Genomic DNA, 144,179 nt, shown 5'->3' on the forward strand with positions numbered 1-144,179 from the left:
AACATACTCAAACTCAAATCTTCCCAGGGCTTCATTGTTTCATTGATCAGTTGCATAGTTTCAAACTTAGGTGAAGTCAACTTAATACTTGTGCTCATGTTTAAGTCCATATTAGGCAGTGGGTGGAAATGTTTGTGTGTATGGTTGAGAATGGCGTAGTGATTGATGGTGGAAAAAGTAGACATGGATGGTGTAAATACCGCACAGTAGTCTGGTGCTATGTATAATCCTGAGGCTGATGTATGAGATGGTGGTATATCTGGACAGACTATGTAAACTGATGTGTTATGAGGGAAATAAAAAACTGCGAGTGTCCAATGCGTTGATGGTGTACAAGTTTATCTGGAGCAAAAGTGAAGTTGCAATGATGATGAATATTGTTATTGCTGATGATAGCCATTTCACAAGGGACCGTATCAGTAGGCTGAAACGTGAAAATGTACGCAGGACAAAGATGAACAGCATGTAAGGATGTGCGGCACTTTCGCTCAATCGTTGACTCACTTGCGAAAGTGACAGTGTCTCGTCTCTTGGAGACCATGATGAGTTCGGTGTCTGTGTTGATGTTGATGATGACTAAAGTGTTGTTGTTTCTATAGGGAAGGGGTGTATTTGGTATACTGTGAACAGGTCTTCCGTGATGAATGGTACATGAACTATCACTGATGTTGGTGTTAGTGTTGCTTCCAAGTACGGGTAATATTGCATAAATTCCCTACTGCGGAACAATGGCTTCAATTTATGTTTATGTATGCCTTGACTAACTATCTGACGTAGCTCATGAACTGGGAGTAAGTCATTTGTGATCTTGCCATCACCAGCATTCGAAATTCCTTGCATAAGTGCCCTGAAATGATCTCTAGTGTTCTCTAATTGTAGTAGAATCGTGTCAATATGTTCTGTGATGATGGAGAAGTGTTGGAAAAGGGTAACGTTACCCTCTAAGTCATTTATTTTATCTATACTCTCGAGAGCTACGTTTTCTGCTTGTTTCAGATTTTTCACAATTGTTTTCATTGCTGAGTTCTGTCCTGTGATGAATTTATCTTGGTATGTTAGTACCTGAGCTATCTTATTAAATTTTTTGTTTATTTCTTTAAGGTCATCCTCTGTAGCCAATCCAAAGATGTTCCCAAGAATTGCGCCGCCCAGATCGAACAAACCGCGCTTTTGGCGAGTACGTGTGATGTTGTTCCTGTCGCTCAGCACCTCTGTTCCATAAGATGGGAGATCTTGGATCATGACGAGCATAGTTGACTTCGCCTGTTCTAGTTTCCATTTTGCTAACTTCACCATTTCATCCACTTCCTTGGTGATATGTGATTGTGAAACATAATTCCCTATCTTGAAGTCCAGAGTTCGCATCGGCGTCGCAAGTCTTTCTATATAAGTAGGTAAGTCATACAAGTAATCTAGACTTATTTCAGTACTCATGACGTCCTTGACGATTGTAGTCGTGGCCGTTGGAGCTATGAGGCATCCTTGTCGTACTATATGCTTGGGGTCTAGGTGCGCATATACCCTTACTATGTATAGGAGAATCCATAGCATAAGTCCCTTCATCGTAACCTACCGAAAAAAAAATCTATTAATTTCCTATAAAGCTGTGGTTGATGATAGTGATGATGTGCGTTACGGTTGGCTGTTATTTCAATTATAGAAGGAGTTTAAATCGATATTTAATTCCCGTAAATGATGTACTGTAGATTTCAGTGGAATAGTTGCACCTATGTTCGATTGTTTGGTATATGACCTTAATTTCTTTTTGTAATCATTGTTGTGTTCTTGCTTGGTTTCTTGAGGTACGTTCACCTGTTCGGTTGTATCCGAGGCTGAATAATTATGTGATAATTCCCTTGAAACTCGTTTTAAATGGTCAATATGAACTTGTTTTTCCTCGCCACTTGAAAGTGACTTAATTAAAACTTTGTTTGCCTTTATGTTAATTACTCTGTATGGGCCCTCAAATTTAGGGGATAATTTATTGTCTCTCGTATGAATGACTCCGTAAACAATGTCTCCTAAGCTGATAGGTGAATCTTTTGCCTTTTTGTTAAATGCCTCCGTCATTTCTTCCTTGGACATCGTTAATTGTTTTTGCACTCTTTTGTGTATGTCCTGGAATTCACGTAAACGGAGTTTAGAGTAATCATCGTAATTGTATATAGGCATGCTGTCACCTTCTAGGAGCTCATATGGTAATTTTTTATCTGTGCCATATATAATGAAATGTGGTGTGTCACCAATGGATTTATTTATAGACCCATTAATGGAGGCCTCTACTCTGGGAATCCAATCATCCCAGCTTGCATAATTTTCACTGAGAATGTGTCGTAGCACATCTAATACCTTTTATTTTGTCTCTCTACCAACCCATTCGATGCTGGGTGATAGGCCAAAACGTTAACCTTTTTAATGTTGTATTGTTTACATATTTCTTGTAAGATCTCAGAATTAAATTCTCCTCCATTATCACTTATTAATACCTTTGGGGTAGTAAAGCGACATATTACATTATCTGTTATTGCCTTTGCTACTGTCTCTGCTGTCTTATCTTTAATTGGAGCTAAAATGACATAACGGGAAAAATGATCCGTTGCTACGAATAAGTATAGGTTATTATTGTATGATAATGGCATCTTGAGTAAATCAACAGCGACAACGTCCCATGGTTGATGTGGTACTGGGTAATTACCCATCGGTGCAGGTGTGATTGGGTATCCTTTGTGTTTCGCACATGATTCGCATCTGTCTATATGATTGTGTATATCTCTTCGTAATGAAGGCCAGTAATATAATAGCTGGGCTTGGTTGAATGTCTTATCCTTTCCAGGGTGTCCTGCATGTGGGCTGTCGTGTATCATTCGTAATACTTGGGGTATCATGTCATTAGGTACTACCAACTGGTTAGTATTTCTTTGGCGTTTTGGTTGTTTAGAGTTAATTTTGTATAATGTATTATTGACCATTGTGAATTGTTCAAGTGGGACATGCAGTTTGGGTAATTGTATGTCATCTCCACTTTCTAACTTGTATATTACTTTTGACCATACTGGGTCAAGTCTTTGTGCCTTTGCGATATCCTCGTGGTTTGGGATATTTCCTTTGAGATCTAACGCCGCAACCTGAATTGTGTTCGGGTTCCTAGATAATGCGTCAGCTACTATATTCATTTTACCTTGTATATAATGTATTTGTACACTGTAGTTTTCAACTGTACATTTCCATCTTGCTCTCCTCCCAGAAAGGAGTTTTTCTTTAAACATACCCACCAGTGGTTTATGGTCGGTGAATAAGTGGATTTCGTAACCATATACCAAATCTCGAAACTTTTGTAATGCAAAAATCACTGCAAGTGCCTCTAAGTCTGTAGTGCTATAATTTTTTCTGCACCTCTTGTTTGTCTGCTGGCAAATGCAATTGGTTGATTCTTTCCTCTTTTATCTTCCTGCATCAGTACAGCCCCTAATCCTTTAACTGATGCGTCTGTACAAATAAGAAATGATTTCGTGTAATCTGGATATGCTAAACAAGGTGCATTCGTTAGTTTAATTTTTAGATTGTTAAATGCCCTTTTTTGTTCTTCTTCCCATTGGAATACAGCATCTTTTTTGAGTAGTTGGAATAGAGGGAAGGCTATATGAGAGAACTGTGGTACGAAGGACCTATAGTACCCAGCCAGACCTAAAAATTGTCTAACTTCGTCAGTCGTAGTGGGTTCAGGAAAATCTCTCACTGCCTGTATTTTGTCATCAGTGGTGTGAATACCATCAGAGCTTAATTTGTGGCCTAAGAAATTTATTTCCTTAAAGCAAAATTTGCATTTAGAAAGTTTAATTTTTAATCCAGCATCACTAAGCTTTTGTAAGAGTAAGTGTAATTTCCTGAGATGATCCTTAATATTCTTCGTTGCGATAATAATATCGTCAAGATAAACAAATATTCCTTGTCCTAAAATTCCGGACAATACGTAATTCATAAGACGCTGGAACGTACCGGGGGCTGTCCTCAGTCCCATTGGCATTCTTGTATATTGATAATGGCCTCTGTTTGTTGAAAAGGCAGTGTATTTACGTGACTCCTGAGATACCGGAATCTGATAGTATCCGTTTAGGAGATCGATGGTCGAGAATATATTATTCTCAGGACCAATATTCTGTAGCACATCACTTAGCAATGGCATGGGAAATCTGTCAGGGATTGTGTGATTATTTAGTTTACGGTAATCTACTACCGCACGCATTTCTCCATTTCTCTTGGGCACAAAGAAAAGGAGCGTTCCACGGAGAAACTGAAGGCTCAATAATTCCAAGCTTTAACATTTCATCGACATACTGATTTGCAAGTGTACGTTGGGAGTGTGGTATGCGATAAGCTGGTACGAAAATTGGTGGTGTTTCTGGGTGCACATTAATCATGTGATTAATCAAGTTAGTACACCCTAATCGTTCTCCGGGCAAGGCTACGGTGTCCCTGTGTGTTTCCAGCAGGGTTAACAAATCATTTTCTTCGTCAAATTCACCTGAGTGAATTAAATTCTCTTTATTCTTTCTCTATCCGTAGATTTTATCTCACTTGTTACTCCACCAATATTTATTTCCTTCACAGGGGCTAAACATTTTTCAATATTAACTATGCAAGTTCCCTTCTTCAACTGAACTTCCCCATTCATGTGATTAATAATGAATATCTGAGTTAGCCCTTCGTCGTTCGTATGACATAATGCGTTTTCTACTGACAATCCCTTTACTTTACATAATTCTTCTTAGACAAGAACAGTACTATTCCGTAATTTGCTCTTTATGGTAACCTTCATGTATGAATTAGGTGGTATAACCAAATCATTAGTGAGATGGGCTGGAAAAATTGATAAATCAGTACTGTTAGCTGGGTCACTAATTCTGGAGGATGGGGTTGCTGGTGTAAGTGGATCTATACACTCATCTGTTTGTGTATGTTTGTTTAAGCCTTTAATATTACCAATTCTTTTTGGCTCTCTTCTACCAATCGGTGAGGGCTCTGAAGTTATTTCCTCTATAAATTCATTATCAAAGTCTATTCCATTCATTTGTGGGAGTATAGTTATGTTCTCAGTTCTCATGGATCTTAAGCCCAGTAACATATGAGCTTTAATTGCTAAGTTTTCAACGATATAGAACAATGCAGAGAATGGTCTTGTAGTTTCTGTGAAACTGAGATTTAATCTTATCATACCTTTTACTGTAATCTCTTGACCATCTACTGTGTTTAATTCTAAATCAGCTTCATCCAGAAAAGTTACTTTCTTTTTATTTTTAAGAATTCTATTTAGTTCTTCATGTGTTATTAAGTTCACTGGAGAGCCTGTATCTAAAAATAAGGAAACGTTTTGATCCTCACATACAGCTGGTATCAAAATACACTCATTTCCCAACATGCCTCCTATGTGAAGTTTAACCTTGTTTTTCTTTACGTTTGTTCGTTTTTTGTCATGACTTGGTCTGCCCCCGATTTGAACATAGACACAATTTTTTCTATTGTTTTGCAATCACTAGTCCAGTGCCCTTGGTATCTATGATGCCTACAGTAAGGACCAAACCCTTGTGTCTTTTGATTATCCTCTTTTGCCTTGATAAAGCATTCATACCTTGTGTGTCCTGGTTTTGCACAGTAATGACACAGAATGGACCTATCCCTTGACTGTGACCTACGAGGTGATTTCCCATAAAAAGTGTTGTTTATAGCGCGAGACCTGCTCGGGCTGCGCGAAAACTTATGAAACTGCCTGTAGGAAGGCGTGTGGGAACGAGGTCTAGGCGTCTTTGTCTGTTTGGACTGCCTCATTTCAGGTCGCGATCGATTTTGTTCTCTGTTTGGGGTCGGTGTTGATGTTTTCACAGCTGATACTGTCTCAGGTACCCTGATTCTACCAGAGAAGCGAGCAGTATAAGTCCTGAGACGTAAATTAACGCGGCAACATTCCAAGGTCCCTAATTTGCACAATTTTCAATTTTCGCGAGTGATTTTTGGCACGTATACACGGGACACTTTCCTCTACAAGATACCAGGCAGGGACAATGCCTTACCCAGCATGACCTCCTCCCCCCCCCTGCATGACCTTTTCTCAGCAATTCACCTGTTATCGGTGACCTGGCCAGTAAAGCCATGTCATGCCACAGTACGAAATTCAGGGCCAGAGTGATTCCCCATTCGATGACAATGTGGAGGACAAACATTAGAGGAAGAAACAGTCAGAAATGATGATCAGGTAATGTGGCAAAAAAAGGTCAGGAATGGTGATGAGTTAGTGAGTGAAACAATGCTTATAATGCCTATATTACCGTTTGAAAACCAATATACTCTCGTACTACATATAAATTCTTACCAAATAAATAAATAAATACCATTTATGAGTGGTGTAGAATAGTTATCCTCCCATAGAACTCGTTTTCTTTGCAGCCAGCCTAATAGAAAACCCTGTAAGGTAAGGAGGTACTCCTACCTGGATCAAGTATTTTAAACCTCAGGTGAGCGATTTCTCTATGAATTTTCGATGTTTCTCACCAAAAGAGGATGTTTGAGCAAAAAAAAAAAAAAGGTCCAAAAATGTCAGGACTGGGGCGTACCACTGCCCAGAAAACGTCGGGATGGGGCGGGTTAAGGTCCTATGTGCTCTCTCAATAACTGAATTTCCTCGGGGATGGTAGGGTAGACAGAATCCTTGCTTAATCCTGGCTCTCCTACAAAAATCTCTAAACTCTGCACTGGCGAATTCTCCTCCGTTGTCCATGATGACTACCTGCGGCTTGCCATATCTATAGATGTCCTCCTTAAATTCTTCAGCTACGGCTTTGGTGGATTTTGTACGAAGGGGGTAGATATGTAGGTACCTAGAAAAATGGTCTGTCACCATGAGACAATACCTGTGACCACTCCTACTAGTATCCAATTCTATGAGATCTATCACAACTCTCTGACCATTATCATCTACTGGTGGCAATTCTTAAAATGGTGCACAATCTTCCTGTGACCCTTGAACTGCTGACATGACTTGCATGATTTAACAAAATGTCGCACATCGGTCAGTAGAGACGGCCAATAGATAAACTGTCTTGCCTTGGCTACCATTTTGCATTCTCCTCGTTTTTTTTTTCTTTTTCTTTTTTTTTATGCGAGGAAGAAGGAACTAAAGGCCATGAGCCCACAATAACAGTTTCCTCCAAGAGAAAAACAAAATACAAGAGAGAGCCAAATTCAAGATCCATTCATTTCGAGATGCCTGGATACACTGCGTTTGAAAGACTGGAGATCATAGGCAGCAGGAAATACAGACAGAGGGGGACAGTTCCAGAGTTGACCTGTTGCATAAATGAAGGACTGGGAGTAATGGTTAACTCTAGCATTAGAGAGTTGGACAGAAAAGGGATGAGAGTTTGCTGCTAGACGGGTGCTACGCGCCCATCATAGAGGTGGAGGAATGCATGCAGACAGTTCAGAGGAGCAGTGACCATTAAAGTAGCGATAGAAAAGAGATAAAGATGCAACAGTGCGGCGAAGCAACAGAGGTTGAAGGGAGTCAGTAAGAGGAGGAGAGTTAATGAGAAGAAAAGCCTTTGACTCCACCCTATTGAGAAGAGCTGTGTGTGGGGAGTCTCCCCACACATGAGAGTTGTACTCCACACAGGGGCGGATAAAACCCCTGTATAGAGTCAACAATTTTGCAGGAGTAAAGAAAGAACAGAGTCGGCTTAGCACACCCAATCTCTTGGAAGCAGATTTTACAAGAGATGTAGTATGACCTTTCCAAGATAAGTCCCGAGTAAATGAAACGCCAAGCATGTTCAAGGATGATGCAGGATTAAGCTGAATATTATTAAACATTTGTGGGTATACCTGTGGAAGATTTTGACGGGTTGATAGGTGTAAGAACTGAGTCTTTGATGCATTAAAAACAACAAGATTATTTTTACCCCAGTCAGAGATACGAGCCAAGTCAGACATTAGGTGTGCCATAGCCTCATCCCTTGTTTGTTGAAGTAACTGTTGAGATGGGCGTTGCGGGAACCGAATGGAAAGGTGAAGGGTGGAGTCATCAGCATATGAGTGGATAGGGTTAGATGTACAGCTTAGAAGGTCATTGATGAATAGAAGGAAGAGAGTTGGTGATAGGACAGAGCCCTGAGGAACACCACTGTTGATAGATCTAGGAGAAGAACAATGGCCGTCTAAAACAGCGGCTATAGAACGACCAGAAAGGAAGCTAGCAATGAAGGCACAGAGGGATAGAAACCGTAAGAGGGCAGTTTGGAAATTAAAGATTTATGCCAGACTCGATCGAAAGCCTTTGAGATGTCAAGTGCAATGGCAAAGCTTTCGCCAGTGTTCCGAAAGGAGGATGACCAGGAGTCTGAAAGGTAGGTGAGAAGATCACCAGTGGAGCGTCCCTGATGGAACCCGTACTGACGATCAGAAAGAAGGTTGTGATAGGAAAGATGCCTTAAAATTTTTCTATTGATAATTGACTCGAAAACTTTTGAAATACAGGACGTTAAAGCAATTGGACGATAGTTGGAGGGTTGGGAGTGGTCACCCTTCCTTGGGACTGGCTGAATGAGAGCAAACTTCCAGCAAGAAGGAAAGGTACAAGTTGACAGACAAAGGCGAAAAGGTTTGCCTAGGCAGAGTGTAAGCACAGAAGCACAGTTCTTGAGAACAACAGGAGGGACTCCATCAGGCCCATATGCCTTGTTAGTATTGAGGCCAGTGATGGCAGAAAATACATCAGCTGAAGAAATTTTAATGTCAGCCATGAGGAAGTCAGAGGCGGGAAGTGATGAAGGAACAGCACCAGAATCGTCTAAGGTGGAATTGGAGGAGAAAATCTGTGCGAAGAAATCTGCTTTATCAGTAGAAGAAATAGCTACAGAACCATCAGAGTAGAAAAAAAGGAGAGAAGGATGATGAGGTAAAGTTGTTAGTAAGTTTTTTGGCAAGGTGCCAGCAGGAGCGGGAAGAATTCGAGTTGGAGAGTTGAGAGCATTTAGTATGGATGAAATTATTTTTTATCAGAGCAAAGAACAGACTTAGCACGATTCCTGGCAGAAACGTAAAGATGATGTAATTCATGGGTGGGTTGGCTCCGGTACCTTTTGTAGGCCCTCTCCTTGTTGTGGACGGCATTAAAACAAGCGTGATTAAAACAAGGCTTTCTTGTGTTAGTCAAAGGATATGAGAAAGGATTGTATGCTTCCATGCCCGAGAGAATAACCTCCGTAATGCGCAAGGCACACTCAGATGGCTCCCGGCCATGGAAGCAATAAACATTCCAGGGAAAATCAAAGAAGTACTGCCTGAGGGCCTCCCAATCCACGGCTCCAAAATGCCACAGGCAACGTTTCCCTGGAGGGTCCATAGGCCGTATCAGAGTGATAGGACATGTTAAGGTGATAAGGTTGTGATCGGAGGAGCCCAACGAGAGAAAAGATTAACAGTGTAAGCAGAAGGATTAATTGTAAGGAAGAGGTCAAGTATGTTGGAGCTCTCTCCAAGGCGGTCTGGGATACGGGTAGGGTGCTGTACAAGCTGCTCTAGGTCATTAAGGATAGAAAAGATGTAGGCTTGTTCACCAGGTGGATCAATGAAAGGAGAGGAGAGCCAAAGGTGGTAGTGAACACTGAAATCTCCCAGAACGGAGATTTCAGAGAAAGGAGAAATGGATAGAATGTGTTCCATCGTGGAAGTAAGATAGTCGAAGAATTTTTGATAGTCAGTAGAATTAGGGGATAAGTAAACAGCACAGATATATTTAGTCAGAGAATGACAGGAAAGCCGAAGCCAGAGTGTAGAGAATTCAGAAGAATCGAGTTCGGGAACACGAGAGCAAGATAAGTCGTTGCGTATATATACACAACAGCCACCTTTGGCTTTGAAATGAGTATAGAGAAAGTAGGAGGATACAGAAAAGGGTTTGCTGTCAGTTGCCTCAGACAGCTGAGTCTCAGTTAGAAAGAGAAGGTGAGGTTTAGAGGAGGAGAGGTGGTGCTCAACAGAGCGAAAATTAGAGGAAAGGCCGCGAATGTTGCAGAAATGAAGAAGAGTCAGACAGTGGTTCCAGGCACCTCGTGTCATCGCCAGGAGAGGGGCGGAAGGTGGGGGCATTTGTGGTCCCCCCCCTGGGGACTCCGAGGCTGGGTGATGAGACGCCATGGTTTGTTTTTTGATTTTTGGAAAAGGAAGTGTAGTGTGTACTGTGCATATAGTTTGGTGTAGATAGTTAGAGAAATTTGTATTGGAGAGCATGCTGGCCTACTCTCTTTGTAACTGAGACACTGAAAAAAGTTCAGCAAAGGGGGATGGTCAGGAACTAGTCCTGAGGGCTGATGAAACGGGAGCTCCAGCACTCCCTGTCATCAGCTTTCCATCCACCTCGGGAGTACTGCCCTGCTCGACTGGTGCTACAGTCTACTCCTCCCAGATGAATGAGGTGTGAAGGGTTATGAACAATTGAACAGGCAATAGGAACTAAAGACTTGCGTACTACCAGGCACAACCTCGACTTTCCTATTTCTTCTCTTTAGACATACAGAATCTCCTCATTCATTTCGAAAGCATAAATGAGACGATTACCAGACAACTTCCTGGGTAACTGACCTCCTTCTAAATACTGAATTACCTGCCTCCACCTCGGGTCTGCTCCTTGGGCTTCCCTGATCTTGTCCACCGTAAGGCCCAGCCACCGAAATTCTACATTAGATTGGGTTATATCTGAGGCCTCCTCGATTGCTCCTACTGGTCTACTCAAAGCATCTGGAACATAATGATTCACACCCTTTTTATATCTTATCACAAAATTGTAGTCTCTCATCTCCAACAAATAACGCAACATACATGGGTATTTAGTCTTTTTCTTAAAGATGGTGGTTAATGATCTATGGTCAGTGATAATGGAAAAGGGTTTGCACCATAAATAATGGTTGAAAAATCTACACGCACTCACTACTGCCATAGCTTCCTTGTCTGTTACTGAGTATCTTTTTTCTGTAGGGGTAAGTTTCTTTGAAAAGTATCCAATAGGTCTCAAATCTTTCTCGCCCTCCACCTGCATAAGAGCTCCGCCAATATGCGAGGCGCTAGCATCTGTGTGTAACTCGAACGGTTTAGTTAAATCCGCCTTTACTAGTACTGGAGCTGACACTAACTTTTGTTTAAGAACTAAGAATGCATTCTCACACTCCTCTGACCATTCAAATCTTGCATCCTTCCTAAGCAAATTTGTGAGAGGACTGGCAATGGCAGCAAAGCCAGGAATGTGTTTGCAATAGTAGTTACACATGCCCACAAAGCGTCTCACTTCCTTGGCCTTTGTTGGTCGTGATGTCTGTTCAATGGCTTCGAGATTCTTACTGTCAGGGCGTACTACTTTCCGATACTACATGTCCCAAGAACTTAATTTGGCTTTATGAAAGAGCATTTACTAACATTCAGCTTCATTCCAAACTCGGTTAATCTGCCGAGGTAATCTTCAGCCGGTCTAGAATCTGATCGAAAGAGTCTGCCCAAATCACAACATTGTCTAGGTAGTTACGGCACCAACCTTCTCTAACTAAAGGGGCTAACACTTGCTGCATTTTCCTCGTGAAAATAGCTGGACTCACAGACAATCCAAAAGGTAAGCTATTGTGTCTGAACAAACTAACTCCATTCTCGAGAGCTTTCATCCAACCGAACTTGGAGGTAGGCGTATTTCATGTCAAGGGTGGAGTAAAACTTTTTCCCTGCACTATCCTCTACTAATTCATCTGATCAGGGTAGAGGTTGGATATCTATCTTGACCTTTTCATTAAGAGCCCGATAATCAATACACATCCCTTTACTGCCATCCGGCTTGCTGACTAAGACTATGGGGGCTAAATATGCAGCATCTGATTCCTCAATCACATCCTTATCAATCATCTCATCAATCATCTCGGAAATTATCTCCCTTGCTTGCTCAATATGTCAATACAAGGGCATACGCACGGGTTCAGAGTCAATAGTATCAATATGGGCTTCAGGTACTTTAAGGGTGCCAATTTCCTTTGGACCAAGAATGAACAGTGCCTGATTATCCAATATCAACTCTCTCAATTTGTCCCTCTGCAACTGAGACAAATGTGCCCACTTCAGCTCTCTGAGAATTGAATTAAGTGCAGCACGACGGTCACTCCCATCCTGTGCCTGATCCATGTGTGGTAACAAAGCATTATTTACCTGAGCTACTGGTGCCGCAAGGCCACCTTCTGCCTCGCCTACTGGTCGCACTAATCCAGGTGTACTTCTCTCCTGTTCCTTGGGGCTGAGATAGGTAATACTCGACTCATCAACAACATGGTACGTCCCCAACACTTGTCCTGGGTTTAGCTTCACTGGTCCCTTGGTTACATTGGCAATGGGTAAATAGTATGTCCCATTCTCACTAACTCTCACGCAACAATTTGGTGCTAATGAAGCTTTACCCCTGGCCTTCTGAAATTTACTAACATGTAAGACATCTCCGGGTTTTCTGTCTTTTAACGCAATGGGTACTGACATAAATGTCTGAGCAGGTAAAACAGTCCTACACTTCACTGGTACTAGCTCTCCTTCTCCCTTTCTCATATAGTTAGTCTGGAACCTTATTCTGTTCACTGTCTGGCAAAGCTTATTTCGGACCTCGTACTGCTGACCACCCCAATGCATCACCTGACCTTCTCCATCCCAAGTGAAAATCACTCTACCAATTAAGTCCGCATCCATGAGCACTTCAGTTGACAAATAATAGTCTGGGACCACTACAAACCACTGCACTATGCTTGTCTCGGGGGCAATATGCACTACCGACAAAACCTGGCCAACAGCAGTTAACTTATGGTTGGATACTGAATGCAATGAACACTGGCACTTGCTAATCTTTAATCCTAATCTATTTGCTGTACTTTCTTTCATCAGTGTTGCAACACTACCAGTATCTACAAAAGTTGAAACCTGATACTGGCCCAAAATCAACCATATCACTGGAGTGTCTACTTCACCTCGAACTTTTCGGACTTCCTCCACCTAGGTATCTGAAAGGTTCTGACAGCCCTCATTCTGTTCTACATCCAGTACGCTAAACACGACATAACTGGCAGCCTGCATTACCTCAGGGGCCTCTAGTCATTCCCTAGGTGGTTGGGAGTCTGGATGTAACTGAGAATCCTGCTGTGGGAGGGAACTAGCTGTTGCAGGAGGTGTACTTGGCACGCTTCTCTCCTGTTTTCTACTCCAGTTAAGTCTACCAGGGCATCCCTCATGTCCCCTTCTAGAGTTCGTCAGTGATCCCTTCAGGACCTCTGAACTCACGCTGCAACAATGTCTTAATGTCCCCATAAGTACCACCTGCCTCACATAAGCTTAACCCTCCCAGAACATATGTATGCAACTCTTTGTCCATATGTGTGAGCGCTACCGCCTTCCGCTGTTCTAAGTTAGCAGTCACTGACTCCACCTGCATTAGAAAGTGATCCACCAGGGTCCTAGTATGTAGACCATACTTTCAATCATCCTTAGAACATCAACATCATTACACTCTAGTACTACCGAATTTCCCTGATAGCTCTGCATACCTCCTACAAGCAAATCTGACCACTGTGGAGTTTACTGCCCTAATGGATTTCCAGACTTTACAGGGGTATACTGTGATAGGCCTCCAACCTTGGTCGGGGTGAGTCCGGGTAGGCCTAACATCTCCTCCAAAGCTCTAATACACTCAAAAAAACTCATCAATTGCTGATGGTTCCTGTTTCACACCTACTCCCTCAGGCATTTCAGTCTCAATGTCAATCAGTTTTTCAACAAGGGACTCCATCATGAATTATACAAACGTGAGCAACCCCAGGAGGTGAATGTTCAACTAGTAAATTGCCCAACTGCAACACAAAAATAGTACACACCACAAATACGTGTACCTTATAATTCTGCATATAATACCAAGTACATATACCTCTGAAAACTGGGGGATGAGCTATTACCATAATTTTGATGAAATGACAATCATCTAAATGACCTCTCAATTATTTCTTGCAAGTTAAATTACCCTCACATTAAAAGGTCATCCCAATGCTGTTCCACCACTTGTACTGTCACCTCTGCGATCCAGACTTTTACGTGGTCAAAAGGGCAGAAATCAAATAACTACTGATGACCACTGTGTGCTGGAACGGTCGGGAACTCAGATTGACGGAGACTCTCTCCCAGTAGTGGTCTCTTCGGTTGCGTTTATTACTTCTCAAGTGGCCAAGTTAACAGTGGTAGCATGCCAAAATGATGGGATCAGTCTCCAACTCTGCCAACCCAAGCCCAACTTTCGCAGTTTCCCCAAAAATGCTTTTAAGGTTTCACATTAACAAACTACTAGGTCAGCTCTATACCACCAGTTCTCAAGGGTTATACAAAAAATAAAGTTCAAGTGGGAGGAAATGTGTATTAACAAGACCTACAGAAAGGTAGAAATCTTCCCCACCTACTTGCTTTACAGTTTAAACCTGAATTAGTTGGCACGTTGTTCCAAAAAAAAAAAATAATAATAATATGGTCCTAATATCAAATCCACAAAACTTAGCTCCTTTGTCTCAGTCCCTATGTTTCTTCATAATCATCCCTCTGAGCACTGGTCCAGTCCTCTGCCACTGTCGACCTTGACCTCCACACTGGGACCTTGACTCACTCACTGGGACTTCGACCTCCACAACTGAACTTTGACTCACTCACTTGTACTTCGACCTCCACACTTGGACCCGCCAGATGTTAATATGTATAATGAATAACTATTCTCCCCAATGCAAGTAATCCCTTCACATGATCAGGAAAGTCTCAAAATAAAGAAACTTGAGTTACAACACTCGGCATCTTAAGTAACAATAGAATAACACATGGCACCACAGACACATAGGTCTGCTCAAAATACTACATATTGTAGGGATAACATGGAAGAGAAAGTACTATAACAAATACAGTAAGCATGAATAACTTTAACTCTAACCATGAAAATCATCACTGCATCAATATCATTGTGTCTCACAAAGTAACTACGTGAACTTTTACTCACAACATAGCCCTAATAAGTACTGAATTGCAAAGTCATCCCAACACATTAATAAATAATTCACAGTTCCTGGGCACCTGATACTTGGCCCACAAAAATCATACATTTATCTGAGACTCAGACGGAACTAGCTATCATTCTAGTATTCCAGTTACACACTAAATAATAATATAAAGTACGGTACACAAATATATGGGAAATACCTCACTATTCAGCTCACAGAATACCAGGGTAGAGCAGGAAACTCGGGACTCGCTCTTCCAGTGGCTAATGGCGTCACCAATACACACTTCCTGAGGAACGACAACACTTGATTCTACCCCAGATCTTGTGGGGGAAAAAATTAGAAAAATTTAGAATATACCCCCGGTAGTGTCGTAAATATTTAACTGGCTAATCACTTGCACTAAACAAGACAAAAATAGGCCTACAACACTACATAATTTGTCCGGATATATATGTCTTACTCCCAGGACTCACCTGGATCGTAATGACGTGTAGGTTGTGTTCCCTACTAAGCAACTAAACGATCTGTTTAAGGATCCTCAAATAAAAGCTGGAAACCCTGGTGAAATATTATTCGTCCAGTCTTTCGCCACTAAGGGTCATTTAGTTACTTAGCTTAAGAGTAGCAATGGAGAGGCTTGTAGGTTGTTGTCATATGGTCGGAGTTGTTGAAGATGTTGCTTGTTGCTAGTGCTTGGCGGATTACTGGAGGTTACGGCCTGGACCAAATACGTACTTTTTACGTAAGCATTACTATTTACACTATTTATAAATTAAAGTGAATTGATAATGTTCATTCCCATCTAGGAGAAAGCACTGTCGTAAATTAATTAATCAGTCCAGTCTGTCCCAACCGAATTCTCTCTCAGTACCACGAGAGTGGTTAGACTGCTTCCAAGCGTGACTAAGGCATGACTGGGACTGCCTCTGACTCGACTCGAGATCATCTGAGACTAAGACTCAATGAATTAGGACTGAGAGCGTGGGCGAGAGCCCGAGCAACTGAGGTCTCGAGACTCGTAATTGACCGAGGCCTAGCCGAGACTAAAACTTAGACCTCTGGAGAGAAGAACAGAGGCGATCCACCAGTCAAGTAACTAAAAATGCATATGTGCACATTCCATCCATGGCTGGGAAAAAGACTAAATTATGAACCATAGTATAAATATAGGTAATCCTATATACCCATCACCCTGGGTTACGTATAATATATTATACTTCCAAAATACGACTGCCCATCACCAACTAAAATAAAAAATGGGAGGAATTATTCCTAAATTTCCGACATCCTGGGGGCCAAGAAATCTAAACATCACCCCGTTTAATTAACTCCCCCAGGTGAGCTCGGAACCGTTGTGCGGCTCCCCGCTGTGGTCTATCTGAGCTTCCCGCATCTGTATCCCTACAGCCATGAGTAACGTCCCCGAGTGCTGTATTAAGCGCCTCCGGACGGGAACTCACGGCTGTTTCTAATGGATATAATTTATTGATAGTCCTGAGTACAAGGCCTTGGGCCGTCTTTAACTTCACTGTACGAACTATCCCTTGCTTATCTGGATAGCGTTCAATAACTTTCCCCAATGGCCAACTATTCCTTGACTTATCAGTGTGAATTAACACTACATCCCCCTCCTTAATATCAACATCCGTTTTATTAGCCGACTTTTGGTGTACATGTCTATCGAGAAGGGATGACAAATATTGAGTTTTCCATGAATCCTGCCATTTGTTAATCAATTTGGATAACTGATGGTACTTAGCGTTCAATTTATCAGCTTCAACGTAAGAGGGATCTAAATCATTGGGTGCCATAGTTATTGCAGGCCAGGAGTCCAATCGATATCCACAAATAAGATGAGAAGGAGTGAGGGCTTCTGGCTCATCGAGGCTGTTAAGGACATACGTTAAGGGGCGGTTGTTAACACGGCATTCCACTTCCGTAATTATAGTGTGTAAATCATCCATGTTTACTGGTTTTCTGAATAATACCATTTTAAGACACCCTTTTACTATGCCTATTAGTCTCTCATAGAAACCACCGAACCATGGAGCTCTCGGCGGTATGAATTTCCACTCACATTCTCTGCTGGTGAATTCATCTTGGACTTCCGCACTCTGCAGGACCTGATGTAGAAGTTCGGATCCTAATTTAAAATTAGAAGCGTTGTCACTGATAATTAATTTCGGGCAAGATCTTCTCAACACAAATCTCCTAAAAGCATTCAAAAAAGTTTCGGCAGTTAAATCTGTGACCAACTCCAAGTGAACTGCCCTGGTGACAGCGCAAGTAAGCAGTACCACATACACCTTTTGCTCTTGTAGGGTGTCTGGTTTCAAGACTTCCATATAGCCTGTATAATCTAAACCGATTATTTCAAAGGGTCTAGCTTCTTCCACCCGCTCTTTAGGTAAGGGTGGTGGTGAAGGATAATGATACGGTCGTCCTTCTAACCTCTTACGTGTATAGCAGGATTTAACTGTAGATTTCACAACTTGTCGGCCTTTAGGGATCCAGAAGTTTTCTCGCAATTTGCACAATGTATCAGAAACACCACCATGGAAAGTGGTTTCATGAGCATATAGGACCAATAATTTCGTCAAATGTTGCTGTCTAGGCAACAACAGTGGAAATTTAGTGTGAAAGGGGAGACCAGCTTGGTCCAGCCTACCACTACATCTGATCAAATCATTGTGCTCAAATAAGTTTAAACTCTTAACCAAATCTGGCATCCTTGTTACAAGTGGTTTCTGAAAATATTGGTAAACTTCGGGGAAGCTACTCTTCTGTAAGTATAGCAACCAATATTGTTGGGGTTTCATTAGGTTTAGAGTTTTGTTCCCCTTAATCTTTTGTAAAAATTGGAAAACCAAACTGGTGATCTTTATTAACTTCTTCCAACTACCAACTCTTTCCGGATCAAACAAGGGTTCAAGTTCTTTTTCCTGAACTTCTAGGACAGTCAGCGCATTAGGCTCCATCTTCATCTTAAATTTCTGTTCTGGCCAAAGATCTTTATTATTCAACCATTCCGGACCATGAAACCAGGAGTCACTATTTATAAATTTATCATAAGTTAGGCCTCTAGTTAACAAATCAGCTGGGTTATCTTTAGTTGTGAGATGGAGATAATAACAGTCAGGATCAGCATCTCTCATATCTTGTACTCGATTTTTGACATACAAGATGTTACTTTTATTGTTCACTACCCATTGAAGGGCTACTTCACTGTCTGACTATATATAGGTGGTATTTATCTTTATATTACTTAAGGTCTTCCTGATATACACCCCAAAATGGACTACTACGTACATGGCTGTTAGTTCTAACTGAGGTAAAGTTTTACCTTTTAGAGGAGCTACTCTTGCCTTAGAAGATAAAATTATAGGAACATCCTCATAATTACTGATGTAAGCAACTACTCCATAAGCCTTGGGTGAAGCATCACAAAACAGATGTAAATCATAGGAAGAACCTTCTTTTCCCACCATTCTCGGAAATTTAACACTTGCTAGGTTGTTGCATTCTTTTGAGAGGGTTTCCCAACTCTCCAGCAAGTCTGTAGGTAAAGGGTCATCCCAGCCTAATTTTCTGGTCCATGTTTGTTGAATTAGAATTTTTAAAGGAATAGTTAGGGGAGAAATTAGTCCTAGGGGATCAAAAATTTTACTAATGTTACTTAATAAAGATCTTTTGCTATCAACTGTATCCCACTCTACATTTTTTACATTAAGGACATCAATGTCTGGATCCCACCACAATCCTAATATTTTATTACAGACTTCAGAATCAGAATTTATTTCAGTGGAGTTAGATGTCCACTCCTGCAATGGCATGTTAGTCTCTTGCATAATCTTGTTGGTTATCAGATGAAATTTCTTTAGATCCTCCTCAGTATTTACAGTCCCCTGAAGATTGTTCATATATAGCGAATCTTTAATTTGGTTAGCCACTTCTATATTTTCTTTTTGCTGCTCTAAGTGATAATTTAGCGTCATTTGCAACAAGAAGGGTGAGCTAGTGGCTCCAAAAAGGACTGATTTAAATCTGTAAGTTACCAGAGAACTGTTATCATCATGAGGATTACTTGGCCACAAAAATCTGGTGAAATCCCTGTCTTCTTCTTGAAGTCCTATCCGTAAAAAAGCTTTGCTGATGTCTGCTGTAAAGGCATATTCATTAGTTCTGAATTTTAGCAGCACATCTAATAGATTTTTGGTTAGAGTTGGACCAGTGTACAAACAATCGTTCAAGCTGTTAGTGTGGGAGCCTAATTTGGCACTACAGTCAAATACTATTCGCACAGGTGTAGTCTTACTGTCTCTCATTACTGCCAAATGAGGAATATAATGAGTATTTTGTCCAACCTGTGCCTGCTTAACTTCCTCGATAAACCCCTTTTCTAAATGACTCTTGATTAACTGGTCATATTTATCTAGTAAATCTCCTTCACCTTTAAGTCTCTTTAAATTTGAATTTAGGCGATTAAGAGCTAATTTATAATTTGTGGGCAAACTAGGTCGATTGACTTTCCAAGGAAGTTTTACCCAATATTGGTCATCATAGTACTGAACAGTCTTTTTATAATTTTCAAGCACAAAAGCTTCTTCGTGAGTTACCTGTTCAGGTTTAATGCCAATGCCATCCATTTTCCACAAATTGGAAATGTCAGGCTCTTCTGAATTTAGTGAGGGCTGCAAGCATATATTCGTTACCATAGCAACCTGAATTGCTTTCCTTGTACTTACAAACTTGTCAGGAATATTGCCATATACAACTAATCCTCCTTGTACTTTTAGGAAATTTATGCCCTTGAATTTAATGAGACCATAAACTAATTTAGGATAGAAATCAGCACCAATAAGGAGATCTATTTTATCTATGTGATCAGTCAAACCAGGATCAGATACTTTAATTTGTTGTTCTTTCAAATAGGTCAAACACTTCTCTAGACCATCTGTTCTTATGTTGCTAGGTAAGGTGTCTCTAACCACAGCCTCTAGTCTAGTGTACTTCCTGCCAGCTTTAACAGTAATCTTAACTAGCTGATATTCTCTTCTCTGATCTTCACTAATGAAGCCGGACAGCTGTAAATTAATCGTACCACTAGGCTTTAATTTAAGCTTGTTTACTAGGTCCTGAGAAATGAATGTCCTCTGTGATCCTTGGTCATAAAGAACTTTTGCTTTAATTTGAGATTTATTCTGAATAATATGAACAGCTCCAACCGGTAAAGCAGTTGAGATGGTATGTTGATTTGTTGGAGTGACTGAGCAAATTTGTGAATTAAGTGTATTCAGCTTATCACACAAGACATTGTGATGAAACCCCTTTTTACAAAGGTCACATCTTTTCAAACTGAAGTTACATTGATCAGTCTTGTGCCTACAAGTACATCTACCACACCGTCCTATCTGTTCGAGTCTTTCTACACGAGTAGAACGACCTGAATACGCCTTACAGCTCTTGGACAGATGTGCTCCATCACACAAAATACACTTCAGCTGCTGAGCTGGCTGCTGACTAGCCGATGCAGAGGTTTGTGACTGAGCATTCTTGGGAGATGTGGGTGAAGATACTTGTTCTGCAGTGTGGTAAGTCTTAGGAATTGATTTAGGAGATAATTTGACTTTATCAGGCTTCTCTTTAGTTAAAGCACCTTTAGTACTGGAATCTGATTTAGCTTCAGGCCCTTTGGACTCTAAATGATTAATAACTTTTAATAATGAGTCCCTAATTTCCTGTAGCTGGGGATAATCTTCATTTGTTACATGCTGGATTCTCTCAATAGTTTTACTGGGTAACTTTTTCATTACTAGTGGAGAGATAAGCCAACTGGAACTACTTAAATCTCACCCCATTTTTTCCAATTTCCTAAGGGTGCATTCTAGATTAGCCCAAAATTCGGCCAAGGAATTACAAGTATGAATAGGAGTTTTAATGTGTAGCAGTCGCATTGCAAGTTCGTGCTGTTTTCTCTTAGGATTATCAAAAGTTGCCTTAAGTAGCTGCACTGCACTGCTATATCCATCACTTTCTATACTGAAACCATCGATGAGTTTCTTCACGTCACCTTTTAACACTCCTCTTAAATAATTTAATTTGTCTACTGGACTAAGATCTTTTCTGGAATCAATACTGGCAACAAATTGATCCCAGAAGGAATTCCAATTAGCCGAAGTGCCATCAAACTCGGGTAGTTTAAGTGTGGGCAGCTTCGACTCAGCCCTTGGACAAGTTAAATGGGTAGACTCACTTTTCAGAAAGGAATTAATTTGAGCTATTAGTAGGCAAATTCTCTCTTCTTCGTTAGTCTTAGCTATAAAAATTTCATTAAATTCATCATCGTCCTTTGTGGCTTCCAATAAAGAATCATAAAGTGTTCCCATGACAGTCAGCTGGTTTTGTAATTGCTGGCTCCAGGCCTTAAGTTTAGTGTAGTCTTTGTCAGAGGATTGGAATTCATCATTTACTTTACCACTGAGAGTGGTGACATAGGCCTTATGGCCTGCAATCCTCCTTGACAAGGACATATTGAACCAAGTCTGAAAATCAAAATTAATAGAATCACTAAATGTAGCCTACAGCAATGAAACCACTAGAATTAAATTAACTAAATGTACATAGAAGAATTCAGCATCAAACAGCAATACTAAGAATGATACATAAATCTGAACAACTAAATTAATAGTACAATTAAATTTAGATTACAAATTAAAGCCTTCTAGGGGTTACTACAAAATTAATCCATATTTAGTTTGTGTTAGCAACCCACTGATCATAATGAAATTTAATAGCTCCTCGCACCTTGGCCCAAATTCTACGTCTTCCTTCCCAAGTAGGGTGAATTTGGTCCATGACTCGTACCTCCAGAGGATAGGTCTTACCACCAAGCAAAATAATTTTCCCTTTTAGTTCCTTGGTTATTTTCTTATTAACCGCATTCATGATCTTATTGTAAACAATGGGATCCACATATCGAGGATGATTATGTGGATATTCCCTCTTTTCTACAGTGCATATTACACATTTAGCACCTGCATCTTCTATAGCCTCATTAATTTGTAGTAGTGTAGCCACTAAGTCCTGCACGTCAATTGACTCATTAATATCGTTTCCCCCCAACATGACTATAACCAAATTACAGCCAGGTCTAAGTACTTCTGCAAATTCCTCGTACTCAAAAAACTTGTCTGCCCTGGCACCCCCTACTCTGATCATCTCCATGGTCACCAAGGGCCATGGTGAAGGCACAGACATCAAGGTGTCACAGGTGACCAGAGAGTGGCCTATATAAGCCACCCGATAATTTAATTCCAGAGCAGTCGCCATGTTGGAGTGTTCCGGTTCGAAGGACCACTTTGTGGGGGGAAAAAATAGAAAAATTTAGAATATACCCCCGGTAGTGTCGTAAATATTTAACTGGCTAATCACTTGCACTAAACAAGACAAAAATAGGCCTACAACACTACATAATTTGTCCAGATATATATGTCTTACTCCCAGGACTCACCTGGATCGTAATGACGTGTAGGTTGTGTTCCCTACTAAGCAACTAAACGATCTATTTAAGGATCCTCAAATAAAAGCTGGAAACCCTGGTGAAATATTATTCGTCCAGTCTTTCGCCACTAAGGGTCATTTAGTTACTTAGCTTAAGAGTAGCAATGGAGAGGCTTGTAGGTTGTTGCCATATGGTCGGAGTTGTTGAAGATGTTGCTTGTTGCTAGTGCTTGGCGGATTACTGGAGGTTACGGCCTGGACCAAATACGTACTTTTTTACGTAAGCATTACTATTTACACTATTTATAAATTAAAGTGAATTGATAATGTTCATTCCCATCTAGGAGGAAGCACTGTCGTAAATTAATTAATCAGTCCTGTCTTGTCCCAACCGAATTCTTTCTCAATACCACGAGAGTGGTTAGACTGCTTCCAAGCGTGACTAAGGCATGACTGGGACTGCCTCTGACTCGACTCGAGATCATCTGAGACTAAGACTCAATGAATTAGGACTGAGAGCGTGGGCGAGAGCCCGAGCAACTGAGGTCTCGAGACTCGTAATTGACCGAGGCCTAGCCGAGACTAAAACTTAGACCTCTGGAGAGAAGAACAGAGGCGATCCACCAATCAAATAACTAAAAATGCATATGTGCACATTCCATCCATGGCTGGGAAAAAGACTAAATTATGAACCATAGTATAAATATAGGTAATCCTATATACCCATCACCCTGGGTTACGTATAATATATTATACTTCCAAAATACGACTGCCCATCACCAACTAAGATAAAAAATGGGAGGAATTATTCCTAAATTTCCGACAGATCTATTTCTCTATTTTCGTCACTATTATCACACGTGGAGTATCACTTATTCGCGCTTCAACATGTTAAAAATCAATAATATCAAAGTACTTACAGCCTTGGGGAGGGAGGGGGGGGGGGATGACGACAGTACCGACCATCCGTCATCTATCACGGCCGGTGAGCGAGTGAAGCACATGCCAAGACTATGTGATTGAAAGGGGGAGGAGGGGGGATGTCGGCTTAAGCTATTAAAAATTTTAATTATTACAGACTCGTGATAGACTCAATGTGACGTCTTTCCCCTTACAATCGATTACCCCCCAAAAATGACATTCTCTAGTTACAATAATTACTCTACAACACTTCTCTCTTTATACCCTTTCATCGAAAAACAATAAAAATCATCGTGCATTACATGACTTTTCGCATGCGTACATTACGCTGGATTACGTGACCAAGGCTCATATTCCCATCCACTCGAGATTTTATATTATAAAGAGACTTCTATTCTATCTATTGCCAGACGCCTCAATCCCGTTTGGGGTGGCCACAAACAAATCGCCTCCAAGTCGCCCTGTCCCCCGCCATTTCACTGCCCTGCTCCCAACTCACACACCCCTCTCTCATATACCTCTCCATCCCATCCCTCCATCTCATCCTCGGCCTCCCCCTCCCTCTTCCCCCCTCCACCTCACTCACATACACTCTCTTCGTCAGTCTTTCACCCTCCATCCTCTCCACATAAAGAGACTTAATACAAGTAAATTATAGTAAGGAAAAATGAAGACTTAGCAACTAGGTAACTTAATCTATGTTCTGGTCACGTCTGCATGGTAACAACTATGCCCCGGCCACACACTCTAACTCAACCGAACTTTTGGTCATATAAAATGAACTAAATACAACGCATTATCACTTCCGGGAACTACACAAGCAGATAGTTCAGAGAAGCAGTGACCTTTGAAATAGCGACAGAAAAGAGGTATGCAACAGTGTGGCAAAGAAACAGAAATAAGAGGGAGCCAGTAAGAGAAGGAGAGTTAATGAGACAAAAAGCTTTTGACTTCTCCTTGTTGAGAAGAGCTGTATGTGGGAAGTCTCCTCAGACATGAGAGTTGTACTGTACAAAGCGGCGAATAAAACCCGAGAGTAAAGTCAATAATTGGGCAGGGGTAAAGAAGATGCAGCATATGCTTTGCACACCTAATCTCTTAGAAGCAGATTTCACAAGGGATGTAATATGATCTTTTCAAGATAAATCTTGAGAGAATGAAACCCCAAGTATGTTTAAAGATGATGCAGGATTAAGCTGGATATTATTAAACATTAGTGGGCACTCCTGTAGAAGCCTACTCTCTATGTTACTGATATACTGAAAAAGTTCAGCAGAGAGGGATGGTCAGGAACTAGTCCCGAGGGTTGATGAAACAGGAGCTCCAGCTCTCCCTGCCAGCAGCTTTCCGTCCACCTTGAGAGTACCGCCCTGCTCAACTGGTGCTACCTTTTTGCTCCCCAACTTTGATCGATTTCACTGAGGCTACCATTGTGACAACATTCTTTGAGAGAAGGTGCATTGAAGCCACAAGAAGTTGTTTTCAAGGATGCTCTTTTGACCTCCGCCAATGAAGTTGGAAGACGTTATGTATTAATCTATGTTTGTCTGTTTGTTTGTTTGTTTGTTTGTCCACACAATATCTTCCAAAGTTCTCATCGAATTTCAATGAAATTTTATGGAAGGGTGGGCCATGGGTCAAGAGAGAATTGATTAGATTTTGGAGCGGATCCGGATTCAATGTATTTCGCGCAAAATATGTAAAAGTTCTTGACGAATTTCAATAAAATTTTATGGATGAGTGGGGCACGGGTTAAGAAACAATTGATTAAATTTTGGCGCTGATCCAGATGCTATGAATTCCACACAATATATCCACGTATCCGGATCCAGGTCTGGATTCTTTTTAATGGCAATGGCATTGGTGGAGGTATGTGCTCTTTGAGTGCTTTCGAGAGGAGCGACAAAATGGTGAAAAAACTACATCATCAGTCACAAGCAACTCCGGAGAAGAAGGCAAGGATGTGCACAGGCCTCCTGACAGCCATCTTGGAATCCAAGACTGTGGTTATGCAACAGTGATGAAATATTAGTGTATTCAGGGACCATGAAGATCTAGATTTGAACAGAAATATTTCCAAATCATCTTTTTTGTTTTTGTTTTTGAGATAAGACAAACGCCTGAATGTCGGTAATGGCCAATTTATTTTGCAAATATACGCAAAGTGTCCATATTTGGCACGATGTTATCACTTTCATTCCTGTTCATTACACTCCTCATATATATATATATATATATATATATATATATATAGAGAGAGAGAGAGAGAGAGAGAGAGAGAGAGAGAGAGAGAGAGAGAGAGAGAGAGAGAGAGAGAATCTATAGGAATGAAGTTTCAAGGATCCCCCAAACGGCATTTCACTACAGGACTACATACAGAACAAAACCAATCATCAAAAATGTAAGCGCACTGTGCTATATTATGTTGTCTCCCGTCACAAGATGCAGGTCGAAGTATAAGAGGCTAGTAAAAATGTACAAAATCTTTGCGCATCTAATATTTGGCATGACAGAAAAAGAGAAAGATGTGAAGGTGGCCACCTCATCTGCGACGAGAGAGAGAAGGGGGGAGGGAGGGGAAAGGCAATCATTTTTATTCCTAATCTTAACATTCCCTCTGCGTCTCCCTCCTGATGACTCCCACACTTGGCACATCTCGCAGAAAAGGGAGCAAGTGTTCCAGGAGGGAAGGAGACGAGTCGGAGAGAGGGAGCAAATGTAAAAAAGGAAAGTTGAGTAAAGAAGATTTAGGGATGGTCAGGGGAAGAGTGAGAAAAAGATATGCAGAAGAGTAGCTGACAGGAAGGAAGAAATCAGCAAAGGGAAAGAAAATGAGTGACAGGGTGTAAGTGAGTGAGAGGCCAGGAGTAGACAATGGAAAGCCAGGAAGGTAAAGTGAGAGAGAGATTGAAGATGAAAGGGAATGAGCGAATGAAATGAACTCCAATCAGAGTCCGGGAAAGGAAGGAAAGTCAGAGAATGTGTGTTTGAAAGAGTGAGAGGTAGGAGACGGGAAGTGTGATAAAAGACATGGGAAAGAGAGGGAAACCTTTTTTTTTTTTGTGCAAGAAAGAAGGAACCAAAGGCCAGGAGCCCGCAAACCGTTCCTTCCACGAAAAAATAAAATCAAAACAAAAGAGAGCCAAATTCAAGATCAGTTCATTTCGAGATGCCTGGACACACTGCGTTTGAAAGACTGGAGATCATAGGAAGTAGGAAATACAGACAGAGGGAGACAGTTCCAGAGTTGACCTGTTGCATAAATGAAGGACTGGGAGTAACGGTTAACTCTTGCATTAGAGAGCTGGGCAGAAAAGGGATGATAGTTTGTTGCTAGATGGGTGCTACGCACCTGTCTTAGAGGTGAAGGGATGCAAGCAGACAGTTCAGAGGAGCAGTGACCATTGAAGCAACGATAGAAAAGAGATAAAAATGCAACAGTGCGGCGAAGAGACAGGTTGAAGGGAGCCAGTAAGAGGAGGAGAGTTAATGAGACGAAAAGCCCTTGACTCCACCCGATTGAGAAGAGCTGTATGCGGGGAGCCTCCCCATACATGAGAATTGTACTCCTAACAGGGGTGAATAAAACATGTGTATAGAGCCAACAACTGTGCAGGGGTAAAGAAGGTACGGAGTCGGCTTAACACACCTAATCTCTTGGAAGCAGATTTTACAAGAGATACAATTTGATCTTTCCAAGATAAGTCCCGAGTGAATGAAAACCCCAAGCATGTTCAAGGATGATGCAGGAGTAAGCTGGATATTATTAAACTTTAGAGGGTACTCCTGTGGAAGATTGTGTCGGGCTGATAGGTGTAAAAACCGAGTTTTTGATGCATTAAAAACAACAAGATTATTTTTATCCCAGTCAGAGATACGAGTCAAGTCAAACGAGAAGAAGATAGGGGAAAATTAAATATTTGATAAAAAGGAAAAGTTAGCAGAGAGTAAAGGAATAGTGTACGGAGGGGAGAGTTTTTGGAACAAAAGGATAGTGTAGGAAAAGAAGATTGTAGGGAAAGGAAGGAGACTGTAAGGAAGAAAAGGATAATGTCTGAACGGGAGGGAGAAGGTATGGAAGCGAAGGAGTGTAGGGAGGAGAATAGAATGTAAGATGAACAGAGTGTAAGGACGTGGGGGTAGGGAGTATAAGGAAGGGAAAGTGTACGGTAGGGTAAGAAGACAGCAAGGCATGGGATAGTATGGAAGTGAAGGGGAGGGAGGAGAGTATTGATGAGGGAGGGAAAGCAGCAACAGTAAGAAACCATAAAATAGATAGGGAATATACGAGTCTTTCATATTCTGTACGTTACTGTAGGAAAATTCCCTTCTCTCTCTCTCTCTCTCTCTCTCTCTCTCTCTCTCTCTCTCTCTTACCGCCAAACTTAAGACATCTTTCCTCAATCATCAGCTTCGTTGCTAAGTCATATTTCCAAAAAGCTTATGAACTATAGCCAAGTTTTCTGCTGTCTTCTACAGGTCTGCAGATGATAGCCACCGTTACTTCAATGATTTCTTCTTGTGTTGATCAGATGGACTTGTAGAAACAGCAGAGATTCATGTGGTGATAATATAGGTAGTGGCATTGATAGTGATTGTCGTGGTGGCAATGACGATGATGGTATTGGTGGTGGTGGTGGCAATGGTTGTGGTGATGACTGCATTGATAATAATGATGATAATGGTGGTAATAATGCTGGTGGTGGTGGTAATGATGGTAATGATAATGATGGAGAATGATGGTGATGATACTGGTGGTAATGATAACGGTGGTGGTGATAATGGTGCTGATGATAACGATGGTGATGATAACGGTGGTGGTGATAATGGTGCTAATGATAACGGTGGTGGTGATAATGGTGCTAATGATAACGGTGGTGGTGATAATGGTGCTGATGATAACGGTGGTGGTGATAATGGTGATAATGATAACGGTGGTGATGATAACGGTGGTGATGATAATGGTGGTGGTGATAACGGTGGTGGTGATAACGGTGGTGATAATTGTGCTGATGATAACAGTGGTGGTGATAATGATGCTAATGATAACGGAGGTGGTGATAATGGTGATAATGATAACGGTGGTGATGATAACGGTGGTGGTGCTAATGGTGCTAATGATAACGGTGGTGGTGCTAATGGTGCCAATGATAACGGTGGTGATAATAACGATGGTGGTGATAATGGTGGTGGTTTTAATAAAGATGGATGTAATGTTGGTGGCTATACAGATTTTTGTGGTGGTAATGGTGGTGGTAGCAATGGTGGGGGTAGTAATGATGGTGGTGGTAATGATGGTGTCGGTAATGACGTTGGTGACTGGTGGTGATGATAAGAGTGGTGACGGTGATATTGGTTGTTCTGAAATGGTCGTGGTGATAGTTATGGTGATGACAATAGTGATGGTAGCACTAACATTGATAGCGATGTTGATGTTCAGTACTTGATAGTGGGACTAATGTTATTGGTGGATGTGATGGTGGTGGTGAGGATGATGTTAATGGTGAAAATAATGATTTTATTGTTGACGATAGAGCTAATGATGATTATGGTGGTGATTTTGGTGCTGATAACTGTGGTATAACGGCATTTGTTGCAGTGGTGAGATGATGGTGAAAGCGCTGATAATGACTGTGGTAGTGGCGATGTTCGTAGCGGTGGTGGTGGTGTAACTGCAAGCCGTGATGGTGGTTGATGGTGACAGGAATGTTGATGGTATTATTGATGATGGTGATGGTGTTAGTGATGGTGGTGGTAGAAGTAGTGTTAGTGGTGGTGCTGGCGGTACTGTTGCAGATAATAGCAGTATTGGTGTTGGTGGTGGCAGTAACAATCATAATAGATATAGCTGACAGCAGCGCCGGGGTGCATCAGCCACTGTGCACAGCTTACGCCATTAAGTGGCGAATACATGGACTTTGAAGCAGGTGTCTGAGGAGGACCACTGTGAGCAGCGACGATGTTAGAAGGGTGTTAAATGGAGTTAGACGTTTTACGAGTACATGGCGCTGGAAAGACGGTTAATGATGTTAGAAGGAGTTAGTTGATGCTGAAAGTTGTCAGATGGTGTTAGAAGGGAGTTAGATGATGTTGGGTGGTGTTGAAAGGGTGTGAGTCGGTGTTAGAAGGATATTAGATGGTGTAAGAAGTGTTCGGTGGTGCCAGAAGGGTGTTTGATTGTGTGAAAAGGGTGCTGGTAGATGGTCTGAAAGGGCGTTAGATGATGCTAGGAATGTGTTGGGTGATGCTACAAGGGTGTTAGATGGTGTTAGAAGGGTAATTCATGGAGTAGTGTAGTCTAGGATGGTGATAGGTGTGAGAAGGGGCTTAAGGTGGTGTTAAAAGGGTGATAGGCGGTATCAGAAGGGTGATAAATAAAAGTGCAGTTTGGCTGTAGAAAATGCTTGTGCGACTGAGGTAGACAGTCAGTGGCAGCAGAAAATATTCTGTCAGAACATGCTGTTCATAGTGATATCTAACTTAACTAATTTGATTTGGACTGAATAAACAGTCTAGTTGTAGAAAATGCCTGTGTGACGCAGTACACGGTAATCGGCAGCTGAAAAGTATTCTCTCAAAACCTGGAACTCATATAAATAATAACTAACAAACTATGATTTCATTTGGATGAACGGTTTGGTTGTTAAGAATGCCAGTGTGACACTGGTACAAAATCAACAGCAGCGGGATAATGGTGTGTCAAAAGACTACAGGCATTTAAAGAACATACCAATAAGTCACCAAAAGTAAGTTTTGAGATAACTGCACTGAAAGTTTCCGTAATTGTCCATGAATATCCTCCTACTTCTCTATACTCACTTCAGAGCCAAAGCTGGTTGTTGTGAGTATGTACACAACAACATATCTTAGTCTCGTGTTCCTGAACTTGAATCTTCCGAATTCTCTACTCTCTAGCTTTAGTTACCCTGTCTTTCTGTTACTAAATTTATCTGTGATGTTTACTTATCCCCTAATCTTTCTATGAAAAATTCTTTGACTGTCTCAGTTCTGAGGTGGAACACATCCTATCAATTTCTCTTTTCTCTGAATTCTCCATTCTACGTGATTTCAGTGTTCACCAACACTTGGGCTCTCCCCTCCTTTCACCTGGTAAACAAGCCTACATCATTTCTTGTACAGAACCCTTCCCTTATCTCTGACCTCCTTGGGGAGAGTTCCAACGTATCTGACCTTTTCCCTACAACTAATTCCCCCGTGTATGCTGTTAATCTTTTCTCTTTGTTGGGCTCCTCCGATCACAACCTTACCACTTTAATCTTTCCCATCACTCTAGTAAAACCTGTGGACCTCAGTTAGTACAACTTTGATTTTCCCTGGAATGATTATTGCTTCCATGGTCAAGCACCATCTGAGTGTGCCTTACGTATTTTGGAGGTTATTCTCTTGCGCTTGGAGTATATATTAATTTCTCTTGTCCTGTGACTAATGCAAACAAATTTGGTTCAGTCACGCTTGTTTTAATGCTGTCTACAACAAGAAGGCCTACAATAGGTACTGGAACCAACTCACCACTGAAGCTCATCTCTCTGAAGTTACAGCCGAGAACCATTCTAAGTCTGCCCTTCACTCTGCTAAAAATAATTCCGTTTGTATTAAATGCTCTGAACTAGCTCTGACCCTAATTCATTCTGCTCCTTCTGGCACCTTGCCAAAAACTTTCTAACAACATTACTTAATCATCCTTCCCTCCTCTTTTCTGCTCTGATGGGTCTGTAGCTGTTTCTTCTACGGGTAAAGCAAAACTTTTCACTAAGACTTTCTCCTCCAGTTCCTCCTTAGATGATTCCGGTGCTGTTCCTCCATTATTTCCTTCCTACGATTTATTCATGGGTGGCATTAAAATTTCTTCAACTGATGTGTTTTCTGCCATCAATGGCCTCAATACTGACAAGACATATGGGACTGATGTGGTCCCCTCCTGTTGTCCTCAAGAACTGTGCATCTGTGCTTATACTCTGCTTAGGTAAACTCTTTTGCCTCAGTCTGTCAACTTGTACAGGTACTTTTCCTTCTTGCCGGAAGTTTGCTCTCTTTCAGCCTGTCCCAATGAAGGATGATCATTGCCAGCTCTATAACTATCGGCCAATTGCTTTAACCTCTAGCATATCTAAAGTTTCTGAATTTATTCTTAGAGAAATTTTAAAGCATCTTTCCCATCATAACCTTTCCGAACATCAGTATGGGTTTCAACAGGGATGCTCCACTGGCGAGACTTCTCGCCTTCCTCTGAGACTCATAGTCATCCTCCTTTTGGGACTTTTGTGGAAGCTTTGCCATTGCAATGGCATCTCAAAGGCTTTCAATGGGGTCTGGCATAAATTTTTAATTTCCAAACTGCCCTCTTACGATTTCTATTCTATCTGTGCCTTCATCTCTAGTTTCCTTTCTTTTCATTTTATAGCTGCTGTTGTAGACGGCCAATGTTCTTTTCGTAGGGTAGTGGCGTATCCAGGATTTTAGCCGGGTGGGGAGCAAACACTTGGAATATTTCCCCAAAGTATCTGTCACCACACTGGCGTAAGTGTCGCGAACACACGCTTTCCCGTTCATGATACATTTTTCTTTTCCTTTGCGGTTTTTTATTTCTCTCTCTCTCTCTCTCTCTCTCTCTCTCTCTCTCTCCACTTAGCACATAATGTGTAAATCAAAATTCGCTGCCGCAGCCACCACCAGTCTGGTATTCTGTTTTGTACTGCTACTGTGGTAGTAGCCAATAAAAATTCTGTTTTCCACTATTTATTCTCTTAGTTTGATTCTCATTGGCTCAGGCATCAGGGGTGGTGCATACGTCAAGACTGACCTAAGTAAATACACCTGGTGGGATTAACCTTTCTTAATCCTTGACTCAGGTGACCACTCGGCCTGCCCCGCTCAGCAAGTTCTACAGTACTGTATAGAAAGGATTTTTCCGCTAAGGAAAGAAAAAGAAAAATTGCGTAAAGCTATTCGTCCTGAAAATTTTCACCGAGAAAAGTGAGGGGGGGACAAAAGATATTCTGTCCCCTAGATTCCAAAAAGTGGGGGGGACACGTCCTCCTGTCCTCCACCCAAACGAGGCCCCTGGCACACATATTTTTATCTGCTTACCTTCCTTAATGTAGTCTGAGGTGACGAAATTGTCTTCATACAGTCTTCAAAAATTATGCTTGTTTCAAGTGTTTGTAAAAATAATTGTGCACTGTGTTTGCAACTGGCTATGGGGTGAGAAGATATGGCTGCAGGGTGAGAGGATATGGCTGAGGGGACAGGAAGGCTATTTTTACACCTCATCACGATTCAAGTGCAAAGCATCATTAGAGCCCTAATATTAACGACATAATCTAAGGTGATAGGGGAAATTGTTGTTATAACTGGTCATTTTTACTCAAGGGTTTTATAATATTTAGTCTAGCTTTCAGTTTCAAAGGAAATCTTCTAGGAGCTGCCTAGCATGGGCCTACCGGCCTACTGCAGTTATCCTCCCTTCTTAAGTTCTTATAACGCTCCCAAATAAATGTTTTTGGAAATAGGTAAGACTTTAATATACAAGTGGTAAAATTAGGAAAACTGTATTACCATACAAGAACTATGCCAAAAATCCCTTTCAGCATTTCCCCCAAATATTCCCGGGGGGGGGGGGGGGCAAACTGCCCCCTCTGCCCCCCCAATGGCTACGTGTATGTCATAGGACTATCAATAGTGGTGTTACTCAGGGCTCTGTCCTATCACCAACTCTCCTCCTTGTATTCATCAATGATCTAAGTTGTACATCTAACCCAATCCACTACACCGATGACTCCACCCTTCACCTTTCAATGCATTTCCTGCAGTGTCCATCTCAGCAATTACTTCAGCAAATAAGAGAGGAGGCTATGGCATAATTAATGTCTGACCTAGCTCATATCTCTGACTGTGGTAAAAGTAATCTTGTTGTTTTTTTGCATCAAAAACTTAGTTTGTACATCTTTTGACCCATAAAAATCTTCTGCAGGAGTATCTTCATTTTTTTTTTTTTTAATACAATATCCAGCTCAATCCTGCATCATCTTTGAATACATTTGATGTTTCATTCTCTCAAGATTTATATTGGAAAGTTCGTATTACCTGTCCGACTCCATGCCTACCTTACCCCAGCACAGTTGTTAACTTTATGGAAGTTTTTTTTTTTTTTTTCGCCCCTGTGAAGAGTACACCTCTCATGTGTGGATAGTCTCCCTTTATATATTGCTTCTCAACAGTGTGGAGTCAAAGACTTTTCATCTGATCAACTTTCTTCCTCTTACCTGTTCCATTCAACATGCTTCCTTGCCGCATTGTTGGATCCTTATCTTTTTTTTTTTTTTTTTAATTGGTTCTTCAATGGCCACTGCTCCTCTGAACAGTCTGCTTACATCCCTCCACCACTACAGTAGGCACATAGCACTTGTCTAGCAGCTAACTCTCATCCAAGTTATGTCAAATTTTCTAATGCAAGAGTTAACCGTTACTCACAGTCCTTCAAGTATGCAACAGGTGAACTCTGGTACTGTCATCATCTGTCTGTATTTCCTAGCGCCTACGACCTCTAGTCTTTTAAACACAGTGTGTCCATGCATCTCAAAATGAACGTATCTTGAATTTGGCTGTCTAATACTTTTTTTTTTTTTTTCTTGGAGGGAATAATCGTGTGGGGTTGTAGCCTTTGGTCCTTTCTTCCTTGAAAAAAGTGCATAACATATTTACCTGAAGACACTAGGCTAGTCTCCGTGACTGTATTTTAAGTTTTAAAAAAATATGTATATACTGTAGCCTATATGATATTCTGAACCTATCATTATCCTAATGGTATACTTTATTAGTATAAGCATTTTTAGCCATAAAGAATTAAAATTTACACAATAATGCTGTATATGGTTAGTATTAAGGGAAGAAATGTAAAAATGAAAATGAATTAAAATGAATAATTTATCAATTAATAAATGCTGATATATAGAAAATATAACAATGAAAAGAAACTTATTGTTGTTACAAGCATGCACTTAGAAAATTATAGACAAATACATCAATCAATATTATTTTAAGTACATACACAAAACTTTTATAAATACCCACCATCATAGGAGATACAGGTGTGCATGAGATTGTGGCAGGTGTAGGCGAGAGGGCAGCGTGGCAGGTTAATACTTCTTTTATCATTATGAATCAAGGGTGTAAGGTTGCCTTTACTTTATGAAACATTCTGTATCCGTCGAAGGCAAGTTCGCTGTTTATGTTCCAGGGGATAACTCAATATCTGGCTTTTGGCGAGCTCGAAGTTTGTCCTCTGTATGCTAAAGGTACCTAAACTCCTCAAATTTGGTTTGGAGTAGATAGGCAGTTAGGTTGTAAAGAAGATTTTTGAGTGACTTTTTGAGTTTCCAAAAAAATAGCCGACATGGCCCTATGGATTTTAACCCGCTGCGTCCCGGCAGATTTTTCACCAACAACACCCCCCCCCAGTCCCGGCAGATTTTTGAAAAGTTTTTTTTTTAGCTAAAACCTCTGCTTTTTATGAGAAACATCGAAAATCCAGAGAGAAAGTGCTCAGTTGAGTTTAGAAATACAGTAGAAGTAAGAATACCTTAACCCTGTTACCATATTCTCTCGGGCTAGGCTCGAGAGAAAACGTTTTCTATGGGTGGGGTAGCTATTTCAAGCCATTGATAACTGGTTAGATATTTATTTATTTGGTACAAATTTATATGTAGTACAAGAGTATATTGGTTTTCAGACAATAATATAGGCGATATAAGCATTGTTCACTCACCAAAAACATCAACATATGGCACCTTCTTTTACAACGTTACCGCCTCATCACTTCTGCTTGTTTCTTCCTCTGGCTTATTTCTTCCTTTGTCCTCATCCTCAGGAATCACTTTTGCCTAGAATTTCGTCATTGGAGAGACCATGGTGCAACATGTCTTTACTGGCCAGGTCACTGCTAACAGGTGAGTTGCCAAGAAAATGACGTGCAGCAAGGGAGGGGGGGGGGGTCAGGTGGGGCCAGTCATTAGAGGAAGGTCTCCCATATATGCCTACCAAAAATCACCCGTTAAACTTGACAAATGTGCAAATGATGGACCTCGCAATTGCAAAACGTATGGATACATTATCGGGTGTCACCCTGACAAAATGTGGTGACGTATCCATATGTCGTCGGGACGCCTCGGGTTAATCCCATGAATAACTTTTGCTCATCATGTATACCGAGTTATAAGTACAACATTTCTAAATACATTTTGGTTGAGGAGGTAAAGGCTTTTAATTTTCTGAAAAATTTAAACAGTCCATAATAGCAGCCAAAAGGCATTATGAGCTGTAGTGACATTAATAAATTATTTTATCATGGCAGTATGATTATAATATGATCAAACTGTCGTAATAAAATACTGAGATTTAGCACATATTGTGTGCTACACATCAGAGTTCTACAGTCAACAGTTCCAGGGAAATGGAAATTCTTTCTGTGATTTTTTTTTTTTTTTTCATAAACCCAATGTGTCGGCTAAATGGCTCTATGAAAGTCAGTCCCCTGAACCTCCTTCGTTCATCTTATATCTCCAGTCATATGTGCATGATTTCAAAGTGCAACACATAGTGATTCTGAAGAGAATTTTTGAATTATATTTCTGAAAATTGAAACAATCCAGTATGGCAGCCAAAACGCAATACAGGGTGTTATCATATTAATAAATTTAGTTCACGATGTCAGTTTGGTTATCGCTGTAAAATTTCTGGTTCTGCATTCAGCGGTTTCAGTTTTCACATGATTTATTTTTTCATTTATTTTTGTTATTATTTATTTCAGTATGGCAGCCTCACGACTATGGATTTTCGTCTTGAAAAACTTTTGTTCACCATATAATTACGGTCATATGTACAAGATTTCAGATTTCAGCACTTAGTGATTCTAGAGTAGAAGAATTTTTGAAGATTGTATTCTTTTCTTGGGGGGGAAGGAGGAATTTTTATAAAATGCCGTATGAGGTCCAACCTACAATATGGAAGTCGGTGGTATTAATAAATTCAGTTCACCATATCAGCGGTTCTAGAGAATAATTTTTAGATGTAGACGTGTTCTTAGGGAATCTAAACTTAAAGATGAATAAAGTCACATTGGTGATTTTATTCCTGTAGAAGAACATTTTTTTTTTTTTTAAATCAGTGTGGTGCCCAACCATCTTGGCTATGATATATATATACACACACACACACACACACACATATCTATCTATCTATCTATCTATCTATATATATCTATATCTATCTATCTATATATATATATATATATATATATATATATATATGTACAGTGGGCTCACACAGTGTGCGAGCTCTTAGTGCATGAATCGCAGTGTGCGCGAGTGCCCAAAAATCATAACTTAAAATCTTGATTGTGCAAGTTTACCTCACAGAACGCGAGGTAGAGGCAAGGAGTGGCTCAAAAACGCCATTTTCCATTAGTACGCGACCCCCCCACACACACAGTGCATCCATCGTCACGTGTCGTGATGTTGATGTGCAGAAATTCCCAGGGCATTCTACTGTGCAGCTTGGGGTAGGAGGCGGTGGGCATGCCATTACAGACAAGGCTCTTACACAGTGCAGATCCGCCCTTTGCAGCTAAACTGTCATGTACAATGTGTGCCTATTTTTTACTCCATTCTGAACTGTACTGTACCTTCGCTGCACCATGCCTCATCCCCAAGAGGTAAGAAACATCTAACGCATGCAACCAAGTTGGAGATAATCAAGATGAAGGAGGAGGGACAAGGGAACACCGCTATCAGGAAGGCCATGTGACTGGCTGAATCTTCAGTGAGGACTGTTTAGAAGAACTGCAATGCCATCAGGCCACTTGTGAAGATGTATGGTGCACCTGACCTTGATGGACGTTCCTGGGTGGGAAATCGTGTGATGACACTTATAGAACGGTATCTTCCCACCTATGTTATGAGGAAGGAGAAGGAAGGTGTACCACTGAATGGCAGATTTATTCTGACCCAAGTCCCGCTCTTTTACAGGGCAGCCTCTCGCAAGTTTTCTGTGGACAAACCTTTCAAGGCATCGGTAGGATGGCTGCACCGTTTTTTGAAATGCAAGGAACTCCATGACATCAAGCTGTCTGGTGAACATGCCTCTGCTGACGAGCTGGGCGCGAGAGAGTATCCTACGGTATTTAGAGTGCTTCTTGAAGAAGGACAGTACACCAAGGACCAGATCTATAACGTCAACAAAACGTCGTTATACTACAAGGCCATACCCAAATCTACTTACATCGCTAAAAAACAGAAACAAGACCCTGGTAGCAAGCTCCAGAAGTGTAAGATGACAGTAATGTTCACTGTAAACCTGTCTGGGAGTCACAATATGAGGCCAGTTGTTGTACACAGGGCTTCACAGCCAAGGTGCTACAAAAATCTCACAAACATGGACGCAAGTGGCGTGTACTGTTACAAGTCTGCAAATGGTTGGATAACCGGGAACATTATGTCAGACTGGTTAACAAAGCACTGCGTCTCCGATGCCAGGGCCAAGTGTCAGGAACTTGGCATTCCATTTAACCCCTTCGCGCGCGATGACGCGTTTGTCGTCATTTGGATGTGTCTGCAACTATACTCGATGACACGTTTGCCGTCATAAAAGCATAAAAACCTTTGTCAGAGAAAAAGTTTTCGGCCAATCGGCGTCATCTTTGGATGCATCATAGTTCCCGTGCCTCTCATCAAAAGTAATGACTTGGCAACCTTGTGGCCCAAGACGTGTGGCAACCCAGCCAGGTTTATTACTTCCACACCAGCTGTCGAGGGAGAAGGTAGCATGCAGCTGGGCATTTAATTCGTACTCTATTTACCCCGTCCCAGGACGCGCATCATATTCCACTATGCTAACTAGTGCTGTATGTTTACTTTTTGAAAACTATTGTGATTAGATTTGGTGTTTGCAGTAGGGAATTAGGTTTTTGTGAATCATTCCTGGCCGTATCAGCCATTGGCCCAATGACGACTGTGCTAGGCCTACCCTGTTTTTTGGCGTGTCCCAACAACTTCACGCTCTCTACCCTGCACGCAGTGTGAGTATTCAACCATTGAATAATAGTGACAGTGAATCAGGTGAATGTAGTGTGCAAAAGCCAATAAGGAAGGACATGGTGAAACGTTTAGCAGAAGGGGGTGGGAAACCGCCTGGCGACATGGCGTTGTCTTGTAGGGAACATTTGCAAAGGTGTTGATGAAGTCCTTGCTTTATGCTGATATATGGTGGATAGTCTTATTGTGCAATAGATAGGAGTATAGTGCAACAAGTGTACGTGATGAAATATTGGCTAGGGCAGGAGTCACGTACGCCTTACAGCCTGCAGGAAGATCATCGCCACAGGAGAATTACAAGGTATTCTTTTTTTATTTATCTGTTTACCTCTATTTATGTCAGTATATTTATATATACATATATATTGTTATTTACCTCAACACAAATGACAGGGAAGTAAGTACAGCTTCAGTTTCTGTTGCTAGCAGCAGGTTTAGTGTTCATGTGTGGTTTCTGAGAGGACTAAAAAAACAAAAGTATATATAAAATAGTTTTTTATATAAAACCAAAGAAAGCATAGCTAGCAATCATAAAAGTGTTAGTGCGCTATGGGAAAATAACATTAGTGAGTGCGGCTGATGGCAGGTCAGTGCGCGGCAAAATACGCTGTAGTTTTTTGCATTTTTCTTGAATCCTATGAGGTCTAGGATCATCATTCTTTACTGAAATGAAAGAGAATGAAATTGTGCATAGGATGATGAAATAAAAACATAACGGTGCTAAGAAAAGTTCTTTGCAAACCCTTCCTGAATAAAAAAGTTGTTTTCTATTGAAAATGGGTTTTACTTTTTCGTTTATTACTCAAAGACCATACCTCGTATCAAACTCAGACGCCCCCCCATTCGAAAGCTAATAAAATTCTCTTTCGATTGATGGTATAACAAACATTCGACTTATGATGTTGGGATGTGAAATCTATGATCCCGAATGTTTATTCTGAGGGCCCTAACCCCTACACCGCGGGCTTGTTTACCAATGACTTGCGTGTCCCGTGGGGTTATTTGGGCTCCGACAGACTCTCAAAAAATATTTGCCAAAAATCAGTTATTAGTCCTATAATAATAAAATTACATATGCTTATGGCACATACCTTCAGCTTTCTCCTGGAATGATTGTTGAGCCTTCGTCTGTTACCGTAGGACTTGTGGAGACCTCTGAAGTAGGGTAACGAAGTCTCCACTTTACACTTCCCGACAACCCGTAATATGATTACCACAGCCAGATACAAACACTATAAACTCTATTCTACAATTTTCAAGTAGTTTGGGATCCATACTCAAAAAAAAAAACACTGTGAAAGCAATGGAAATTACGAGCGCGTCTGATCGTAGCACTGGCACTAGTTTGCTCTTGGTACTCTGTCATTTATTATTCATAAAACCCTTCACACTTTATATTTCTATTACTATATAACACTTATATATATCTACAGTCTTTATCCATAAGTTTCCTTCAGTAGTATTAGTTTATTGTCACTGTAGGGATTCAATTTCTTTCAGTAAAATACGTAGCACACACTTTCTCGTCCTGTATACTAGCATTGAGAGTGAATGTCGCTTTCATCTTCACTCTCATAACTCATAGCATTCAGACATGCTAGAGTGAAACTTTCACTTTCATTACTCCTAGGGTATATACTCGTATTCTTATAATACTACTCATTTACATTTCTATTTACGTTCTCTATTTTATTTACGTTATTTAAATTTCTATTTTATTTACACTATTATGCACTGTCACTTGAAGTAACTTATAAAACTATTTTCCATTGTTCACGTATATTTACATTCATTACTTTCACTTGCTGTTTACACATTATTTACACATTATTTACAATTCCACTTGCACTGTTTTACTCAATAGAAAGATCATAGTCACTCTTTTATCAATTGTCAGCCCTTTAACTCTTTCCACACGAGGTTTAGTAGGGGGTAAAGGTCACAGGGCCTTTTGCATGGGGGTGAAAAAGTCCTTGAAGTCAGCAAGAAGAAACATATGTACCCTCACTTCGGAAGATGAGAGTAAACTGATAACGGAGGGCCGGGGTGGAGGCCTACTTTAGGGGATATTCAGAGCTACCAATGTTAGCTCTTGAAACAGCTGTCTAGCACTGAAATGATTGGCAGGAAATCTAGACAATACATTATAAATTAGGTAGTTCCAGGTGAATGTAAATATCACTTAGGCTTCTCCCTTCCCTCCTTACATGTATATTTATTACGAAAATAGATTATACGGCATATTTCAAGGGGAAAAAAACAGCGAAAATTAGCGAACGAGTGCACGTGAGGTGTTGTCAGGTGATAATTAGCCAATTCCAGGTGTATGGCACTCTCACTTACCTTATTTCTTTCTTGTATATATTATTTGGTATAAGAATAGGACATAGGGCTTATTTCAATGGATGAAATCAGTGAAAAATTCCAGGGAAGATTTACTTAGCGTAGCACGGCCGGGCAGGCGAGAGGATAGGGTAATGGAGGGGGGGTAGGGAGGGGAGTCAAGAACGGGAAGAAATGGCTAAATTGTCAATAATGAATGGGAGTACAGATGAGATTAGGAGTGCTGACTAGTGTTGGACATTGGCAGTACTGATAGATGATACAAGCCCCCACTTGGAAGCCCGGGTGAATTCAAAATAACACAGAATCACAAAAGCGACGCCCCGCAGTATGATCCCTTGCTCCCAAGCGTCACGAAAGTGACACCCCGCGGTTAAGGGGCTAACGTACTTTTAGTGTGTTTTTTTATGTTTTTGTTTTTTTGGCTTATCATGTAGAACAACGTTGGTTAACTTCGCTGATCGGACGGGAAGCGGTGTACTCAACGTGGTAAGCAACGTTGGGTCTGGTTAGTACTTGGATGGGTGACCACCTGGGAACACCAGATGCTGTTGGCATCCCTACGTGTCAAGTGGGGTTGGTGGAGGATTAGTGCCCCTCCCTGTAAAACAATTAACTCTAAGCCATTGGCCACCCCGTCTGGGATACATGGCGTCTGGCAATGATGATGATGATGATGTAGAACAAACATCAAAGAATAGGAATATGTGGGTTTTGTGGCAATAAATATGTTTGGGTGGTGAAAATAATCAGAGAATACACATTATTGGAGCGCGTAGTGACCAGGGGAGGAGGGCAGAAAAGCCTGCACGTCATAACCCAGAAAACTTCAAAACTTATCCGCACGCAAAGGGGTTAAGATGCTCCTTGTGCTGGACAATGCACCAAATCACCCTCCATACCTAGAAGATCTGCACAAGGATTGTCGTGTTCTGTTCTTGCCACCCTGGATGACGTCATTCATGCAGCCATTGGATCAAGAACTGATCGCCATTGTGAAGCACTTCTAGCACGGGCAAGTGTGTGGCTACCATTGCAGGAAGACTGACACACAACAGGAGCTTCATGCCCTACAAGAAGATCACGATGATGACCTCGATGAGGCACCTGCTCCTGTACCATCTCCGCCAGCAGCTGTATCCCGACCCGCCATAGGTGACCTGACTGTTGAGGCATTTTGGCGTCATTTCACAGAGAAGGACCAAATTGACTTTCTCCTACAAGCATTGCACCAGATTACACCTGCAACGGTGAACCATGCGTGGCGACTGCTTGTGCCTCATTTATGCACAAACCACGAGATGGCCATTCAGCCACTGGCAGTGGCTGAGGCAGCAACACTGACAGCAGCACAAGCTGTACCACGTTTCGAGGACGTTACATTGGTGGACATACGGGAAGTTCACACTGCTACTGAGGAACAGCCTCCCGAGGAAGTCTTGCAACAGATAAAGAAGCCTAGTTGAGCAGCCTAGTGTGATGGAGGGGAGAACAGAGCTGTGCATGTCAAGAATAAGGAAGATCCTTGCTGCAGTAGATAAGCTTAAGGAAGAGGTAAAGGAACAGGAAGTCAGCAGCCTAAGAATGGAGGAGGTTCTCGGTGGTATCAACAAACTCTTACGTTTCTACACGGACAGGCACAGGCAAGAAATAAACAGAACACAGATGCTCATAACAAGTTACACACAGCTAGCTCAAGTTAGTGAAAGTGAGGAGCCAGCTACATCGTCTGATCCTGTTCCTGTTGAGGATAAAGAGGATGCAATGTCAGATGTGTCAGCATTGGACTTTGAGGGGTTTATGGCCGAAGTGAGTGAGTTAGAGGCTCCTGGGGAAGGTGCTCAGAAGGAGTCTATGCAGGGAAGTGTTGGTGCGGCAGGGGGTGTGGCGCTATAAGTGTTGCCACGCCCTTATTTTTGTTATGGTAGGTATATCTGTAGTACAATGTCTGAAAAATTTGACCTTTATTGTGTCTCTAATGGCCAAAAAATGTCCAGGTATAAGGGGTACCGCCCATATGCTATTTTTCCAATAAGATTATGTATCTTAGTGCGCGATTTCACAGTCCACGAGGACCAGGATATATATATATATATATATATATATATATATATATATATATATATATATATATATATGAAGCGATATGGCTCATCTAGATACATAAGCTTTCCAAACTTGGTTGGGATCGGATAACTGATTTCTGAGTTATAAGGTTTTTGCTGTGAATGTCAAGAAGAACACAAGGAAGAATCCTAACAGATGCAATAGGGGTTCACGCCAGGCGGGCTAAGCCCTTAATAATGATGGTGTTGACAGTATTGTTGATGGTGGAAATTTTGATACTCAGTAATAATAGTGTTCATTGCAATAGTAGTAGTGACGTGACAGTTATACATTAGGCAGTGGTAATAGATTTGGCATTGTTCCTTCTGTAATGCCACCAAGGGCGTAGGCCAGTCACCTGTTCTTAGGCTATTTGTTCTGGAGTTATTTGCCCTACAGTCGACCACTTCCAAGTAAAGGGGAAATTAAATGGGGATATGATTTTATTTACTACTATTATTGTTATTATCAGTTCAATTATCTTAATTATGTGTATCTATATTATGGCATTCTCGTCAAACCGATGACATATTCTGGTCATTATAAATCAACTGTGTTCACATGAACAGAAACGTCTCGAATCTGAGGCACTAAAGATGCCCTTTATGAGCCCCACAAGCACCAAAAATCATTCAGAAGTTGAATAAAGTAATTTAGAGGAAACAAGAATATGCTACAAAATTACAGTATGTCACTGAATTGAAAGGTTTAAATAAGATTGGGTTATGACATCCATCTTTTTTTTTTTTTATGCTAGGAAGAAGGAACCAAAGGCCATGAGCCCGCAGTAACAGTTCCCTCCAAGAGAAAAACAAAATACAATAAAGAGCCAAATTCAAGATCCGATCATTTTGAGATGCCTGGACACACTACGTTTGAAAGACTGGAGATCATAGGCAGCAGGAAATACAGACAGAGGGAGACAGTTCCAGAGCTGACCTGTTGCATAAATGAAAGACTGGGAGTAACGGTTAACTCTTGCATGAGAGAGCTGGACAGAAAAGGGATGAGAGCTTGCTGCCAGACGGGTGCTACGCGCCCGTCGTAGAGGTGGAGGAATGCAAGCAAACAGTTCAGAGGAGCAGTGACCATTAAAGTAGCGATAGAAAAGAGATAAAGATGCAACAGTGCGGTGAAGAGACAGAGGTTGAAGGGAGTCAGTAAGAGGAGGAGAGTTAATGAGACGAAAAGTCTTTGACTCCATCCTATTGAGAAGAGCTGTATGTGGGGAGCCTCCCCACACATGAGAGTTGTACTCCACACAGGGGTGGATAAAACCCCTGTATAGAGTCAACAATTGCGCAGGGGTAAAGAAAGAGCAGAGTCGGCTTAGCACACCCAATCTCTTGGAAGCAGATTTTACAAGAGATGTAATATGATCTTTCCAAGTTAAGTCCCAAGTAAATGAAACCCCAAGCATTTTCAAGGATGATGCAGGATTAAGCTGAATATTATTAAACATTAGTGGGTATACCTGTGGAAGATTTTGTCGGGTTGATAGGTGTAAGTACTGAGTCTTAGATGCATTAAAGACAACCATATTATTTTTGCCCCAGTCAGAGATATGAGCCAAGTCAGACATTAGGTGTGCCATAGCCTCATCCCTCGTTTCTTGAAGTAACTGTTGAGATGGGCGTTGCGGGAACCAAATGGAAAGGTGAAGGGTGGAGTCATCAGCGTATGAGTGGATAGGGTTAGATGTACAGCTTAGAAGATCATTGATGAATAAAAGGAAGAGAATTGGTGATAGGACAGAGCCCTGAGGAACACCACTGTTGATAGATGTAGGAGAAGAACGATGGCCGTCTACAACAGCGGCTACAGAACGACCAGAAAGGAAGCTAGTGATGAAGGCACAGATAGAAGGATAGAAACCGTAGAAGGGGAGTTTGGAAATTAAAGATTTATGCCAGACTCGATCGAAAGCCTTTGAGATGTCAAGTGCAATGGCAAAGCTTTCACCAAAGTCCCGAAAGGAGGATGACCAGGAGTCTGAAAGGTAGGTGAGAAGATCGCCAGTGGAGCATCCCTGACGGAACCCATACTGACGATCGGAAAGAAGGTTGTGATAGGAAAGATGTCTTAAAATTTTTCTATTAAGAATTGACTCGAAAACTTTTGAAATACAGGACGTTAAAGCAATTGGACGATAGTTGGAGGGTTGGGAGTGGTCACCCTTCTTTGGGACTGGCTGAATGAGAGCAAACTTCCAGCAAGAAGGAAAGGTACAAGTTGACAGACAAAGGCGAAATATTTTGCCTAGGCAGGGTGTAAGCACAGAAGCACAGTTCTTGAGAACAACAGGAGGGACCCCATCAGGCCCATATGCCTTGTTAGTACTGAGGCCAGTGATGGCAGAAAATACATCAACTGAAGAAATTTTAATGTCAGCCATGAGGAAGTCAGAGGGGGGAAGTGATGGAGGAACAGCTCCGGAATCGTCTAAGGTGGAATTGGAGGAGAAAGTCTGTGCGAAGAGATCTGCTTTATCAGTAGAAGAAATAGCTACAGAACCATCAGAGTAGAAAAGAGGAGGGAAGGATGATGAGGTAAAGTTGTTAGAAAGATTTTTGGCAAGGTGCCAGAAGGAGCGGGAAGAATTCGAGTTGGAGAGTTGAGAGCATTTAGTATGGATGAAATTATTTTTAGTAGAGCGAAGAACAGACTTAGCACGATTCCAGGCAGAAACGTAAAGATTATGTGATTCATGGGTGGGTTGGCTCCGGTACCTTTTGTAGGCCTTCTCCTTGTTGCGGACAGCATTAGAACAAGCGTGATTAAACCAAGGCTTTCTTGCGTTAGTCAAAGTATATGAGAAAGGAATGTATGCTTCCATGCCCGAGAGAATAACCTCCGTAATGCGCAAGGCACACTCAGATGGCTCACGGCCATGGAAGCAATAATCATTCCAGGGAAAATCAAAGAAGTACTGCCTGAGGGCCCCCCAGTCCACGGCTCCAAAATGCCACTGACGACGTTTCCCTGGAGGGTCCACAGGCCGTACCGGAGTGATAGGACAGGTTAAGGTAATAAGGTTATGATCGGAGGAGCCCAACGGAGAGAAAAGATTAACAGAGTAAGCAGAAGGATTAGTTGTGAGGAAGAGGTCAAGTATGTTGGAGCTCTCTCCAAGGCGGTCAGGGATACGGGTAGGGTGCTGTACAAGCTGCTCTAGGTCATTAAGGATAGAAAAGATGTAGGCTTGTTCACCAGGTGGATCCGTGAAAGGAGAGGAGAGCCAAAGGTGGTGGTGAACATTGAAATCTCCTAGAATGGAGATTTCAGAGAAAGGAGAAATGGACAGAATGTGTTCCATCGCAGAAGTAAGATAGTCGAAGAATTTTTGATAGTCAGTAGAATTAGGGGATAAGTAAACAGCACAGATATATTTAGTCAGAGAATGACAGGAAAGCCGAAGCCAGAGTGTGGAGAATTCAAAAGAATCAAGTTCAGGAACAAGAGAGCAAGATAAGTCGTTGCGTATGTATACACAACAGCCACCTTTGGCTTTGAAATGAGTATAGAGAAAGTAGGAGGATACAGAAAAGGGTTTGCTGTCAGTTGCCTCAGACAGCTGAGTCTCCTTTAGAAAAAGAAGGTGAGGTTTAGAGGAGGAGAGGTGGTGCTCAACAGAGCGAAAGTTAGATGAAAGGCCACGAAAGTTGCAGAAATGAAGAAGAAGAGAGTCAGACCGTGGTTCCAGGCACCTCGAGTCGTCACCGGGAGAGGGGCAGATGGTGGGGGCATATATGGTGGATAGTGTTATTGTGCAACAGATAGGAGTATAGTGTAACAAGTGTACGTGATGAAATATTGGCTAGGGCAGGAGTCACGTACGCCTTACAGCCTGCAGGAAGATCATCGCCACAGGAGAATTACAAGGTATTCTTTTTTTATTTATCTGTTTACCTCTATTTATGTCAGTATATATATATATATACATATATATTGTTATTTACCTCAACACAAATGACAGGGAAGTAAGTACAGCTTCAGTTTCTGTTGCTAGCAGCAGGTTTAGTGTTCATGTGTGGTTTCTGAGAGGACTAAAAAAACAAAAGTATATATAAAATAGTTTTTTATATAAAACCAAAGAAAGCATAGCTAGCAATCATAAAAGTGTTAGTGCGCTATGGGAAAATAACATTAGTGAGTGCGGCTGATGGCAGGTCAGTGCGCGGCAAAATACGCTGTAGTTTTTTGCATTTTTCTTGAATCCTATGAGGTCTAGGATCATCATTCTTTACTGAAATGAAAGAGAATGAAATTGTGCATAGGATGATGAAATAAAAACATAACGGTGCTAAGAAAATTTCTTTGCAAACCCTTCCTGAATAAAAAAGTTGTTTTCTATTGAAAATGGGTTTTACTTTTTCCCTTATTACTCAAAGACCATACCTCGTATCAAACTCAGACGCCCCCCCATTCGAAAGCTAATAAAATTCTCTTTCGATTGATGGTATAACAAACATTCGACTTATGATGTTGGGATGTGAAATCTATGATCCCGAATGTTTATTCTGAAGGCCCTAACCCCTACACCGCGGGCTTGTTTACCAATGACTTGCGTGTCCCGCGGGGTTATTTGGGCTCCGACAGACTCTCAAAAAATATTTGCCAAAAATCAGTTATTAGTCCTAGAATAATAAAATTACATTTGCTTATGGCACATACCTTCAGCTTTCTCCTGGAATGATTGTTGAGCCTTCGTCGGTTACCGTAGGACTTGTGGAGACCTCTGAAGTAGGGTAACGAAGTCTCCACTTTACACTTCCTGACAACGCGTAATATGATTACCACAGCCAGATACAAACACTGTAAACACTATTCTACAATTTTCAAGTAGTTTGGGATCCATACTAAAAAAAAAAAAACACTGTGAAAGCAATGGAAATTACGAGCGCGTCTGATCGTCGCACTGGCACTAGTTCGCTCTTGGTAGTCTGTCATTTATTATTCATAAAACCCCTCACACTTTATATTTCTATTACTATATAACACTTATATATATCTACAGTCTTTATCCATAAGTTTCCTTCAGTAGTATTAGTTTATTGTCACTGTAGGGATTCAATTTCTTTCAGTAAAATACGTAGCACACACTTTCTCGTCCTGTATACTAGCACTGAGAGTGAATGTCGCTTTCATCTTCACTCTCATAACTCATAGCATTCAGACATGCTAGAGTGAAACTTTCACTTTCATTACTCCTAGGGTATATACTCGTATTCTTATAATACTACTCATTTACATTTCTATTTACGTTCTCTATTTTATTTACGTTATTTACATTTCTATTTTATTTACACTGTGTTATGCACTGTCACTTGAAGTAACTTATAAAACTGTTTTCCATTGTTCACGTATATTTACATTCATTACTTTCACTTGCTGTTTACACATTATTTACACATTATTTACAATTCCACTTGCACTGTTTTACTCAATAGAAAGATCATAGTCACTCTTTTATCAATTGTCAGCCCTTTACCTCTCCACACGAGGTTTAGTAGGGGGTAAAGGTCACAGGGCCATTTGCATGGGGGTGAAAAAGTCCTTGAGGTCAGCAAGAAGAAACATATGTACCCTCACTTCGGAAGATGAGAGTAAACTGATAACGGAGGGCCGGGGTGGAGGCCTACTTTAGGGGATATTCAGAGCTACCAATGTTAGCTCTTGAAACAGCTGTCTAGCACTGAAATGATTGGCAGGAAATCTAGACAATACATTATAAATTAGGTAGTTCCAGGTGAATGTAAATATCACTTAGGCTTCTCCCTTCCCTCCTTACATGTATATTTATTACGAAAATAGATTAGAGGCCTACTTAGGGGATATTCAGAGCTACCAATGTTAGCTCTTGAAACAGCTATGTCTAGCACTGAAATGATTGGCAGGAAATCTAGATAATACATTATAAATTAGGTAGTTCCAGGTGAATGTAAATATCACTTAGGCTTCTCCCTTCCCTCCTTACATGTATATTTATTACGAAAATAGATTATACGGCATATTTCAAGGGGAAAAAACAGCGAAAATTAGCGAACGAGTGCACGTGAGGTGTTATCAGGTGATAATTAGCCAATTTCAGGTGTATGGCACTCTCACTTACCTTATTTCTTTCTTGTATATATTATTTGGTATAAGAATAGGACATAGGGCTTATTTCAATGGATGAAATCAGTGAAAAATTCCAGGGAAGATTTACTTAGCATAGCACTGCCGGGCAGGCGAGAGGATAGGGTAATGGAGGGGGGGTAGGGAGGGGAGTCAAGAACGAGAAGAAATGGCTAAATTGTCAACAATGGATGGGAGTACAGATGAGATTAGGAGTGCTGACTAGTGTTGGACATTGGCAGTACTGATAGATAATACAAGCCCCCACTTGGAAGCCCGGGTGAATTCAAAATAACACAGAATCACAAAAGCGACGCCCCGCGGTATGATCCCTTGCTCCCAAGCGTCACGAAAGTGACACCCCGCGGTTAAGGGGCTAACGTACTTTTAGTGTGTTTTTTTTATGTTTTTGTTTTTTTGGCTTATCATGTAGAACAAACATCAAAGAATAGGAATATGTGGGTTTTGTGGCAATAAATATGTTTGGGTGGTGAAAATAATCAGAGAATACACATTATTGGAGCGCGTAGTGACCAGGGGAGGAGGGCAGAAAAGCCTGCGCGTCATAACCCAGAAAACTTCAAAACTTATCCGCACGCAAAGGGGTTAAGATGCTCCTTGTGCTGGACAATGCACCAAATCACCCTCCATACCTAGAAGATCTGCACAAGGATTGTCGTGTTCTGTTCTTGCCACCCTGGATGACGTCATTCATGCAGCCATTGGATCAAGAACTGATCGCCATTGTGAAGCACTTCTAGCACGGGCAAGTGTGTGGCTACCATTGCAGGAAGACTGACACACAACAGGAGCTTCATGCCCTACAAGAAGATCACGATGATGACCTCGATGAGGCACCTGCTCCTGTACCATCTCCGCCAGCAGCTGTATCCCGACCCGCCATAGGTGACCTGACTGTTGAGGCATTTTGGCGTCATTTCACAGAGAAGGACCAAATTGACTTTCTCCTACAAGCATTGCACCAGATTACACCTGCAACGGTGAACCATGCGTGGCGACTGCTTGTGCCTCATTTATGCACAAACCACGAGATGGCCATTCAGCCACTGGCAGTGGCTGAGGCAGCAACACTGACAGCAGCACAAGCTGTACCACGTTTCGAGGACGTTACTTGGTGGACATACGGGAAGTTCACACTGCTACTGAGGAACAGCCTCCCGAGGAAGTCTTGCAACAGATAAAGAAGCCTAGTTGAGCAGCCTAGTGTGATGGAGGGGAGAACAGAGCTGTGCATGTCAAGAATAAGGAAGATCCTTGCTGCAGTAGATAAGCTTAAGGAAGAGGTAAAGGAACAGGAAGTCAGCAGCCTAAGAATGGAGGAGGTTCTCGGTGGTATCAACAAACTCTTACGTTTCTACACGGACAGGCACAGGCAAGAAATAAACAGAACACAGATGCTCATAACAAGTTACACACAGCTAGCTCAAGTTAGTGAAAGTGAGGAGCCAGCTACATCGTCTGATCCTGTTCCTGTTGAGGATAAAGAGGATGCAATGTCAGATGTGTCAGCATTGGACTTTGAGGGGTTTATGGCCGAAGTGAGTGAGTTAGAGGCTCCTGGGGAAGGTGCTCAGAAGGAGTCTATGCAGGGAAGTGTTGGTGCGGCAGGGGGTGTGGCGCTATAAGTGTTGCCACGCCCTTATTTTTGTTATGGTAGGTATATCTGTAGTACAATGTCTGAAAAATTTGACCTTTATTGTGTCTCTAATGGCCAAAAAATGTCCAGGTATAAGGGGGTACCGCCCATATGCTATTTTTCCAATAAGATTATGTATCTTAGTGCGCGATTTCACAGTCCACGAGGACCAGGATATATATATATATATATATATATATATATATATATGAAGCGATATGGCTCATCTAGATACATAAGCTTTCCAAACTTGGTTGGGATCGGATAACTGATTTCTGAGTTATAAGGTTTTTGCTGTGAATGTCAAGAAGAACACAAGGAAGAATCCTAACAGATGCAATAGGGGTTTACGCCAGGCGGGCTAAGCCCTTTACCCCTTAACCGCGGGGCGTCACTTTCGTGACGCTTGGGAGCAAGGGATCATACCGCGGGGCGTCGCTTTTGTGATTCTGTGTTATTTTTAATTCACCCGGGCTTCCAAGTGGGGGCTTGTATCATCTATCAGTACTGCCAATGTCCAACACTGGTCAGCACTCCTAATCTCATCTGTACTCCCATCCATTGTTGACAATTTAGCCATTTCTCCCTGTTCTTGGCTCCCCTCCCTACCCCCCCTCCATTACCCTATCCTCTCGCCTGCCCGGCCGTGCTAAGCTAAGTAAATCTTCCCTGGAATTTTTCTCTGATTTCATCCATTGAAATAAGCCCTATGTCCTATTCTTATACCAAATAATATATACAAGAAAGAAATAAGGTAAGTGAGAGTGCCATACACCTGGAATTGGCTAATTATCACCTGACAACACCTCACGTGCACTCGTTCGCTAATTTTCGCTGTTTTTTTCCCCTTGAAATATGCCGTATAATCTATTTTCGTAATAAATATACATGTAAGGAGGGAAGGGAGAAGCCTAAGTGATATTTACATTCACCTGGAACTACCTAATTTATAATGTATTGTCTAGATTTCCTGCCAATCATATCAGTGCTAGACAAAGCTGTTTCAAGATATAACATTGGTAGCTCTGAATATATATATCTCCTAAGTAGGCCTCTAATCTATTTTCGTAATAAATATACATGTAAGGAGGGAAGGGAGAAGCCTAAGTGATATTTACATTCACCTGGAACTACCAAATTTATAATGTATTGTCTAGATTTCCTGCCAATCATATCAGTGCTAGACTTAGCTATTTCAAGAAGTAATATTGGTAACTCTGAATAACCCCTAGCAGGTCTCCACGCTGGCTGGTCCTCCGTTATCAGTTCACTCTCATCTTCCGAAGTGAGAGTACGTATGTTTCTTCTTGCTGACTTCAAGGCCTTTTTTCACCCCCATGCAAATGGCCCTGTGACCTTTACCCCCTACTAAACCTCGTGTGGAAAGAGGTAAAGGGCTGACAATTGATAAAAGAGTGACTACGATCTTTCTATTGAGTAAAACAGTGCAAGTGGAATTGTAAATAATGTGTAAACAGCAAGTGAAAGTAATGAATGTAAATATACGTGAACAATGGAAAATAGTTTGTAAGTTATTTCAAGTGACAGTGCACAACACAGTGTAAATAAAATAGAAATGTAAATAACGTAAATAAAATAGAGAACGTAAATAGAAATGTAAATGAGTAGTATTATAAGAATACGAGTATATACCCTAGGAGTAATGAAAGTGAAAGTTTCACTCTAGCATGTCTGAATGCTATGAGTTATGAGAGTGAAGATGAAAGTGACATTCACTCTCAATGCCAGTATACAGGACGAGAAAGTGAATGCTACGTATTTTACTGAAAGAAATTGAATCCCTACAGTGACAATAAACTAATACTACTGAAGGAAACTTATGGATAAAGACTGTAGATATATATAAGTGTTATATAGTAATAGAAATATAAAGTGTGAGGGGTTTTATGAATAATAAATGACAGACTACCAAAAGCGAACTAGTGCCAGTGCGACGATCAGACGCGCTCGTAATTTCCATTGCTTTCACAGTGTTTTTTTTTTTTTAGTATGGATCCCAAACTACTTGAAAATTGTAGAATAGTGTTTATAGTGTTTGTATCTGGCTGTGGTAATCATATTACGCGTTGTCGGGAAGTGTAAAGTGGAGACTTCGTTACCTTACTTCAGAGGTCTTCACAAGTCCTACGGTAACTGACGAAGGCTCAACAATCATTCCAGGAGAAAGCTGAAGGTATGTGCCATAAGCATATGTAATTTTATTATTCTAGGACTAATAACTGATTTTTGGCAAATATTTTTTGAGAGTCTGTCGGAGCCCAAATAACCCCGCGGCACACGCAAGTCATTGGTAAACAAGCCCGCGGTGTAGGGGTTAATAATGATGGTGTTGACAGTATTGTTAATGGTGGAAATTTTGATACTCAGTAATAATAGTGTTCATTTCAACAGTAGTAGTGACGTGACAGTTATACATTAGGCAGTGGTAATAGATTTGGCATTGTTCCTTCTGTAATGCCACCAAGGGCATAGGCCAGTCACCTGTCCTTAGGCTGTTTGTTCTGGAGTTATTTGCCCTACAGTCGACCACTTCCAAGTAAAGGGGAAATTAAATGGGGATATGATTTCATTTACTACTATTATTGTTATTATCAGTTCAATTATCTTGATTATGTGTATCTATATTATGGCATTCTCGTCAAACCGATGACATATTCTGGTCATTATAAATCAACTGTGTTCACATAAACAGAAACGTCTCGAATCTAAGGCACTAAAGATGCCCTTTATGAGCCCCACAAGCACCAAAAATCATTCAGAAGTTGAATAAAGTAATTTAGAGAAAACAAGAATATGCTACAAAATTACAGTATGTCACTGAATTGAAAGGTTTAAATAAGATTGGGTTATGACATCCATCTTTTTTTTTTTTTATGCGAGGAAGAAGGAACCAAAGGCCATGAGCCCGCATTAACAGTTCCCTCCAAGAGAAAAACAAAATACAATAAAGAGCCAAATTCAAGATCCGATCATTTTGAGATGCCTGGACACACTACGTTTGAAAGACTGGAGATCATAGGCAGCAGGAAATACAGACAGAGGGAGACAGTTCCAGAGCTGACCTGTTGCATAAATGAAAGACTGGGAGTAACGGTTAACTCTTGCATTAGAGAGCTGGACAGAAAAGGGATGAGAGTTTGCTGCCAGACGGGTGCTACGCGCCCGTCGTAGAGGTGGAGGAATGCAAGCAGATAGTTCAGAGGAGCAGTGACCATTAAAGTAGCGATAGAAAAGAGATAAAGATGCAACAGTGCGGCGAAGAGACAGAGGTTGAAGGGAGTCAGTAAGAGGAGGAGAGTTAATGAGACGAAAAGCCTTTGACTCCATCCTATTGAGAAGAGCTGTATGTGGGGAGCCTCCCCACACGTGAGAGTTGTACTCCACACAGGGGCGGATAAAACCCCTGTATAGAGTCAACAATTGTGCAGGGGTAAAGAAAGAGCAGAGTCGGCTTAGCATACCCAATCTCTTGGAAGCAGATTTTACAAGAGATGTAATATGATCTTTCCAAGTTAAGTCCCGAGTAAATGAAACCCCAAGCATGTTCAAGGATGATGCAGGATTAAGTTGAATATTATTAAACATTAGTGGGTATACCTGTGGAAGATTTTGTCGGGTTGATAGGTGTAAGAACTGAGTCTTAGATGCATTAAAGACAACCATATTATTTTTGCCCCAGTCAGAGATATGAGCCAAGTCAGACATTACGTGTGCCATACCCTCATCCCTCGTTTCTTGAAGTACCTGTTGAGATGGGCGTTGCGGGAACCAAATGGAAAGGTCAAGGGTGGAGTCATCAGCGTATGAGTGGATAGGGTTAGATGTACAGCTTAGAAGATCATTGATGAATAAAAGGAAGAGAGTTGGTGATAGGACAGAGCCCTGAGGAACACCACTGTTGATAGATCTAGGAGAAGAACGATGGCCGTCTACAACAGCGGCTACAGAACGACCAGAAAGGAAGCTAGTGATGAAGGCACAGATAGAAGGATAGAAACCGTAGAAGGGGAGTTTGGAAATTAAAGATTTATGCCAGACTCGATCGAAAGCCTTTGAGATGTCAAGTGCAATGGCAAAGCTTTCACCAAAGTCCCGAAAGGAGGATGACCAGGAGTCTGAAAGGTAGGTGAGAAGATCGCCAGTGGAGCGTCCCTGACGGAACCCATACTGACGATCGGAAAGAAGGTTGTGATAGGAAAGATGTCTTAAAATTTTTCTATTAAGAATTGACTTGAAAACTTTTGAAATACAGGACGTTAAAGCAATTGGACGATAGTTGGAGGGTTGGGAGTGGTCACCCTTCTTTGGGACTGGCTGAATGAGAGCAAACTTCCAGCAAGAAGGAAAGGTACAAGTTGACAGACAAAGGCGAAATATTTTGCCTAGGCAGGGTGTAAGCACAGAAGCACAGTTCTTGAGAACAACAGGAGGGACCCCATCAGGCCCATATGCCTTGTTAGTACTGAGGCCAGTGATGGCAGAAAATACATCAACTGAAGAAATTTTAATGTCAGCCATGAGGAAGTCAGAGGGGGGAAGTGATGGAGGAACAGCACCGGAATCGTCTAAGGTGGAATTGGAGGAGAAAGTCTGTGCGAAGAGATCTGCTTGATCAGTAGAAGAAATAGCTACAGAACCATCAGAGTAGAAAAGAGGAGGGAAGGATGATGAGGTAAAGTTGTTAGAAAGATTTTTGGCAAGGTGCCAGAAGGAGCGGGAAGAATTCGAGTTGGAGAGTTGAGAGCATTTAGTATGGATGAAATTATTTTTAGTAGAGCGAAGAACAGACTTAGCACGATTCCGGGCAGAAATGTAAAGATTATGTGATTCATGGGTGGGTTGGCTCCGGTACCTTTTGTAGGCCTTCTCCTTGTTGCGGACAGCATTAGAACAAGCGTGATTAAACCAAGGCTTTCTTGCGTTAGTCAAAGGATATGAGAAAGGAATGTATGCTTCCATGCCCGAGAGAATAACCTCCGTAATGCGCAAGGCACGCTCAGATGGCTCACGGCCATGGAAGCAATAATCATTCCAGGGAAAATCAAAGAAGTACTGCCTGAGGGCCCCCCAGTCCACGGCTCCAAAATGCCACTGACGACGTTTCCCTGGAGGGTCCACAGGCCGTACCAGAGTGATAGGACAGGTTAAGGTAATAAGGTTATGATTGGAGGAGCCCAACGGAGAGAAAAGATTAACAGAGTAAGCAGAAGGATTAGTTGTGAGGAAGAGGTCAAGTATGTTGGAGCTCTCTCCAAGGCGGTCAGGGATACGGGTAGGGTGCTGTACAAGCTGCTCTAGGTCATTAAGGATAGAAAAGATGTAGGCTTGTTCACCAGGTGGATCCGTGAAAGGAGAGGAGAGCCAAAGGTGGTGGTGAACATTGAAATCTCCTAGAATGGAGATTTCAGAGAAAGGAGAAATGGACAGAATGTGTTCCATCGCAGAAGTAAGATAGTCGAAGAATTTTTGATAGTCAGTAGAATTAGGGGATAAGTAAACAGCACAGATATATTTAGTCAGAGAATGACAGGAAAGCCGAAGCCAGAGTGTGGAGAATTCAAAAGAATCAAGTTCAGGAACACGAGAGCAAGATAAGTCGTTGCGTATGTATACACAACAGCCACCTTTGGCTTTGAAATGAGTATAGAGAAAGTAGGAGGATACAGAAAAGGGTTTGCTGTCAGTTGCCTCAGACAGCTGAGTCTCCTTTAGAAAAAGAAGGTGAGGTTTAAAGGAGAGGTGGTGCTCAACAGAGCGAAAGTTAGATGAGAGGCCACGAATGTTGCAGAAATGAAGAAGAAGAGAGTCAGATAGTGGTTCCAGGCACCTCGAGTCGTCACCGGGAGAGGGGCAGATGGTGGGGGCATTTATGGACCCCCCCCCTTGGGGACTCCGAGGCTGGGTGAATTGACGTCATTTTTGGTGAATTTTGAATAGGAAGTGTAGTGTGTACTGTGCATGTAGTTTGGTGAAGATAGTTAGAGAAATTTGTACTGGAGAGCATGCTGGCCTACTCTCTGTGTAACTGAGACACTGAAAAAGTTCAGCAAAGGGGGATGGTCAGGATCTAGTCCTGAGGGCTGATGAAACGGGAGCTCCAGCACTCCCTGTCATCAGCTTTCCATCCACCTCGGGAGTACTGCCCTGCTCGACTGGTGCTACAGTCTACTCCTCTGTGCCTCCATATATGCAATAGATACTGCAGGATAATTGGTTTCTGTGACAAGAGCCGGTTGTATTGCTTCAGGCTCTGCCCTCTCCTCTGCAACCACAACGAAGATCATTTAGGCCAGGAGGAGCTGGATGATTAGCAGCAAATGAACAATGGGATTCTATCCTTCACATTCCATCCCAGTTTCTCGATATCCACTGTTGGAGGGCCAAGCTGATCAGTTGCTTTCCACAATATCATTTGGAGATGTGCTCGCTGCACGTGAAGAAACAGGTTAGCATGTGTGGGAGACAGGGTCATAATATACACTGGCTTCCATTTTTTCCCTGTATAGATTCTGTAGTTGGTTGTATTCGATAAGGTGACTGCAAAGAACTCCTGTCCTCTTTCATAAGGTCACTTTCTGTGGCATCTTCCTCACCCAGTAGCCCTTACAATCCAGAGAAATTTCCTGCCTGCCTGATATTTAGAGCACCAATTTCCCCCTTTTAAAAGGATATAATACAGTATCCAAAGCTGGGAATAGTGCCGCTACTGTTTTAATAGCGATGGTAGTAACGCCATTACTTTTTTAAAGCCAGTAGCGGAACTGAGAGTGCCACTACTTTTTGGCCGTACTCACACGTTACCGCGCTGCTCGCTACTCGCGCGACTAATACAGGTCCGGAGTCGTTGAGTACATATAGATATGCCGACGGTTTGGTTGTATATTGTATATCAATGACGAAAATTAATACTTTCGTCAATTCTGTCAATTAATGATGTTTGTTCTACATTACATCAGTAATTTATTAATCATTATTTATTAGTAACGTGCAATAATTAGATGACGAGGCATTTGGCTACCTTAAGAGTCATAGTTAATTATCGATCATTTAAATTAAGATAAATAAGGATGACAGCTAGATGTAGGCAGTGCTAAAACACACACACACACACACACACACACACACACACACACACACACACACACACACACACACACACACACCTCTAACTATCCCCGTCTCTAACTCCTGCTCTCCTCCTCACTCTCTCTTTCAGACTAATTCTAACTCACTACGTTATTATTTCGTAACAGTATGTTACTTTCAGTTTAAAGTAATGGAAAAAAAACATTGCTCTTGTATAGCCTTTAAAAGAAAGCCCCAGTTCATTTTTACTTTCGTTTTCGTACATATCTTAAATAGGTATCATTGAAAATATAATAAATCTATATAATATGTATCAATGGTAGGCCACATTTTTTTTTTTTGCCTTTTATTTACGTATGTTACTTTCAGTAGGTATACTAGGTAAAAATGTAAAAGAACATTTGTTACATTATAGGCCTACAGTAAATAGCTTTTTCCTGTACCTTCGGCTCTAAGCTTCACTAAAGTGACACCGACATGTATATGATTTTTTCTTTTTTTTAGTATAAGTATATACTGACATTACTGGTACACAATATAACCACTCAGACTGATTAATATCAAAACAGTATATAGTGTATTGCTACATCACTGATTTTTGTTGACCTCTCCTTTGCGTACCTTTTTCTTATCCAAAGTAGCTTGAGCGGGAGCGCCGCTACATTTCGTATCAAGTAGCGAAACCAGTAACGCCACTACTTTTTCGAAAGTAACGGGAATGGGAGCGCCGCTACTTTTTAATAGTAGCGTTCCCAGCATTGACAGTATCACAACGGGCTAGGGCATTCAGGCCCAACAACTGCAAACATTTAGGATCCAGCTTCTTACATGCCCCATTGATGTCCACAATTTCTCCTTCCAGCAGCCCATCTGAACTCTGCATACTTGGTGCAGTTGACCTTTCCAAGCCCAGTATGACGGTAATACCAACACATCGGTATCGTTACTGAGGATCTTGATTACTTGATTACACTCAGCTGCTTGCAGCAAGTATGTAGTCAGTATGACTTTAGTCTCATCATGTGAAAAAACATAGTCATCTAGACACTCCAAAGCTGTATAATCTCCCAGGCTGAATGGTGATAATACTGTCGCAAGCTGCTGTTTGTGTTTGTTCTTCATAATGGCATTTCTGTTGGGGAGTGGACTGTTAATAGTCACGTTGTAGTTAGTGGTACCCTAGCCACCACGTCGCATTCACTCATTGTCTTTGGCCGAGATGTTGTGGTACTTGTCAAACATCAAAATCTTTTTACTATTAGAAGGGTAGAGTGAGAGATGGCGCTTGCTGTTCTCAACAACCGGAGATGCATCACCACCATGATGCTGTGTTATGTGATATAGGAGCTGCTGTGCATCCACAATGATAACGTAGGGAGCTGGTACGTTCTGCTGCAGGACACCAAGATGTCTGGCATGTACTGGTTTGTTGCCCTTGTGCAGGCAGTTATACTCATCAACGAATGAGAAAGGGATTGCACACAACTCATACTGGAAGATAATTTCTAACTGCGGCTGCCGTTGCTGTTCTACCATGAGAAGATGGAGGAAAATCGTCTCCTTGTCAAAGACAGTCTTGTCACCAACCTTGATGCCATGCTTTAGCTGCTCCATTGTCTTGACTATGCTATAAATTTTTAAATTGAAACCAGTGAATTACGGAATGATGCTACCATTTTCTCCCTAATCAAGAATGCATTTTTTACATGTCATTTCGCCCTTGCATTGTATATGTTGACGGATTACAGCAGTTACAGATAAATCCAGACTTGTCAAATTAGATGTTTCTACCTCTACTGTTCTAATTTCATGCAGGAACCATATAAATTAGTTCAGATCACTAGCTATACATGTAGGAACCAACACTTCATGCCAGAGACAGATGCCTGTAAACAGATAAGTATATATTAGAATACAATGCCAAACCCAAAATTCTAGAAATGAAGATAACTATTACTGGTTCTGATTATCGTCCCTCTGTTCTAGAGTAAAAGAGCAACTGAATGAAATAGAATTATATCATTTCCTCCTATCTTACCATCTTGCAGCCATGTCGTTAATAATGCAAATAGGCATATCTCACCAGTTCTAGTAGAATGTTCTCTGTTTAGACAAAATAAATGAGTGACAACATATTCAATGGCTTTATGTAAATTTTTGATCTTAAAAACATAGGTTTAGACTCCATAATTGCCTCATGAGCATGCACTGAACCAAAGTCATTGATGATTTTATTTTTTTTAAATGGCGGCCCTAATTTGAGTAAAAAAAAAAAAAGAAAAATACCCAAGGACGTCAAGAGGACAACCATCCTGAAATACCTTCAAATACCCTTAGGATTACAAATCCAACATGAATCCTTATACTATAGAACATTCATAGGTCCCCAATGGAACTCAACGGGTTGGCAAGTGGACTAATGTGACAGTGTAATTTGGCTGTAAGACATGACTTACTTATCAGAGTCAATGGTGCTCACCACTCACCAAGTATTTTGGGACCATCTAGGACACTGAGGCTCCTGATTATACCAGTCCCACTTGCAGTGAGAGATTAGGGATTGCATCCCCAATGTTTCTCTCTCTCCCTCTCTCTCTCTCTCTGTATGATTGTAACGTTACTTTCACATTCATAAACAATGTAGATGGATCCCGGAACGAGAAATTACAGCACACAAACGTTGGCTATCTTAAAAGTACCCAGAGAAAATGGTCACATTCCAATTCATTCCTCACTTATGCCTAATTGTTCAGCTCTATAATACAGGCACAACTTTCCACACTGCTGTGAAACGTCTGATTAAGTCCCTTGTGATGTAGCCCATTATGATGACTTAAAAATTTGACAATATTGCTATGCCATCTTTTTATTCTGGTTTATTCTTCCTTTCGTCCTGAATTGAATAATGAAGGTCACATCTCACCTTCCCAGTTCGAAAACTCACCCTTATGTTTGATGAATACAAATAAAATGATATCCTCGGACTGATGTGATTGGCAATGGTGTAGTAAGCCTTGTTTATGCATCAACAGACACACTGCAGTCATCAACTAGTCAGTTCTTTTGTTTCCTTTTTCTTTATACACGCATACCTCAGTTTAACGATGCTATTGGTTAGGTAAAACCCCATCGTTAGACGGGGAATCGTATATCAGGGTACTTTTAATGTGTAATGTGGAGTATTTACCAGCTTTGGGTTTCACCCTAAACCAAGACCAAACCCACCCAAATGAGCCCCAAAACAAGTTTAACCCTCCGCATCCCATTGACATATATGTACGTCCACACGTTTTGTCACTGTCAGTCCCATTGATGTATTTAAATGTGCATCAGTTACAAGGTCCCTAATTTGCACAATTTTAATTTTTTGCGTGTGATTTTTGGAATGTATACACGGGATCCCTTCCTCTACAAGATGCCAGGCAGGGACAATGCCTTACCTCACATGACCTCCCCCCCTGCACTTCATTGTCTTGGCAATTGACCTGTTACCAGTGACCTTGCCAGTAAAGACATGTCATGCCACAGTACGAAAATCAGGCCAGAGTGATTCCCCAATCGATGACAATATATTCACATAGCATTAGAAAAAGAAACAGTTAGAAATGATGATCAGGTAATGTCACCAAAGAAGGTCAGGTATGTTGATGTGTTTGGTGAGTGAAACAATGCTTATATTGCCTATATCACTGTGTGAAAACCAATATACTCTCATACTACATATAAATTCATACCAAATAAATAAATAAATACCGTTTATGAGTGGTGTGAAGTAGTTACCCTCCCATAGAACTCGTTTTCTTTGGAGCGAGCCTGATAGAAAACCCAGTAAGGTAAGGGGTACTGCTACCTGTATGGAGTATTTTAAACCTCAGGTGAGTGATTTCTCTATGAATTTTCGATGTTTCTAACTAAAAGCGGAGGTTTGAGCCAAAATTTTTTTTTTTCCAAAATTGGTTGGGATTGGGGGGAGTCAGTGGTCGAAAATCGGTCAGAACAGGGCAAGTTAAAGTCAGTCTAAATGGCCTAGCAGCTTATATTTGATGATGAAAATCAAACATAAGTTTTGAAGAAATCAAGCTTAGTAAACTATACCCCAAAATGATAATGTTCACCCCACCTATGGCTAAAACACATTGATATACGTCTAAAAACAGTTTATAAATCAACCTAAACACACAATTTTAGTCTAAAATACCATCAAGATTGGTTAAAAAAGTCTAAACCTATTGTTAAACCGGGGTTTGGCCGTCATTAGGCGGTGTATGGTGGTATATCTACCCCCATTATTAAGCCGAGGTGTCGTATCAAGGAGTATCATATATCGAGGTATTATTGTACCAGCTTTCTCACGCGTTCACTTACCATATCACGTCATCTTTGTCTTGTCTCTCCATTCCTCCTCGTATTCTGAAGCTCAGTTATATAATCGCTTTTCTTCATTGTTGTCATGTCTAATTCCCCGTCTGACTTTGCTGTCTCAGCATACATTGTTTTACATACTAATCAAATTCCATTGATAAGATTTCATGGATTTCAATTTCTTTTATCGTGTCCAATTTACGCACCCCACGTTAATTTCTTTTATTTAAACTAATTTACACATCCACAAACATTTCCCAACATTTCTGTTATCACTGTTATCATTCTAAATTTTCATATTCCTGTCATCCCAATGCCTCGCACCAATAAGCTAATGGGAGCAATGACGAACTGAGATAATTTGAGAACAATCAGTAAAAGGCCAAGGTCAAAGGGCAAGAATAAATTTCGATCCGTGTGTCTCTTTCCATCGAAAAACTAAAACCATTTTTAAAATCTGATTTTGACCAAACGAAGTGGAAGTGCTGACGATCAAACAAGGGGTTGACCTGTAGTTTCTGCAAACTGGGCCAAGATTAACTTAAAAATTTTTATCCAGTTTAAATCAAACTTTGTTGAAAGGTTTAGGCTAAGGCAAGAATAAAGGAATTCGATTTTCAAAGCAACCAATGAAATGTCAAGGTCATAAGAAAAGATCTAAAATCAAGGTCACTTGGTAAGGTCAACTTAAAGATTCTCAATCTGATTTAGACCCACTTTGGAAGGATTCAGGGTAAAGCAGTGGTGAAGGGATTCGATTTTGAGAGCAGCTGATCGAAAGTCATTGCCATAAGGCAAAATCAAATGTTTGACCCTTGACCAGTTACAGTAGTAGCAGTGAGAGTATTGCACTCTCTGAGTGACCCTTCTTGGCTGTATCTGTAACTCAGTTCGATCCACTTCAAGAACAGATTTTCCCCTCGAAAGAAGGCTGCAATGTGTATGATGATGTACATGCTTAGATGTAAAGCTATTGTATGATACATTTGCTGATATAGCTCATACTGCCAATGTACTGTGTAGTGCTGATAGAGTTCCTGTCATGAATGTGCAGTGTAGTGCTGAGATAGTTCCTATTGCCTATTTGCCGAGTAGGCTAGTACTGAGAAGGTTCTTGTTGCGTACATATCAGAATATTTATTATCTCAATATAAAGTACCTGACATTTGCTACACGTGATCACCCCTTGACTCTCTCCAAGCAACTTTGAAATGGTTAGAAAAAAAGGGACATCAAGGGAGTAGGATGTACTTGATCTCACTAAACTGTCAAGACGTTGTTGGAGGTGTTTACAGCCTGAGTTCCTGTGTGTGTGTCAGTCATCATTCAACTCCAGCTACAGTAATCTGGCAGAGAGGCTACAAGACTGACAGCGTAAATTATCCCTTCCCCGTTCTGTTCAGCTAAGTACTAATTCACACAAAATAAATATATGTCTGTTCTATCGTCCTCCAGCACAGTCAACTGAGACAGATGAAAAACTTTATGATCAAATTGTGGAAGTTTGTTGTCACAAGGATAGCGTAATTTTTGGAGACTTTAATCTACCTGTAACGAAGGGGAAGACAGAAGGAAACATCACCTGTGAGAAGAGTGGAGAAATTGCAAGATAGTGAGAAAATAACAGAGTAGAAGAGCATAGCAGAAGAAAGATTGGGAAGGTATGAGCTAGAGCAGATGGAAGGGGTGGAAGACGTATGTAAGATATTCACAGAAGAGATAGGCGCAGCGTGTGAGGCGGTTTGTGGAGTAAGGAGGAGATGCAAGGGTGTGCAAGGGACAGCATGGTGGAATGATGAGGTGAAAGGAGCTGTGGAACAAAAGAAGAAGGCATATAGTGAATGGTTAGCGAGCAGAGGAAGGGGAGAAGATGAGAGAGAGAAGAGAGAGGTATATGTGAGCAGAAGAGAGGTAAAGAGACTGGTGAAGGAGAGTAAGAAGAAAGTGGATGAAGAGTTTGGGAGGAATCTGAGTGTGAAATGGAGGGAGAGTAAGAAATTGTTTTGGAAGGAGGTAAAGAAAGTAAGGCAGTGTGAAAGGGGAAATAGTAGGGGAGTGAAAGATAGGAATAATAGATTGTTGGTGGAGAAGGGACAGCAATTGAGGAGATGGAAGGAGCACTTTGAAGATTTGTTGAATGTAGAGAGCGACAGCAGTGCGAGTATAAGTGGTTGGGGAATGGCTGGGAGAAGAAGAGATGATAGGAGGGAGGAAGAGATCAGTAGAGCGGAAGTAGTGGAAGCAGTGAAGAAGATTAAGCCGGGAAAGGCCCCAGGAATTGATGGAGTGTGTGGTGAAATGCTTAGGTATGGGGGTGAGATTGTTGTGGAGTGGATATGGAAGTTGTGTAGAGTGTCATGGGAAGAGGGAAGGGTTCCAGAGGACTGAAAATCAGGTATAATTGTTCCTTTATACAAAGGAAAAAGGGAGAGAGAAGTATGTGGTAACCATAGGGATATTTGCCTTCTTAGTGTGACTGGTAAAATATATGGTAGAATACTCATTGATAGGGTTAGGCATATGACAGAGGAGCTAGTTGGAGAAGAACAAGGGGGATTTAGGAAGGGAAAAGGGTGTGTAGATCAGATATTTGTTCTAAGATATTTAGTGGAGAAGTATCTAGAGAAGGGAAGGAAAGTATATGCTGCCTTCATGGACTTGGAGAAAGCTTATGACAGAATAGATAGGCAAGGTATGTGGAAGGTATTAAGAATATATGGAGTGGAGGGGAAATTGTTGAGTGCTGTGAAGAGTATGTACGAGGGAGCTAGAGCTACGGTGCAAGTGGATGGTGAGCTGAGTGAGTTCTTTGATCTCAATGTGGGACTGAAACAGAGGTGTGTGATGTCTCCATGGCTGTTTAATATATACATGGATGGGGTCGTAAAGGAGGTGCAAGTTAGGGCAGTGGATGTGTGGGTGGCTCTAATGAATGAGGGTGAGATTTGGAAGATTCCGGTGTTGCTGTTTGCTGATGATACAGTATTGTTGTGTGAAGATGAATGGGAGTTGCAAGGTTTGGTGAATGAATTTGGGACAGTGTGTAGGAGGAGGAAGCTGAAAGTTAATGTAAACAAAAGTAAAGTTATGGTGTTTGAGAGGAATGAAGTCACAGAGTGTACAGTGAGGTTGGATGGTGAGGATATGGAGAATGTGAGTGCATTCAAGTACTTGGGTAGTGTGATGAGTAAGGATGGCACTTTGGGGGATGAAGTGCGTGAAAGGGTACAGCAGGCAAGTAAGGTTGTTGGTTCACTGAAAGCAGTGATGAGAAATAGGGAGGTGAGTATGGAAGTTAAGAAGTCACTGCATGATAGTATTGTGATCCCTACCCTGACGTATGGAAGCGAGGCGTGGACCTTGCAAGAGGGAAACAAGTCAAGAGTGAGAGCAGTGGAAATGAGTTACTTGAGAGGAGCATGTGGAGTGACATGAAGGGACAGGTTGACGAATGAAGAAGTGAAGGAACGTTGTGGGGTGGATGTGGATGTGGTTGAGAAGATTAGGAGAAATACACTGAGGTGGTTTGGACCTGTGGAGAGAATGGAGAGTGAAAGACTGACTAAGAGGGTGTATGCAGGTGAGGTGGAGGGAGGGAGAGGGAGGGGTAGACCGAGGATGAAGTGGAGGAATGGAGTTGAGAGGTATATGAGGTGGGGGGGGGTGAGTTGGGGGAAGGGTAGTCAAATGGTGGGTGACAGAGCGACTTGGAGGCGTTTTGTCTGCGGCCACCCTTTGCGGGATTAAGGCGTCGGGCTATAGATAGATAGAGAACAAAGTGGGGTGAACCGCTAACGGCACTCACAGGACAAGAGCTTTATGCGAATCTTCAAGAAAGAGCCCTTCCCCAACACGTAGAATACCCAACGAGAGGAAACAATATCCTAGACATCATCTTGACTACAAATGATAACCTAGTCAACAACTTTGAAATAGGACCAGAGTTTAGTTCCAGTGATTATCGAATTATACAGTTTAATATTACTACTGAAAAAGTAAAAGAAACGGAGAGCAGAGAAAAGGTCCCAGATTATTGTAGAGTGATTTCACCAGTCTCAGAGCGCTACTTGCAAGTGCAGATTGGAATCAAATGTCTGAAATCGATGACATAAACCAAGCAAGGGAAATATTCACCAAAAAATTTAATGAAGTGGTAAAGTCATGTGTGCCACTACATAACAGGCGTGCAGCTGGTGATAGAAAACCAAAGTGGTGATCCAGTGAAATTAAAGGAAACTTAATAGCCAAAAAACAGGCATACCATAAATATAAAACTATACACAATAATGATGACAAATTACGGTACGAAAATCTGCGCCACATATCGAAAAGACTTATTAAACAAAGCAAAAGATCACTGGAGATCCACATTGCTAGTACTTGCAAATCAAATCCTAAAGAATTTTACAGTCACATTAGAAAGAAGAAGGTTATGACTACATCAATAGGTCCTCTAGAAACGAACAATGGCAAACTCACAGAAAATGAAGTCGAAATGGCAAAATTTCTTAACGATTACTTTGCGTCTGTTTTTACAGTTGAAAACACCACCAGAAACTTACTGTTACCCACAAACCAAGCAAATAGCACAGTCTTTAGTAACTATGCTATCCATAATAACGATATCCTTTCAGCCATAAATAGTACGAACATAAACAAAACTTCTGGCCCAGATAAAATATCACGGAGAATTCTCAAAGAAGCAAAAAATGAGTTACTGCTGCCACTCTTTGTCATATTCAATAAATCGTTAAGTGCTGGGAAAGTTCCATGAGAATGGAAATTAGTAAATGTAACACCAATTTTCAAAAAATGAGATAAGTGGCACCCAGGAAATTCCAGACCAATCAGCTTGACATCAGTAGTGTGCAAGTTAATGGAAAAAATCATGAGATAAAATAGTTAATTATCTAGAAGAAAATAATATAATTAAAGACTCTCAGCATGGATTCAGACATCGGCGTTCATGCTTAACTAACTTACTGGACTTCTTCCATGATGTTTACAAATCATACGATGACTCAAGAGCAGTAGATATAATTTACCTCGACTTTCAGAAAGCATTTGACACTGTCCCTCACAAGTGTCTCATGAGTAAAATAGAAGCACATGGAATAACAAGAAATACACAGAAATGGTTACAAGACAGGCTTTCAGATCAAAAACAGCGAGTTGTGATAAACAAAAAGGAATCCAAATGGCGTAATGTGATCAGCGGCGTTCCCCAAGGCTCAGTACTTGGACCGATACTTTTTATTATTTATATAAACGATATTGCTCAGGGTCTAAATTGTAAAGTATCCAAATTTGCAGATGATACTAAAATAACCAGTAAAGTAACTTCAAAATTACAGTGGCAGCAGTTACAAAATGACCTTAATACTTTAGCAAGCTGGGCAGAAAAATGGCAAATGAAATTCAACACAAAAAAATGTCATGTACTTCATATTGGAAGTAACAACGTCCATGCAAATTACAAAATGAACAATATCCAGTTATCAAGTAAAGACAATGAAGAGGATCTTGGTGTGATAATATCAAATGACCTAAAACCAAGCAAGCAGTGCACCGAAGCGGTTAAAATTGCAAACAAGCTGGTGGGTTTTATTGGAAGATGTTTTGAGTTTAAATCAGAAAATATCATACTTGCCTTGTACAACTCACTAGTGCGCCCCCATCTTGAATATTGTGTGCAATTCTGGTCTCCATACTACAGAAAGGACATTGAAAAATTAGAGAAAATTCAGTGAAGAATCACAAAAATGATACCATGACTTAGAAACAAACCATATGAGGAACGCCATGAAGAATTTAAATTATTTAGCCTAACGAAGTGCAGGTTAAGAGGGGACCTTATTGAAGTCCTCAAAATCATAAAGGGATATGACAACTTAGACATGAATAAATATTTTGATATAGACTGGTTGAGTCAAACCAGGAGTAATGGCTGCAAAATTATGGTAAAGCGTTTCCAATCCCATGAAGCAAAACACTTCTTCTTTAACAGAGTTGTTAATATCTGGAACAGATTACCCTCAGATACCGTGAACAGTATCTCAATTGAGACATTGAAAAACGAAATAGACAAGTATTTGCACGAGAATCCTCAGCTGACTTTTTCTGTCCAAATAACTTGCTTTTATAGCTATGTTTAAGTTCATTCCCCTTTTGTCTACAAGACACCCCGTAAACAACATACCCGTACATAGTGTCGCGCCACGTCATTATACATTTTTCGATTTACTCAATGCAAATGAGGTAATATGCAGTAAGCACAGATTAGGATCTGCACAGATAGGCCTGAGTTAACGGTCACTACTCTTACTTTTGACCTGTGATGGGCTGTGGATCACTGAGGATCCCTGTTATTCAAGTGACCACCATTGGGATTTTTTTAATGTACCAGGGGTCACTGCTTCAGGATGAAGCTTATGTACTTGTCCCACATGGAAGAGTTCCTTGTCTCAGTGGAGTGAACGGAGCTAGGGCCTGACTGACTGCTGCTTACCTAAAAACAGCAAGGCAAGGCTGCCACAACACCCCTAAACATCCACTCTGTGCATTGTACATCCACACTGTGCACTGTGCAGTCCATGTTTGTCCAAGACACCCGTCTTATATATTTCTCAATCTCCCTAATGCAAAGAAAGTAATATAAGCACAAATTAGGATCTGCACAGATAACCTTGAGTTAATGGTCACTACTCTTACTTTCGACCTGTGATGGGCTGTGGATCTCTGAGGGTCCCTGTTAGTCAAGTGACCACCATCGGGATTTTTTTTTAATGTATCAGGGGTCACTCCTTCAGGAGGAAACTTGTGTACTTGTCCCACATGGGAGAGTTCCTTGTCTCAGTGGAGTGAACGGAGCTAGGGCCTGATTGACTGCTGCCTACCTTAAAAGCGCCGGGCAAGGCTGTTGCACCACCAGTACACATCAACACTGTGCAGTGTGTAGTTTCCACGTTATGTCCACAGACATCTCATTGACTCAATGTACCAGTTTATAATGTCATGCCGTAACTATCAGTTTATTTGATTACTTTCTCTTTCAGGTTACTCAAACGGGTAGCTATAGACAAAGTGTTATAGAATGTGGCTTTTCTTTTCCAGTTTTAGCTATGAAATTTCCATGTCAGTTTTTCCTTGCTGCATGGTGGTTTTTCTCACTTTTCCTGGAGGGTGTGGTGGTGAGGGGAGCCTTCTTGCTTTACTATCCTTATCCTTCAGCATGTAGAGTTCGATCTTGTAGTCATAGTTTTCTTTGTAACAAGCAGCCTCGAAAGGACCATAAGGTCTGTTGCTGTTTGCTTTCCTATGTAATCCTATGTAACTATTGACAGAAGGGAGATATCTATAGTCAGGTCTATGCATGTGAAACTCAAAGTGTTTTACTGGCTACTTTTGTTTAAGAGTTTATTTACAGTAAGTCAACGTTATGAAGGACAATGTTCGACAAGGTCTATGTTTGGATCCCTTGAGTCGGTACACAAACAGATCAGGAAACGAACACGTTACCACCAGGCCATCGTGACATCCTGTTTATGCACTTATGAAACACCTCTTTCCAGAGTTATGAAAAGAAGGATGCTATAAAAACGCCTGTATACCTCGCTATTGCATGTCATCGCCATTTCCTCCTGACGCTTCCAAGCTTTCCTTCCTCTATAATTATCTCTACACCTACCTCCCAGCCTCATTCTTTTTTTTTTTTTTTTTTTAAATCAGACTCCCATTAACACTGTTCATTGCAATGAATCAGGGACCTAGACGGTTAATTCTGTGGGTAAGTGGGACGTGTCTATCTTTCTTTATTTCTGCCTTAATAACGCTCGTCCAGTCGATATGCATTACTTTAGGCCTTCTCCCAGACGAGAAGTCCTGTTGTCGATAGCCATGAAAACATTTGGACAACATTCAGTATCCCATCCTGGTCCCACCTGTAACTGATGTAGGGGCTTGGTTAATAGATTCGAAAACTGCGTGTTGCAGTCTGCTAGAAGGCAGGGGAGCAATTAAAAACCTATAATTGCCATAATGACCCCCATACCATCAGCAGATACAAACCTATGTTTTTTTTCCCTCTTCTCTTAATATACAAGTACTTTAACTTTGTTAACGTTTAACCGTCCTTTCTTACTACATGTTCCAATGATCGCTAGTAACTTGCAGCTTCGCATATCGACATATAGCCTATTATGAACTGGAGTAAAACAGTCAATAAATAGCTGTGGCACAAAAATAAACTAAATATTTTTCACCTCCATCACATAACTGTAATAATGTAATAATTTCTTGTGTCCATCCATCATAAAATATTGAAAAATAAACCTAATAAAATGAGAAAAGTATTCTTCAATAAAATTGCAAATGCAAACGACAAAATCCAGGCCCCAGATTCTCCATAACAGCCACAATTTATATAATACCGAAATTCAATCCATGGAGCCAATGCAAAAATATTACCGTGAAAGCAACGCCGAATTAAGGATATAACGAAGCATAAAGTCAACATATTAGGGACATAAATTGCGACTGAAAATTACGGTTGATGGGAACAGCGACTAGCTGGGAACGAAGTCGAGGCGGCAGGATATATCTGGGACGAGCAATGGGACACCTGGTTCATTCTGAGTTGATGAGTGGAGCGTGGATGGGGATCGCTAAGTTAATTTCGTCATAAATACACCCTCTCTGAATCTTCGCTCTCATCATCTCTTAAATTCTCTCTACAAATCGTTGTGCTGTGGAGGTAGATCCCCCTGCCTCTCTCTCTCTCTCTCTCTCTCTCTCTCTCTCTCTCTCTCCATTAGTGCTTTATTCACATCCTCTCCAATTTGTCCCTGTCTTCCACCCTCACTAATCAACTTGTGTAATGCTAACGTAATAATATTATTGATACAAAGGCAGTTCTGGACAGATTATTCATCTTATTCATTCATCCATCTACCTTTCACATCGTTTTCTGTTTTTAGATATCTACTTAGATGTTAATCGATATATATATATATATATATATATATATATATATATATATATATATATATATATATTCAGCACACTCGATTTTGTTTATTATTCACCTTATTATCCGTACTTTTAAACTCATATGTTAAGCTAAAAACAGTTTAAACAAAACAGTTGAAGTACGATGACGTATCTTTGTAGTTTCTTGCTTCCGTTGCAAGAGAATTTTTTTTGAGCTTGGAAGAACCCGTGGTAGTGAAGAGACTAACAAAGTACCCTCGTAGGATTAGCATAAGGAGAGGCGGAGGGCTGGGAGCAGTTGATGTCACCCTAATCACTTCAAATGCAGAGGGAGAGAGAGAGAGAGAGAGAGGGGGGGGGGATGGCTTGATTTTTTTTTTTTTTTTTGTGTGTGTGTGTGTGTGTTCGACTCTGGGCATAGGCTTCTCAGCCTGCTTTCAAGGCCCAGTAGCCCTCCTACGTACCGCACACCTCTACATGTCACCACTGGGATGTCAGAGGCTTTCAAAGTAAAAAAATATTTCCATTTCTTTGTTTTGATTCTGTTGTGTTTCTCGCCGTATTTTTTGTGACATGTACAGAATATACTTATATATTTTATATATTACTTGGCTTTAAACACGATATTCACAAGACAGGTCTAGAATTACAGTACGACAGGTGTGTAGGCTGCATTTGTGGTGAGTCATGGAGCTGGCAGGCACAAGTTTAAGTGAGTGACACACCCCTGCTTAATTTTAATTGAGTTAAGAGACAGGGGTGTTTACACGTCAGACTCTGGAAGCGTCTCATAATTATGAATAAAATCGTCTGGTGAAAGCAAGAACTGAACGAAAATTCCATCATGTGAATTGGGTACATGATTTTTTTTTTTTTTTAATGTTTCTGATTTTCTGTGAAAGTCAATATTCCTTGCCACACCCACAGCCATGGTCATATTATTATAGTGCTTGTCTCAAGCTGTATCACTCCCTCCCTCCTTCACTCACTCACTGGGTTACTGTATTTTCTTTAAGAATGAGTTCCAGGTCTTACGGGACGAAAGGTAGGAAAACGAAATCCTGCGAAATGGTAGACCTCCGCCCAGGCAATGTTTCTGGTAGGGTGGGACCCTCAAGAACCTTACCCCATGGGGATGGCAACTCCTAGGTGTCCCACTCAAAGCCATTAGTAACATAGAGTTTTACCGGAACACAAATTTTTCCACAAAGGTAGAACTTCACTTGCACCAGGTTGTATGCATGGTGGGACCCTCAAGGGCCTATCCCTCCATAGGGAGGAATGCACTATTGATCTAAGCCACAGTAATTATGCACAGCCAAACTTTTGGGTTGGGTGAAACCTCGGAGACAAACTGTGAGGTGTAAAAAACATGAGATTGTAATCATCATGGGTGACTTAAACACCAAATAGGAGCTGGAAGACCAGATGAAGTGGTGGGACGATTTGGCCTCGGGGAGCGGCCTCAGAGAGGTGATAAGTGGGTGGAGTGGTGCTGTGCAGAGGGACAAGTAATCATGAACTCTTACTTTCGGTATCATCCAAGACGTTTATGGACATGGAAAAGTCCTGGTGGACAACAAAATGAAAAAAAAAAACAATTATTGCATAACGATAAAAGATTCAGACACACAGTGACAGTGCAGAATTTACCCTGGTGCAGAAAATAACAGAAATGGCGAATAATATGACACTGGATGTATTCCGGAATTGATGGAGTCGGTATTTATAACAATTCCATAGAAAGAAGGGACAGCGGAGTGGGAACAACATCGTACGATAAGTATTATGAGTCAGGTGAGAAAAATAGTTCTCAGAGTGATCCAGAACGGACTATGAGGAAAGACAGATCTTGCAAGTGTAATTTGAATTCAGAAATGGTAAAGGGACCACTGATGCAGTCATTTCACTGAGAATTATTACAGAAAGAGCAGTGGAAATGCTATATATATATATATATATATATATATATATATATATATATATATATATATATATCTGTGTGTGTGTGTGTTCATACGTAATTGTTCTTACCTAATTCTATTTTTACAGGAATGAGTCAAGCTCGTACTGTCCCGTGTCTTAAATCATATTTATCGTACATATCCTTAAATTTGTGAATTGTTTTGGCACACACTATTTCATTCGGTAGTGCATTCCATTGATCAATTGCTCTGTTTGGGAAACTGAATTTCCTTACGTCTTTATCACCTCTCTTCTTATGCAGTTTTTTGCAGTGTCCTCTTGCTGATGCTTCCCCATATGTTAAGTAATCATTTATGTCTATTTTCTCCTTCGCTGATATGCATTTATATACCATTATCATGTCACCTCTTTTCCTTCTCTCCTGTAGTGTTGGTAGATTCAGTTTATTTAGTCTTTCTTCGTAGCTTAGATCCCTTAAGCTTGGTATCCATCTTGTAGCGGCCCTTTGAACTTTTTCAATCTTGTCTATGTGTTTTTTGAGATGAGGACTCCAGACTACTGATGCATACTCCAGGGTTGGTCTGATGAATGATGTTATTATCCTTCTTAGTATGTCTTCATTTATGTATGTGAATGCTATTCTCATATTTGCAGGCAGTGTATACATGTTCCGTATCTTCTCACTGATGTGGTCAGCCGGAGATAGTCTGTTATTGATAATCACACCTAGGTCCTTCTCTCTTTCTGATGTGTGAAAGGTTTTATTTCCTAAAGTATAATCCCAATCAGGTCTTTTTCCACTTTTACCAAACTTGATTACATGACACTTGTCCACATTGAATTCCATTTGCCATGTATTACTCCATTCATGAAGTTTATTTAATTCTTCTTGTAGCTCTTTACAAGAGTCTGTGTTAGTAATTCTCCTTTGTATTTTTCTATCACCTGCAAACATATTTAGATAGCTTTCATTTCCAGTGTTACTGTTTATATCATTTATATACATTAAAAACATGATTGGTGCCAGCACTGAACCCTGTGGTACTCCACTAGTCACTTCTTTCCATGATGAGTAGTTTCCCCTTAGTACTGTTCTCATTTCTCTTTTTATGAGGAAATCTTGCATCCAACAAAACAGTTTGCCTCGAAATCCTTGATGGTACAGTTTCCATAAAAGTCTTTGGTGTGGTACTGTGTCAAATGCTTTCTTGAAATCTAAATAGATACTGTCCACCCATCCTTCTCTTTCCTGTACTGTGTCTGTTACTCTGTCATAGTAGCTCAACAGATTAGTAACACATGATTTTCCTTTTTTAGAAACCAAACTGTCTTTCTGTTATCATACTGTGTTCTTCTAGATGATTTACCCAAGCATTTCTTATAAGCTTTTCTCATACCTTGCTTACAACACTGGTCAGTGATACTGGTCGGTAGTTGAGTGGATTTTGTCTATTCCCTTTCTTGAATAAGGGGACAATATTTGCTTTCTTCCAAATATCAGGTAGTTTACCTTGACTCAAGGATTTTTTGAAAATTAAAAATAATGGTTTACTTAACTCCTTTGCACATTCTCGTAGCACCCAACATGAAACTTCATCAGGACCATTTGCTTTTCCTCTGTCTAATTTACTTAACTCCTCCTGTATTACTTTTTCTGATATTTGTATATCTGGTAGTATGTGTGGACATGCATGTTCCACATAGTCCCTCTCAAAATTTTTTTCTTCTGTAAAAACTGATTGGAAATTCTTATTTAGTGCTTCTTAAAAATCTTTCTCTTGTGTATAGGTGATTCCCTCGTCCGTAATTGATTGTATTATATCTTTTACTTTGGTTTATATCTTTTACTTTGAGAGAGGTGAAGTTAGTGAATGTACAGCGAGGTTGGATGGTGAGGAATTGGGAAATGTGAGTACGTTTAAGTACTTGCGTAGTGTGATGAGTAAGGATGGAGTTTCGGAGGGTGAAGTGCTTGAAAGGGTACAGCAGGGAAGAAAGGTTGCTGGTTCTTTGAAAGCAGTGATAAGAAACAGGGAAGTGAGCATGGAAGTGAAAAAGTTACTACATGACAGTATTGTGATACATCTCTAACGTACGGAAGTGAAGCTTGGACGTTGTTGGAAGGACACAAATCAAGAGTGAGAGCAGTGGAAATGAGTTATTTAAGAGGAGCCTGTGGAGTCACATGGAGAGACAGGCTGACAAATGAGGATATAAAGGAGCGTTGTGGTGTGGATGTGGATGTGATAGGAAGCGTTATGAGGAACACACTGAGGTGGTTTGGCCATGTGGAGAGGATGGAGGGTGAAAGACTGAAGAAGAGAGTGTATGTGAGTGAGGTGGAGGGGGGAAGAGGAAGGGGGAGGCCGAGGATGAGATGGAGGGATGGGGTGGAGAGATATATGAGAGAGGGGGGTGTGAGTTGGGAGCAGGGCAGTGAAATGGCGGGGGACAGGGCGACTTGGAGGCGATTTGTTTGTGGCCACCCCAAACGGGATTGAGGCGTCTGGCAATAGATAGATAGATAGATAGACTTTGGTTTTGCTTCTGATGTAGCTGTAAAATAGCTTTGGTTGATCACTACGCTTATTTATTATATCCTCCTCAAACTGTTTTTGGGCTTCTCTCCTTATTCTTGTATAATCGTTTCTTGCCTGTTTGTATATGCCCTTTCACTATTGTGTCTTCTGTATCTATTCCGCAACAAATCTCTTCTTTCTTTTGATTTTTTACATTCTGTATTGAACCATTTCTGTATTTTCTTATCTGCTTCTTTGTGCTGTGGGATGTACTTCTGGACTCCTATTTCATAAAATTCACAGAATTTTTTATATACAGCATTTAAATCTTGTGTGTGTGTATGTGTGTGCTTTGTAGATTTTGAAAAAGCATCAGACACAGTGAGGCATGAAGAAATGGTAAATATGTCACAGGAGATAGGAGTGGATGGTAAACATATAAGGTTGATAAATTTGTATTGGAATCAAAGGGTACTGTTGAAAATAGGAGATGAGAAGACAGTCCGAATTGATATTCGGAGAGGAGTGAGGCGGGGCCGTGTACTGTCTCCAGATTTATTTTTCTTGTATGAGCAGAAGGTATGGATGATCTGGAGGACGTGGCAGGAGGAAGAAATGTGCATACTGTAATATTCACGGTTTTGTTGGTTGATCTGGAGGAAAAGTTGCAGAGATTGGTACACGAGTTGAAAGAGTCATGCGAGGAAAGAGGTTTGAAAATAACTGCTAAGAACTCTGAGGTCATGGGAATAAAGAAGAAAAGAAAGGTGAGAGTAATAGTGAATGTACGAGGGAGACAAATAAAGCAAGTAGAAAGTTATAAATACTTAGGGAATCTAATATCACAAGATGCAAATTGTGAAAAGGAAATATAATGATGAAGTGGAAAGGCAAAAACAAAGTTTGGAGAAGTGAAGATTTTAACCCGTATATGTTTGAGCAGGGAGATTATAAGGATGTCAAAATGTTTTGTATGGTCAACTTTGATGTATGGATGCGAAACATAGACTATGAAGAAGAACATGAAGAAGAGGATAGAATTTTTGGAAATGTGGTTATTATGAAGAATGCTAAAAATTCCTTGGACAGCTCGAATGGCAAATGAGGAAGTATTGAGAAGGGCATGAATGGGAAGAGAGATTATCAAATGCATAAGAAGGAGGCAGCTGAAATTTGTTGGCCACATACTTAGAGCTAAGGGGCTTGAAAGCAACTGCTTGCTGGGAAGAGTGAAGGAAACAAGAGTAAGGGGAAGGCAGAGAATGAAATTTATGGACAGTCTCTTGGATTATATTGGCGAAGGATGGAGAGCGATTGATCTAGACAGGACGGCGAAGGAAAGGGATAGACGGCGCTCCATTGTCGCCTACGTCATGTGACTGGCACTCCGGACTGGATTGCGTTGAAACCTGTGAGGGGTGGCCCTCATGGGAAGGGGGGCAGACCCCTAGGGTCCTGGCAAAGGCACTATGGAGTACATGGCCATAGTTATTAACCCGCCCCGTCCCGACGACGTATGGGTACGTCACCACGATTTGCATTTGCCAGTCCCGGCGACGTACCAGTACGTCGTGCAATTGCAAGGTACCTAATTTGCACAATTTTCAATTTTCTCACGTGATTTTTCGTATGTATACACCGGACACCTTCCTCTATTCCTGTACAAGATACCAAGCAGGGACAATGCCTTACACTGCATAACCTCCCCCCTCCCCCCCTCACGCCATTGTCTTGGCAAAGGACCTGTTACCAGTGACCTGGCTAGTAAAGTTATTCAGGGCCAGAGTGATTCCCCAATCGATGACAATGTGGAGGACAATGTTTACATAGCATTAGAAGAAGAAACAGCCAGAAATAATGATCAGGCAGTGTGGCAAAAATAGGTCAGGTATGGTGATTAGTTAGTGAGTGAAACAATGCTTATAATGCCTTTATTACTGCTTGAAAACCAATATACTGTCATACTACATATACATTCGTACCAAGTAAATAAAGAAATACCGTTTATGAGTGGATGAAATAGTTACCCTCCCATAGAACTCGTTTTCTTTGGTGCCAGCATGTTAGAAAACCCACTCAGGTAAGGAGGAACTCCTACCTGGATTGGGCACTTTAAACCTCAGGTGAGCGATTTCTCTATGAATTTTCGATGTTTCTCACCAAAAGCGAAGGTTTTAGCCAAAAAAAAAAAAATCGAAAATACCTCGGGACTGGGGGATGTCGGAGGTGCGGAAAACCTCGGGACGTGACGGGTTAACTAGAAACACGGGATTTTACTTATTGGTAAACATATACTTCAGCCGTGCTTTAGGCAGGGTGGTACTCCCGTTGACCTCTCCTCACGGGCAGGGGGAGGGAGTCCATATATTTTTACCGCAAAACATGAAACTTTGCTCATTTGTGAATAACACTAGGGGTCATGCTTTCAGCAGGGTGAGACCCCTAATGGCCACCCCTACAGGGTCGGATGGAGGACTGCAACCACTGGGGACAATATCAAAGTTTATAAGTAGGCACACGAACTTTTGCACTGTCATAGACCTGCACTTGTCCAAATTATAACGAAGGTTGGGAGTCCCAGGATGCGTCCCTCCCCCTCCACCTTGAACAATTATTTCTTTTCTGATACAGTACTGCAAGGGTAGGTGCGGTCATCAAAGGTCTCCTTTCTCTTGCTTCTATCCAGCATTCTTTACAAAAGTACACATTTACTTTTGAACCCTATGGCAGCTGTGCTACACACACACACACACACACACACACACACACACACACACGGAAGTACAGCTGTGTGTTATTGAATGGAAGATGTCATCGAGACTGATGTGGGTGAAAGCGAAATTTAAACGTGAGCTGTGGGTGTTTCTCCGTGCATATGGGCCTGGTAGTGAAAGGGATGAAGAAGAGAGGAAATCTTTCTGGAATGATGTTGATGAGTGTCTGCAGAGTTTTGGAGCGAATGTGAATGTGATAATGATGGGAGATCTTAATGCTAGAGTGGGAAATGTAGCACTTGAAGGTGTAATTGGTATGTATGGTGTGCCTGGAAGAAATGAAAATGGGAAACGAATGATAAGGATGTGCGTTGAGCGAGAGATGGTGATTGGAAACACCTTGTTTGAGAAGAAAGATATTTATAAGTAAACATGGGTGAGACAGGAGGGTGGAAGGGTTGTTGACAGAGCATTGATGGACTATGTGGTTGTGTCCAGGATTGTAATAGGAAGATTGCTGGATGTGAGAGTTCTGAGAGGGAAGGGTGGAGGGATGTCTGACCACTACCTGGTGGAGGGAAAGTTAGAGTAGGTAAGAGATGGGTGACAGCTAGGAGAGTTACTTGTGGCAGGGAGGTTTTAAAAGTGAGTGAGTTGGATAAAAGAGAGAAAATGACAGAGTATCAGGAGAATATAAAAGATGAGTGGAACGCAGTGAAAGATCAGGAAAATGGCAATGTGGAGGAGGAATGGCAGTTGTTTAAGAGTGCCGTGGTGGGGCATGCAGAACAGGTGTGTGGTGTGAGCCGAGTGGGTGGTGGTGTAAGAAAAGGAAGTGAATGGGTGGCAGCAGATGAGAGATGGGGTAGGCGGTTGACTGAGAATTTTCAACAGAATAAGAAAATGTTTTGGAAGGTGGTGAAAAGGTTGCGAAAGGAGAGTCTGGAAAGGAAGAGCGAATTAAAGTAGAGGATGGAAGGATGTTAACTGGGATAGATGCAGTAAGGAAGAGATGGGCAGAGTATTTTGAAAGATTGTTAAATGTAAAGGAGGGACTGCGATTGTGGTGGATGGAAGGGTGCAAGGAATGAATGTGCTGGGAGAGATGAATGATTCTTTGATCGCAAAAAAGGAAGTGCAGGAGGCAGTAAAGTAGATGAAAACAGGGAAAGCTGCAAGTTTGGATGGGTGTGCCGTGGAATGCCTGAAAGCTGGTGGAACGACTACTGTTGACTGGTTAGCGAGATTGTTGAATGTGTGTTTTGTGACAGGTATGGTGCCAATTGACTGGGCAAGTGCTTGTGTGGTCCCGTTGTATAAAGGGAATCCTAGTAAGAACGAATGTACTAGTTTTAGGGGTATAAGTCTGTTGAGTGTGGTAGGTAAGGTGTATAGCAGAGTGTTAATTAAGAGAGTTAGAGAGGGTGTAGAGGGATTGATTGGTGATGAGCAGTGTTGCTTTAGGATAGGGAGGGGATGCGTGGATCAGGTGTTTGCTGTGAGACAGGTGTGTGAAAAATATTTAACGAAAGGTAAGGATGTGTTTTGGGCGTTCATGTATTTAGAGAAAGCGTATGATAGAACTAACAGAGAGGCTTTGTGAACTGTTTTAAGATTGTATGGACTTGATGATAGGTTACTAAAAGGAGTGAAAAAATTTTATGTAAATAGTAGAGCATGCGTTAGAGTGGGAAATACTATAAGTGATTGGTTTCTCGTGAGAGTGGGGCTGCAGCAGAGATGTGTGATGTCACCTTGGCTGTTTAATATTTATTTGGATGGTGTTGTAAGAGAGGTGAATGCAAGAGTGCTAGGTGGGGGTCTGAGTCTGGTGAATGTTGATGGTAGAGAGTGGAATCTGAAGCAGCTGCTGTTTGCAGATGATACTGCACTGGTGGCTGATTCAGAGGAGAGATTGAGACAGTTGGCAGAGGAGTTTAGAAGGGTGTGTGAAAGGAGGAAATTGAAAGTAAATGAGAATACGAGTAAAGTGGCGAAGTGTACGAGGTTGGTAGATTGTAGGAGGATGAATATAGTTTTGAATGGTGAGTTGCTTGAGGAGGTAAAGTGTTTTAAATATTTAGGGTCACATGTTGCTGTGGATGGAAAAATAGATGCAGAAGTGAAGTTTAGAATAGATGAAGCAGGAAAGGTGCTGGGAGGAATGAAAAAAGTGTTCAGATGTCGTACGCTTAGGATGGATGTAAAGAAAAGGCTGTATGAGGGTGTTGTGGTACCGACTGCGTTATATGGGACTGAAACATGGAACATTGGTGTAGTAGAGAGAAAAGTTTGAATGTAATAGAGATGAGGTATCTGAGGAGTATGTGTGGAGTGATGCATATGGATCGAGTGAGAAATGATGAAGTGCGACGGAAAACTGGAGTTGTTCGGGAGATGGCTGATCGAGTTGAGCAGGTGTTGCGATGGTTTGGGCATATAGAGAGAATGGATAATGAGCGATTGGTGAAAAAGATAACTAGATCTGATGTGAGAGGTGTTAGACTGAGAGGAAGATCAGGAATAGGATGGATTGATAGTGTGAAGAGAGTGTTGGATGCGAGAGGGATGTCTGTTGAACAAGGAAGAGTGGATGTGCATGATAGAAATAAGTGGAGAGAAACTGTGAATGAATAAATGATGACGCAGCCCTCAGGGAAAATTCTCCCGCATTTGTCTGATCGGCTGATCAGGTCAGGTGCAGGTAAGGGGATGGGTCTATTAAGGTGTGGCAGGGGTAAACTAGCTCTGCTGTCGGGCCCTGCCACAGATGTCACTGATTGCACTACACAATTGACCCTCGTGCGGTGTGGTGCGGTGAGGATCTGTCCCTTCTCCCCTCTGGGGCTAAGATGTTTGAGTGAATGAGTAAATTAGGAGTGTGTCGTCCTGTCTCGGCTACCTCCCTTTCCTTGGGGGAAGCAGCCTAGGTATATATATATATATATATATATATATATATATATATATATATATATATATATATATATATATATATATATATATAATCATACTGCTACCTGGCGTGTCCCTGTGTGGTGGATAGGGGAAGGCGTCGTAGATATACGAGGTACTGTCTTGGAGGGCACAGACCATGGGATCCGATACATATATATAAGGGTTCACCGAATATGCTGAATAAGGTGGCATGATAATTACATCGCAAAAGAAACTACGTGGGTGGGAGGTGAGGTTATCTGCAACAATTCACCAAACCAAACATGACTTCTATTGCAAATGATCTGACGGGCTTTCCCGTTGGATCACTGTCTGCTATAGTTCTAACCTCACTGCCTCCTGTGCTTACAGGCTTACAGGCAGTGTCCCACCGAAAGTGAGTAGGCATAGTGTCGGCAATTAGAGACTGGGATATGAAACAAATGGAAAACCATGAAGATCTATGCGTACAATGTTAGAAGGCACACAGAAGATTACAAACTTGATAGCTTAATGACTGAATTGGAAAAAAATAGTTGGGATATAGTAGGTTTGAGTGAGATCCACAGAAAAGAAAAGGTTACTCAGTGTGAAGACAGCAACCACGTGTTATACTACAGAGGAAGGCAAAATGAAAGAGTTAGTGGTGTAGGATTTCTAATTAATAGAAATCTTGTAGACAACATTGTTAAATTCAGCAATGTAGCTGACAGAGCAGCATGGGTTGTACGTAATTAGACTGTGCAAAAAATGCACCCTGAAAGTAGTAAAGTATATTCACCGACTTCTCAAAGCTCAGAATGAAGAAACAGAAACATTCTCTGACGATATCTCCTAGATAAAGGAAGAGGAAAAGACCACATATACTATACTCATGGGAGACTTCAATGCAAAATTTGGGAAATCAAAAAATGGAGAAGCATGTATGGGAAAATTTGGAGTGGGAGAAAGGGTTGAAATAGGAGACATGCTGGTTAATTTTGTTGAAATGTACAACATAAGAATAATGAACACATTCTTTCACACACACACACAAACACACACACACACACACACACACACACACACATACACACACACACACACACACACACACACACACACACACAAACACACACAGGGAGAAACTTGACATGGAGAAGACCAAATGGAGAAACAAAGAATGAAATAGACTTCATGATAGCAGACAAGAATAACACGATCACAAATGTCACAATTATCAACAAAGAAAATGTAGGAAGTGACCAAAGAACGGTAGGCTGACAGACAGACTCAGTTTCGGAAGTGAAAAAATGAAGGTGACTGAAAATATAAAGATATGCCCAATAAAAGAAAAAGAAAACAAAGCAGCCTTTCAGTTGGAAATAACGAACATATTTCAGGCTCTAAATAATGCTGAATGCGACACTGATGAGCTGAATGACAGACTAACAAAAACGCTATGAGAATCAGTCGAGATAGTAGGGAAACCTAATACAACCAAAACCTTGAAGTATTCAGAAAAGACACTCGATCTCATGAAAAAAAGATAGTAAATGAAAGTAAAAACAAAGATGAAACAGAATGAGTGAAATTAAATAAACTTATCAATAAGAGCAAAGAGAAGAAAAAGAGAAACATGGATCAGAAACTGAGAGAAATTAATAATGAAACGCGTTTATCTACCGCGTGACCTTTGTTGAGGCATGCATCTGCAAAAATTTTATAGAAATGGAAGTAGAGAACAAAGGAATGCGTGGAATGGGCTGGATATTTGATGGGAGGCGGGACCACAAAAGGGACGTACTATACACCCTTTGCCAATGGGTGTTGTAGGATACTGGTTTGACTGCAGGGCAGGTTTATTTGAAAATATTCTCCAAGTGGGATAGACGGCACTTGCAACAACTAAACAAACCCGTGAGAAAGCTCTCCTGATTTTGCCGAAATTCTGCAGGACCCAGAAAGCGGCCCCTCCCAGCCTTAACAGAGAACGATAGTATGACCTAGTCTTTAGAGTCATCTGGAGATTTAACGGTTTTTGGACTTTTCAGCATTTTTTATGATAAAACCCATACACCTGCCCAGTTCCCTATGGTTAGAAGTTCTCATGTCTGTGCACATGCAGTGCGATGAGCATGACGTGTAACGTTCTCATAGCAACGCCACCCTGCCCGGGCACACACACCAACTTCACTTCACTAGTGAAGGTGTTGCCAGTGCTCTGAAGGCTACCCAATTAGGGTGATATGAAATACTCTGGACCTGTCACCCTCGCTGATCTTGAGGTCGACCTAGCACTTAGTGAATACAACGTCCCGTCTGAGGAAGCTTGACTCGCACTTGACCTATATAGACACCAGGGCTCCACACCTACTCAGTTGCAGTGATACTCAGGCTGCCTCAGCTTGTAGCTCTCCATCATGTTACCTAAGGTAACACCAAACAAAGTAAATGTTTTTCTTGAAAATCTGAAAATAGGGAAGGCTCCGGGAAATGACGGAATAGTAGCAGATTTACTGTTGGATGCAGTAGAAGTGCAATACAGACTTGCCACTTATATACTCAATGTTTAAATAAGAAGACAAATCCCAAAACATCGTGTAATGCAATAGTTTTTTTACTTTACAAAAAAGACGACTCAATAGATCTTAGTATTTATCGACCCACTGGCTTATTATCAATCATTTACAAACTGTTAACTAAAGTTCTTATGAAAAGAATTACAACACATTTGGAAGAAAACCAACCTCGTGAAAAGGCAGACTTATGAAGTATTTGACTACTGATCATTGCACACAATGAATCAACTAATTGAGAAAACTACTGAATATCATAAACTATTGTGCTTAGGTTTTGTTAATTACGAGGCTTTCGACTCGGTGGTGCACATAGCAATCATAAATTCATTGTGAGAACAAGGAGTAAATAAGAACATTGTAAAACTGCATGAAAACACACATAAGGAGGGAACTGCTAGAATTAAACTGTATGAAGACGCAGAAAAAAATTAAGATTAAGAAGGATGTGAGTCAGGGAGATACAGTTTCACCCAAACTATTTACAGTATGCCAAGAAAGTAGTTTCACTTAGCTACTCTGGGAATACAAAGGAGTAAATATAGATGGAGAAAAACTAGACCATTTAAGATTTGCAGATGACATTGTCCTCATCTCAGAAACAGGAGAGACATTGCAAGAAATGATAAATGACCTGAACAGACAAAGTCTCAAAGTAGGGCTAAAGATGAAGAAGTAAAAAAAAAAATACTAAGGTTTAATTCACATAAACCAAAGAGTGTCATCAGAATAAGCATAGAAATTCTTGAAGAAGTCGAGGAGTACAATTACTTGGGGCAAATACTAAAATTAACGAAAGACCATGGTAACAAAATAAAAAGATGCATTACAATTGGATGGAAAGCTTTCAGTAAACATTATGAAACATTAGTAAACATTATGAAAAGTAGCATGCAAATTTGTATGAAACAAAAAGTATATAACTAATGTATAATTCCAGTTATGATATACGGTTGTGAGACCTAGAAACTGACAAAATCCTTGGAAAATCAACTAATCCGTTCTGAGAGAGCATTGGAAAGATGAACTTTGGGAACATCTTTAAGAGTCAGGAAAAGGTCAACTTGGGTGAGAAAACATACTAAAGTCAAAGACATTATAGAAGATATAAAAGAACAGAAATAGAGGTGGGCAGGCCATGTATCAAGAATAAGGGATAACCGATGGAGCAAGAGGCCGACTAACTGGGTGGTGTGGCAGCCCTTGTGGCGGGGACACTCAAAGTTTGTTGCCATGCCTCGGAACCCCTGCTATTTAAGTCCATCAGGCCTGTCGTCTACTGATTTTAAGGTGACTCACCATACTTTTGTTATTTTAGCTCCATCTGTAGTATATGTCTTAAAAATTTTCCCTTTATTATGTCTCTAAGGTTAAAAAAATATTAATGCTTGAGGGAGTCCCACTCATATTTTATTTTTCCCATTAGATTATGTATTCACAGTACATGAAATCACAGTGCACAAGGTCGTGAACTGCCCGTCCACTTGCTTACTGTACAAGCCCATTTCACTGTACACCCTGTAACAATGGGTGTTGTAGGATACTGGTTTGACTGAGGTGCAGGTTTATTTTAAAATATGCTCCAGGTGGGATAGATGGCTTTTGCAGTAACTAAACAAACCCGTGAGAAAGCTCTCCTGCTTTTGGTGAAATTCTGCAAGATCTAGAAAGCTGCCACCCCCCAGCCTTGACAGAAAACTATAGTATTACCTAGTCTTTAGTGTCATCTGGGAATTTAAGGGTTTTTGCACTTTGTCAGTACTCTTGATATTAAAACCCACACACCTGGCCAGTTCCCTATGGTTGGAAGTTCTTGTGTTTGTCCATGTGCAGTGGGAGGAGCGTGATGTGTAGCATTATCATGGCAACACCACCCTGCCCTAGTACACACACCAGCTCCACTCCACTAGTGAAGGTGTTGCCAAGGCTCTTAAGGCTACCCAATTAGAGCGATCTGGAATACTCTGGACTTGCTACAAGTCAGGAGTCAATGTGGGGCATAGTTATATCAAAACACCCAGACCCTACCACGACTCCTAGAGCCACGTTACAACACTCACCACCACCGCCACCACCATTGCTACCGCCACCAGAAGCTGCCACCTCACCTGCCTCTTCTTCCACTCCCGATTCTGCACAAGTACACTCCCTCTGTGAAGCTGTTGCCTCTTTGATGTCCCGGTGCACTGTGCTTACAGCACCCTTTGATGCCACTGAGGCATGCATCGATGGCTTGGTCAGTCAGCACACCAGCACCGAAAGCACACTCGCATGTCTGGCTGAGTCTCATCAGGTTATCATCACTACTGTCACCACCACAAGGCCGAATGTTTGACCTTCCCCTGTGACCTTTACCGTTGACCGACCGTTCTCAAAAGTGAATTACATTTTCCTGTTGCTGAACCAAGTCTGTTAAAAATCGGCTCAAAACTATCTATCTCTATCTATATACCTAGGCTGCTTCCCCCAAGGAAAGGGAGGTAGCCGAGACAGGACGACACACTCCTCATTTACTCATCCATTCAAACACATTCATTCGCATCTTAGCCCCAAAGGGGAGAACGGACAGATCCTCACCGCACCACACTGCACAAGGGTCAACTGTGCAATGCAATCAGTGACATCCGCAGCAGGGCCCGACAGCAGAACTGGTTTACCCCTGCCACATCATAACAGACCCACCCCTTACCCGCACCTGATCTGGCTAGCTGATCAGACCAAATACGGGAGAATATCCCCTCAGGGCTGCGTCATCACTTATTCATTCACAATTTCTCTCCATTTATTTCTGTCACGCACAGCCACTCTTCCGTGCTCAACAGACATCCCTCTCGCATCCAGCGCTCTCTTCACACTGTCCATCCATCCTATTCGTGGTCTTCCTCTCAGCCTTACACCTCTCACATCAGATCTAGTTATCTTTTTCACCAATCGCTCATTATCCATTCTCTCCATATGCCCAAACCATCGCAACACCCTCTGCTCAGCTCTACCAGCCATCTCCCGAACAGCTCCAGTTCTCCTTCGCACTTCATCATTTCTCACCCGATCCATACGCGTCACTCCACACATACTCCTCAGACACCTCATCTCCATTACATTCAAACTTTTCCTCTCTGCTACACCCATATTCCATGTTTCAGCCCCATATAACGCAGTCGGTACCACAACACCCTCATACAGCCTTCTCTTTACATCCATTCTAAGCGAACGACATTTAAACACTTTTTTCATTCCCACCAGCACCTTTCCAACTTCATTTATTCTAAACTTCACTTCTGCATCTATTCTTCCATCCACAGCAACATGTGACCCTAGATATTTAAAACAATCTACCTCCTCAAGCAACTCACCATTCAAAACTATATTCATCCCCCTACCAACTATCAACCTCGTACACTTCATCACTTTACTCTTATTCTCACTTACTTTCAATTTCCTCCTTTCACACACCCTTCCAAACTCCTCTACCAACTGTCTCAGTCTCTCCTCTGAATCGGCCACCAGTGCACTATCATCTGCAAACAGCAGCTGCTTCAGATTCCACTCTCCACCATCAACATTCACCAGACTCAGACCTCCACCTAAAACTCTTGCATTCACCTCCCTTACAACACCATCCATGTAAATATTAAACAACCAAGGCGACATCACACATCCCAGTCGCAGCCCCACTCTCACGGGAAACCAATCACTCACAGCATTTCCCACTCTTACACACGCTCTACTATTTACATAAAAACTTTTCACCCCTTTTAGTAACCAATCATCAAGTCCATACAATCTTAAAACAGTCCACAAAGCCTCCCTATCAATTCTATCATACGCTTTCTCTAAATCCATAAATGCCCAAAACACATCCTTACCTTTCGCTAAATACTTTTCACACACTTGTCTCACAGCAAACACCTGATCCACTCATCCCCTCCCTCTCCTAAAGCCACACTGCTCATCACCAATCACTCCCTCTGTACCCTCTCTAACTCTCATAATTAACACTCTACCATACACCTTACCTACAACACTCAACAGACTTATACCCCTAAAGCTCGTACATTCATACTTATCACCCTTGCTTTTATACAACGGGACCACACAAGCACTTGCCCAGTCAATTGGCACCATATCTTTCTCAAAGGACACATTCAACAATCTTACTAACCAGTCAACAATAGTCACTCCACCACCCTTCAGGCATTCCACAGCACACCCATCCATACCTGCAGCTTTCCCTGTTTTCATCTCCTTTACTGCCTTCTCCACTTCCTCCTTCGTGATCAAAGAATCATTCAACTCTCCCAATACATTTATTCCTTACACCCTTCCATCCTCCACAATCTCAGCCACCCTTTCCTCCTCTACATTTAACAATCTTTCAAAATACTTTGCCCATCTCTTCCTTACTGCATCCATCTCAGTTAACATCCTTCCATCCTCTGCTTTTACTCGTTCTACCTTCCCAGACTCTCCCTTTCGCACCCTTTTCATCTCCTTCCAAAACATTTTCTTATTCTGTTGAAAATTCTCTGTCAGCCACCTACCCCACCTCTCATCTGCTGCCACTTTAGCATCACGCACAACCATTCTCGCTCTATTCCTCTTTTCCTTATACCTTTGATATGACATCTCATCCTTCCTCTGCAGCCACACTTCATATGCACGTCTCTTATCAGCCACAGCCATACTTACTTCCTCACATCACCATTCACTTCCTTTTCTTACACCACCACCCACACGTCTCACACCACACACCTCTTCTGCATGACCCACCACAGCACTCTTAAACAACTGCCATTCCTCCTCCACGCTGCCATTTTCCCGATCTTTCACTGCGTTCCACTCATCTTTCAATTTCTCCTGATACTCTATCTTTTTCTCTCTTTTATCCAACTCACTTACTTTCAAAACCTCCCTGCCACACCTAACCCTCCTAGCTCTCACCCATCTCTTACCTACTCTTAACTTTCCCTCCACCAGGTAGTGATACCTCCACCCTCCCCTCTCAGAACTCTCACATCCAACAATCTTCCTATGACATTCCTAGACACAACCACATAGTCCATCAAAGCTCTATCAACAACACTTCCACCCTCCTGTCTCACCCATGTATACTTATAAATATCTTTCTTCTTAAACAGCGTATTCCCAATCACCATCTCTCGCTCAACACACATCGCTATCATTCGTTCCCCATTTTTATTTCTGCCAGGCACACCATGCATACCAACTACGCCTTCAACTGCTACATTTCCCACTCTAGCATTCAGATCTCCCATCATTACCACATTCACATTCGCTCCAAAACTCTGCAGACACTCACCAACATCATTCCAGAAAGACTCCCTCTCTTCTTCAACCCTTTCACTACCAGGCCCATATGCACTCACAAACATCCACAACTCACGTTCAAATTTCGCTTTCACCCACATCAGTCTCGATGACACCTTCCATTCAATCACACATTGCTGTACTTCCGTACTCACTAACAAGGCCACACCTTCTCTTGCCTTTCGTCTATCAACACCTGACAATCTTCCATTCACACTTCCAAACATAGACGACCCTTTCCCTTTCATGTTCGTTTCACTCAAAGCTAACACATCCAACTTTCTTCTCACAAACATTCACCCAATCTCCTCCCTTTTAGCCTCAATCGTACTACATCCACGCACATTCATAGACCCAATCTTCAGGGTACGGGGATAACTCCATCCCCCATCCCTTTCTCTGGCCTGTCTCTTTTTAGGAACTAAAAAACAGAGGAGGGGGTCCCTAGTCCCCTCACCCCGCCCCTTTTAGTCGCCTTTTACGACACGCAGGGAATACGGTGGCAGTATTCTTCCTAACACAACCTGGCTGCAGAGTAGTAGTACCACCCCATAGTGTGGCCAGGTTGTGTCCCCCTCGCCACAGGGGGGGACACAACTGAATTTGAAATATAAGCTATGATTTTTTTTTTTTTAAGTGAAAAATTTACTACCTGTTCCTCTGAACGTCCTACAAAACTGTGCAAATTTTGGTGCAGTTTCATCCAATCCAGTCATTTTTATTTTCATCATCTTGCAAACAGACAACCAGAGTGACAGACAGAGAAAAAAGGACAGACAGACAAACTGGACCAAAGGCAAAACGCATAACTCCCTTGTGCTGCACATGAAGGTGTAATAAGTTACAACAAACACAATAAAAAAGTAGTAACTAAGAGGTGCTACTGTCAGGACTCCATATTATAATAATACAACTCATAGATAGATGGATAGATAGAAGCACCAAGCCAGGGGGTGAGATAGGAAGTGTATCAGAGAGAATCAAGCAAAAGGAAACGAGCTTGCAACTCTTAAGTGAAGGAATGCTAGAAGTGCACCGGAAGCAGTACATACACACAGACATATAATAGAGTTCTAGAAGCTTGCACGACAGTATAGCCCACGAGACACAACCCCTGTTAAACGAGAATGTAGAAAACAGAGATGAGAAAGGGGCTAGCCATAGAACCGACAGGTAGTGGGGAGAAGGAGGCTAGCAACAGGGGCGAGAGGGTGGCAGAGAGAGATAGAGACAGTGGGGAGGTAAAAGTGAGACTCTATACTTGACTTGTGTGTGAGAGACTTTGTTAATATTTCCAAGACAAATAAAAATAGTCCCATACTAATCATTACCTCTCCTGTCATTGCATGACAAAGTGAACAGAGATTATCTACTTACAAAACTACTCGTCCACGAGTCTAATATGTATAACTGATCTACAAAACACACTACAAGAAACCACGAAGTTTCTACAAGATATGGTGGCAGCGGAAGTACGAACCTTGTCTACGAATCTACAGTGAATATCTACAAAAGCAGGTGAGACTGTAACCAATATCAGCTACAGTTCTACAGTTGATTCTACACTATCAGGAAACTACAATTCTACGATCAAGTAACCACAAGCGAGTATATAGCAAGAAGAACGAGTTTACAAGTTTATGAGTTTAGGCTACGAGTGTACGAGTTCACGAGTCTGCGAGTCTACGAGTCTACAAGCCTACGAGTCTACGAAGCTACTACAAAAGATGGTGGCAATACAATTATGTAACAATTTATACAATTTTACAATTATGTATTACTACAGTATTACTACAATAGCACTACAGTGTTACTAGAAGTATGTTACACTTGCTACAGTCATATAACAACAAACGATATGTAACAATTACAATACAATTATGTAACAATTCATACAATGTTACAGTTATGTATTACTACAGTGTTACTACAATATTACTGCAGTGTTATTAGAATTATGTTACACTTGCTTCAGTTATGTAACTACAAACGATATGTAACAATTACAGTACAATTATTATGTTACAATACAATTATGTAACAATTCACACAACGTTACAGTTATGTGTTATTACAGTGTTACTACAATATTACTGCAGTGTTACTAGAATTATGTTACACTTGCTACAGTTATGTAACTACAAATGATATGTAACAATTCCAATACAATTATGTACAATACAATTATTGTGTAACAATTCATACACTGTCACTACAATTCTGTATTACCAAAATCATCACACATGTTAGGTGAAATATTAGACATTACTAAAGGGATAACCCCAAATGTAATATAATGACCTAACAGTATTACCACTGCACAGTTATATGCGTATGTCTGTTATACATACACATCTTACAATATGTAATACAATAACCAATTTAACTATATTGCATTTGTTCAATTATGTATACAACCTGTTTAAAATGTAATATTACTGGATCATTGCAATATTAACATGAATATTATATCTATACAATATTATAATCAATATTATGTATTAATAGATTAGCATATGTCAATGATGATTGCTGTCGGAGGACCGCCAGCTGGCGTGACCGAGCGATGTCAGGACTCCATATTATAATAATACAACTCATAGATAGATAGAAAGATAGATAGATCGAAGCACCAAGCCAGGGGGTGAGATAGGAAGTGTATCAGCGACAATCAAGCAAAAGGAAATGAGCTTGCAACTCTTAAATGAAGGAGTGCTAGAAGTGCACTGGAAGCAGTGCATACACACAGACATACAGAGTTCTAGAAGCTTGCACGACAGTATAGCCCATGTGACACAACCCCTGCTAAACAAGAATGTAGGAAACAGAGATGAGAAAGGGGATAGCCATAGAACCGACAGGTAGTGGGGAGGAGGCTAGCAACAGGGGCGAGAGGGTGGCAGAGAGAGAGATAGAGTGAGACAGTGGGGAGGTAACAATGGGACTCTGTACTTGACTCGTGTGTGAGAGGATTTGTTAATATTTCCAAGACAAATAAAAATAGTCCCATACTAATCTTTACCTCTCCTGTCATTGCATGACGAAGGGAACGAAGATTATCTACTTACAAAACTACTCAAGGATAACAACCGCTCGTCCATGAGTCTAATATATGTTTAACTGATCTACAAAACACACTACAAGAAGCTACGAAGTTTCTACAAGGCTACAAAGCCTCCTAAAGTGACGTGCATAAAACTGTAAGTGCCACTAAGTAGGACAGGATGCCATTCACAATCACTCTTCGTATGTGATGGTGCGGCAGGATTGACGGTGTACGATGCTTTATAGTCGTTATCATGTTTGCAGTTTATGTCAAACTTTTTCCATGAATATCTGAATCTTTCCACAGCTATGCATACATCCATCATCTAATCCTATGCAGCCCCATGAGGAGCGTAGGAGCCCGGGGCTAGGCATGTTGTCCTGGCATTTAAGATGAGAGTGACCAGCCTCACTCATCCCCGAGTTTCATTACGTGAGCAATAAACCCAAACCACCCCTTGGATATAAACCTACACAGGCTCAATCCGACTGGAGCCCCTTAATTACTCAGTAAACCACCAGACGTCATAATTTGGTTATATGATTACCACCCAGCGTAGTAAATGGTTTCCTGGTGTACAGGAAACCATTTGGCTTGTCACTCAGTGTGGAGTCACCAATAAACAGAAGGAAGAGGAAAGAGTGAAGGAGAGACCTTTCCACAGCTTCATCAGTTATTTCACTGACAGGAAACTAGGAAACTAGTGGGTTAACTGCAACCTAATATGACTATATTTGTGTACTTTGGAGAAATGTGTTTTTGCTCTATAACCCTTTGACTTTCATTACTTTGTATACTCCATCCATCTCCTGTTGGAAGATAGGACAAAATGCTAACTGTGACATTTAAAAATTAATTTTATTTGCCTACTTGTCTCATGAGGCGTATAAAATCGTCAGTTATTACCTGTAGCAAAATCCGGAGAAGGTTATTCACAGCCACAAGGTTAAACATATGCCAGTGATCACTCACAGTGTGTGGTCAGGCCGCTTTTGATACATCCTGGAACCTTTATGTTTATTTACTTTATTAATGAAACGCCAAGAACTCGGGCACTGAGCTGCCGATGCAAGGCGTCGCTCGGTATGCTCCGCCAAGCCTTGCACGTGGACCGACTATACAACCTCCAAGACAGGGTTCATTGTGAGTTGAAATGAGACTAAAGACGAACTAATCGACCCAAAATTACCTTGACCTTTGACCCCTTGACCTTGCTGACCTAATCTGTTCATCGTCCTTTCATACTGTATAACTGCAAAAGTTTGGTCGAAATCCGCTGAAGAGTTCAGGAGGTATAGCGCCCAGAAAGGTAAACTAAGTCGACCCCATATGATCTTGATTTTTGACCCCTTGGCCTAGTTCATCATCTCGCGCACAGAAACCTGTTACGGACACACGAACGCACCCACGGACGGGCAGAGCAATCACGTAATGGGCGAAGGCGTAATTATGGCGACATCAGTAAACTACATTCGCACCGTTTAAGCTTCATTAGTATTTGGCTGGTAAAAAAAATAAAAAATGGTCATACGTGGAAGGTGCTCTATGAATGAAGAAACACACACACACACACACACACACACACACACACACACACACACACACACACACACACAATTCCTGCTGTTGCTCCGCACGCTATTCAGTACAAGAGATGGTCTGCAATCCGGATGGATGCAGCTTCGAATCCTGGCTCGGGCGGGAAACAGTTTAAGAACATGAGTTCCATTAAAGCGGGCTTTACTGATTTACCATAAGACCCTCCCGCATGTTGAAGAAAACATTCCCTTTATTACTAGTACACTAATCCTATATGAGACTGCCCTAGCAGGTGTTTAATATGGACGATGAGTGTTAGCGCCGACGTGGCGATATGTGGATGCGTATGGTACGTAAGAGAGCCGCTGGGCCTCAGGGAAGGGGCTGTTAAGCCTATGCATAAAAAAACAAAATACATCACACCGGTATTAGTAGTACAGTAATGTAAATATAATTTTTTATCTCTGAAGTCGTTCACTAGCAAGGAAGGAAGTCAACACAGGAAAGAGCTAAAGAGCTCAAGTTATGTATTTCTCTAACGTTTCAGAAGACATCTACAGTCAGCTTTGAGGGAGGCTCTGTGCAGATGAAAACATCAAAGAATTAAGGAACTCTGTAAAATTCCTCTACAACCCCAATAATTCACTTGCCATTATAAACCAATTACATTACACAAATGTGTAGAGTGTAGTGGTGATATACGGTAATTTTTCTACTTTCATCTGCATTTTGGTAGTGTAGTAGTAGCACTGGAGAGACTATATAATTATTGTACTACTCATTCATGTAAAGTACTTGTATATGACGAATGAAAAAATGCCATATAAATTCTAGGAGTTTCTACGGTGCATTGGTAATCATATATTCCCTTCTTTGTGTCCATAAATGCCAGTATGCTAGTACAACGTAGCGATAACAGATTGTATTGTTCCTGAACTACATCACATACGTGTACATACTGGTTCTGCAGTAATTATCTTCCATTTCTAGTCGTCAATAACACATTTGTTAGTGCAATGCAGTCATGGCTGTAATGAAGACATAATTCTTACTGCACATCACACTTGTGGTAATACAGTGCAGTAATGACGTTATACTGATGATATACTACTCTTCGCACTAATGATCTGATATTCTCACTCTTGTGTCACAAGTATGTTCGTAGTGCCCTGAAGATATATTTTGCATACAATGCAACCACTTATCAGCTGGTATTGTGAGGTATCAAACACTGCTATAGTGCAATCACACATGTTGGTGCAGCTAGCATAGTGACTGTATACAGTCACATAGAAGTTGGTATAGTGTAGCAAATCAAACGGCTAAACTGCATGCACTGTTGTTGGTGTAGTCAGAATGTTATCTGTATACAATTACATAGTTTATATTTGGTGCAGTGTAGTAATCAAACAGCTACACTGCAAGCACACACGTTGATGTATGCAACGTGTCGATTGTTTGCAATCACACATACAGTATGTTGTCACAATCAGGTAATAAAACACTGCTACACTGGAAGCACATATGGTGTAAGCTGCGTATTGGCTGTGCATATGAACTTGGTGAGACGTGACACCAGCTTACCCCTTGGCGGCGACCATGAGCACTCTCACCTGAGGCGGGGGCGGGGACGGGGTTGGCATAGGGGGTGGCAGGCAGCGGGGTCATGGAGGGGGCCGGCGGGGAGGACTGGAGGGAGGTGGACTCATACACGACCGATTTGCGACAGTGATACAGGATGTGGAGGCTATAATGGTGGTGGTGGTGGTGGTAGTGGTAGTAGTGGGGGGTGCCGGGGGATGGCAGGGACGGCCTGCTGGGCATGGGTGAGAGAGAAAAAAATCAAGACATTTTTTGGTGTATTCCAGCCAGAGATTCTTCAACCGTTAAGTGAGTGTGAATCTCACTTGGCCGCAGAGGATTTGTCAGTATATATTATGGGACCAACACACATTAACTGGGGTATATTGCATACGCCGGGTTTTATACAGAGTTGGAGTGTAGGTTATGGATAAGGAACTCTTGATAGGGGAAGCTCAAGGAGAGGTGAGTGAGATGGAGGGGAGAGATTATATTACAAGGGGATGAACTGTACAGGACAAGTGGCACATGCTTTACTTCCTTCACCACTCACCTTGATGCCATGCTCTCCGAGTATGGTGAGGCCATGGCGTAATTATGTGGGAGGGGCAGGTGGAATGGGAATGCTATGAGAGGTGAGACGGGTTGGAAGTTGGCAATGGGGGTTGGTGGAGGTCAGGTGGTGGCTGACTGGATGGATCTTGGGGAGTGTGTGTGTGGTTTTTGGGATCTGTGTGGGTGAGGGAGGTAACACAGGTGCATAGGGGTGAGGGTCGGGGAGAAGTGCGCCTCTGAGTACTCGCTGGTCTTGGGTGAGGGGGTGATGGGGGGGACGGAGCAGTAGCAGGGTGAGTGGTCGCGAGGATCCGGTAGCTGTGAGAGGAGATACGGGCTTAGAGAGAGAGAGAGAGAGAGAGAGACGAAGAAGAATCTGACAGAATCAGAAGTAGAAGAACAAGAAGAAACTAATGGGAAACTCTGAAAAAGTTAGTTGTTAAGGTGTCATAATAGACGAGTTTCCAGTCAAATTTTTTTTTAAAGTTAGATACTTGTATGGGTAAAAGATACTAAGAAAATAACTATGTCAACCATTAATTCCAATAAAAATGTGCAGAAACATGAAAAAATAATAGATAAAGTAGCCGAAAAATCACGTGACACTGAAACGGCCTGTGATTGGTCGTGACGTCACTACTCACACTGAGGCAGCATAGTCTGCTTTGTTAACGTTTAGCCAGGATCCACTGTGCTTATTTCTGACCTCTAAGAATGTCACCTACAAGAGGAATAATTGCTAATGTTTTGTTCCAGTGTGTAAGTGCACTGACAAAAGCACAGTAGGGAAATTATTCCTCTGCACGAGTATACTAGTCAATAACAATAAACGAAAACAGTGGTGGCTGGCTGCTCGTCGGAAGTTCCCAGTGCTGGAATGCAGTCTTTACTGTTGTGAAAATATAATATTCTTCACCATATAGGTTCATACACACCTAATTATCTGAAATTCAGTAAAAAAAACTATGCTATATTTAGTTATTAATAGAATATTCGGAGTCAGAGCGAAAACTTGCTACGGTTAGCGGGTATTTCTACTTTAGATCGCCAACGTGCCTTGACAGACTTCTGTTTTGCACAGATACTGATTTAAAGTGCAAATAAGTGCATTTGTATGTTAAATTAATAATTATACAAAGCAGAAGTCTGCCAAGGCAAGCTGTTCAGCTAAAGAAGAAACACTTCCGCTAATTTTAGCGTGTTTTCGCTGTGAATCCGGATTTTTTAAAAGGTAAAATTAAATACAAAAATTTGACCAGATTTCGAATAATTAGATGAGTATGAACGTCTATGGTGATAAAATCTATAACACCAATTAAAAAGTGCCAATTCGGTGTTGATTCGGTAAATGACCGCCGATTCGGTATTTCGTCACACTCCCCTGAAGTACTATAGTTGAGTCACTGAAACTGTTTTTTTTTTTTTTCTTCAGAAAACTAATAACGAAGAGGTCAAATATTAAATATGAGCATAATACCATCATAAACTCATACAACTGATACTGTACGGCATACATTTAACACTTCCCACCTCATGAGGTACGAGCATCGCTCGGGAATGGTGTAGCTGTAAGCTACTTCTGGTCGATTTCACCACAATTTACAGTACTTACCTAACAGGTACCACCCATTTACATCATGAAAAATATTCCTTCACAACTTACCTGAGGGGGGTAGTTCGGATCTACGGTGGCCATGTAGTTACAACTATGATCTCTGTTACTTGTAAAGTATTGTGTGATGGATTGGAGTGTCGTCTGCAGTGTGAATGCTGACGTCATCGCCAACATGGCGGCTCCTTCCCTCCAGCCGCAAAGAATTAAAGTTATCACGTCTTGTTCAGTGCAAATGATAAATTAAATTAAAAGAGTATACCATAAGTTTTTAAGTACATGGCAGAGTGCACTGGCCATGTTTACCCAGAACCGAGAAGTCGTCTGTTATGCCACAGTTATTAAAATCACTCTTTTCTAATATATTGTATTCTTTTATGGATTATGCATACTCTACACAGCAAAATATGATTAGGAAAGATAAATTCAAATATATCCCACAAATGCCATAATTTGCTTCTTCATATTCTTTTTTTTATATACTTATTATTATATTCTTTTACAAAGAGGGTGTCTAGTTTGTCCCGTGCCGGATCTGCAGCAACATATTATAAGCTGTACAGTAAAAAAGGCCATTTTGCCTATTAATTTACCATTAAAAATAGTTCAATCCGAGTCATTTTATTGCCAGGAATGTAGTGTAAAATGATTCTTGACAAGCTGATGTAAATATAAATTACATTATTACACATTTTTCTTTTAAATTCCCCACCATAGACAAGCTCAGTTGGTTTCAGATAGTCGATCACCTACACAGAGAATGGTTATCCTTAGGAACTCTGCCGATTTTGAAAATTTTCCATAAAAAGATATGAAAATGTATTTTCAAAAATGTATATGTTGCTCATTTTGCCACTAGTCTCCAAAGATAAAGTATTACAACATAATGATACACTAAGAACTCAAAAGGAGTAAGTTATCTGAACAATGGTTATCAAGAATTTTTTTTTATGCGAAGAAGAAGGAACCAAAGGCCACGAACCCGCAATTATTGTTCCTTCCAAGAGAAAAACAAAATACAAGAGAGAGCCATATTCAAGATCCGATCATTTCGAGATGCCTGGACACTGCGTTTGTAAGACTGGAGATCATTGGAAGCAGGAAACACAGACAGAAGGAGACAGATCCAGAGTTGGCCTGTTGCATAAATGAAGGACTGGGAGTAACGGTTTACTCTCGCATTAGTGAGTTGGACAGAAAAGGGATGAGAGTTTGCTGCTAGACGGGTGCTACGCGCCCGTCGTAGAGGTGAAGGAATGCATGCAGACAGTTCAGAGGAGCAGTGACCATATACATATTTCCTTGAGAGAAAAGCTATTAATGATGATATTTTTAGTACTATATTGATTTAATACTGTGTAGATTCATCATGATAAAAAATTTATTAACCCTATCATTACAAAAAAAAAATAAATAAATAAATAAAAATCGTTCCCTAACTGAAGATGAAAGTCAGTATCAGACAAGCCACCGTGGAGTGAAGTGAAAGGGGAACCAAGTCAAATAACTTTTTTTGTTTTTTTAATATTGTTAGAAACGAGCATTTATACTTAGCTTGAGAGAATCCCCTGATAATAACTCTGAAACAATGTCTAATTGTTCTTCACCAGTGTCGTATCTTATAACGATTTTATTCAGCTTAGAAGAGATATTTCTAAGTGAAGGGACACAGAAAGATTATTCCATTGATGTTCATTGACAGAAACACAGTATTTAATGATTAAGTCGTTCATTGCGAGGGATCTCTCCAGTACTGAATAAAAATCGACCAGTAGTAGCAACATAAAGATAGAAAAGACTGCCCCAGTATTCTAATATTAAGACTAATTTTTGCATTAATATGGAAAGAAACTTACCCGTTTCCTGCACGAGTCAAAGCTAATGTTTTAGGATGGCTAACACCAAAAGATTTTTTTTTTTTTTCAGTTGAGGCTAAGTATTTGAGTCTGACAGTACTGTTTACATTAACCCTCTCTTGGGTGCATCATTTTTACTGTTATATCTAAAATAAAATAATTTTATTCAGTTCAGACTAAGTCATGAGAACCTGAGAGTATGAACCTACCCCAGGAGGCGGGAGGCAGGGCAGGGGTGGAGCAGTGTGGAGGGAGCGACCACTCTTCAGGCGACGTAATGTATTAAGACCTTCTGCAACAAAACAGGCACAAACTGACATCAAACAGTTAGCATGGCATTTACAAAAAATAAAACACAGAAACACAGAGCGTGTGTGTAGTGTAAGGTATCACCGCCACGTCCCAGTGAACCGGAATTAATTATGTGTCACTACATCCTCATCCTTCCTTGTACCATCACCAGAATCTAACACTTTTATCCTTAACCCCTTAACCACGGGGTTGTTGGGAGTGTGCCATGCGTGTCCCGTGGGGATATTTGCGCTCCAACTGACTTTTTAAAAATATTTGCCCAAAATCAGTTATTAGTCCTAGAATATTATAATTTTATAAGCTTATGGCACATACCTTCAGCTTTCTCCTGGGATGTTTGTTGAGCCTTTGTCATGTACCGTAGGACTTGTGGAGACTTCTGAAGTTGGGCAACGAAGTCTCCACTTTACACTTCCCGATACCCTGTAATATGGTTACCACTGCCTGATACTATAATTACAAACACTATTCTACGAATTTCAAGTAGTTTGGAATCCATTTTCCAAATAAAAATAAAACACTGTGAAAGCAATGTAAATTACGAGCGCATACGAGCTTTCCTCCCATGCTGGTGCCCCGATGGTATTCTGAGGTGGAGCTGTCATTTATTATTTATAAACACACTCATACTTTATATTCCTAGTACTTTATTACACTTATTTATATACACAATATCTATAAGTTTCTTTCAGTACTAGTAGTTTATTTTCACTCCAGGCATTCACTTTCTCGTTTTGTAAACTAGCTTCGAGAGCGAAGCTGTCACTTTCACTTTCATTACTCCCAGTAGTTATACATGCTAGAGCGAAACTTTCACGTTCACTTTCATTACTCCTGGTATTTATACTCTTATTCTTATACTGTATTACCACTTATTACATTTCTATTTACATTCTATATTTTATTTACATTTCTATTTTATTTACACTATGTTATGCACTGTCACTTGCAGTAACTTATAAAACTATTTTCCACTGTTCAGTTATTTTTACATTCATTGCTTTCACTTGCTATTTACACATTATTTACATTTCCACTTGTCACTGTCCATCATTATCGTTGATAAATTAGCCAGTTCACGTTCCACAGCAGAGTCACTTAGCCCTTTACCCCTTCCCACACGAGGTTTAGTTGGGGTAAAGGTCACAGGGCCCTTTGCATGGGGCTAAAAAGCGACAGAATTGGACAGGCGCGAATCCGACGTGGTTTCACCTTGAAAGACGACAGTAAACTGAATGTTGTGGCCTAGGGGCAGTGAAGGGTTGCCAATGTCAGCGTGGTGACAGCTGCTAATACATACGCTATGAAATGATTGGCAGGAAATCTAGACAATGCATAATAAATTAGGTAGTTTGAGGTGAATGTAAATATCACTTAGGCTTCTCCCTTCCTTTCCTATATATATTTTTGTTATGAGAACAGGTCATACGGCATATTTCAAGGGGAAATAAACAGGGAAAATTAACGAACGAGTGCAAGTGAGGTGTTGCTAGATGATAATTAGCCCATTCCAGATGTATGGCAGTATCAGTTACCTTTTCTCTTTCTTTTATATATTATTTGGTATAAGAATAGGGCAAAGGGCACATTTCAATGGATAAAATGAGTGGAAAAATCCGTCCAGGGTTTGTGTAGCGTAGTGTACCTGGTCAGGCAGGAGGAGAGGATAATGGAGGGGAGGTAAGGAGGGGAGTCAATGACAGGAGAAAAATGGCTAAATTGTCAACAGTGGATGGGAGTACAGGTGATATTTGCAGAAATGAGTATAGCTGGACACTGGTAGTACTGATAGATGATACAAGCCACCACTTGAAAGCCCGGGTGAATTCAAAATAACACAGAATCACAAAAGTGACTCCCCGCAGTATGATCCCTTGCTACCGAGCGTCACGAAAGTGACGCCCTGCAGTTGTGGGGTTAAGGTAGTAGCAATATGTCCAAGAAGGTTAATGATCCTCTGGTTATTTTTGTTTGTTTTAACTTCAAGAACTGGTAATGTCACATCGTATAAGTGGAAGTAACGAGTATACCAGTTGATAAAAGGCAATGAATATAGTCATGGGGGAGGCGGTAGCTCAGTCGGTAGAGAGGTGGCCTGCAGTCCTACTGGACCCAGGTTCAGTTCGCTGCTGGGGCAGGGAACAGTTTAAGGATTTGAATTTAATAAAAGCAGACTTTACTGATGTACCAGACGACCAGCTGACTTGTCTTAAAAATACCCCCGCTAATACCAAATACACCAGTCCTGTATGAGACAGCCCTATAGGCATTCTATTTTATGAAGGCAGTCTGGGTGGGGTCACCTAAGACCTCACACCACTAGCTCTGTTGCCACATCACTGCTGCCACACATGTGTAATTACGCCTGCTCATCTGTCTCTCCCTTTTATTCTCTCCTATTTTGAGTTAGTAACTACTTATAAATGAATTTTAAATACTCTGTATAGATGTAATTAAAAAAAAAAACTAGTATAGTACAAAATTCCATAAGACTTGTCAGCGTTGCTTTTGCAACGTTGTCAAGTGGAGTGACACGAGAGATAGCCTTGTGTGTGCGGGTCATACTCGGTCAGTCTCCTGCCATGGAAGCTTGGCCATCAGAATTCAAAATGAGATAAAAATAAAGAAAATAAAAATAGAAGTAGTTAATATAAATATAAGAGAGAGGGAGATAGAGAGAGAAGGGGGGGAGAGAAGCACATGTGTGGCAGTGATGTGGCAACAGAGCTAGCGGTGTGAGGTCTTAGGAGGCCCCACCCAAACTGCCTTCATAAAATAGAAAGCCTATAGCATGTTTTCAATATGGACTGTGGGTGTTAGCGCCAAAGTGGTGACATGTAGAGTTGTATGGAATGTAGGAGGACTACTGGGCCTTGAGAGGAGGTCGTGAAGCCTATGCCCAGAGTCGGACACATTAAAAAAAAAAAAAGCATGCACCAGTGATGTCACACTTTTTGTGCTACTACACCCCTTTCTAATGATTATTAGACAATATACCACCTTGATCATTTTAACTCAATATTCATCTATGATTCAATAAGCTTCGGCTGACTAGCCATGAGGAAGCAAGGCCAGCGATTATTTACACCCTACAGCATTTAAAATCCAAGCAATTACACCTCCCTTCGTGAATGAATTCTTCCATAGACCATTAATAGAATTTTTAATTAAGTCATCCTAGAACTATCGCCTTATCCCTTTTTTCTTCTGCTTTCATTCAGATTATTGAGGATTCATTTATTTTTTTTTTTTGTTGAATCTTCTCATGATCCACATTCAAGAACGTCACGTAGCCCCAAGGGACTACACTGGCATACCCTACCAAACTGTGCCAATACATTCAGGAATACCCATTTATCAGTGTTTATACCAAGCCCTATACATAACTTTTCTAATATCAAGGACTTAAAAAGACTGCTTTCAGTCTGTGAAAAAGGACATTATTTAAAATCATTCTATTGTTTATGACTCCTAGTTGGACTTTGTTAGAAATTTATTTCATAACTTTAATAATGAAGATCTTTGATAACATAACTGATAGGAGCAGAAACTGCACGCTTTAGAATAGGAAACCAATGTTGGTATTAAGCAGAGTATGAACTCTTATTTCAGATGTACAGGTAACTGAAAAGAAATACTCTGTAGCCTGAGTAAGTAAATTTGTACCATCCAGGAGTCTGAGTAGGCTGGGAGCAAGTGTAATGCAGAGAAGAGACGGAATGGGACTATCTTCTTCGTCTTATCATCATCATTATTACCATTTCTCTTTTAATTATTAATCAGAACATTATACACCTCGAACACACACATACATACACACACACACACACACACACACACACACACACACACGTCATTTCCGAACACCTATACATCACTCCCATCCAAAAGCAGAATCAAAGTTTAAATAACAGTAATAACAGTGAAAAGTCATGGCTCTTCAAATATACACAGCAGACCTCGTATTTCTGGAGCTGTTTGATTGGATATTCTAGCCATGCTGAAATAATGCATACTGATCCTTCTCGGTATAGTCTCTCTCTCTCTCTCTCTCTCTCACCAGCTTTCCACACCCTCTCTCTCCCGACTAACCTGTGTAGATGTACAGTCACAATGAAACGTTCTCTGGCACTTCCCTGGCAGGTGTGATGATGAGGATGTTTCATGAAAAAAAATTATGTATATGTAGCTAAGAAGGAAAAGACCAAGCACTATTTTTTTCCTTGTCTTTATTAATTTGTTTATTTATTTTTGCCTAAATTTTGCCCAGAAAATCACCCAAGGAAGGTGGTGGGAATCTGTGCACAGTACATATGGTTGACCAAATCACAGCCTGACAGGGTTGAGCTGACACACGCCACACAGCCTCCTAGGCTAAACTTTGAACCATGACCTCATGTAGTTCCTGGCATCGCCACAAGTTGGCGATGCCTCGTTCGAAACAAATCTCGTCATGTTTTCATTCATTCCCATATAAGATTCACACTCACATGAAGACAGCTAAATGATACACATGTCTATCTATCTACAGAGAGATGATAAAACTCCGTAAGGGGTGGCCGTTTGACTCTGAATTATTTGCTTTACATGGAGGGACACTAACCCTCCATTAACCCACTTGTTGGCAAGTAGGGAACACATATGGGTTGGTTATACAGTTACTACCCAGCATTTAAAAAAAATGGTTTTCTGGCTTACAGGACACCATCAGGCTTTTCACTCAGTGTTACTGTACAAAATATACATCATTGATACCTCTAAATTAAAGGGAACGCAATGTCACAACGACTTTCCAATTACATTAACCCCATCTTCGAATAATCAGGATCCCCATGGTTACTATTTCCAACTTAATGTTCTGTTAGACATATACATCCGTTGCCAAAACTGCCATGGAAGAAATAACAACACTAACACTTTGCCTATAATAGTTTACCTTTAACAGTGTACCCTGCTAGCCTAGAACTGATTTTAGCAGTCTGAAAACATCTGAATTCTTTCCAGGAGTAGTCCTCCCAGAACACCTTGGCTGATAAAGCCAGCATCACACCAGAGTCGGTCTGCAGTTGGTCCACGAAAATTGGCATGGACTGGTCGAGGTCTTAGTCAGACCGACTTTGCACCGACTGAAGGCTGCAATGGATAGAATGTGGTCCGCAAGGACTGGGAGCCACTCGGCACGTTTTGGACATGCTCAAAATTTGTGTAGCGAGGACGAGTTGATCAAAGAACCGATCACGAGCCTAGCATTGATTGGTTGCTGACCGACAGGACCTACTAAGGGCTGACCGCTTATGAGGTACGGACTACAAGAACTGCTTGCGAACCAGTCACTGCAGCAAGTCGCTCGCACTTGGCGTGCAGTTGGTCTGTACTTCGTCCTGATAGGTCCAATCAGTCCACATTCGGTCCTTGATTAAGCCTATTCAGGACCGCGGTCGGTCCGTGATAGGTCCATAGTTGGTCTTCCAATTCCATTGTCGGTCAGTACAAGGTCTGCAAGTCGCTCGCAATTGGTCTATGATCGCCACAGGCTTCCCAAGTTCAGCAGCCTTCTCTGCCCATAACAACTTCTTTGCTGTGTCTTTGTAGAGTACCATCTTTTAAATGTATAAGACAGGAATTTCCTGGAGCCATTCTATCATCGACTCTTCCTGTTCCATGGACAGGTCAGAAACAACTTTAATTTCCTTTGATTTGCTGATAATGCTGGCTACACAGGCACTGTAATCATCATCACTGGTTGCTGTGGCCTGGCCTCTCTCTGCATTGCTGTCTGAATTTCAACCGTTTCTACCTCCAAATCAGATGGTGGATCGGAATGTGGCTGCGGGGGTGGTGAAGATGTTGTGGCAGCACCACGACCCTTGCCCCAGCCCTTCTTGGTGGCTTTTGGTGGCATGATGTGGCACTCAGTGCAGCTGACAAGTGACTCAACACCTGCCGCTATGCTGCAGGCTTTTTATAGGATGGACAGGACCAGTTCGGACCTGTCGCAGACTGAGCACAAGCCAAGTGTGAGTGAGTTTGAACCGATTGCAGAGCAGTTGGACCAAGCTCATACCAGTTAAGTGAGTCACAGACCAATCACGAGTGGCTGTTTTGACCATGTATGGACCTAAAGGACAGAGTTTGAACCGGTCACGAACTCGTCATGGACGAACCTCTTATGTAGCAGTGGAGAGATTTTGTCAATTTGCTCGGTCCACAGTCGGTCTTAAGGACCGATTGCAGACTTCATGGACCGGACCGACTGCAGACCACCTCTTGTGTGATGAAACTATGCAGCTGATCAATGAAACAATGAAGCCCTGGGAATATTTGAGTTTGAGTATGTTCAACCCATATTACGTGTATAGCCAAGCACCTTCTGTCTTTATAATCATCTGCATTGTAGTTGCAGTACTGCTGTTCGCAATGCACAGAATGCATGCAAGAATTGCTAATTTGGAGTCATTATTTAGTGGGGGGAGAGTTAACATCACAGTTAACCACCCTGAATGAAGTGTATATATTTTGTATATAGTATTAATTATATATATAAAAAAAAAAATAAAAAAAAAATAATAATAATACAAAGAAGAATGACCCATATATGACAGACCAGTACCATTATCTTTAAATGAAATATTAATAACTCTTACAATAATCTTAATTTTAAACTATTTTTATTCTTGCATGTATGCATTTCACTATAATATCCCAAGTACATACTGTATTACAGTTAAATAATTTACTTTAATGCATTTATTCAAATATGTATACAACTTATTTAAAATGTAATATTACTGAATAATCACTATTTACTATGAATAATATATGTATACAATATTCATACAATTATGTTACTTTACAATATTATGTATTTCACTTAATTAGCTTATAAGTTCATTATAATGTGTATGTAGTATGTATTAATATGTTATAACTATTAAATGTCGATGGTACGCCATTTTCTCGCGGCCGAGCAAATGTAGGACTACATAATAGATAGATAGATAAATAGATAGATAGAGAGACAGATAGAAGCAGGAAGTCAAATGATGAGAAGGTGTTGTGTCTGCGAGAATCGAGCAGTGCTAAACATGCTTACACACTCTTAACACTGAGGAAAGCTGACGACAGCGGCCAGTAAGGAGATGATGCAGTTAGCTGTCAGCAGTCCTCTCGTGAACAAAGATCTGGTAACCATGAGGAACATACGTGACACACCCCTGCTACACCAGATTTTAGGAAGGAGAGTTTAGAAGGAGACAAGCGACCCTAGAGAGAGGTCGAGACGGAGATTAGCCTTAGAACAGAGAGAGAGAGAGAGATAGCGAGACAGGGAGGTAGCTACCCGGGACTTATACTCGTTCCGTGTTTAATATTTCCAAGACAAATAAAAATAGTCCCATACTATTCTTTACCTCTCCTGTCACTACATGACATTTGGTGGGGAAGCTACTACAAGATATAAAAGCCGCTCGACCACAAGTCTAAAATATACTTCTCTACAAGTAACTACAAAGTCTTTATGACATTTTGGGCTCCATGTTACTACCCTTATCCTGGTCATCCCATGAGCATACTGTATTTCCATGTCATCTCCCTCAGGCGTGAACTCAACCTCAGCTCCATATTCATCATATCCATCATACTGGTCATCATCTTCCACATGAACCCAGTCGGGACCTCATCATCAACATCGTTCCGATCCAACTCCGCACCAGTCCCAACTTGGGGAATTCTCCTCAAATGAATTTGATGTACTACTCTGGACTACCCTCCTCTTTTCTCTGGTACTTCCCTCCTTATTAAACACCCGTGCTACTACATATAAAGTTTCTGACCACTTGTACCCTTATGTTAAAGTTTCGCATGAAGACATAATCCTCTTTCAACTGCTACATATCAAACAGTCACTTGCTGCTTCCCACGCATTGTGCAACATATCTCTATGTGCATCAATCCAATCTTCACTCAAATCTCTCTCCTCCTTCACTTGGGAGAGCATTATGTCGCATGGTAGCCTTGGTTCAGTCGCTAGAAGTAGGAAATGAGGAGAAAAGTCTGTGTTGGAATTTGGAATCTTATTATACATTGCCACTAGTGTTTCCAAGTTTTGTGACCATTGTTTATTTTGCACTAGCTGTAAGGCACATAACATGTTGTGTAAGGTGCGGCTAATTCTTTCACACTGATCATCCCCTGCAGGGTGATACGGGGATATGCAGTTCTGTTTAATTCCCCACAATCAGAACAGTTGCTTGATTAGGGTGTTCTGAAACTGGGTCCCCTGATCTGAACTAATTCTCTGGAGTATGCCATAATTATTGATTACTTCATCAACCAGATGTTTGGGTACAGTTGTTGCCTTTGGATCCTTGGTAGCAAAGGTCCATGTAAATTTCTGTGAAGACATCTGTTACTGTTAACACATTCTCCTTCCTATTACTTGAAGGGTCAAGAACTGCAAAGTCAACTGCTAAAATATCAAAAGGTTTGGGCCACAAGTGGATTCATTTGCATACGAACCTCCGGCATTACTGCTTTAGAAACTCACATTGGGAACAGTCCCAGCAGTGCTCCATAATATCCTCATCTATCTCCAGCCAATAACATCTCTTCTTAGTTAACTGCGTGGTGCATTCCTTTTCCTCATGTCCTATATCATTATGCATCACCCACACCTCATCCGTCTTTAGTGTGACTGGCATACCAAATTGAGGAACACTCTCCATGCCAGATTTAACCCACCTCCGAAATAACAGATCATTCTGGATGGAGTTGATCCCTTTGATTCCACGAACTACTAAACCTTGGTTGTTGTCAGAAATGCTTCATTCCTTGATCACTCAACTGTTCCTATTGTAACCACTGGCGGACTGATAGGTTCGCATCCTCATCTCTCAGCAACCTCAGGTTTTTCCTCGACAGGCTGGGGAGCAACGTTAATCCTACTGCCCCTAAGGGACCTCCTGATATTATTTCTGATGCAGTGACTTGTCCATCATCTTCCATGAAGGCACCCTCAGTGTCACCATCCACACTCATGGCTTCTACCACCTGAGAAGAGTCAGTCAGCTCGGTCTCAGGTGCACTGGGTTTTCTACACAATTCATCTGCATTTCCATTAGCTTTTCCAGCTCGGTACTCAGTTGTAAAATAAAGCTTCTCTATGTCAGTCATCCATTATTGCAGCCCAAAGTTTGACCATGTGTAAGTTAATGGATTATTATCAGTCAGTACAGAGAATTCACTACAAATTAAATAGTCTTTGAACTTATCAGTGATGGCCCAGTTTAGTGCCAGTAGCTCCATACACCTACAGCTGTAATTCCCGATGTCACTAACCGAGGAAAAACTGCCACTCTTCACCAGATTATTTAATTTTCGACATTAAAGTCGGTCAACTAAACCCCGTTCATTTTGTGTGCCCTTTTTGTCACTAAAAGGAAGAGAGAAGTTATAACAACATTATTTTACTCACTGCTGCAGGGGAGAGAGGCTGTAATATAGTCAAATAGAATAAAATATTGGTGGGCTGAGTCTACCATCTCGGTTTTGGGAGAGTTACTATTCTTTCCTTCCTTAAATATCGATGAGCTTTATTTTACATCCCTTTCATGTATTTGTCCACCACAACAAAAATAAATAGTGTTCTGAGAAACATGTAACGATTCTTCATTAAGAATTATTAGCTCGACACAGTTGAAGATCGTACTTTACGATCACAAACAATAACAAACTCACGTGTGTCTGATGCCCTGGTGGACCTGCTGTACAAAGATCATGGAAAACATTTGCATAGAAAAATGGACAGTGCCTAGACTGAAGTTTTTCCTGAAGTCTAGAGGAATACCCTGTTCAGGGTACACCACCGGCATGCTGTGTTGACTTTTTGTACTGTATTTTGGAGCCCTCGGCATCGTCGGTTTTCGGCCGGCGGTCTCGTCTCTGCACGTTTTCGGCTTTAAATATTGTACGATTTTCATATGAAAAACTGTGCAGATTTTCTTCAGCATTTTGGAGATGAAGCATTGTTCTTTTAGAAAACTAAATTATATGGGTTTCAAACCAAAGGTGCAGCTAAAAACTTGTAAATATGTGATGAATGCTGTCACACCCGGTGTGCTTTCACGGCTTCTATAGTAACGTTTTCCTGCATTTATCGCATTAAAGCATATCTAGGAAATTAGTATAACTATTAAGGAATAATATCATGAAGAGCTTACGTACGGTATATCAATAACTATCACAGGAGAGATTTTTAAAGATATGCGACTTCTGTCGTCTCTGCGTGAGTAGCCCGACTTCCATATTGAACTAGCTGACAGTCAGTGGCAACTCTTGAGTTAGTGACGGTGGGAATTTCTCATGTTTTTTTCAGAACCTCTCAAAACTCAGTTGGCAAATGCTATGGGATTTTTCCTACCTTCCCATTACTGGGAGAGTACTGCATCAAGCCCAGAGAAAATTAAATCAATCTCCAAAGAGAATGGTTTACTAAAATCTGCACATTGCATCAGGGGTGCCTTAGTTAATTTGTTATTTAGTGTTTGGAAACTTTTACATGTTCTTTAGTCCACCTATTGCTAATGAACTGGATACCTGTTGTAGCGCTATTATAAGGGCCGTTGACAGTGCTGCAACCTTGGCAAACCATGCTGCACAGCACTGTAAAAAACAATGCAAACTCCAGATATGATCTCCACTTGCTAATCATCTGAGGCACCCTCCGCTGCTTAACCATCAGCTCCGCTGCTTAACCATCAGTCTTAGATAGGTCTGTCTCACTTGAAACACCTGAGATCACATTCTCCAAGTAAGACACTTTCTTTCAAGAAGGTGACATTTAGAAGGCTTTAGTTTGAGAATATGCTGTCACAGTGTGGTAAATAGCGTATGAAGTTGGGCCATGTGGTCCTCTGGATTTTTAGAAATGGCCATTAATTTATCTAAACACATCATTAAAGTAGAAATATTTCTGAACTAGAGACATTCCCCATTAGCCTCTGAAAGATACTAGGGACATCTGACAGTCTCATTAGCATTATTTTGTATTCAAAAAGTCCAAAAAAGCGTGCAGACAGCTGTTTTCGGAATATTTTTCTCTTCCATTTCTACTTGGTAATACCATCATGCCAGATCAAAGGGGAAAAAACACTGGGATCCTGCTAGAGCATCTAGAGAATCCGCTGTGTGTGGTAAGGGAAATGCATCTTTTTGAGTGGCCATATTCAGTCAGCCTCCTGTAATCCACATAGAAATAGAGACCTGTCCTTCTTGACTATTACCACAGGTGTATCATACGGATTACAGCTCTTTTGTATGTTTTCTTGTTCCAGTAACTGGGCAACATACTGTCTTAGTAACTGTATCTGATTAGGTGGAATCCTGAGAATAGGTTGTTGTGTGGGAGTTTCATCAGGCATAGGAATGGTCTGCTTAACTGTTAGTGCAACCTAATTTTCCAGTTTCATCTGCAAACACATCGTTATGTGGCCTCAACATCTGCCAAAGTTGTTCCTGAGCTATGCTGGGCACATCATCCAGACTGACATGAAATTCTAACATTTTCAGGTAATCAGATACTTCTTTAAAATGTGATGGTTCATTCTAAACAGAGTCAATGGATAAAGCCCCACAATTCTGGTCAGATTATTCATCTTCGACGGTCACCTTGCCTACCCACCATCTGTGTGCTAATCATGCTGGAGAATTCCTCACATTGGCCAATACTGCTATTTCTTTGCCATGCTTGAGAGTTGTATAAGAAGGAAAAAGAAGTAGATTAGGAGGCTACCAACCTTCCCCAATGTCCAGGGGTTCAACCAATACATCCATCTTTGGGCTGTGTCGAAGACGATGTACCCATATACTGATTGGCTGTCTACAGTTAGGTGGGATTTGGGAAATCTTCTCATGACTAGTTCTGGCAAAACCCAAAGAATCCATTGTCTGACACTGAAGAATGTGCTAAATACTCCTGAAACACCTCTGTCAGCCGGCATGTTGCGTAATGCATTTAATATGAATATACTCAGGTCCATAGTCCTGCACTAACACTTCCTGGCAATGTGCAAGTATGTTCATTCCAGTCAAACCTGGTACTCTTCCATGAGATCATTCCTTTCTGCTTTTGACCATTGCACCACACTTTTCAGTACAACATCCCAGTATCTCCACATCAACCAGGATGTACGCAACATAAGGAGTGGCCCCACCATTTGCTGTTTTTAGTGTTAGACCATCTGCTTGGTACAGCTCAGCTCCCTCTGGTTCTGATTTCCTCCTGTACACCTCTTCGGATATGAGAGACACCTCACCACAAGAGTCTACACGAGTTTTTATTTATATAAATTAATACCAACATGGTAGAACCTGAAACTGACATGTTCAGGGTCGGGTTCGAGGAAGCACGTAAACTATGCTGGAGGTAAACAAGGGTCATGTTCCCAAGCCTTGCAAAATGGATGAGGCTTATGGATAACATATATATATATATATATATATATATATATATATATATATATATATATATATATATATATATATATATATATATATATATATATATATATATATATATATATATATATATATATACGATAGTAATATTTAAGGTGAGATATATAACTCCGATGGCACATCTGCATTGACAGGATTATATAAGTAAGGTTGCACACAAAACTATCACTGACAAGAAGACAATTTAGTATTATTATATAGTTTATTGTTTTTGTATTATTATTTTTCTTTGCACTTATTCTTAGATCTTAATGATACTATAAAGGAAGGTAACCTTGGGTAACCTAAGCACTTATGCCAAATATAAATAACCGTGACCTATTTTTGAATGTCATATACTCATTTTTCGTGCAAAAATTGCATATCTGAGATTAAATATCTCAGAAACTAATTGAGAAACAGCTATTTGGTTGAAAGTCCTTTGATAAAAAGAGTTTGCTGAGAATTTTGGCTGAAGATTTTGCCATTTAGCCAAGTGGAAATTACCAAATCAAAACCCACTCAGTGTTTTATTTGTTTCACTTTTTAGAGAAAACCACAAATGTTGTAAAGCAGTAATTTTACAGAAATATATCTGTGGTCCCTCTTATTATCTGAAAGGAATATGGTTACAGTTAAGCATACAGTTACCCAGTTACTGAGAGAAATGTAAAATGTACCCATGCATTTTCCACATCTTTGTCATCAGATCTTGTTGATAGTAAACATGAAGCTGCCTTAGATTAATCTCAGTACATGTTTCAAATATGAACGACCTTGAACTACTTTGAAAGGTCACAGACTTGTTTATGATGTCAAAATTTCATACCTTATGTATCATGAATAGTTACGGTGAAGCTTCCTTATTGTGGCTACAGTTAGTAAATAGGTAACTAGCCATTATCATTATCATTAATATTACCTTTTTTCAGAACGTCATAACCTTGAACAGTTCTTATAAATTTATTCTGGATATTACATGTAATCCTCCTACTAATGTTAATGTCAACCAAAAATTGGCTGCTATAATCTTGCTATAATAATAATAATAATAATTATGATAGACCTGACAACAGAAGTAATAATAATAATAATAATAATAATAATGAAAATCTTGTTTCGTCACACAACCTCAAGAACTACAAGCACAGTTGGTGGTTCTAAATGGTACGAACCTCGCTACAACCTGGGATCATATTTAGTAACTCTACTAACCATGTCCACAGTCACATTAGAAGCAAGGAAAAGAAAGGAAAATAAAATGCTCTGTAATAACGGTTGACTGTGACGGGAACCAGTTTATCCTTTACATTAATTATACAGCCCTCTGCAGATGCTGTGTCAGAATTACCACAACAGGTGTGTGGCATGTTTTACTCGCTCATTCACGAAGTAACTGGATAGAATAAGTGATGGAGATAGGGTTTTTATTTGAATGTGATAGTAAGCCAAAATAAAGGAAGATATTTGATGGAAGTTTAATTTAAATTAAATAATCACACACATTCATACAATTTTATTTTCATATTTAAAGGGACAAGAAAAAATCACTATTATTGTTAGTTCACCATTTTCAAAAAGGATGAGAGAAAATGCTCTCTCTCTCTCTCTCTCTGAAAAGTGAAAAAGAGTGGCGCGAACTGGCATAAATAAAGTGGTACCAAACCCTGCCCCGAAGATGGCGGAGTGATTTTTTCCCCTGCCCGGGCTATTTAAACCACAGATATATGAAATGTATAGTTATTCAAACTACGGATACATGAAAAAATAAACGCTTTGGGATGTATAAAGTAGTCACAAATGTGCAACAGCATATACATGACTTTTGTTTTCGGGAATCTTGTGTTGAAGGGAGTTTGACTGTAAATTGTCCTAGTCTTCATGAGTGGGGTTGGTGTCTCAGAGAGAGGTGTGGTGATTTACTGAGTGGTGGTGATATCTCAGCGAGTTCAGTTGTGATTTACTGTGTGTTGGTGGTGCCTCTGTGAGCAATGCGGTGATATACTGAGTGGTGGTCATGTCTCAGTGAGTTGTGGTGACTTCCTGAGTGGTTGTGGTATCTCAGTGAGTGATATGGTGTATCAGTGATTAATATGATGATTTACTGAGTGGTGGTGGCGTCCCAGTGAGTGGTGCAGTCTTAAATGGTGGTGGTATCACTGTGTGTGGTGTGAGACTTACTAAGTGGTGGTGGTATCACAGTGAGTGACGCTGTGACTCACTGAGTGGTGGTGGTGACTTTGTGAATGGTGTGTTGACTCACTGAGTGGTGGTGGTGTCATAGTGAATGGTGTGAGACTTATTAAGTGGTGGTGGTATCACAGTGGGTGGTGCTGTGACCCAGTGAGTGGTGGTGGTGTCTTAGTGAATGGTGTGTTGACTCACTGAGTGGTGGTGGTGTCATAGTGAATGGTGTGAGACTTACTAAGTGGTGGTGGTATCACAGTGAGTGGTGCTGTGGCTCACTGAGTGGTGGTGGTGTCATGATGAATGGTGAGTTGACTTACTGAGTGGTGGTGGTCTCTTAGTGAATGGTGTGTTGACTTATTGAGTGGTGGTGGCATCACAGTGGGTGGTGCTGTGACCCAGTGAGTGGTGGTGGTGTCTTAGTGAATGGTATGCCGACTTACTGAGTGGTGGTGGTATCATGGTGAGTGGTGTGTTGACTTACTGAGTGGTGGTGGTCTCTTAGTGAATGGTGTGTTGATTCACTGAGTGGTGGTGGTGTTACAGTGAATGGTGTGAGACTTACTAAGTGGTGGTGGTATCACAGTGGGTGGTGTTGTGACCCAGTGAGTGGTGGTGGTGTTTTAGTGAATGGTGTGTTGACTTATTGAGTGGTGGTGGTATCATGGTGAATGGTGTGTTGACTTACTAAGTGGTGGTGGTCTCTTAGTGAATGAAGTGTTGACTTAGCGGTGGTGGTCTCTTAGTGGATGGTGTGTCGACTTAGTGAGTGGGGGTGGTATCTCAGTGGGTGGTGTGATGTCTTACTGGGTGGTGGTGGTCTCTTATTGAATGGTCTGTTGACTTACTGAGTGGTGGTGGTATCTCAGTGAGTGGTGTGGTGGGTGGTGGTCTCTTAGTGAATGGTGTGTTGACTTACTGAGTGGTGGTGGTATCTCAGTGAGTGGTGTGGTGTCTTATTGAATGGTGATACTGTCCCAGTGAATGATGTGATGACTACGTAGTGGTGGTGTCTCAGTGAGTGGGGTGTGGTGGTTTAAGATGTGGTGGTGGTGTGTCAGTAAATGGTGCGGTAACTTACAGAGTAGCATAGGTACAGATACAGTGGTCAGGTGAAGTGGGTAGGAATACTGGTCTGGTACAGTGGATATGTATAATCAATACTGAAGTGGGATTACATAAGGACAGTCAGCTGACAATGAAAAAAAAAAAAGTGTTGTGTCTAACACAAAAAAATTAACACTGCCCTGGGATCCCAGAAATAACTGTAGATTCTTAGACAGACAACAGAAATTATATAATTATTCATCGATTCACAACAAGCACGCAAAGTATCACAAGACTGGTCTCTCTCACACTCAACAAACAACTTCTGATTATCTGTTCATCTGTCCTTAACCAGACGCCGTGAACCAAGTGTAATCGGCCCGTGCAAGACGACTGGGTACAAAGGAAAGGAAAGCAAAGCAAAGCAAAGCAAACAAACAACAACAGACCTTATGGTCCTTTCGAGGTTGTTTGGTACAGAGTAGACTATGACTACAAGATCTAACTCTACATGCTGAAGGATAGTAAAGCAAGAAGGCTCCCCCCGCCTCCAAACCCTCCAGCCAAAACTGGCAAGAAAAATTGAGAAAAACCACCATGCAGCATGGAAAAACTGACATGGAAATTTCATAGGAAAGACTGAAAAGGAAAACTACATTCTATAATACATTATCTATAAGCTACCAGTATGAATAACCTGAAAGAGAAAGTAGTAAAGTACAATGAATAATCAAATAAATAAATAACTAATGCATGTCGCTGTACGGGTACGCTGAGTTGACGGGACATCTGCCGACACAGTGTGGAAATTGCACAGTGCACAGTGTGGATATTCAGGGATGGTGTGGCAGCCTTGCCTGGTGCTATTAAGGTAGGCAGCAGTCAATCAGGCCCCAGCTCCATTCATTCCACTGAGACTAGGAACTTTCCCATGCAGGACAGCAAACAAGTCACCCCCTGAAGCAGTGACCCCTGGTACATTAAAAAAATCCCGATGGTGGCCACGTTACTAACAGGGACCCTCAGTGATCCACTGCCCATCACAGTTCGAAAGTATAAGTAGTGACCGTTAACTCAGGGCTATCTGTGCATATCCTAGTCTGTATTTGCATTTAATAAATTGATCCAGGCTCTAAGAAACAAAAATAAAATAAAACAGAAAATTATACGTACACAAGTGCTTTATTCAGGAGTAAACATATTAAGCTGGGGATTGGATGCCAAATACTTATCCAGGCAACCTTTAAAGGTTTGTACTGTATTACAATCTGTTACATTGGAGGGCAGTTTATTCCATATATTTACAACTCTATTGAAGAAAAAATGCTTAGCTTCATGCGACTGGAATCGTTTGCCAATTATTTTATGCCCATTGCCTCTAGTGTAGTTCGAGTGATCAACTGTGAAGTATTTATCGACAGCCATGTTATCATGTCCTTTGAATATCTTGAATACTTGAATTAAATCTCCTCGTATCCTCCGTTTTGTTAGGGTAAAGAGATTCAGGGCTTCTAAACGTTCCTCGTACGGTTTATTTCTCAATCTAGGTATCATCTTTGTCATCCTTCGCTGCACTCTTTCAAGCTTTTCCATATCCTTTTTATAATATGGTGACCAAAACTGAATGCAATACTCCAAGTGCGGGCATACTAAGGAATTATACAAAGTGAGGAATATATTATCAGATTTATATTCAAATGCTCTGCCTATGAACCCAATCAATTTGGCTTTTTTCACAGCTTCTGTACATTGTTTGCTTGGTTTCAGATCATTTGTTATTATAACTCCTAAGTCTTTTTCATGGTTTACCCTATCAAGCTGGACATTATTCATGCTATAACTTGCTCTTACATTTTTACTGCCAATGTTTAACACTTTGCATTTATTAATATTGAAATCCATTTGCCAGACTTGGGCCCAGTTAAACCGTTGATCAAGATCTCTCTGAATTGCCTGTCTTTGCAGTGCTGTATCTGCTCTGTTACCTATTTTAGTATCATCAGCAAATTTTGAAATCTTACAACACAATCCTTCGTCAATATCATTCACATATATTAAGAAAAGAAAAGGACCTAACACTGAACCCTGCGGCACTCCACTTGTAACGTTTATCCAGTCTGACTCTTTTCCATTAATTACAACTCTTTGTTTTCGTCCGGTGAGCCAATCTTCTACCCACCCGAGAACACTGCCGCTGAAGCCGTGTGCCTTTAGCTTCTGAAGGTGTCTTTTGTGTGGTACTTTGTCAAAAGCCTTTTGAAAATCGAGGTAGACCACATCAACAGATTTAGTCTCGTCATACATGTTCAGTATATCATTGAAAAAATCCAGCAGATTCGTGAGGCAAGAGCGATTATTACGAAAACCATGTTGCGAATCTTTTATGAGATTGTTTGTTTCTAAGTCTTTTACAAACTTGTCTCTAATAATAGTTTCAAGCAATTTGCAAACCACCAATGTTAAACTAATTGGGCGGTAGTTTTCTGGTTGAGCTCTGTTGCCCTTTTTGAATATTGGGGCTACGTTAGCAAGCTTCCATTCATGTGGCACCTTACTGCTCTTAAGTGATAAGCTAAAAAGTTCAGCTAAAGGCTTTGATATTTCATTCTGTAGTTCCTTCAATACACGTGGTGATATTTTGTCTGGTCCTTGAGCTTTATTCTATTGTAATCTGTTTATTGCAAGCAGTACGTCGCGATTGCTGACTGTAATGTCAGTGATTATGTTGCCCTCTTCTATAGGAATGGGGGAAACAGTAGGCATTGTATGTATATTTTCTGTTGTAAATACTGACGCGAAGAAAGTATTAAGAATTTACGCCATCATAGTTTCATCATCTGTGTGCTCTCCATTATCTGTGACTAAGGGACCGATTGATAGAGTTATTACCTTTCTGCTTCTTATGTAACTGAAAAATTCTTTGGGATTTGATTTACTGATACTTGCAATATGTGTCTCAAGATTTTTCTTACTCCATTTAAATAATTTTTGGGCTTTTTGTCGAAGGGCATCGTATTCATTTTTATCACTTTGACTCTTTGTGGTATTATTATTCTTATATGCAAGATTTTTTGCTTCTAGACAATGTTTAATGTTGGAGTTCCACCATTTGGGTTTAGAATTTTTGGCAGGCCTTCTGTTGTGCATAGGAATACATAATTTGATGGCACTGTTGAGAGTTTCTGTAAAGTAACTCCATGCGTCATTGCTATCTAAAGTTTTGACAATGGGATACCAGTCAGCTGCACCTGCAGTTGCCTTTAATTTCTTAAAATTTGCTCTCTTAAAGTCGGGCACTTTCTCACAACCGGCCTTGACAATGTCTTCACTGAATTTAATGTTAAATGTAACTATGCGATGATCACTTGTACTAAATTCTTCTCCTACAATAACATTACTCACTACATTTTCTGATGTAGCTAAGACAAGATCTAGGATGTTAGCTCCACGTGTCAGATAATTTACAAATTGATACAAAGAACTTTCTTGCAAATTTGTATATAGGTCTGACCCTGTGTGTGAGGATAGGGGTTCTCCCCATTTTGGAACTGGTAAATTAAAGTCACCAAATATTACAGTGCTTGGCATACAAGATAGTTTGGCAATTTGATTGTAGATTTCATTATCAATATTGAGTGGCTGACCAGGTGGACGATAAATTAACCCAAGAGTGATTTTATGACAATATTCATTTCTAAGCTGAATATAAAATAGTGTCGATGTTTTCAATACATGGCTTGGTAATTTTGACTGGATGAAATCCTGATTTAACATATAACAACACGCCGCCCCCTGCTCGATTCTTCCTTTCACAACTGAAAATGTGATAACCTGGTAAATTAAACTCTGCTAGAAAATCTCTCTGCTCAGTATTTAGCCACGATTCTGTTACTCCAATTACATCGTAATCTTCGGTGAAGGCAAGGGCCTCTAAATCAGAAAATTTATTACGTAGACTATGAGCATTTACAAGGATTGCTTTAATGTGCTTTCCTTTCTGATGTGGGGAGCTTCCATTATTTATTGATTTATCAGATCGTATGACATCTACGTTTGCTTCCCGTGATGCTTGTTTTTTCTCCAGAAAAAACTTACAGCATCATTAAGCAAACGACCGAGACGGGCAGAACCAACGGCATTCAAGTGTAGTCCATCGTTCATAAACAGTGTACGCTGCTTGTAAAATTGGTTCCACATGTCGATGAACTGAACTCCTTCCTGTAAACAAAGTGACTTGACTCTGTTATTAATACTAAATGCTCTGCTGAAGAAGGCATTCCCTGCATTAATCCTTGGTAGTATCCCTGAAATTAAAATATGGTTAGTTCTCTCCTTGTAGTGTCAGATCATCTTCCTATACTTCTCCATCAGCTTCTCTGATCGGGTTCGCATGATGTCGTTGGTACCTGTATGAATGATAACAAGGCTGTCATTTTCTGCATTCTTAAAAACGTCATCCACAGCCTCTATTATGTCATCTACTCCTGCACCTGGAATACAAAAACGTTTTCGTTTAGAGGGTGCAAGCTTACTTTACGGTATGCGAAACTGGTTCAACTACACCCCTTATGTCCGCCAAAGTAGTACATGGCCATGTGAAAACTCTCAAAGTTTACTACCCTGGCAGGGCACGAACCCTCGTTCTCCCATGTACGAAAACACACTCCACCACTGTACCACAGAGGCTCCATATATATATATATATATATATATATATATATATATATATATATATATATATATATATATATATATACTTATACAGTTATCCAGTCTCAATTATCGAAAATTCTAACACAAAATTACTGTTCAGATCCATACACACAGTTACACACCATCACGGCAAGTAAGTTAAGTTAACCTGAAGGCTTAGTGAGTTGCTTGTTTTATTGCATCAACTATATGTCGTCTTACCCAACCAGCAACGGCCGCGGTGGAGAACTACAATTCCAACAAAACCAGCATAAATAATATAGACAACAGACCACAGTTTCAAACGCAAAAAAAAAAAAAAAAAAATCTCAACAGAATAAATGTCACAGAATGAGAAACACTCTAACTTTTCTTCTCACGAAAAATGGCCACGGAAAAAAGAGAAAAAAATAGTCATATCCAATATTTCAGTAGATACGGAACTTTGACATAATTCATTTATTCTGTCTAGATAGATAGATAGATAGATAGATAGACAGATATATGCCAATTCATGCTGTCCTTATTGTTAGTCACTTTTTCCTGATTAACTTGTATTGGCCAGCTCCATGCTCCCGTTATTTAGTCTCAATTTCTTTGCTTCTTTCTTTCTTTCTTGTATTCTTTCTTTCTCGTTTACTTGTGGCAGGCACTTCTATCCTTCAGAATTAACTGATTCCAACCAAATTTGGATACAATGACCAGCCTATGACCTAGTTGTGTCTGCAAGGTTTTGGTTTCTAGGCAACTACTTGTTGCCTAGCAACTGCCGAAAAAGTTTTTTTTTTTTTTTTACTTTTCACGTTTTGAGACGTGGAAGCATTACTAATGGCCGTACAAAGCTCTGATTTCTTTAGGCATAATCGTAAGGTCATTCCCTATCAGAAGTGTGCCATTAATTTTTCCCCTCTCTCCTCTAGTTTTCGAGTGGCAACCCTACAAAGATTGGCCTCAGTGTCCCCAGCAACCAGAACTGGGTTTCAAAAATACCCTCCAGCAGTTTGATGAATTGATTGAAACTTTGCATATTCACAGACATTGACCAGTTCTGCAACTTTCTCTGGTACACCTGTGTGCTACATTGGCCAGGTTTGGGGTCAAAGGTCATCAAATTCAAAAACGATGAAAATAGCTAAAATCATGACAATGCTCACGCGAAATGCTAAAGCTTCAAAGATTGTCAAGCCAGGGATATGACTCTTGGGTGGAATGTTGCAGGGGATTACCTCCACACAAAAATAACATTCAGTGTCGAAACTCACTTCCAGTTGCTGGCAGCACCACCAAGAAGTTGCACCTTTGGTTGGCCATTCTGCGAATTTCAAATTCCCTAGCTCCACAATGGGTGGATTGAATCGAACGAAACTTTGCATACTTAGAAATGATAATGAGTACCATAAGTGTGCTTTGTACATGCATGACCAATATCAGCCAGGTTGGGTCAAAGGTCATCAAGTGCAGAAATTATGAAGAGCCCTAAAATTGCGGTCTTACTCTTGCAAAATGCTAAGGCTTGGAAGATTCTTAAGTCAGGGCCATGATTCTTGGTTGAGATGTTGTTCCGCGGTACCATCATACAGGAGTGACTTCTCACTTGCAGTCATTGATGAAGCTCGGTCCGCTTAGAGCTGGCCATCATCGCCTAATGGCTTGTTTATATATATATATATATATATATATATATATATATATATATATATATATATATATATATATATATATATATATATATATATATATATATATATATATCCCATTGGAGGCTGGTGTCCACAATATTGGACAGAACTGGGATTTTTCAAGTCTTTATAAAGTAGGGAACCCCCGGATAAGGACCTATGAGCTTCGCGACCATGAGCCGATAGGCGGAGGGCGGTACGCTTAGTGCCCTCCCAGCGCAATGCCTCGCCCAGCACCCCTGGGATCCAATGGGATATATACAGTATATATATATATATATATATATATATATATATATATATATATATATATATATATATATATATATATATATATATATATATATATATATATATATATATATATATATATATATATATATATATATATATATATATATATATATATATATATATATATATATATATTTATGTATGTACATATCAACATATCATCTTGCTCTTTCTTCATTCCGTTTCCTTAAATACATGAATTCTTTTGACACCTTTTTAATCTAGCTCCTATTCGTGACGTTGTCAGTGCATGGTGCTGCTCTAGCTTTCTGTATAGCCTATATATTTATCATTCCAAATGCTTGTTCATCCACACCCTTGTCCATCTACTCATGTGCCCATCAGTCTATAGATCCATTACCTGCTTACTTACCTATCTACCCTTCTACCTCTAATTATCAGTCTACTCATTTACCTGATTAATCGACCATCGATACAACTACACCTTCATCCATAGATCCTTCCACCGGCCTGTATGACCGTCCATTTATCTATCTAATCGTCCTAATATGATCCTACGTTTAATCGTCTGTCTATTAAGGTCTCTTCTAGTATTCCATCTATCTTCCTGTCGATTAATACATCCACCCAGCTACCTACTTAATACTTCATCTATCAACCACTTAATCTGATTATCTATCTATACACCTATTTATCCAGTCATTCATCTGTCTACCTATCATCCATTTTGCCAACTACCTGTCTAATCATCCATCTCTCAATCAACTTACAATTTTTCAATCACCTGCATGTCCAGATATCAGCTGACCTCCCGAGCTATGTAAGTATTCATCTGTCTAATTATATATTCACTTACCTGCGATCTGGGTATCCACCTACCTGTTCACTTATCCATCTACCCACCCATCTATCTAATTATTCAACTAACCCCGTGTCTATTCAACCATCCATATACTGTATCCACTTACCTGTCCAATGATCTGTCAGCCCAGTTACCTGTATTATCATCCACCTATCCACCTACCTATCTGAACATATTCTTATCCACCCCTTGTTACCTAGCTAGTCAACTATCAATCTGTCTATCTCATCAGTACATTCCCAGAGCGGTTAAACTAGCCCTCTAGGGTATCGTAAGTTTTCAATAAGTTTCAAGGACATAATAAGTGAGAATGGAGTAAGGGCAGTCCCTCCTAGCATGCACATAAACACATTCTCATTTATTTTATTTGCCCCCAGAAAATTAGTTGTATTGGTATAAATTTTATACCATCATCTTCATTGATGTTTACACTATAAGATAAGCTAATAAAAACACACAAAACTGATGAATAAAAGCACAGAAATGCAGCAAGAATAAACATGCTCAGGAGTAAAAATAGCTTCAAATACCTTCCCAGCATCATAGCAGAAAAATTTGCCCACACCGTGCACGAGCAGAGTTTATCTCTGTATGTAGAATTTCACAAGCTTTCACGTGGTGTTTCCGGAATTTCGATACAACCAATAGTTTTCGAGCAGATCACCAAAAAATCGCGTGCAACGCACCCTCAACTCCACTGAAAGTCAAGATGACACCAACTATCTGAGAATGTTGGCCTTGAAATAGACACCGTCTCCCATGACACATTGAAATTTTTTGCACTTCATGCTAAAATTTAATTTCTAGTAAATATTGTTGTCCAGAACTGCCTAATCTGTATCTCTTCAGCCCAAAACTGATAATGATGCTAAGTGCATCATCGAGCACTTTTCTTGCTAACTGTGAAATGATGCAATTTGCATCATCCTTCCCGAGGGGGCTAATTAGTTAAATTCTCTATGTGTGTGTCCACACATCTACGGCATATATATACCTTACATTTCACTCACTAATCTCGGTCTGTTCTTCCATAAAGTAACCTTCATTTCTTTTGTCTGAAGCACCATCTATTGGCATATGCATCCTTCTATGTATTACCTGTTCATTTTGGTCTTTCATATACATTAATAATGCATCTGTCTACCCAGTTACATCTGTCCAGCCCATGATTCCATCTCTCAACCTATTGATGCATTTATGTGAATTTCCAAACATGAATCTCCACTATATCCCCATGACTAGGATGAAGTTCTTATATTTCCTTGTCTTGCTTTCACCAGGAGTTACTATTCCAATCAAGAAACATCCACAGTAGTGAAGGGGTTTATGAAGGGTGAGTAATCCATACACAGCAAGAGGGTTTCAATAAATGGAACATGACCTTCATGCCATACAAAGAATAACACAAAAGGGAGGCATCTCCAAAAAAGGAATAATTACACGGTTACTTAATGTATTATGGCAGTTTTCATTCTTCCCGTCCATTATTTTGTATTAAAAAATAATTGTTGTTGTATACTTTTCTTTAATCAAGTATTGTGGATGTATCCTCTTGAACAGAACACTTTCAAAACACTTCACCATCCATATATATATGGTACTCTTATCCATCTGTCGTCCAGTTTATCCAGTTTTTTCACACACACACACACACACACACACACACACACACACACACACACACACATATATATATATATATATATATATATATATATATATATATATATATATATATATATATATATATATATATACATGGAGCCTCTGTGGTAAAGTGTGCATTTTCATACGCTGAAAAACGAGGGTTCGCTCCCCTCCAGGGTAATAAACTTTAGGAGCGTTCTTCTGGCCACGTACTGCACTGGCGGACACAAGGAGTGCTGTGGCTGAACCAGTGTCACATACTATAAAGTATGCTTGCACCCAGTCGGCTTGCGTGGGCCGATTACATTTGGTTCACAGACTACACACACATCCAAAGCCACTCCAACACAACATTTACACTTACGAGCACTTCTCACCCTACATACAATCGCTACTAGACAGACTAAGCCACTTGGTAGAGATACATTGGCTGTATCGTCCCCACTTCGGTAGGGATAGGCGAGTCCTGTAGTGGACACTCAAACGGCTGATGAGATGATATATATATATATATATATATATATATATATATATATATATATATATATATATATATATACACACAGAAAGATAGATAGATAGATATAGATAGATAGATACATAGGATAGATAGATGGATAGATAAATATCTATGTATCTATTTTTCTATCTAGAGAGAGTATAAACTGTTTACATATGAAATGTCCCTATTATCTGTTTCTCCATCCATACAGTGTTTTGTCAATCTCTGTCTCTCTATCCAGTTAGCTATCTTTCGATAACCCTGTCCATTCAGCCTTCCTTCTTTCACTGCATCTATTCAATCCCTTGTTTGTACTCCAAATATACGTTTGGTTGTATAATTCGAAGTAACTTACATCAGCAATTAATGTATCGATGTCTTCACCTGCTTAACCTATTTTCATTATTTCAGCCTTAGAGATCCAACAGTTTCATCATCTATGTCTCTAAACAGCTCTTTGTCTAATTTGCTTAATCTAAAGTAGTTGATAGACTTACATATGCTGAGACTCTTCTCAGCTAACGTCCTTGTAATTCCTTTTGTAGCCGTTATTCCACTATTTTATCTATCACTTTATCTATCCATCCACCCCTTTATCTATCCACTTCTTCCATCCAAATGTGCCTGCCCGCAGTTCCATAAATGATCAAACACCGAACTGTCCGTCACTCCCAGAATTACTAAGTAGTGACAAGCGCGACATTACAGAAAGTTAAAGTCACGGGTCCGAATACGAAAAAAAAAAAAAATGTTAGTGAGGGGAGCTGGGGTGACTGAGGCCTTGGTCGGTTCTGGCTACGCCTAGGGTGAGGGGAGCAAAGGAAGTAAAGTAAGGAGAAAGAAGATGGGGAGAAGAACAAGGAACGAAGAAAGGGGAAGCAAAGGGAGAAGGTGAGAGAAGGGAGGAAAAGAAACAAAGCATAATGTCGGGAAAGACTAAAGTAGGGGATAATCTGACAGTTAGACTGATAGAAAGAGTTAGTGTAGAAGACGGAGAAAATATAGGAGAAAGGGAGAAGAGAATGAGGAAAAAGGGAGTAAGAAAGTGAGATATGGGTGAAGGAGAAGAGAGAGGGAACGAGCGGTAGTAACGAGACGGGGAGAAGAGAGAAGGAAGGACGGGGAGAGGAGGAAGGCGGTGAAGATACAATGTTCATATACCGTAGGTCAGCTATGGGTCTTGTCTGATTTTTTATGTACTATAGTTTTGCTTATCTTACTCCTGTGACTGTTACTTCACCACCGTTTTTCCTGAAAACATATTTGTAAGAAATGATGATACCCATGCAGCAATCAGTGCTGTCATTTTCACTGCTGTTGCGCTATTGCTTAGTAGGAGACAGGAATTGTAGCAGTATGAAGTGTCACTATGAGGTACAGTTGTGGGATAAAGCATGGTGTGGCAAAGTAGTGTGTGTGTGTGTGTGTGTGTGTGTGTGTGTAATTCACCGGGTCGGTCAGGATCACTTGATGGTCGTGATCGTCAGCTTTTACCCTCCCGGAAGGGAGCTGAAAGCTCATATAGTCCGATCTAAGGGCAAGGCTGTGACCTTCACACACGCACACACCCGTCTCCTTGCTCCAGGGGGACAGTAACCACCCACTTCGTCAGTGAAAATTTTCGCAACCTGAGCGAGGCGCGAACTCCCGTCCACCAGTTGGCATGCGGGAACGTTACCACTGCACCAGCGAGCGGTGTGTGTGTGTGTGTGTGTGTGTGTGTGTGGAGGAATGTTGGTTGGTAGCTTCTGGTGTGGTAGTGTTAAGTCTGACAGTGTGTGTGTGTGTGTGTGTGTGTGGAGGAATGCTGGTTGGTAGCGTCTGGTGTGGTAGTGAAGTCTGACAATGTGTGTGTGTGTGTGTGTGTGTGTGTGTGTGTGTGTGTGTGTGTGTGTGTGTGTGTGTGTGTGTGGCAATGTGAGATATGAGTGTGGTATTGTACGGTGTGATTTGGCAGTGTGAAATATGAAAGTATGTGATATGACTGTGTGCGGTGTGGAAGGGTGTAATTTGACCGTGACGTGTCTAACTGGAGAGAAATGTGGCAATAAATGGTGATTTGGTTTATTACTGTACACTGATGTGTACAATATGGTACTGCGAACTTTACCATATGGTGGTACGGTAGTTTGTGGTGTAGCAGTCACTGTGGGGTGTGACAGCTTGAAATGTGGCTATGGGTCATATCGTGTAGCGGTGTTAAGAGATTATACTGCGTGGTGAGGAAATGCTTGGTGTAGAAGTGTGAAGCGTGGCAGTGTGTCATGGGGATTGTAGGGTTTTGTAGTAAATAATGAGGAAGCAGGAGACGTGGCAGTGTGTGGTGTGGTAGTGTGCCGTGTAGCAGAGTGTGGTGTGGCAGTGGGTGGTGTGGCAGTGGGTGGTGTGACAGAGTAAACTGTGTATTAGCTGTGACAGTGATATTCGGCTGTGTGGGAGTTACAGTGTGGTGTGGTAGTGCGTGGTGTGTTAGTATGAGGTATAGCAATGTTTGATGTGGTTCTGTATGATGTGATTGTAAGAAGTATTGAGGTGTGGCAGTTTGAAGTGTGAGGTGGCAGTGAGTGCAGTGCCAGTGTGAATTATGCGTGCCTTGTCTGATAAATGGTGTGGAAGTGTATTGTGAATTAGTGAATTCTACTGTTCAGTAGTTCTCTGACGCCCTTACTTAATGCATTTCTTGTCACATGAGTGAAAGGAAACAATCTATCCTGATCACCATCTTAGCTGGCATATATTACGTAATAGCTCATATAATAGACTGGTATATTAAAAATATGTAGCCAAGCATAATTATCTCAATTTTTATTACTGTTTTGGCGAGGTGAACGCACTGTCATCAACATTTATTAAGAGCTGGTCTCATCTGCAGATATATTGTTAATGTCTGGCAACACAGTGACGCGAGATGTAAACCAAAACCTGGTACAGATGATCAGTCTCTACTAATAACTTGGTATTGTTCAACTGAAATTAAACAAAAGTGCTTCATATCCGAGTGGAGATCATAAGATCCCGATATTGCCCTTAATTCTTCACCTTTCTGATGGCATATATTTCCAGGGAGAAACTGCTTAGTGAGACATAAAGTTCAAGAATGAGATCCATTGTAATTTTAATAATTTATGGAAATCAGGGAACTCCCCCTCTTCTTTGTGGTGTTACATATATTGTCTTTGTTCACTTGCTGTCTTATTGTTTCTGTATCAATAATTCTTGACGTTGGTGCCAATATCTTTAATATCCCTCCTCATCCCTGTCTTTGATACCGTCCATATCGGACTTCCCACCTTCCTCTTCTCGCCCTCTCGTCTCATTATCATTTACATTCCTACATTTATTTCCCCGTCCTTCCCTTCCGCCTCTCGTCCTGCTCCCTGCTCTTTACCAACATACCTCCTTTCCATGAGTTGACCAGTTTCTACTCTTTTACCCTCTCCGCACTTCTTTCTCTCTTCTGTAATCTACTACCATCTTCTTGTTCCCAAATTAGCTTTTATTAATCACAGGTTCCATCATTCCTCTCTCTATTCTTGCCTTTCATATTCGCAGTTACTCTTCCTCTCTTACATTCATTCCTGTCCTCTTCCTAGCCTACATGTTCTCCATCTCCCTGCGTCCTCTTTGTCACTGCTAACTGTCTCCCTCCTTTCCTGCGTCAGTACCATTCATTCAGAAACCTAAGCTTCTCTACGCTGCAGGGCAAGACAAAATATTCGTTGCTAAAGCTTAAGCAATTCTGATACGATTCTAACCGAACTTAGTGGAAGGCCATAGGGTCATCCAAGGATAAAGAGGTGTGATTTTAAAAGTAAATCAAAGCTTCCATATATCTTTTCTATAATCGGGAAGTAGACAATATTCTATGTAGCGGCATACTCTGTGATACGTTTTCTTTTCTTTTTTTCAAATTATATGTCAATACTGTACCTATGAATATAATCAACTTATTAAGTTTATTATCATCCCCTATACATTATTGACTTAGTACAACATGGCCATTAATTTAAAATCCTAAGTGCTTTTTATGGCGTATATTATCAGGTTGAAAGTTATTCAACGTATTGCTCTCCATTACATATTTACTGTCAGTGTGTCGCACCCTACATTTCTTGACGCTGCAATTAGTATTCCATTTATGGGATTAAATAGACAGTTGATCAATATCTCCATGTGCTGTGTTACCAGTTTTACTAGCATAAGTGCGATATTTTGAAAATAATCAATATTAGGGTTACATGCGCACATTTATAATCCTCCTTCGAGAAAACTATAATTAACACCTTCATTCAATCAATACTGTATCAGCAAAGTTTCAACAATAAACTTTACTGGTTGTACCCATCCTCATCCTATTACTCCTGCTCTCTCTCTCTCTCTCTCTCTCTCTCTCTCTCTCTCCAAACTGTCCTTTTGTATACCTTTCTCTCTCTCTCTCTCTCTCTCTCTCTCTCTCTCTCTCTCTCTCTCTCTCTCTCTCCAAACTGTCCTTTTGTATACCTTTCTCTCTCTCTCTCTCTCTCTCTCTCTCTCTCTCTCTCTCTCTCTCCAAACTGTCCTTTTGTATACCTTTCTCTCTCTCTCTCTCTCTCTCTCTCTCCAAACTGTCCTTTTGTATACCTTTCTCTCTCTCTCTCTCTCTCTCTCTCTCTCTCTCTCTCTCCAAACTGTCCCTTTGTATACATTTGTCTCTCTCTCTCTCTCTCTCTCTCTCTCTCTCTCTCTCTCTCTCTCTCTCTCTCTCTCTCTCTCTCTCTCTCTTTCTCTCACCAAACTGTCCTTTTGTATACCCCCCCCTCTCTCTCTCTCTCTCTCTCTCTCTGATCCCTGGTGGAGACTTTCGGCTCGGGGGAGTATGATTCCATAACCTAGGCAATGGAAAGAAGAGTTTGTTTTCCAGTTCCGGGACACAATTTTATTCAGCAAATGTGAACTAATGACAGGGAATGAGTAAAAAAAAAAAAATAGAAGGGATTCAAGAGAAATAGGCAAGAAAAGGCTTATGTATCAAAGGTAAAAAAAAAGATATAAACTCTTTGAAAGTTCAGAGCAACAATCACATATGACTTGTATTCTTGTTAGACTGGAAGGTTCTCGAATATTTCGTCCTTGCCATAGTTACTACTGCATATGATACGTTAATACTGCCTTGCGTGATATTAACACAAAAACGGTTCATATTAAATACACACAGATAAGGGTAAGTTACTAGGAAAAAGGGAAGTGTTGTGCGGAAAAATATGTTGCTAAGAAAGAGTTGACGGAAACCCTGCTAAGTCAACGAGAATACGGTACTGATGATCTAGTCATAGACAGAGAACATAATCACTGTCTATTTATATGTAGCCAGACGCCATAATAACACCATAAACAGATATCATTTCATCACCACTTTATGTTTTATTCATTCTATGGAAGACCGAATGTAATAAACCAGCCTCCTCCTTCCTTTCTCTTCTGCTGGATCTTCCCTCTCATCCTCTTGTTTCTCTCTTCGCTCCCTCCGTCAGTAGGCGCGTTTTACCTCTCTTAACAGGCTAAAACTTCTCCTCCTAGCTTCCTCGTGTGTCCAAGAGTCGCACTCGGAATTTTCAGAGAGGTAACAGCGTGTCTGGCGAGTGAGGAATAATTGTTTCTCCGGTGAGTTATTTTACCTTCGTGCTTGGCTCCGGTTAGCACGCTCCGTCCACCTAATACTTTTGCTAACATGTTTTAAATTTCAGTTCAACATCACCCATCACAGTCACCAATATTTCCCGACAATATTGTCAGGAAGCCTATCTTGTATAGAGACAAAAAAAAAATGTGTTGGTAAGAACACAACGCAAAGGACAAAAAAGGGACAAAATAAAAGGTGCCGCTATATTAGACTGGCAGCCTCGTCAGACGTAAACAGGAGCAGTTGATGAGACTGGTACTTAGGCACGCATCTCTCTCCTCTTCTGTGTACCTCCTGTCTTTCGTTCGCTTATCATTTCTCACATTTCCTTCCATGTTTTCTCTTCAATTTGTGTTCATTTTCTTTTAATCAGATTACATCAAGATCATCCTGATCCCCAGAATAATGTTTTTTTTTTTTTTTTTTTTCATTCTATCCCAACCCATTACTCCCTTAAAAAAAAATAAACACAAATGGAAAACCACATTATGAATATTGTTTGCAGCTGATTCACGGCGTGATATGGCTTCTGGCCTTAAAATAACTGATGGTGTGCAGAATATAGAAATATGAAAGAGGTTCCTTGATGAAGACTTTTACTACACTAAATAGCATATTCAGAAAGCTTGGTAGTCCTCACAAATCCTCCGTTTTTATGCATCTGAATGACTTTTAGCACAAGTGGATATTCTGAAGACCTTGTAATCAAGTGAAAGCAATTTGTTGCATTTTCATTTCTCCTCCTGATGATACGCATGATGTGGAACATCCGTAACTTCATCTTAAGTTCCATAGCCTTCCAGGTTTGGAGATATTACGGAACTCGAACACTCCTCATATCCTTACAGTAGAACTAAATCCTGCCTTGACTGATGGATAAAAGCATATATATAGAGAGAGAGAGAGAGAGAAGAGAGAGAGAGAGAGAGAGAGAGAGAGAGAGAGAGAGAGAGAGAGAGAGAGAGAGAGAGAGATTGATAGATCGATAGATAGATGTGTAAATAGATAGATGGATCGATAGATAGATATGTATATAGATAGATAGATAGACAGATAGATACATACATACATACACCTATCTTCTCTCCATCTATTGCCGAATTATGATGATCATATTTCATCCAAGCAGTAAACAAATTGTATCGTAGCATATAATCTTCTGAATCATCAGTAGAACATCGTGTAATTAGTTGCAGCATGAACTTGATGAATTAAAACTTTTTAATAATGCTTTTACCCAAGTGCCTATTAAAAAGTATTTGTAAATAAGAAACTCTTTTTAATTATTTTGATGGAAAATTCATGTCAAACAAATATTGAACCACGCGTTCGGGGATCAACAGTGCTCATGTGACCCTAACAGCCTTCAAAGGACGAATTTGGCACATATCCTGAGCACTATAATGTACGATCAGTACCAGTTATTTAATAAAGATAGACAATTGTTGAATATTTACAAAAAGGAATATATAGAAGCAACAACTGACTCAAAAAAATGTGAAGGGAATATTGTTAAAGCGAGCAGCTTCAAGTATGTGTGAATCTACTTTTGTACCGTATATGTCGTTACTAAAACTTCAGCAACCTATAATGACAACAGTGGTCTTGAATGAGAGCTGTTTGCAGAATCATTCAATCTCACGCAACTGGTAAACCAGCCAACCAGATTAGCTTGACAAATAGCCCAAATCAATACAGGATTCAGGGACTGTTATCACCTGGATACTCTTACCACAGTCTCATCAAAGCCTCATTCGTCAGTTGTCCCAAACCAGTCAGGGTGACCAAATGGCGCTCTGACAGGGCAGAGTGGAATGTATTTGGAAATTATGTAACTGATATTTCATTTCAACTCGTCTTCCCTACTTGTCAACAAGTGGGTTGGCGGAGGGTTAGTGCCCCTCCCTGGAAAACAACTAAAAATTCAGACAAGAAGCCTCAGATCAGGACAGACCAACAGATGACGATCAAGGACCGGATAAAGGACATGGTACGGATTGCAACATGGAATGTAAGGGGTGGGAATGGTGAGGTTAAAGAGAAAGAGACTGACAAGGTGCCTGAGAATGCAAAGGTGGACATACGGTATGTGGATTAACTGAGACTAAATAGTGAGGTGAGAGTGTGAGACAGTGGGAGTATGGATGGCGTATATGCGCAGGAGTAGGTGACGATGAAATGCAAAAGAGGGTGAATATATTGGTGCGTGCAGGAGATGGAAGGAGAATATAAGAGCGTATGGATCAATTGATTCAAGGATTCTGTGGGTAAGACTGAAAGTGGGAATACAAACGTGGGCGACTGTGTGTGTGCATGAGCCAATGCAAGATTGAAAGCAAAGTCAAAGAAGAGTTCTGGGCTCTTGTGGATGTGTGCAGAGCTGGGCACCCCAAACGAAAATTCACTTTTGCAAATGCAAATCCACAAACTCAAACCATTACCTTCTGCAAACGCAAATCCACAAACTTAAACCATTACCTTCTGCAAACGCAAATCTACAAACTCAAACCATTACCTTCCACAAATGCAAATCTGCAAACTTCTTGAAATTTGTGGTTTCTCAGATGCAAACACAAATGCAAACCATTTGCATCCCTTCAGTACCACAACATCAGTTTTATTTTATTCTGGATACCATTAGAGGATTTTATTAAGTTTAGGATGATATTTTTTTTTATAATCAAGAGGTTCAAAATCATCTCTAGTTACTCATCCACTACAGTTATATCTTTATTTACTCTATTATGACTAACAACAGGTGACTTTATGAAGTTTGGATATTGTCTGTAGTACTGAATGGGATATATATATATATATATATGATTATATTTATAGTAAAACTAAAATATATATTTTAAATATTATTATATTAGTCTATCAGATTGTTATTACTCCAAATCAAGGAAAATAATTCACTAATGTAGATGCATGAATTGAATTATTACACTTCACATCTCACGCTTGACAAGTTGACACACCAGTCCACCCCTATTCCTCGGCTCTAACCTCCTCAGTCCTCACTCCTCAGTCACAGTCAGACTCCTCCAGCAACTGGGACACCTCCATCCGGAGCAGGTCCATGTTGCCCTCCATAAAAACAAACCGCTCAAAGTTCTCAGAGGTCAGGCTGGCTTGCCGGCAGGATTGTGTTTGCTGAAGTACTTCCGCAAATGCAAAACCACAAATTTGTGTCAAATTTGTCGCAAACGCAAATCCGCAAACGAAATCACACTCTCACAGTTGTGGAATCTGAGGTTTGTGGAAGTGATTACAGAAGTGCACAGCTTTGGAAGTGTGCATGGAAAAGTTTGAGAGGAATGAGAGAGTGTTTTTAATTGGAGATACGAATGGAAAGTAGGGAATGTGAAGGTGGATGGAGTATTTAGTGAATGGGGTGTGGCTGCAGAAGTGGATAAGAATGTCAGTGCTCTATTGGACATTTGTTCGGGGAGGCACAAAATGATCCACAGGTATGCATGGTGAATAATCAGGAGGGTGAGTGGTGAGCTGAATGAATGGAAGGCAATAATTGATTATGTGTGTGCAGATGACAGAATGAGGAAGTATGTAATGGATGCAAGAGCATATAGTGGGGTGGCTTATGGTAATGATCGTTACCTGCTGGCCCAAAGCACCAAATTTGGCACACATATACTTAGGACCAAAGCAAAACTTTTTGGAGGAGGGTACCCGATTTTGAAGGTCAAGGTCAGGGTCAGGTCAAGGTCAAAGGTCAAACTGTACTATTCGCCATCTTTTTCAATTTCCTTAATAATTTTCAACACAAAATGTGCTGTTATTGTCTAAATTTCTGTTAATGGACTTAAGGGAGCCATATCTGCCATTCAACCTAAATTTCCAATAACCATATTGAATTATGGGTCACGATCTCAGTTCACCGGGTGTAATTTATATGTGAATTATTGGCATCAAAATTGTTATGTAAACTCTGTCGGACAAGTAGCTCTTTATTTAAAAAGAGAATATTGCAATAAACCAAAAATTGACATACATGCTTTAGTTATAATATGATGAGACAAGCATAGCACTATTCTATATGTACTGTAGGTCTTAACCTATGTGACTATCGTGGCGTTAAGCAGACTACTTCCTATTTATTACGACATCCCTGCACTATTATTACAAGAATTGTTTACGTGGACTACCTCCATCAATCTCTGCATGCACATTTTCTCTGGAGGAGCTCAAGGAAAAGGAAGGCTCGTCATGTTTCACAATCACCTCGGCACTGACATAGTGTTGTACATGCCAGACCAGCCTTTTCGCATTTGCAGTTCTTAACACACATTGGAACCACCTTGCAGCCACACTTTATTAGTTCTTTGCACGCAGCAGCAGATGGAACTGTGGTCCAAATGGGATGCCACCCAGTGTCTGATTTGGACCAACCGAAACCAGCTGGGCTAGGGGCAGCAATGACTGGTTTAAGACTCTGTGTCCAGATACTAGCCTGGTACACACATCGGTTGACATGTTGGAGCAGAGCATTCTGTGTTGGTGGTAGCCTTTCCATTAGTTTCACCCTGTTAGGAAAGAGGTCTTGCCGAAGGTCGTTAACCTTGCTATGGTGAGTTGTGCTGTCGTACATGGTACAGGTGAAATGCTCAATTAACCTGAATACCGGAGATGATGTTTCTTGAGGAACGAATGCTGAGGATGATGTTGTAGTAAACCCTTCAGTCGAAATTGGGAGTGATTTCCAGGTTTTCCAGGCTGATTTCTTTCCTTTACCATTAAACTGGGATGTTACATCACATCCAGTGAAAGCATGGAAGAAGGGTAGTGCTTGACATTTGTCTTCACCAAGTTCCAAGCAGACAGAGTTGATGTGGTAGTACCGAAATTGCTTCCCTGCACCAAATCCAACCCACAGATCTAAGTCAGGATACCAAGTGACAAAACGGTAAAAAACTCCTACAAGGATCACAACCACGTCTGTATCAACAGTTCTGACAAGAATTGATGTTGCACCTTTCCTTAGGGCATCGAACACATGCAAAGAAATCCTGCTGTCTGCCTCCTCATGGTCACTCTTGTCCATAGTACATTCAGGTTGATTGGACAGAACTCTTTCTCCGGAGGTAATGTATACCCACTTTTCAGGTGGGTAGACATGGTTGGCTACTTCTTCTGAGAGCAGAGCAAAAAGTTCTTCCTTGTTTGTGTCGTTCTGCAAGAACCCAGCAAAGGACGTGGGAAGTTTGGCATTGCGGAGCACCTTCCTGCGTACCCCCTTCCCTCGTTTCTCACGGGTAGTTGCCTTCAAGCTGTCTGGACAGTATCTGTCCCATACAATGTCAATTCGAGTGCTGCTTTGTAGTTGCCTCTCTGTCCAAGGAATGAAGATTTTGTCACTGTATTCGCCAAATGTACACTTCTTTTCATGTGGTAGGATATGCACCATGGCAGCTCCATCGAAAATCTTTGCATCAAAGTGTGATGGTGGTTCTGGCTGAATGCTTGGGTCGATGCAAGTCAACAATTCAGCTTTATTTCCTGGTAGACGAAGTCTCCCATTCAGTGACAATGCTGGTGGCCAAGGGTGATTTGCATGTGAGAAAAACTCCTCCAAGTTTGTGTCACGGACCTGAGCAGCAATGAAGAGTTGGCTGAATAGATTACAGTCACTCTTCATTTCTTGCAACTGAGTCGTCCTTCTGCAGGGAGTGCTGGTGTGTGGTCGCTTGAAAAATGGAAGTCTGTTTTTCTTGATTGTGCTGTGGATGGATTCCTCTCGTTTCACCAGCACATCACTGACATACCTTGAGTACTGCTCTTTGCCAAGTTGCTCCATTCTGTACAGTGCTTCAGCAACCTGTTCATCCATACAGTCATGGGTGTCAAGAACAATGAGTTCCTTTGCTGTGTTCAAGAACGGGTTGCCCATTGATTTAATAGCATCACACATATTGTTGACTTGTTTGTGGAATGTTTCCTGAACGGCATGTCCTTGCTCGTGACTCTGGAAAGAAGGCTCTTCAGACAGGTTGTTCATCTCTTCAAATTCATCGAGAATTCTTGCCTGCTCTGGACCTGCGATCATCCATCGTTTCAAGGCAGCAGGGTTCGTGGTCAGGCCAACTGCACCACCGGAACCTTTCACTTTTTCATTGTTCTGCTCGTGTGCTTGGTCTAAAGGCATGGCTGAGAATTGTCGCTTACCCTTCTGGAACACCCAGTTTTTCTTGAACTGATCTCTGATTGCTGGCGGAAGAGTCTTCATGTCTTTTATGTGTACTGGTAGCCAGCGAGAGTAATTCATGCGATCAAGCACGAAGAACCATGGTGCCAATGCTTCCAACACTTCTACATAGAGAGCGAAATTCTTCTCCCTGTGCGACCTCACAAAGATAAGCACTAACAGCTCCAGCTGAAGAATCCTGTCCCAGAATGCAAAGGTTGGACTGTTGTGTGTCATGTCAGTTCTCCAGTCTTCGAAGAGTATGCTGCCATCTGGAAACATTTCATAAAAGGAATCACGCTGCAACTTTGCAAGAGTCATGACGGTAACTTGATGTGCATGCCGTGTTCTGGTTAAGTGGGCAGCCTTCAGGAAGGAGTCAGCAGTTCCAGCCGTAGCAACACCACTCTCAGTCAGGGCAGTACACCAACCAGATCCTTCCAAGAGATCCCCAACCATTATTCTACTTAAAGCACAATAAAAGTAAACTGACACCTGAAATAACAGTACTACCACATTTTGACCTTTGACCTGCACCTGACCTTACCTTGACCTTTAAAACCGGGTACCCCCCTCCAAAAATGTTTGTATTGATCTACAGTATACATGTACCAAATTTGGTGCTTTGGGCCAGCGTGTAACGATTTGGTCATTTTTTGGCCATAAGCCACCCCACTAATATTGAGGCTGGGGGAGTGGACTTTCTGGCAACCACTTGGTGATGGTGAAACTCAAGGTTCAAGTGCAGTGGATGAATAGAATGAGAAAGGCCAGGAGGAAGTAGTCCATACAAGGAGGTTAGAAAGGTTGCAAGACGTTGGGAAAAAGGCAGAATGTAAGAGAAGTGGAGGAGTGACTGGGTAAATAGGATTTGGAGCAAATTGGTGTGGTGGAAAGTGTGTGCAAGATTTTCACAGGAGAAATCTGAGCAGTATGTGAAGTTGTGCGTGAGGTGAAGAGAAAACAAAAACGGGGTGCACGGAACAGCACTATGGAGTGAAGAGGCGAGGCAAGCTAGGGCGCAAAAGAAGAAACCATATAGTGAGTGGATGGGAAGCAGAGCACGGAGGAAGCTGGGAGATGGAAGAGAGGAAGAGAGAGATGAAAAGATTTATAAGAGAGAGTAAGAAGATATTGGATGAGGAATTTCGAAGATATTTGAGTGTAAAGTGGAGGGACTGTAAGAAAATGATCTGGAAGAGGTAAAGAGAGTTAGATAGGGTGATAATGAAGTTAGTAGGAGAGTGAAAGACAAAAATAGTAGATTCGTGGTGGGGAAAGAAGAAAAAGTGAGCAGATGGGGAGACCACTTTAAGGAATTGTAAACACAAAGAATGAAAGTAATTCGAGTATAACTGGTAGGGGAATGGTTGGGAGATGAAGGATGGTGAGAAGGGAAGAAGAGATCTGTAGGATGGAAGTAGTGGAGCCAATGAAGAAAGTCAAAATGGGGAAAGCCCTAGGAATTGATGTGTAGTGAAATGATGAACCATAAGGACAGACAGTAGTAGAATGGACATGAAAGATGTGCCGCTTGGCCTGGGAGGAAGGTAGAGTCCCGGAGGATTGGAAGTCAGGTTTAATCATTCCCCTGTACAAAGGAAACGGGGAAAAACGAGTGTGTTGTAATCAGAGGGGTATTTGTGTTCTTAGTGTAATAGGAAAAGTATATGGCTGGATGCTTATTGAGAGAGTTTGGGAAATAACGGAGGAATTTCTTGGAGAAGAACAGGGAGGGTCTTAGGAAAGGGAGAGGTTGTGTAGATCAGATATTCATCCTCAGGTCTTTTGTGCAGAAGTTTCTAGAGATGGAAGCTCAATGCAGCATTCGTGGATTTGGAGAAAGCATAATTATGACAGAGTGGATTGACAAGGAATGTTCAAAATTTTAAGAATATCTGGAGTAAATGGGAAGTTGATGAATAACGTGAAGAGTACGAGTATGTATGAGGGTGGTAAGGCTGCAGTGCATGTACATAATGAACTGAATTAATTTTTCTCCTTGAATGTTGGATCGAAATAGGGACGTGTCATGCCTCCATGGTTGTTCAATCTGTATATGGATGAAGTTATAACAGAGATACAAGATAGAGCAGTGGAGGTTGGAACTGCCCTAATGAGAGAAGCCAGCATTTGGAAACTTCATGCATTGTTGTTTGCAGATGATGCTGTATTGTTCAAGGATGACGAAGGGAAACTGCCAGGCCTGGTGAATGAGTCTGGAAGAGTGTGAAAGAAACGGTATCTAAATGTGAAAGTAGGGAGGAGCAAAGTTATGGTCTATCTATCTATCTATCTATTGCCAGACGCCTAAATCCCGTTTGGGGTGGCCACAAACAAATCGCCTCCACGTTGCCCTGTCCCCCACAATGTCACTGCCCTGCTCCCAACTCACACCCCCCTCACTCATATACCTCTCCACCCCATCCCTCCATCTCATCCTCGGCCTCCCCCTCCCTCTTCCCCTCTCCACCTCACTCACATACACTCTCTTAGTCAGTCTTTCACCCTCCATCCTCTCCACATGGCCAAACCACCTCAGTGTGTTCCTCATAACGCTTCCTATCACATCCATATCCACACCACAATGCTCATTTATATCCTCATTCGTTAGCCTGTCTCTCCATGTGACTCCACAGGCTCCTCTTAAATAACTCATTTCCACTGCTCTCACTCTTGACTTGTGTCCTTCCAAAAACGTCCAAGCTTCACTTCCATACGTTAGAGTTGGTATCACAATACTGTCATGTAGTAACTTTTTCACTTCCATGCTCACTTCCCTGTTTCTTATCACTGCTTTCAAGGAACCAACAACCTTTCTTCCCTGCTGTACCCTTTCAAGCACTTCACCCTCCAAACCTCCATGCTTACTCATCACACTACCCAAGTACTTAAACGTACACACATTTTCCAATTCCTCACCATCCAACCTCGCTGTACATTCACTGACTTAACCTCTCTCAAAGACCATCACTTTACTCTTCCCTACATTCACCTTTAGATTCCGTTTCTTACACACTCTCCCAAACTCATCCACCAAGCCTTGCAGCTCCCCTTCGTCTTCATTCAACAACACAGTATCATCTGCAAACAACAGTACAGGGAGTTTCCAAACACTATCCTCTATCACCAGGGCCACTCCAACATCCACTACCCTACCTTGTACCTCCTGTATTACCCCATCCATGTACAGATTGAACAACCATGAAGACATGACACATCCCTGTTTCAACCCAACCTTCAAAGAGAAAAATTCACTTAGTTCACCATCCACACGCACTGCAGCCTTAGCACCATCATACATACTCTTCACAGCATTCAACAACTTCCCATCTACTCCATATATTCTTTATACTTTCTACAATCCTTGTCTATCCACCCTGCCATATGATTTCTCCAAATCCATGAAAGCCGCATACAACTTCTTTCCCTTCTCTAGAAACTTTTCCACTAAAGATCTAATAATGAATATCTGATCTACACAACCTCTTCCCTTCCTAAAGCCTCCCTGTTCTTCTCCAACTAATTCCTCTGTTCTTTCTCTAACTCTGTCAATAAGTATCCTACACTTTTCCTATTATACTAAGAAGACAAATGCCCCTATGATTACCACACACTTCTTTTTCCCCTTTTCCTTTGTACAAGGGAAAATTATACCTGACTTCCAATCCTCCGGAATTTGTCTTTGAGGAAAATGAAATCACAGAATGCACAATGAGGCTTGATGATGAGGAAATGGAAAATGTGAGTGTTTATAAATACTTGGGTGGTGTGATGACTAAGGATGGAAGCTTGGAGGATAAAGTGCTTGAAAGGGTACAACAAAAAAGATAGGTTGCTGGTTCTTTGAAAGCAGTGATAAGGAATAAGGAAGGGAATATGGAAGTAAAAAAAAAGTCACTGCATGTTAGTATTGTGATACCACCTCTAATATATAGAAGGAAGCTTGTACCTTGTTGGAAGGAGACAGGTCTAGAGTGAGAGCAGTGTAAATGAGTTATTTGAGAGGAGGATGTGAAGTTACATGGAGAGACAGACTGGCAAGTGAGGAAAAGAAGGAGTGTTGTGGTGTTGATGTGGGTGTGATAGAAAGCATTAGGAAAAATACACTGAGGTGGTTTGGCCTTGTGGAGAGGATGAAGAGTGAGAGACTAAAGAGGAGAGTGTATATAGGAATACATAGGAAAGCAAACAGCAACAGACCTTATGGTCCTTTCGAGGCTGCTTGTTACAGGGAAAACTATGACTACAAGATCTAACTCTACATTCTGAAGGATAAGGATATTAAAGCAAGAAGGCTTCCCCCACCCCCAAACCCTCCAATTAAAAGTGAGAAAAACCACCATGCAGCATGGAAAAACTGACATGGAAATTTCATAGGTAATAATGGAAAGGGAATGTCACGTTCTATAATACATTGTTTATAAACTACCCGACTGAGTAACCTGAAAGAGAAAGTAATCAAATAAACTAATAGTTACGGCATGACATTATAAACCGGTACATTGAGTTAATGGGAAGTCTGTGGACATAATGTGGAAACTACACACTGCACAGTGTGGATGTTTAGGGGTGGTGCAGCAGCCTTGCCTGACGCTTTTAAGGTAGGCAGCAGTCAATCAGGCCCTAGCTCCGTTCACTCCACTGAGACAAGGAACTTTCCCATGTGGGACAAGTACACAAGTTTCCTCCTGATGCAGTGACCCCTGGTACATCAACCCGTGCCATCCCAGGCATTTTTGCAATTTTATACCCACCCAATCCTGGACCAAAAACAGAAAAAAAAATTATTGCATAAAACAATCCAAAAGGATATATAAATCAAGGAAATGCAAAAAAACGTACTCCTTATAGCAAAAATAAGACCAGGATGGCCGTCCGTTGTGTTTTTAGCCCAGTTTCCCAAGCCGAGAGCAATGTTTTCCCACCCAGCTGGGCGGGATGAAAGAGAATGGGGGAGGAGAAAGGGGGATTCTCCTTTCTCAGTGTCCTCCACTGGCTCATATTCCTCCCCAGAATAGTCATCCAAGTCTACCTCTTCTGAAGAATCACTAAATGAAGTGACACAAGGGTCCATGCGACAATTTCAACAGCCTCCTCCAGCCCAATGAGGCAGAAATATGACGTGATTTTCACGATGTGCTGATGCTCTGACGAACAGTGGCACACTGGTTTACCCACCCACTCAGAACCAAACTCAGTACTACAACTGCTTGGACACATTGTTGCCAATATATTAACCTGCATTGTCCCGTTGATGTATATATACATCCACACGTTTTGTCACTGTCAGTCTTGTTGACGTATATAAACGCAAATCAATTGCAAGGTCCCTAATTTTGCACAATTTTCAATTTTTGCACATGATTTTTGGTACGTATACACGGGACACCTTTCTATACAAGATGCCAGGAAGGGACAATGCCTTACCCTGCATGACCTCCCCCCCCCCACATGCCAGTGACCTGGCCAGTAAAGACATGTCGTGCCACGGTACGAAATTCAGGGCCAGAGTGATTCCCCAATCAATGGCATGTGGAGGACAAAAATTTACATAGCATTAGAGGAAGAAACAGTCAGAAATGATGATCAGGTAATGTCGCCAAAAAAGGTCAGGTATGTTGATGTGTTAGGTGAGTGAAACAATGCTTATATTGCCTATATTACTGTGAGAAAAGCAATATACTCTTGTACTACATTAAAATTAGTACCAAATAAATAAATAAATACTGTTTATGAGTAGTGTGGAATAGTTACCCTCCCATAGAACTCGTTTTCTTTGAAGCCAGCCTGATAGAAAACCCAGTAAGGTAAGAGGTACTGCAACCTGTAACGAGTATTATAAACCTCAGGTGAGCAATTTCTCTATGAACTTTCGATGTTTCTCAACAAAAGAGGAGGTTTGAGCCCAAAATATTTTTTTCCAAATTTGGTTGGGATTGGGGGGAGTCAGTGGTGGAAAATCGGTCAGGACGGGGAGGTTTAACCCGCCCCATCCCGACGTTTTCTGGGCAGTTGTACGCCCCCGTCCCGACATTTTTGGACCTTTTTTTTTTGGCTCAAACAACCGCTTTTCGTGAGAAACATCAAAAATTCATAGATAAATCGCTCACCTGAGGTTTAAAATACTCGATCCAGGTAGGAGTACCTCCTTACCTTACAGGGTTTTCTATCAGGCTGGCTGCAAAGAAAACGAGTTCTATGGGAGGATAACTATTCTACACCACTCATAAACGGTATTTATTTATTTTATTAGGTACGAATTTATATGTAGTACAAAAGTATATTGGTTTTCAAACGGTAATATAGGCATTATAAGCATTGTTTCACTCACTAACTCATCACCATTCCTGACCTTTTTTTGCCACATTACCTGATCATCATTTCTGAATGTTTCTTCCTCTAATGTTTGTCCTCCACATTGTCATCGATTGGGGAATCACTCTTGCCTTGAATTTCGTACCATGGCATGACATGGCTTTACTGGCCAGGTCACTGATAACAAGTGAATTGCTGAGAAAAGGTCATGCAGGGGGGGGGAAGGAGGTCATGCTGGGTAAGGCATTGTCCCTGCCTGGCATCTTGTAGAGGAAGGTGTCCCGTGTATATGTGTCAAAAATCACTCGCGAAAATTGAAAATTGTGCAAATTAGGGACTTTGCATTGTCCTTGCAATGTTGCCGCATTAATTTACGTCTCCGGGATATGAGTGCACATCATGTGAGGACGTGAATTCACGTCTCCGGGACGGGGCAGGTTAAGCTACTCCTCAGCAAAAAATAAGCTAGATTAAAGCAGTTTGAAACATGCTACAGTGCTCGAATTTTGCTGTCGGCACCATCACGTCACTGGGATTAATCAAGATGGATTGTACGGGTTATAAAAATCCCGATGGTGGTCACTTGACTAACAGGGACCCTCAGTGATCCACAGCCCATCACAGGTCGAAAGTAAGAGTAGTAACCGTTAGCTCAGGGCTATCTGTGCTGATCCTAATCTGTGCTTATATTGCTTTCTTTGCACGGGGGGGATTGAAAAATAAATCAGACAGGTGTCTTAAACAAAAGGGGACTGCACAGTGCACAGTGTGGATGTACAATACACAGAGGGGATGTTTAGGGGTGGTGCGGCAGCCTTGCCCGGCGCTTTTTAGGTAGGCAGCAGTCAATCAGGCCCTAG

This window comes from Coenobita brevimanus, chromosome 4, assembly GCF_032717465.1.
Source record: "Coenobita brevimanus isolate Jiangsu-jjx chromosome 4, ASM3271746v2, whole genome shotgun sequence".
Taxonomy (NCBI): domain Eukaryota; kingdom Metazoa; phylum Arthropoda; class Malacostraca; order Decapoda; family Coenobitidae; genus Coenobita; species Coenobita brevimanus.